The 144179-nt window shown below is 39.4% G+C and overlaps 1 protein-coding gene across 1 annotated transcript; it reads right to left on the reverse strand.

Annotated features, from left to right (window-relative positions):
* Positions 1–12513: 12513 nt before the first annotated feature.
* Positions 12514–58336, reverse strand: TRHR (thyrotropin releasing hormone receptor). The gene is given in 3 exon segments (NM_001009407.1): positions 12514–13034; positions 56531–57404; positions 58083–58336. Coding segments are annotated over 2 exon segments (1197 nt in total). The 5' UTR covers positions 57320–57404; positions 58083–58336; the 3' UTR covers positions 12514–12626.
* Between the last annotated feature and the right edge of the window lie 85843 nt (positions 58337–144179).

Raw genomic sequence — 144179 nt, forward strand, 5'->3', positions numbered from 1 at the left:
TGGACCCATCCAGCAGGGCTTTGGCTTCCCTGGGGACTCAGTGGTAAAGAATTTGGCTGCAATGCAGGAGACATGAGTTCGATCCCTGGGTTGGAAAGATCTCCTGGAGAAAGGATTGGCAACCTACTCCAGTATTCTGGCCTGGAGAGTCCCATGGACAGAGGAGCCTGGTGGGCTACAGTCCATGGGATTGCAAAAGAGTCAGACTTGAATGAACAACTAAACAACAACGAGAAACTGAGATATAGTCTCCGCTCTTGTGGGTCAATGCCTTCCGTTATTTACATTTATGAGTGGATTCATATTAAAGGACAAAAAACCATCAGAGGTGGAAAGCTTTGTGATGAGTGTCTGAGAGGAGAGGTGGGGAGAGGCAAAGGATTATGGTGATTTTTTTTTTTGGCCTTGTTTCCAGGCTGAATCTGATCTTCCTGTGAGAGAATGCTCACAGGTGGATATTGAGAGCTTAGTTTTATAGGAATCATTGCTACCAACAGAATATAAGCAGGAGTATACAGAACCAGGATTATTTCAAAACATGGTATAAATTAGGAGAAAGATGGGGATTTTTTATAGATCAGGAAAGAAGTGGAGGTTTTTTGTTTTGGTTTTTTGGCAACTTTCTAAATCTTTATGTGTTTTGAAGTCAGAAGAGACGTTTCCTTGGGCACATCTACATAGTCATGATGTGAACTGGCAGCCACATCAGCTAGGAGATGCTATCTCATTGTTTTGCGTCATTAAAGAGACTGAAGTGGAAGACAAATAAGAGATCCTGAGCAAAGTGACACACTCCCAGGCCTGCAAGAAATAACTGAAGGGGAGACTGAGGTGTTGGTGTTAGGACAGTTGATCGGCCAGGGAAATTATGTACTAATGTTACTGTGACTGCATTTGTATCCTTTGACTGGTGAAGCCCAGGAAAATCTCGAATATGTTTGTTTCTATTTTAGACACAAACGTCTATTTGGGACACAAGATTCAATTTGTTTGGAAACTGAGATGCTGTACTCTTGCTTTAGGGCTCTTTGAGTTAATATCACATTACTGGCAGACAAGATCATTCTTTTTTGCTTCATTCCCACTGTTTCAGCATATTTGCACTCAATGTCTTTTTCTAAAATCTGATGAGAAGGACTTTTCTACTTGTTTTGTGTTGTGTCAAAATAGGAGTTTGTAGAAAGTGGTATCCTCTTAAGGGTGATAGACTGAAGAGGTCTAAGACTTAGAGTCAACTTGCAATCTATACTCTTAGAGATTATTCTCTGTGGTATAAAATGCTTTCTGTCCATTCAATTTAAATATTCAATAAACATATTTATTCACATCCATTAGCAGGTACTTTTGGAAGGTCCATTTTGTATCAGTTAGTGTGCTAGTCACTACACTTTACTCGACCATGGTGAGCAAAAATATGTCTTCATTGATTTTCACAGCATTTTTAGGATATTTGGGAAAGAGGACTATGCTATTTGGTAAAATCCCACTAAACTTTTTACCTGGGGGGATTGAGGAAAATTTACATTGCTGAAGGTGCTGCACCTTATAATATAAGAACAAACGTTTTGGAAGGTAGATGGGGTAGTGGTGGCAAGGTTGTTTACTCTTGAATAAAGATGATTCAAAGAACCTTCTCTTGTTCACTCAATGTTCAGTGCTTCAAGTGGTATTTTTTATTTTCCTCATATTCTCCAAGTGTGAAAGATTGAGGTCATTAAAGCAAAGCTTGAGATTTACTTAAGCAAGCATTTTCCTGTGCATGGCAAGATAAACTTTATCAAATGGAATCTTTGCTAGAGCAGTGGCCCCAGGAATGATCCAAGTCCACTTCTACAAGAGTTGAACTTTACAGTCTGTATTTTTGCCCTGCCTCTTCCAGGTAAAGTTGGCCATCACTTGGACCAACAAAGGTAATGGAGGAATTTGCTTTGCAATTATGTATACAAGTATCTGAGTTTATTTTGCTATTGTTCAAAAGGGGACAGACACCTGAATCAATCAGTTCAGTGTTGTCCACACCTTAGCCGCTTGTTTAAACTGCACGGTTTTTTGTCTTATCTAATATCAACCCTGGGTTGGGAAGATCCCCTGGAGGAGGGCATGGCAACCCACTCCACGCTCCAGTATTCTTGCCTGGAGAATCCGCATGGACACAGGAGCCTGGTGGGCTACAGTCCATGGGGTCACAAATGGTAGGACACAACTGAGTGATTAAGCACAGTATCGACATCAAGTTAATACACTGATGTCATCGACGTGAATTTGATGAGCTAGTCACATTTTCTCCAATACACACTAAACCTACTATTGAAATGGAAAACATCTATCTCTCTGTTACAATCATCTCATAAAACCACACTGGTACAAGTTGAGTGCCACTAATGTTTTTCTGAGCAGGTGGTTAAGAGTCAAATTGCACCAAAATGAAATATTTGGAAGACAAAGAAAACTAAAGAGCCAGTTCTTTCAGTTTGATGCTTTATTGCTCACAATACACAGATTGGAACAGACACACAGTTTCTCACAGCAGAGCACATAATGCTGTACTTTCTTAAAGAAGAGTCTTTGTCCCACAAGGACACAGAAATTAATTCCCAGGTGATGAAATGAGTCAGCATACAACATTCTAAAACTAATAGAAGGAGGCCAACACATTCAGAACATCAAAAGCAACATGCAAGTCCACGACGTCACAAGTAATCTGAAGCTAATCACTACATGCTTGTCAATACAGATTTAATCTTGAAGCTTAAGTTCATGAAGGGTCTAGGTCCCTGAGCTAGCTCTCATGTCTGTGGTTGGCATAATTGGATAAGTCCAGAGTTGTTAAGGACCCTTGAATAATGTACACAAGTATAAATATTTAAAAATGGATGGTGACGACATGATATAGATTAGAAACAAAGATATATATGTATATACATATTTTTCATTTCAAAAATTAAGACTTATAAGAATACTTTTAGAATTACAATGCTTACAAGGCAAATAGTGTAATATAGCTCCTATACATAATAAACAAAGCTGACCTATATGTGTTTTAACTCTATATTCTAGTGTATAGGTGAACATTTCCTCAAATATAAGCACATGTAGGTCCTTGACTTCCTTTACTTTTCTTTTCCTTGGAGCTTTATTGGTGGTGGCAAGTATTAAAAGACATGCTGCTGCTTTAATCTCCCATGAAATGGACTTTGGATTCATATCCTTCACATCCAGAGCATTGCTCTAAAAGTTATTTGTGTCTTTCTGGGCTCATTTATCTTATTTCTTTCCCATGAACTGTCTTTCCTTTAACTGCCTAAATCAAACGTATTCTTGAAAGAACTCCTGTGTTCTCTGCACAATCCTCCTTAATGACCCCAGGTGCCAAAGATGCCACTTTTCCTCCGAAGAGTTCAATTGTTTGTAATCTGAAATCACACATTTTGGCTTCCAAATATTTATTCTATATTTCTTATATTTCCATGTTAATATGTTATCACCAGACTGTAATCTTCCTGAGGGCCGAGGCAATGTGTCAGTCTTGAATTATTAAATTAGGATGTGGAAGTGCCACTGAAATTGCCAAGCACTATGCATATGTGAGAAATTGTTCGACTCTCATCTAGCACACTTAATGTAGTACCTTTCACTGAGCTGGGCGACGGATAGATGGCCTGGGTGCTCAGTCATGTCCCGCTGTTTGTGACCCCATGGACTATAGCACATCAGGTTTCTCTGTCCATAGGCTTTTCCAGGCCAGAATACTGGAGTGGTTTGCCATTTTCTACTCCAGGGAATTTTCCTGACCCAGGGATCAAACTTATCTCTCCCGTATCTCCTGCATTGCAGGCAGATTCTTTACCACTGGCACCACCTGGGAAGCCCCAAGAGCTGTTTAAAAAATAAAAACCAGATAGAACTAGTTCTCTTATTGTGTAAACAAATCTAGAGGCAAATTGGACATCAGCAGAAAATTTTAAAATGCATTGCATAGCTTGGAATTCATTGGTTCATTCCTATATTTAACACTTAGGGACATTATCCAAGTTTAGATGATTCGTGGAATACAACAATGATAGACGTATTCTCAAAGAGTTTTTCATATAGTTTGTTTTTTAAGAATTATGATAAATAAGAGCCTCGAAGATCTCCACTGGGGACATGACTCAATGGCTTTCTTTTTTTTAAGTGTATTTTATTATTATTATTTTTAATGTTTTCAGCTGTGGTCAGAGGACCACAGGCTTCAAAATTACCTAATAAATAAGAATTTGGGTGCAAAGTCAAATAAAGCACATTTTAAGATAAGCTTTCAGATAATTCTTATGTATATTAAAGTGGGAGTGGTTTCTTATTCTTGGCTAAGGAATAAACATTTAGCCTCCTTATTGGGGCATTTCGTGGCATCTCAGGAATACAGATGTTCTTACTAGCTTCTGAATTAAGAGCTGTGGTTAAATAGAACCTTACTCTACTGCCACGCTGTATTTGTTTTTGCTTTTGTTTTTTTCTGGAGAGTCTCCATCTTTATCAGTCCGTAACGTTCTTGAGAAAGTTCACATGCTCTTTTTTGCAAGTCAGAGAATAGCCACATGGGCAAACACCAAGGCCATTGTCCTGTGAGGAATGAAATAATCACACGTGGGTGTGGCTTCAGGGCTCAAGTAAGTTGCAGGAGCTTTAGCCAACTGAATTGCTTATCCCATTCATTTAACTTGTGTAATTTTCTAAGTGCTTCCATTTCCATTATATCAGTTGAGAACGTGTAGTATGGACTTGACACAGATGCTCCTCCACAAGGATATATAGGTGATTTTGCTGTGGATTTGCTGTTTATTGGCCATAAAACTGTTTTTTGTTTTCTTGCAGGATCCAGATTTGACAGCTCTCACAATGTGTTGTCCCAGGTGAGCCATTTCATCCAGATTTAAAATTTTTCCAGATGTAATTTCTAAAATATAAATCAGCCACCTCATATTGGATTTGCCATAAATGTGCTTGGTGTAGAAGAATGTAAACAGGTCTGAAAACATTGTCTACAAACATTCTTGGCAACTCTTTTCAGAGATTGCTTGAATATTAAAATCAGAACCATATGATTCAGTTTATATTAGAATAGTCCATTTGGTTCTAATCATCTCCATAACAAAACTATTCCCCAATGGGCATTCTTGTAAATGAACTTTTCTGCTGAATAATTTGAGGTTATATACCAAACATAAAAACAAAAATATTACAGGGCCATATCTAACCTTTTCCCCCTTGTGATCAATGAAGTTAAGAACTACATTAATCAATAATTCCAGTTATAGTTCATAAAATAGAATCACAATGTAAATGACCCTAACTGCTTCTTTAAAACACTTCTGATGTCTCTAATTCATATTCTAAATATTGCCAAACTGTTTTATCTTGAGATAATATCATATTGCTTTGCCATGGAAGTCAATATAGTTTCCTCATTGGGCTGTGAAATTCTTAGAAATGGGAAAAGCCTTTTATTTTCTTAAATTTCTGTGGCAGTTCATCACATGTGGAGTTTTCTTTTGTTTCTCAATGAAGCCCTGAAATGCCTGACCTGTACTTTAATCTGTGAGAGAAAAATCTATATCAAACAGCTCAACTCTGTACATGACTCCCCACCATGAAAATGAGGACATAACTTAAATAGAAACTTTAGAAGCATCTGTATTTCCACAGTTTGAACATGACTCTATGAAACATAGAAGTATTCAGAGCAATAAGATATATATTTATATACACATACATATATTTGAAAAATTTGAATATATATCTTTGATACACTTTTACTTAAGACAGTTCATGTCCAGGTTTAGGCTTCAATGAAGTCAGATATAACTGACTGCTCTGAGGAAAACCATTATTTTTGGAAAGAGAAGAGTTTGATATGGGAGGTGGAGAAGGAGAGAAGAATATATTTATTACTACAGAGTACAGTAAGACTTCTTCACGTGTATTACACTAAAAACATACTCACTTGGCCAAACCTTGGTTCTGACGGTCATTTACTATGGACAACTACAGATAAACAGAAAACAAATTGCTAAAGATGTTCATCCTCTGCTTCTTCCAAGGAGAACAAGTAGTTCAAACGCTAGAAATAAATGTTCTTAGAACCTGGGTGGACTGATTGTCTGTGATGATACCATAACTTACACCCAGTCATCTTAATCCATGAAAAAACATCCCAACTCTGTTCTGAGTTGCAGTTGAGACATGTAAATAATGTTGAATATATTATTTACAGAATTCATGGAGCCATGGGCAAACTATTTAAAATTTCTTTTTTTCTCCAAAAATTAACCTTTTCCCTCTTCTTTCATGTCTATATATTTAACACAGTTTAGAGTGATGTATCTCTTCATGGACCACAGCCTTGTTGTGGCGAAGGGCCATGTGTAGCTCAATGAAACTATGAGCCATGCCATGCAGGGCCACCCAAGATGGATGAGTCAGAGTGAAGAGCTCTGACAAAACATGATCCATTGGAGGAGGAAATGGCAACTCACTCCAGTATTCTTGCCACGAGAACCACATGACACTATGAAAAAACAAAAAGATATGATACTTGAAGATGAGCCCCCACCTCCTGCCACAAGATCAGAAGGTGTCCAATACGCTACTGGGAATGAGCAGAGGCCAATTATTAATATGAATAGCTCCAGAAAGAATGAAATGGCTGGGCCAAAGTGAAAACGATGCTCAGTTGTGGATGGGTCTGGTGGTAAAAGTAAAGTTCAATGCTGTAAAGAACAATATTGCATTGGAACCTGGAATGTTAGGTCCATGAATCAAGGTCAGTTGGGTGTGGTCAGGCAGGAAATGGTAAGACTGAACCCTGACAACTTAGGAGTCAGTGAACTGAAATAGACAGGAATGGACAAATTTACTTCAGATGACCATTATAGCTACAACTGTGGGCAAGAATCCCTTAGAAGAAGGAGAGTAGCCCTCATAGTCAACAAGAGAGTCTGAAATGCAGTGCTTAAGTGCAATGTCAAAATTGACAGTTATTTCAGTTCATTTACAAGGCAAAACATTAAACATCACAGTTATCCTAGTCTATGCCCCAACCACTGATACAAAGAAGCTGAAGTTGAATGGTTCCATGAAGACCTACAACCCCTTCTAGGATGAACAACAAAAAAATATGTCCTTTTCATCTTAGGGGATTGGAATACAAAAGCAGGAAGTCAAGATATAATCCTAATAACAGGAAAATTTGGATTTGGAGTGCAAAATGAAACAGAACAAAGGTGAACAGAGTTATGTCAAGAGAACACACTGGTCATAGCAAACACCCTCTTCCAACAACCCAAGGGATGACTACATATGGACATCACCAGATGGTCAATACTGAAATCAGACTGATTATGTTCTTTGTAGCCACAGATGGAGAAGGTCTATACAGTCAGCAAAAACAAGACTAGGAGCTGACTATGGCTCAAATCATGAGGTCCATACTGCAAAATTCAGGCTTAAGTTGAAGAAAGTAAGAAAACTACTAGGCCATTCAGGTATGACCTAAATCAAAGCTCTTACAATTATGCAGTGGAGGTGATGCATAAATTCAAAGGATTAGATCTGGTAGACAGAGTGTCTGAAGAACTATGGACAAGAGCTTAATAACACTGTGCAGGAGGCAGTAACCAAAACTATTCCAGAGAAAAAGAAATTCAAGAAGGAAATGTGGTTGTCTGAAGAGACTTTATAAATGGCTGAGGAAAGAAGAAAAGTGAAAGGCAATGAAGAAAGGGAAAGATATACCCAATTGAGTGCAGAGTTCCAGAGAATAGCAAGGAGGGATAAGAAGGCCTTCTTAAATGAACAATGCAAAGAAATAAAGGAAAAATTAGAATGGGAAAGACTAGAGATCTTTTCAAGAATATTGGAGATATTATGGGAACATTTCATTTAAGGATGGACACAATAAAGGACAGAAATGCTAAGGACCTAACAAGCAGAAAACATTAAGAAGAAGTGGCAAGAATACACAGAAGAAGTGTACAAAAAAGGTCTTAATGACCTGAATAACCATGATGGTGTGGTCACTCACCTAGAGCCAGACATTCTGGAGGGTGAGGGCTTTAGGAAGCATTACTATGAGCAAAACTAGTGGAGCTGACAGAGTTCCAGCAGATCTATTTAAAATCCTAAAAGTTGATGCTGTTAGAGTGCTGCACTCAATATGTCAGCAAATTTGGAAAACTCAGCAATGGCCACAGGACTGGAAAAGATCAGCTTTCATTCAAATCCCAAAGAAGGGTAATGCCAACGAATGCTTAAAATACCTCATAATTGTGCTCATTCTACCTGCTAGCAAGGTTATCTTCAAAATCCTTCATGCTAGGTTTCAGCAGTGTGTGAACTGCGAACTTCCAGATATACAAGCTGGGTTTTGAAAAGGCATAGGAACCAGAGATCAAACTCTCAACATTTGTTGGATCATGGAGAAAGCAAGGGAGTTCCAGAGAAACTACTACTTCTGCTTCACTGACTATGCTAAAGCCTTTGACTATGTGGATCATAACAAACTGTGGAAAATTCTTCAAGAGATGGGAATATCAGAGCACCTTATCTGCCTCTTGAGAAACCTGTATGCACATCAGTTAGAACCGGACAATGGACTGGTTCAAAACTGTGAAAGGAGTACATCAAGGCTGTATATTGTCACCCTTCTATTTAACTTCTATGCAGAGTACATCATTTGAAATGCCAGGCTGGATGAATCCCAGGCTGGAATCAAGATTGCTGGGAGAAATATCAACAATCTCATATATGCAGATGATACCACTCTAATGGCAGAAAGTGAAGAGAAACTAAAGAGCCTCTTGATAAGAGTGAAAGAGGAGAGTGAAAAAGTTGGCTTGAAACTCAAAATCAAAATACCTAAGATCATGGCATCTGGTCCCATCACCTCATGGCAAATAGAAGGAGAAAAAGTGGAAGCAGTGACAGATTTAATTTTCTTGGTCTCCAAAATTACCATGAATAGTGACTGCAGCCATGAAATTAAAAGACACTTGCTCCTTGGAAAGAAAGCTATGACAAACCCAGACAGTATATCAAAAAAGCAGAGACATCACTTTGCTGATGAAGGTCCATGTAGTCAAAGCTATGGTTTTTCCAGTAGTCATGTACAGATGTGAGAGTTGGACCATAAAGAAGGCTGAGTCCTGAAGAACTGATGCTTTTGAACTGTGGTGTTGGAGAAGACTCTTGAGAGTCCCTTGGACTGCAAGGAGATCCAACCAGTCAATCCTAAAGGAAATCAACCCTGAATATTCACTGGAAGGACAGATGCTAAAGCTGAAGCTCCAATACTTTGGCCACCTGATGCAAAGAACTGACTGATTGGAAAAGACCCTGAAGCTGGGAAAGATTGAAGGCAGGAGGAGAAGGGGGCAGTAGAGGATGAGACAATTATATAGCATTACTGACTCAATGGACATGCATTTGAGCAAACTCCAGGAGATAGTGGACATAGGAGCCTGGTGTGCTACAGTCCATGGGGTCACAAAGAGCCAGACATGACAGACACTGAACAACAATAAGAACAGTGATGTAACTCTGATTCTTTGAGTAGTTAAAAAACCATGTGGATTCAGCATTACTAAGATATGTATTTCATTGTTATTTCATTATAAAAATGAAACAATTCAAGTATCCACTTAAGTTTTATGACTGTAGCTTCCTTTGATTTAACTAATTGTTTAGCTCGAAGCAGCCTTTTGTTTTGGTTTATTTTCAAGTTACATTGTTTTATGCATTTGGGTTGTTTAAGAATAATTGTAGAATTTACACTTTTCTCATTTCTCTTCATCATTTAGAATATTTATGTTGGAGAGAAGTTCTAGAAATATACTCATGATACTGATGGAGAATTCTGAAGTGGAAATTTATGTCTGCTTGTTTTATTAAATATCTGTGCCCTTTACCTAATTACCTTAGGTGCAAGATCTAACCAAAGACACTCAGCAATTAATGAAATTGGAAGCAATAAAATAACTCAAGGAATTTTATTAGGTGAGGCCTTAATAACATTACTTCACTCTGTCAGCAATTTTTAATGTAGCTTTTTATTTTTCATTTGATCATTTGTTAACTTTTGGTTATTTAAGGCAATATTTTTGATTTAGTACAGTGTAATAAAGAATACCTTAAAAAGTTAGATTGGTGCTGTGTAAACCCAAATATTTATTGGATATTGCATGGGAATATTTAACTTCATAACGGCATTTGCTATAGAGTGGAAACACTGTGAACTATGTTCTTTTGAATTTCCCATGTGGTCTAAAACTAACAGATTATTAGCAAATAACTTTTTAAGCATTAAAACAAAAACTGAGCCCATATATTAAGCTCCAGAGATAAGAACAGTATATTATATTCTGTGACTAACATATAAAACTAATCATAATATTTTTCAATATCTAATTATTATCATTCTGCAAAGTATATATATATTTTTATTACTTATGCCATCAGGGCACAAGAATGTTAATCAGCATGCTAGCTTGAAAAAAAAGGAAAAGAAAAAAGAAAGACATTTCTTCATTTTCTCTCCCTAACATCTACACAGTTTAGGGAATTGATCCCCGATCCCTGGCCTTATCATAAGAAAATCACAGCTGTAGTGAGGCTGTGATGAAGGCAATGTTGATTAAATATCTGCTAGCATGCCTGAGACATAGTAGATGTTCAAAGACAGCAGTTCTTTCCTGTTATCAAAAAAATCTAGCATATTCCAATCCCCCTTGTTAAGTAGTTATGGAACTACAAGCATGCGTTTGTATGAATCTGGACACATGCATGTGTGATTTGGGGTTGGGTCACTATAGTGCTCTATCTATATGATTCCAAATTCAACCTTTAATCCAGGATAAAAAGTCAGTTAAAATAGATTTCTTTGTGTCATGCATACAGATTTTTAGGGCATTTCCTATAAATGTTTGCTTGCATTTTTTTACTGCCACAGTGACAGGATAAGAATGTTTTCATGGAGTACATGAGGCCAATTTTCACCAAAGCATATTCGGGATTGAGGTTTTAGATGGCAGAGTATCCATGAAGTGGCATTTAAAAGCTGAAGTTTCCAAAACTGAGTAACACATTCCTCATAATGATCATTAGCAATAGGTTTCAGAAAAAAGTCACAAGGTAGGGATATACCCTGGAGAGGGAAAATGCCAGTCTTTGCAGGCACTTAAAAGTACCCAGTACTTTTCAACCCAATCATTAAAATTCAGCTATTCCTGAATCAACACCGAGGGCCATTTTGACATGGAGATATTGATTAGCCAGATCTTAGTAGACGAGTCAACCAAAAGGGATTAAAGCAGGACCTGAGGGATTCACATTTACATCTCTCTAATAATCACAGGCCTAAGTTATAACTGTGAAGACATATTAACAGTGAGATGAAATCAATTTTAGCTCATTGAACATAATGCTAACAAACTTTTTCATTGCTTTGATTTAGAATCTGTAAACAAAATATCACAATCACAAGCATTTGGGAAAAAAAGAAAAGAAGAACCTACAAAAGACAAGCAGGAAGGCAGGAAAGACACTTGCAGACAAGTTAAAATCCAGTGACTACAATGCTCAGTGGGGTCTTCATCGGGAAGTGTAATAGTCAGCCTTTGGTCACTTAGAATAGCAACTAAGCTTTTGAGAATGTTTCAGACTTTTAAGCTAGATTCAGCTAGAAGGATTTGCTTGACATGGCTCAGTAGTTTATACATGGGAATGCTCAAAAATAGGATTTTCTTCCTTAAAAGTTTCAGAGTAAAAAGTAAAACCTTGCTCTTGTCTTGGTTATACTTTTCAATATTAATTATGTGTCTGTATCTTCACAGTTATTTAATTTAGTTATTTTTCTGGTCTTACCCATCATTTTGAAGGCTTTAAGAGTATAGAACTGGACTTATTTAAATATCAAATCTACATGTCTTCTCAATTTGTAATTTTGGTTATGTTGAGGTTTTGGTTATTTACACTAAAGCTGAATGATGACCATCTACTTTGTAAAATATAAAAAAACCAACTCAGAATTTTATGGGCATTATGATATTTTTTAAGCAGTGAATATATTTGTCTGAAATCTCATTTTTACTCAACAAATAAAGTGTTTTTTCTATATTTCACTATAGTTTCAGATATTCATGAAGACAGTACTGTACATTATTAAAATGAAATGCTAAATGAAAACATTAAAATTTTTTATGTTGCCAAATTCTCAAATGTATAAATAATCTGGAGGGGGTGAGAAAAAACATTTGATAAAGTTGTACTGAATAGGTAAATCGATGCCTTGATTTTATCTAAAATTCACAGCCCCAGAATATACAGTGAAACGTCTCTAAATGGAAAGTTTCCACCATCTGGATCTTTCACAGATCTGCTCAATTTTTTTTTATGATGAATGTTTTTTGATATGAGGATGAAACAGAATCATTCTCATGGGATAGAGTACCTTGGGCCAGGATTTATGAGAGCATCAGCAAAGAATTTGTCTGCTCTGTTGTCACATACAAGTAATCGGCTGTTTTCTCTCTTGGGTTGATAACTGCACAGATTCTCATTTTCTTTATCATCCGTTTTCTCTACTCCATCAATCAACTTTGGCTGAAGGTTACTTCAGAAGCCAAGCAGGTGTCATCAAAAGACACCTTTGTGGCAGACAAGTAAGTGTCAGTGACAGTAATGTCATCCAGCTCTGTGCTGAAATGGTCAGACTCCTTGATGACGCTGTAATTTAGGGCCACGCTGTAGTTAGCCGGTTTCTCCACTGGCTTCTGCTTACAGTTGCAGAGCTTTCTGAAGGCCGCACGAAATTTCTGAGACATGAGATTGTAAATCACTGGGTTGATGGCACTGTTGAGATAAATGCAAATTCTGCAAAAGAGCAAGAACCAATTTTCTTGGAAAGGGCTGGAGAGAAATGAGTTGACAACCACAAGGGTTCTGTAGGGCATCCATAAAAGGGCAAACAGGATGACGACCACTGCCAGCATCTTGGTGACCTATGGAGAAACAGAAAAGCAGTGCAAACACAAATTAAAACAGAACAGGACCAAAGTATGAAAATAAGACGACTCCCTCTCTGACCTCTTCCAAACTTTAGTCCCAAGGCACGGACTTGGGTGAGGGCAGTTTATTTGGGAGATGAACCCAGGGAGCAGGATTAAAGGCACAGAGGACAGAGTGGACAGAGGAGAAAAAGCCAAAACAAGATGTATTTTTGACAGCTCCCACTGTGGAAAATTTTGGGTCAAGTGATATATTTGGATCACTTGTCCAGCTTGGGAGGCATTTATTCACCAACTGCCCTTTGTTGAGAGGTGCCTTATTTAAATTGCCCTGTACCTCCAGGATTCTCCTGTCTGGAAACTTCTGGGGGCTTTAGAGAGAATCTTAAGGTGGAGAAGAGGAGAGACAGCCAGAAGACCATGGATAAAGTGCAATGTTCTCTGAGAGCAGGGACCACCCACGATAGCCATGAAGTCACAGCTGAAATTGCAATCTGAGAATATGACCCAAGGCATGAGAAGTAAGCATTAGGAGACCTTGGATCCAATCCCATCTTTACTCACCTTTTCTTCAAGAGCAACACTTTACATATTTTAAAATCAGTTTTCAGTTATCTTTAGTCCCTTGCAGTGTTTGAAAAAGTTCAGCTTCCTCAGCCCAGACTTTCTAGATGTTCTGAACTAGAAAATACTTGAAATAGGAGGGACTGATGCTTCCTCCTTTAACCTCCCAGCTGCTTTTCTGAAGCCCCCACTGCCAGCCTCTAGCTTGTTCTGGCATCAAGAGAGATCCCACTGTGTAGAAATAAGGATTCCACAGCTAGATATCTGCTCCATTATTAGCATCCACTATAAATTCAGCTCCTTGTACTTAATACTGATGACAGAATCCATCTTACTCTTCTCTGTTAGAATACCTTCCTTTTCCCCACTAGTATTCCTTCTGATTCTGGGACTCTGTCTTACCCTTTAACCGTATCTTGTTCACCCCAGGCACTCCTACAAATCCTGCATTGTGGGGGTAATGCTGTCCTCTTGCTATTATTCTATAGCAGTTGTCTCCTTTCTGAGCTTTCCAAATACCATTTGCTGTAAAACTTCTAATTTTTCTCTGACTCTGTGTGACCCCATCGACTGTAGCCTGTCAGGCTCCTCTGTCCATGGAATTCTCCAGGCCAGAGTACTAGAGTGGGTAGCTGTTCCCTTCTCCAAGGGATCTTCCCAACCCAGGGATTGAACCCAGGTTTCCTGCATTGCAGGCAGATTCTTTACCATCTGAACCACCAGGGAAGCCCACTTATGGACACGCATAGCCTTTATAGCTTTTTGAACCACTAATATCTTTTTTTTTTTTAATAGCTCCTACAACTTCTCCGCAGTGGGACCTAAGTACTACCTATCTACCCAGTCTCAAGTTACTGTGTTTCTATGGCTTCCAGGGCCATTTGATCACTTTCCTGAAGCTCTCTCTGCCCTTGAAGAATGTCCCCCAAGCCCTCCTGCTCTACCTCATGCCCTGGGTGATCACTGTTCACTGTTTTACTGACTCGGTGCAGGTAGGATAATTGTATTTTATATTTGGTTTACTGGGGCACAGAAGTTGCTCAGTAGAAAGTGATATTCCCATTGACTAATATAATACCAAGCAAAACATTCCAGAGATCCTGCCTTCTTTCAGAGATAAGGAGGATCTATTCAGACAAGAGGTTAATGGAAGCCTGCTTTTTCTTAAGCTGACATTGAAGATTAGGAGTAAATACTTTAACTGATCCTAGGAAATTAAAAGCTTAATTCAGTGATAAGTATTCTGAGCTTTGGAAGGAACCATAGTAATTATCATCTTTGTCATCATCGTCATCACTCACATCTCTGCTTTGTCCACTGCCTGGTACTTCAGGTTCTCTGACATCAGGCCACTGCTCCACACTTGCCAACATCCTTCCACGCCTTGACAATGACTGAGCATCCTATATTTGAGCCCCTGGCTTAATTTACAGCTGGAATGCCAGCATTACATTTGAGTCTTTATAATGGTCTGTCATAAAGAAATGTAAACATGATCTTATTTAATGCTTATTAATGTGTAAGCTAGTATTTTGCATACGAAGAAATTGAGGTTTAGAGAGTCTATGTGATTGTCTAAAGACACATAGCTAGTAAAGGACAGCCATGATTCAAGCTAAGTCTGCTTAAGCCAAAGCCCATGCTCTTTTCTTTATAGTTTGCTCTCACTGTGAGACTCATTTTCATTAATGAGATTTCTACTATGTTATCCCCATATGTTGCCAAAAACATTCAACTTCTTCTAAGTATAATTCCAGCTTACTTATTGCTGCTCAATTTCTGAACTTTAAGATTAAATTGTATCTGTTTAGTTTTTCCCTACAAAATTTTCAGGTAAAACATTAAATCCACATTTAATATTTACCTACATGTTTTTACTTGATGCAAGTGTGGGAGCAACTTCCATTGTCTTAGAGGAAAGCAGTCAGTTTTTAGGTTAGCACCTCTGCCATGTGCCCCCCATGTATACTTTGGCATCACTCCCCACACTTGTTATTTCAATGAGTTATATTTGTCCACCTGTCCAATAGATGGTGAACTTTCTTCAGGACATGAGTAAAGTCTGTTCATTTCTCTTTCCTTGGGGATTTAATTTAGTATGTGACATAAGAGAGGGCTACTTAGGTGGCTCAGTAGGTAAAGAATCTGCCTGCAACGCAGGAGATGCCCGCAGATGTGGGTTCAATCCCTGGGTCAGGAAGATTCACTGGAGAAGGAAATGTCAACTCCAGAACACTCCAAGAATACTCCAATATTCTTGCCTCGGAAATCCCAAGGACAGAAGAGCCTGGTGGGCTACAGTCCGTGGGATCGCAAATAGTCGGACACGAACGGAGCTCTTGCGCGCGCACCCACCCACCCACCTACCCACACACACACACACACACACACACACACACACACACACACACACACATGACATAAGACAGCCCTCAATAAATGCTGAGTAAATTCAGATATAGAAATAATTATTTCAAAATACATAAACATGATCCTTTTCTGTGTTTTAACACTTCAAAGTATTGGTAGAGAATTTTTGTAAACATTTAATTTTTTAACATTAAAAATCCCTTTTAAATAGAGATTAGTTAATTAGTAAAATGAATCCTTAATACATTTCAGCTTTTTGCTTAAAATATATTTTTAAAAATTTTAAGGCATGTTGAATGAAACAAATACAATGATGTTTCTATGACTGACCCAGAGGAAAAAATGTCCCCAGTGGGCTGATAGAGAATACATCGTCCCCAGTGGGCTGATAAAGAATACATTTAATTTCACTCAGAACTATTTTAGTCAATTCCAAATATCTCTATTTGCATTTAATCACTTTCTAAAATGTTCACAAGTGTTTTGTGTAGCCATAGTTTGGATTTCAACAGTTTCTTAATATAGGAGCAAACACCTAGAAAGGAAATGTCCTGGAGACTGTCTTTCATACCCAATTAATTTCACTGTTGGTTGTTGAAGTTTTACTTCTGCTGTGATTCTAAATAAGTGACAAAAATGCAAATTTGAAAATATCTTTGGGCCATTGTTTTTTTCTTGTGTGTATGATTTTATTTTTTTGATGAAACAAATGCATTTATTTTCATGAAACATTGATTCTACTGTTCATATTCCACAATGTTCTCTCATGTGGATAGCAACAAAAATATTATATGAAGAGCAAAAAAAAAAATAATAACAGTCCTGTGATTTTGGGCAATTATTTATAGTGGTTTCCTCAAAAATGCAAATGTTGAGTAGGATATATATATATTCTTTATACCTAGTTTAATTACATTTGAAAGTTTATTAATTGACCATATAACAATAATTTAAATATGTTATTGATATAAAGAATACATGGAGTTGTCACATCATGGATCATTAAGAATTGTCTTCATATTAAAATGGGTTTAACTGGGCTCTTTGATATTTGAGAAAATATCAATATTTCCAGCTTATTTCACTGTACTACTTTTAAGTTATATTGAGTTAACAGAAGCAAATCATTTAGACATCTCTAGAGGAAACAAAAATATCTGAACTATTTCAGTCCCACTATTTAAAACATACCTACAATGCATAAGTTTATTGGCTTAGTTACTTGTCTATACATTATCTTATTTAAGTTTTTTTTTCTTTTATTAAATTTTTATATCACAGCAGGATCCTCTATGATCCACCTCCCAGAATTCTGGAAATAAAAGCAAAAATAAACAAATGGGATCTAATTAAAATTAAAAGCTTCTGCACAACAAAGAAAAATATAAGCAAGGTGAAAAGACAGCCTTCTGAATGGGAGAAAATAATAGCAAATGAAGCAACTGACAAACAACTAATCTCAAAAATATACAAGCAACTTATGCAGCTCAATTCCAGAAAAATAAATGACCCAATCAAAAAATGGGCCAAAGAACTAAATAGACATTTCTCCAAAGAAGACATACGGATGGCTAACAAACACATGAAAAGATGCTCAACATCACTCATTATTAGAGAAATGCAAATCAAAACCACAATGAGGTACCACTTCACACCAGTCAGAATGGCTGCGATCCAAAAATCTGCAAGCAATAAATGCTGGAGAGGGTGTGGAGAAAAGGGAACCCACCTACACTGTTGGAGGGAATACAAACTAGTACAGCCACTGTGGAGAACAGTGTGGAGATTCCTTAAAAAACTGGAAATAGAACTGCCTTATGACCCAGCAATCCCACTGCTGGGCATACACACCGAGGAAACCAGAATTGAAAGAGACACATGTACCCATAATGTTCATCGCAGCACTGTTTATAATAGCCAGGACATGGAAACAACCTAGATGTCCATCAGCAGATGAGTGGATAAGAAAGCTGTGGTACATATACACAATGGAGTATTACTCAGCCATTAAAAAGAATACATTTGAATCAGTTCTGATGAGATGGATGAAACTGGAGCCAATTATACAGAGTGAAGTAAGCCAGAAAGAAAAACACCAATACAGTATACTAACACATATATATGGAATTTAGAAAGACGGCAATGATGACCCTGTATGCAAGAGAGCAAAAAAGACACAGATGTGTATAGCGGACTTTTGGACTCAGAGGGAGAGGGAGAGGGTGGGATGATTTGGGAGAATGGCATTGAAACATGTGTACTATCATGTAAGAATTGAATCGCCAGTCTATGTCCGATGCAGGATACAGCATGCTTGGAGCTGGTGCATGGGGATGACCCAGAGAGATGCTATGGGGAGGGAGGTGGAAGGGTTCATGTTTGGGAATGCATGTACACCCGTGGTGGATTCATGTCAATGTATGGCAAAACCAATACAGTATTACAAAGTAAAATAAAGTAAAAATAAAAATTTAATAAATGATTTTATTTTTTAATTAATTAATTTATTTTAATTGGAAGCTGATTACAATATTGTAGTGGGCCATTGTTTTTAAGCACTGATATTTTGCTGGGGAAGTGCATCGGATATGCAATGAGTTGACAGATTACTTCTTTACAGAAGCCTCTTCCCCAGGACCTACTGGTCTTTGAGAAACAGCATGAAACAGTTTTCAGGGGGAAATGATCTTATCACATATTTTTGATTGGGAAGGAATTTATTTATCCATTTATTTCAGGAGATTCATTTGCATTCCTACTGGGTACCAGTTAATCTTCTGGCTCTTAAGGATTTGACAGTAACCCAGAGACACATTGCCAGTGGCTTCATGTATTTTACAATCTGATACAATGCGATCAATGCTAAGAGAGAGGAAAGTTTTGGTTCTGAGAGCCCCTGATCTGGATTTGGGATTGAAGATTGGTGAGTGAGGGTTTGGTGTCAGTGATAGTTAAGCCAAAGTCTGAAGGTAAAGAGAGACTGGACAAGTGTTACTGCAGAGATTGGGTGTGTGTGACAAGCTGGAGGCTTGAGATAGTGAGGCATAGCATGAGGACCAGAAGTAATTTAGTGTGCAAGTTTCAACTGCAGACCATGGAAAGCAGTGGAGTGACCTCTTTCTCTAGGAAGCTTGTAGAAACCATTACAAAACCCATCATTTTCTGTGGGGTACTTGGTGTTCCCTGTGTTAGGACAGCTGCCAAAGGAGATGCAGTGTTGAGTCCTAAAAACATCAGCTTCATGGAGCTAAGTCAATGAAGAAATAGGCAGCCATTTTTGCAGAGTATATTGAGGACCAGGAAAAGAGGTCATAGTTTGGTGTCAGTGATAGTTAAGCCAAAGTCTGATGTTTTCCTCATGGTTGAAGTGAAGTTATGGAGTTTTTAGAGGAAGGTCACAGAGGTTAACTGCCATTCTTGACACCAATTACCAGAGGAACAGGCTACCAACTGGACTTGTGACTGATGACATTAAATTGTTCATTACTTTATAGAGATATAATTTACATATAATTAAGTTGACTCACTTAAAGTGTACAATTCAAGGGTTTTGCAACCATTATCATAATCTAATTTTTGGACATTTCTATCATCCCCAAAAGAAACTCTATACCTATTAACAGTCACTCTCTACCTTCCCCCATCCATCCCAGGGACTAATATACTTTATATTTTCATAGATTTGCCTATTTGAACATCTCATATAATTGGGATCATGAAGTCTTTTGTGTCTGATTGGTGTCTTCCATTTAGCATAATGTTTTTTAAGGTTCATCCATGTTGTGGCATGTATCAGTACTTCATTTCTTTTATTGCTGAATAATATTCCATCCTATGTATATACCACATTTTATTTATCCACTTCTGATAGTTATTACTATAATGCCTAGTAAAAAGTACTAACTGGTTTTGCAGATCAGGACTCAAGAAAGTGAAAGAGCAAAGACAAAATATACACAGTTAAAACAACCCTCTTAGACTATTTTTGTAAACTTGGAGACCAACTACAAGACAGAAAAGCATGAGTAAGAGGAAATAAGTATTTTGGAGAAAAGCATTATTTATTTATGCAAATAAAAACTTTCATTTATTAGGCAAGCCTGTTTGGAGTGGGTTCAAGGGAAGATGGAAAAAATGGATAGAGGTTATAAGCATACCTTTTGAGAGTTTTTCTGGGAAAAGGAACAGAAAAGCAGAAGGGCTATCAGAGGGAGATGAAGAATCAATTTTTTTTTTTAAAGATGAGAGACATTACAGCATCTTTGTTTGCTTAGGGAACAAGCCTCATGGAGAGGGGATATTTTATGATCCAGATGGAGAAAGAAGACAATTGGAAGAGCTATGTTCTTGAATAGGGAACAAGAGCCCAGTGCAGAAGTGGTATGGTTGGCCTCGTCTCAAGTGTAGACACAAAATTACTTTTTCAATATCTGTTTTTTGTTGTTGTTGTTGTTGTTCTTAGCTGTACTTGATCTAAATGATCAAGATCTTCCAGGGGAAAAAAAATGCCACTTTCTTGTCAACACCCTAAATCCTGAGTGGAGTCCTGATAGCAGTTAATTGCTTAATTTCTTGAAATTAACAAAATACTTTCATTGCCCTTAAACCATTTTCTGTTAATGTCCCAGTGAGATCTGTCAAACAGGTGTTATTATTCCCATTTCACTGATGAATGGTAACTGAGCTCAGAGAAGCAAAGTAATAAGGTCCTACAGCTCACATATAAAAGCAAAGCTAGTTATTAAGCTAAGGTCTGTTGAAAGTGACTAAGTCTCACTTTCTCCCAGATAATTACAAAAATCAACATTTATGGTAAGCCTTCTAATTGCTGCAAATAATGTTTATGAAGTATTTGAAAGGATAATATTGTGAAGGACAGGGAAGCCTGGCGTGCTGCAGTCCATGGGGTCACAAAGAGTTGGATACGACTCAGCTACTGGACAAAAATGTCAGCAGGAATCAGTGGTAGCCCTGGAATTACATATGATTTTTGCCCCAAATTGGAGTGTTACATTTAGGAAGTACTGATTAGGGAAAAATTGTCATAACAAGGCAGACAAGAATCCTTCATACTAATATATTTCCTAGGGAAAAAACAAACAAGAAAATGCAAAAGTAATAAAATTACATAAAAAGTAAAATGGAAACTTCCGTCTTTTGGGGTTATAGCCCAATTAATACTATATCACTTATGAGGATCTGGTTATGTAAAATCTGAGGAAATTGTGATTAATCAAAGATTAGTTTATTAGTCCAAGAAGTCATGGGCAATTTATCAATATCTCAGAGTACTCTAGGAGATTTAGTTGAAACTCTTGTACTTATATAGAAAAATTTTTTCTGATTTTTGATTCTGTGTATGGTTCAGAAAAACATCCTGTGCTTAGTCATGGGTCTTGCTATTATCTAGACATTCCCTCCTGGGAGATAAAGGCTGTGACACGGTCCTTCTGCATGTGAGTGAGGGACAAAGCACAGTGGGCACCTGGTATCTTGGTTTCACAATCCACCTCTGAGCTCTGAGGAAACTGGACAGGTCACGTGACATGTTTGAACCTCACATTCTGAGCCAGTAAGTAGACAATCTGGCTTTCTCTCCAAATCTCTCCAATTTGAACATTCCACGCAAATCTAGCTCATATGCTACTGATGAGACAATATTCAGACATGTTTGTGATCATTTTCACATGATTGAGTTTTGTTATTGGGGGTTATGCGGCCAGGCAAAGGGAAACAGCCCCTGGGGCATTTGTATCCCTCCATTCAGTTCCTAACCACAGTGATTGTTGATAATTATCTTAATCGCTGCATTCAGAGAGGTGATGCAGTTTCTTGAAGTGTTGAAGAAATGACTAGAATTTATTTCAATATCCTGTAGCTAACTAAGAACACAATGCTTCTCTAGGCTCAAGACCCTGGCTTCTAGACCTACTGTTGTTTCTCTTTGAAAAGTTCATTATAACTGAAATATTGTTGAAGACATGGCATTCTAGAAAGATCTACAGGTGTCACTTGGAGAAGAAAGCAAATAATTGAATCCTTTTTCAGGAGTACTGTTAAGTTAAAAACTGAATCTATAGAAGTTTTAAAAAGAATGGTTAGACAAAAATTACTTAATAAAAGGCCCACTTAAACACTTAGCTGTCATTTAGTGGCAGACTATCTAAATTGCAGGGCAATTTGAAAAATCTTTCTTGGAACTGAAAAGGCAAAGTCATATAACAGGAGATGACAACCACATCAGCAAATGTATTTGAAGAATATTTACCACTTTTCTTTTATAATGAATGATTATCAAAAGCGTCATAACAGGTAACTTTAACTTTTAAATAAGCTGTTTATCAGGTTGGATCTCACATTCTATAATGCTAAAGTTCTGTTTTAGGCTTCATGAACACAGTAAATCAACAACTAACTTCCGTAGGATTGTACAACAGGTTGGGAGAACACATGTCTGTGATGTAATGTGTTCATGCACAGCTAAATTATTACTGAGTAAATATTTTTTGCAAATGTTAAAATATAATTGTGGAAGTCTGTGTGGGGGTCAGTCAGTCACTTCAGTCACTCAGTCGTGTCTGCCTCTTTGTGACCCCATGAATTGCAGCACGCCAGGCCTCCCTGTCCATCACCAACTCCTGGAGTTCATTCAAACTCATGTCCATTGAGTCGGTGATGCCATCCAGCCATCTCATCCTCTGTCGTCCCCTTATCCTCCTGACCCCAATCCCTCCCAGGATCAGAGTCTTTTCCAATGAGTCAACTCTTCGTATCAGGTGGCCAAAGTATTGGAGTTTCAGCTTTAGCATCAGTCCTTCCAAAGGTATTGGGGGGTAGGGCTCTTTAAATTAGCAAAGTGCTCTAGTTCTTGCACTTCTGGCTGGAATATTCTTATTTTCAGAAGCGTACTTCCTCTGGACACATTTGTTGGTTAATGGATATAAAAGTTAGCCTTTAATCTTCTAATGCCATTCTTTGAAGGGTAACAATACATTCTGTGTTTGGAACTTATCCACATTCTCCTGTATAGCTGCATATTAACAAAATGTTCTGTTACTGAGAATATTTCCTTCCAGATGACCTGTGATCAATGTGATTGATGACCCTTTGCATTTAGTGACATTAATTGGCACAATGGAAGGAAAAACTTGACTAGACAATTATGCAAATCTGAATTTAGCCAAGTCTCAACATTGCTTGGGGGCCCCTTGAATTTTCCACTTTCAGCCTTGTTCTGCTTTGTTTTGACTTACTGTCTTCACAGACAGTTTAAAAATGACAGTTATCCTCAATGTGGATGTTTCATATCTTGGAGTTATTTCATTGATGGGATTTAAAAATTGAATGATGGGGCCGGAGAAGGGGTTGGAATCAACTCTAAGTCAGGAAAAGTATAATAAAAGTGAATAAAGTCTGAGTGGTGATTCATGGTGGAGAGGTTGTGGACGGCCATAACCTGTGTTGTGGATTACTTGCAGATTTCTTGACAAGAAGCCACACAGGGATGCTAAGGCATAGGCTTCTTGACTCCACCTGTCAAGTACTGTATCTAAATGTTCCACTCAGAATAGTCATTCTGGTAAGAATTTTGGAGAGTTTTGGGGCTCTACTCTAATTTTAAAGGTCCATGAAAGTATTAGCAGGGGTTCCCAGTAGAGACACTGTGGTTGTCTTTGGCGATGGCTGAGGGTGGAGAAGGAGAAATTAAGTGAAAAAAAAATGGTGATACAAGACTTTTCAAATATAAATATCCAAGTGTGGTATATCCAGTGAAACTGAAGAAAAGTTTTTTCTTCAGTGTTCTATGGGTGTTGAGGACTTCCTCAGCTCCTTTAAGCAGAGCTGTTTCCTGAGTGAGATGATTGTGGGGACAGAAAACCAGAGTCTGCATCCTGGGGGTGCTGCGTGTGCCGGCAGACCCTCGAGTTGGCCCTCTGTGGGGGAGATTCGAGAGCAGCGGTGACAGTTGGTGTCACACCTCTGTGTGTAACACGATGTGGCCTTTCTGCTGAGACTCCTCCAGTTCTCCAGGATAATCACTGAGCATCACCAAATGCCAAGTGTGAGTCACCTCTTGTGGAGAATACTCAACACTCTGCACCCAGCTTTGATGTGGGATGAACCCTCAAAACTTGTACTTTCTCTCAAGAGCAAAGATAGGGAGAGGCACGGACATAGGAAGAGTGGGAAAGAAAGGTGGAAGGTTGAGCTGTTCCAGTTAGTAGAGCCAGGGCTCAGGGCAAAACTATACCAATGCCTCTCAGGGTGAGAGAGACCTGAGTGGTTGTAAGCCTCCCTTTCTGAGAATCTCTGAGAGGCTGTGTGAGGAGGGGACTGTGCAGTATTTCTTCACATATTTCAATCTGGAATGCAGAAAACTGGATGAAAATGAAAGGTATTCCAATCTAGCAAAAGAAATTGGCAGATGAAAGAGAGGAAGAGGATGAAGATGTATGAAGTGCCTGCTCTGTAGCAGGCGATGTGCTTGGCACTTTATTCACAACTGCCTTACTTTATCTACATTTTACAAAGGATAAGACCGATGCTGAGAAAAGTCATACACTAAAGAATAAAGCCACACTTTAAGGAGATGTATGTTTGACTTGAAAATCTCCTTATCCTCTTTAATATAATGCCTAGAATTTGGAGAAGAAATATTTTTTCCCTAATGTTTGAAAAAAAAAAACAAACCCAAATGAATGAATGAATGAAAGTTGCTCAGTCATGTCGGACTCTTTGAGACCCCATGGACTATACAGTCCATGCAATTCTCCAGGCCAGAATACTGGAGTGGGTAGGCTTTCCCTTCTCCAGGGGATATTCCCAACCCAGGGATTGAACCCAGGTCTCTAACATTGTAGGTGGCTTCTTTAACAGCTGAGCCACAAGGGAAGCCCCAGAATACTGGAGTGGGTAGCCTATCCCTTCTCCAGCGGATCTGCCCAATCCAGGAATTGAACCAGGATCTCCTGCATTGAAGGCGGATTCTTTACCAACTGAGCTATAAGGGAAGCCAAATTAAAAAAGCAAACAAAGAAACAAAAAACCCAAAACGTGTGCTTAAAGGTTGGAACTGATGAAGGCTCTATGTGCAGAAGAGTAGGGAGAATGAAAAACTAATTCTTAAGGGAACCCTCCTTCACTGTTGGTAGGATTGCAAACTGGTGTAGCCACTGTGGAAAACAGAATGGCAGTTCCTCAGAAAACTAAAAATAGTTGCCATATGATCCAGCAGTCCCAGCAATTTGGGGGCATATATCCAGAAAAGATGAAAACTCCATTTCCAAAAGATACATGCCTTCCACTCTTGCACCATTTACAATAGCCAAGACATGGAAGCAAACTAAGTGTCCAATAACACGTGAATGGATAAAGAAAATGTGGTATATAATACACAATGGAATATGACCCAGCCATGAAAAAGAATGAAACAATGCCATTTGCAGCAACATGGATGGACTTGGAGGTTATCATACTAAGTAAAGTAAGCCAAATAGAGAAAGGCAAATGCCATATGATATCACTTCTATATTATATAGAATCTAAAATATGATACAAATGAACTTATTTATGAAACAGAAATATACTCACAGACATAAAGAACAAATTTACAGTTACCAAAGTGTTGGGGAGGAATAAATTAGTAGTTTGGGATTAGCAGATATAAACTATTATATACAAAATAGATAAAGAGCAAGATCCACTGTACAGCACAGAGAACTATATTCTCTATCTGATAATGAGCCATAGTGGAATAGAATATGAAAAAGAATGTATATGTTCTTCAATATACATATTTTTATATATCAGAATCACTCTGCTATACACCAGAAACTAACACAACATTGTAAATCAGCTATACTTCAACTTTAAAAAAGAGCCCAGATAAGGTTAAAAAAAACCCCAAAACCCCCAAAACTAATTCTCAGTGCTATCCAGGGTTTATCAGCACTTAACAAAGATATTCCTATTCACACTGTGATACCAAGTCCTGATGGAACATAGTTTTGGAATGCTTCTGATTTCTTAGCTCTTCTGCTAAGAGTAGAAAGCAGCTGTGTGCTAGGTAACCTTTGCAAAGCTGCAAAGCTTGCCACAGTACTAGCAACTATTGTAGGGGGAGGTTTGGGTATTGATAACTGTACATGAGGAAAAGCAGGCTTCCCTCCTGTTGCTTGGATGTTTTCTTGCTCACAGGAGGTGGGTATTTGGAAACATGCTGGGAAGGGAAGAACTCAGCTGGCACAATTGGGATTCAAATTATAATGACATCTCAATTTAGAAAATAAAATGTCAGTGAATTCTTTTATGAGCCATGCTTGAACAATGCACCAGTTCATCTGCCATGGGTTGAGTGTCCTATTTGGTCTTTTCTGAGTGTTTTCTCTTCCAGGTAAATTACTGGTGAATGGCTAAGCATGTGGAAAAGCTTATCTTAATAAGTCTTACTTTGGTTTCCTTACCTTGTGCCAAGGGTGTGTTTAAAAGACCTTAGAAATTCTGCATGAGGCATCTTGGCTGGGTCTGAGCTGGAAATCCAGTAATGGGCTATCTCACTTCTATGAAGATATCGATCCTTTCTAAAGAAGAGATTCCCAGTCTTATTTCTCTCCTGCTTCTCTGGCCACATATGGGTGACACTGTAGACTGTAATACAGACAAGTGATCCCTCAGCTGCTCACCCGGCAGGGATGGGAAATCAATGAGAATGTCTTAAAATGTAAAGTGTGCGTGATGGAGGGGAAGAGAGGTGGTCTCTAAACAGCAACAAAGCTCTCAGGGCTGCCAAACTTTGAGTGGGCATTTCGTTGTCTTGTTCTAAAGGTCTTGGATGAAGTCCCTGATTACAGGGCGGACAGCATCTGAAAGGCAGCCAACTCCTTCTCTACCTGTTTTTCTCCCTGGAGAGACAGCCTGCACCAGGCTTGGGCCCCTCCGGAGTTACAGAGTTACTTACCGAGCCATCCCAGCAGCACCCACAGCGACAGCCAAAGCAGGGGAGGTCGAGCTATCAATTCAGCGTTTCCATTGACTCTAACTTTCTGATGTTAAGCATGGAACTTAGAGTGAGAATCAGAAGATATGGTTTGAAATTTTAGCTTCACTTGTCATTACCATTCAAAGCTTTCTGAGCCTTGGTGTCTGCATGTAATATAAGACAATGTATGTTTGAAGATTAATTGCAAGGAGGTCATGGAAACATGTTGTAACATATACTATACCTTCCTAACATAAGGGGATGTTGTATTCCTTATCCTAACTTGAAATCTGCATCCTTGGTGAGGGTTGCTAGCTTTATCACCAAGTGTTAACCTAACTTGACCTTCCCAGGTGGCCAAGTGGTAAAGAACTTGCCTGCCAAGCAGGAGACACAGATTTGATCCCTGGGTCAGGAAGATCCCCTGGAGGAGGAAATGGCAACCCGCTGGAGTATTCTTGCTTGAAGAATCTCATGGACAGAGGAGCCTGGCAGGCTATAGTCCATGGAGTCACAAAGAATTGGACATGACTTAGCAACTTAAAAATAACAGCAGGTACCCTAGCTGAATGGAGCCACTTTACATTTACCTGCTTTTTGTCTATTTGACTAGAAATCCAAATGAATCTACAAAGCCCATGAGGCAAACCATGGCATACTGGCCCTGTGCTCTGAGGCCCATGCTTTGGCCACAGATTATTACATCTTTAGAGTCCTTTTTCAATGATATCGCCCAGGAAGTGCTGGTATAGTGGTTAAGAGAACAGGTTACGAAGCCAGATGTAGCTGGATTCTGATTGTAGTTCTGCCTCTTTCTAACTGTGGGGCCCTGAGCAAGACATCCCAGGCTTCTAAGCCTCAGTTTATTCAACTGTGAAATGGAAGTAAGTATAAAGAATGAATGAAATAATTTACATAAAGGACCAGCAGTCCTCAAGAAAAAACAACTAATTTTATAATTAGAGTGGTGAGATTTCCCATGTCTTAAGCATAATGCAGGGGGCTTTATTGAGTTATTTTATAGTATTTATGAGGTAGGTATTCCCTCTGTAGATGAAGAGACAGAGATCCAGAGAAGTTAATATTTTTAGAGTGAGTGGTTGGTACTAACCCTTCCCTAAGTCACTTCCATCTCTCCTTGTCTATTTCCTCTGGACTAATAACCGCATTCTGAAAGGATTCTGTTGTTTCATCTGGCTGTTTATTATAAACTAAACAAATAACCTCCTTAGAATGATGATGGCTCCTTGAGCATTGCTGTTCTACCCTACATGCAAAGAACAACACAAAGGTTTCTACCTGGTAAGCACAATAAATGTTCAGGAAAGAAACGACTATATAAATAAAGAAAAAAAATCCCTAATGCTATTCCACATGGAATCCATGGAGTTCCACATGGTTGGTTGATACTTCTAGCCCTAATCGCAAATGTCATTCTTATTTTGGACTTTTTTCTTTCCTGGTCCACAAGGTCTTGATGGTGGGAATAACGTGAGTACGTATTTTTATCTCTAGCTCATCAAGCAAGGTTTAGCATTAAAAAAAAAAAAATCGCTTGAAATTAAAAACTAAAATCAGTGCGTAAAGATTCAGTGTCCAAGAGATAGATGATAGGTCAGACTGGAATTATGCTGAAGAAAAATTTCTGGGGAATAGTCTGTAGAAATAAAGAAATGTTGGATATGTGGTTATGAAGTACTTAGGAAATGTAAAGAGCTAAAGAGATGCTAACTCAGTATGATTCATGCTGAGTTCATTTCCCATTAGTGGATGTTGATTGATACTCTGCTAATGTGCACCAAAGTAAGGTGAAGGGTGCCTCCAAAAGATATAAATCTCATTTTGACAGCCATTCTTGTTCTGTCTTACCTCCTGCTGTCAAAGTTAGTCATCTGTGGTTTCTCTGTCACTTATGAAACTGTAGAAAACTGTTTCTTTAGCTGTCATTCTGCGTCTTAACTTTGCATGTTTAAAGCCTATTGAAATCAAAGATTCTCCCATGGAACAGACTCAGCAAGTTCTTTAAGAGTTAACTCTTAAAGAGTTCTTTAAGAGTCAAGATGAAGGAGGAAATATGCTAACTGTTAACTTAGCCTGTCTGTGATAAGCTTGAACTTTTTCAGCTTTGAGTAATTTTGTGGAATTCAAACATACTTAGGTACTAAGTATCTATCACTTGTTTTTCAACATCTGCCATTTTCCAGTGCCTATACTAGGTATACAGGGGCTTTTCCGGTGGGTTAGTGGAAAAGAATCCACCTGCAATGCAGGAGATGCAGGACACACAGGTTCGATCCCTGGGTCAGGAAGATCCCCTGGAGTAGGGCATGGCAACCCATTCCAGTATTCTTGGCTGGAGAATCCCATACACAGAAGAGCCTGGTGGGCTACAGTCCATAGGGTCACAAAGAGTCAGACAAGACTGACATCACTTAGCATGCTTACTAAGTATATTATAGTTTTAAAGATAAACTTTTAAATAGGAATAGTTTAGGGGTCAGCAATCTTTTACTATAAAGGGCAAGAGAGTAAGCGTTTTAGCCTTTTTGGGCCATATAGTCTCTGTCTCAGCTGCTTAACCTTACTATTGTAACACAAAAGCAGCCATAAACAGCACCTAAATGACCAGCACTGCTGTGTTTCATTAAAACTTTATTTAGAAAAGCAAGCAGCAGAACTAGATTTGGCACTTGACTGTAGTTTGCCTAGCAACTGGAAAGTTGAACACTTGAAATAAAACAACAAATGGCATATGGCCTATTTCAAATTATTATTGTAATTTATGACTAATTTTTTTAAGCTCTTCATCTAATTATTGAGGAGCTTTGAGAAATATTAACCAGATAATGCTGGCTCTCAGCTCATGAACCAAAGATTTAATTTAATATTTGATGTCTCTTATGACAAAGGTCCATATAGTCAAAGCTATGATTTTTCCAATAGTCATGTATGGATGTGAAAGTTGGACCATGAAGAAGGTTGAGTGCCAAAGAATTGATGTTTTTGAATTGTGGTTGGAGAAGACTCTTGAGAGTCCCTTGGACTGCAAGGAGATCCAACCAGTCCATCCTGGAGAAAATCAACCCTGAATATTCATTGGAAAGACTGATGCTGAAGCTAAAGCTCCAATACTTTAGCCACGTGATGTGAAGAGATAACTCATTGAAAAGACCCTGATGCTGGGGAACACTGAGGGCAGGAGGAGAAGGGGGTGACAGAGGATGAGATGGTTGGATGGCATCAGTGATTCAATGGACATGAGTCTGAGCTAATTTGAGATGGTGAAGGACAGGGAAGCGTGTGCTACTGTTCATGGAGTCTTGAAGAGTAATACACGACTTAGTAACAGGACAACAACAGAGTCATGGTTAGCACTACCTCTCTAAAAAAATATCACCTAGAAAATGTAATGTTAACACTGTATTTTGGGGACTTCCCTCTTGGTCCAGTGGCTAAGACTCCACACTCCCAACACAAGGGTTCCTGGTTTGTTCTCTGGTCAGGGAACTAGATCCCACATGCCTTAAGGAAGTTAGAAGATCCTACTTGCTGCAGCTAAGACCTGGTGCAGCCAAATAAATAAATAAAAGTAAGCATTAACTCTCCCCTCCACCCCAAAAAAACACTGCACTTTCAATCATCCTGGGAGTTACTTTTCCAGAAGACATGCACTCTCATGGGTGACTAAGTCAGGAGTGCTGTAGAAACCATCACAGGAGCCAGCTGGAGAAGGTGCGTCCACACATTGATTAGTAGTTGGCCCTCCTGTCCCTGAGCAAGCCAGTCCTTTGGTTTTTATACAAAACTCCTAATTTACTAATACCAAAGACTCCTCTTTTACAGCAGTTTCTCTGTGTTGGTGTTTGGCCCCTCTGTTACCAACTGTTAGACGTTGGGCCCTATTGACGCTATTTATGACTCTCAGTTTTCTTTTCAGTGAAATGATGAAAAAAATTTTTTACCTAACTCCTAGGGTTTTTGTGTGACTACGTGACACAATGTTTATCAAGTGCTAATGCTAGTGACTGGGACATAGCAAATGCTAGAAAAGCAAAAGCTGTTTTTAAAACTAATACAGAAAACATTCCTCACTATGCATCGTCTTGTTCTGTCAGGAAGCATTTAACAGGAGGCTTTGTGTGTGCTGTTTTGGATCTGTCAGGAATCCTCTGTTCCTTATTAATTCCTGAATATTCTGGAATTAAGAGGAGAGGCAAGCCTCTCCCGGGGGCTGAGGAATCCAGGCATTTCCTTCGTTAATTTTTCAGTACGGTGATAAGTACCCTCTTCCTTCTTATGAACCATACAGTAAAAGCGATTGTTTACAACTCTCTCTCTCTTTAATATGGATCACCTATGTTTTGTAAGTCTGGAATTTTAATCTTTATCTTTACTGAGAATAACTACCTTGTAAGACAGTATATATGCCTACACCATGTTGATTAAAACACCTTTGCTCCATCAGAGCTTTGGTCTCCATGTCTTTCTTTCTTTCTTTCCCTTTCTCTCTCTCTCTCTCTCTCTCTCTCTCAGGCGACTTCTTTGGAATGCAGAGGCCCTCTGGGTTCACTTTCCTGCCCAGGCTTCTAAGACCCTCTGGTGAAGGCATGCCTTCACCCTCTAAAGAGGGCGCCTGAGGCCTTTGTGAACAGAGCAAGCCCCATGTCAGGGACTTTACTGGTTTTCTGCATAAACCAAGGAATATCAGCCTCGTTCTCTCTCCTTTACTTTCTTATTGTGGACTCCGGACCACCAGGTTCTGGTCCATTAAAGGACCTCAACACTGTTCTAAGTGCTTCATTTACATATTAGCTCTTTTGATCTTGACAATAGTATTATGAGGAAGGTACTCTCATCTCCCTTGTGGCTCAGAAGATAAAGAATCTGCCTACAATGTGGGAGACCTGGGTTTGATCCCTATATCTGGAAGATTCCCTCGGGAAGGGAATGGCACCCCACTCCAGTATTCTTGCCTGGAGAATGCCATGGACAGAGGAGCCTGGTGGCTACAGACCATGGGATCACAAAGAGCTGGATATAACTGAGCAACTAACATTTTCTTTCTCTCACATACCACTTACCAGCGGAACACTGGGCTTTGATTCAGGCATTTTGTCCCAATCCTCCTTTCAACCACTCTGGCTGCCACCAAAAAGATGGAAGTCTCTTATTCTGTCCCTAAAAAAGGCAACGGTTTCTTCTACCTCAATTGAGAAGGACAAGTAAAGATTGTTATACTTTCTTTTAAAAAAATGAAGAGGGCTAACACTATTTGAACACAGAAATGTTAATTACAAATCTCCCTCAATCAGTGACCTACCTAGAGGTCTTTATTTCCACCATTGATACATATTTCAATTCTGAATTAGAACATAGAATACATTTCCTTTTTGGAATAAGTGTTTTACAAGTTTATGAAATATAATTAAATAGTATCACTAATGCTATACTTCCTGTGCATAAAAGCCAAATGACTAATGTAGGCCAGCTTGTTTGAACATTTCATCGCTGGGAAAAAACCCGGTGTTTCAGGCATTGATTTACAAATGACATTGACTAATGCCTGCATATAGAATCAAAACAACACTACACTCTAAAAATGGTCTATTTATTTGATTCCTCTGATTGTCCTATTTAAAATCATACCCCTCCTATTTCAGCATTTCATATTCTCCTTATCTGCTTAATTTTTCTCTACATTCTGATATATCACAATCCGATGTACTATGTGCATTTATTTATTTATATACTAAGCAAGTAAGCGAAGTCGCTCAGTCATGTCCGATTCTTTGCAATCCCAAGGACTGTCACCTACCAGGCTCCTCCGTCCATGGAATTTTCCAGGCAAGAGTACTGGAATGGGTTGCCATTTCCTTCTCCAGGGGATCTTCCCAACCCAGGGATTGAACCTGGGTCTCCCACATTGCAGGCAGACATTTTACCATCTGAGCCACCAGGGAAGCCCTATTTATATACTAAGTGTATTTATTCCCTGATTCTAACCCCACTCCCTAGATGTAAGGTCTGTGGGTCTGCTGTAAAAGAGAAGTCTTTGACCTTAGTAAATTAGTTGTCTTATTTACTCATCACATTCTAAAGGTCTAAACAGTGTTTAGAACACTCAATCAGGTATTCAACAAATTTTACCTATCGATAATTTTACTTATCAGAAAGGTTAATAAACCACTACCTAGGCAAGTGGGACAGACTACTTGCCTGGTTACATTGTGGGAAGGAAGATACGACAAGTGGCCTGGGGGCATGATACCAATTGAAGAATCTAAGGTAGCATTGAAGGCGGGAGGAGAAGGGGACAACAGAGGATGAGATGGTTGGATGGCATCACCGACTCAATGGGCATGAGTTTGTGTAAACTCTGGGAGTTGGTGATGGACAGGGAGGCCTGGTGTGCTGCAGTCCATGTGGTTGCAAAGAGTCACACACGACTAAGTGACGGAACTGAACCCGAACTGAAGGTAGCATTATATACAGTGACTCTGGACCTTAAGTGGGGAGGCTCTGAGGAGGGTTGTAAGAATCTCTTGGAATTTTTAGAACCCTCCAGGCTCCTGGAGAGCTGGTAAAGTTGCCTTCCCATTAGAATTTGTGTTGGGATATGCTTCTGCTATTGAAGGGAGAATGTCCTGCTTTTTAGGGGTTTTGAAACCCAGCAGCACACTATGAGGCTCCTGGGCACAAAAGTCTTTCTGGGTCCCCATTTCTTGTTTTCAGGAAAAGGGTTTCATCTAGCCTCCGTGATCTTCCTTGAGTTCCTACAGGCAGGTTCAAACAGGTGCTAATCAGGGAAGGAAGGAGATGCAGAGACAGAGAGGAGCACACAAGAAACAGTAGTGCAGCCTTGGGGCAGGGTCTTGGTTCCCCATCAAGGGATACACATAACAATATCTTTGAGCAGTTTTGAAGATATTAAAACTACTACCAGGTTAAAGAAGTTAACTGTATGCTGCCCACAAGCACACAGACCCCCGACCAGTTGGAACCCCCCCAAAAATAAAGCAATTTTTTTCTGTGTGTGAAGTTGCTTCAGTTGTATCCAACTCTTTGCAACCCTATAGACCAGAGCCCATGAGGCTCCTCTGTCCATGGGATTCTCCAAGCAAGAATACTGGAGTGGGTTGCCATTCCCTTCTCTAGGGGATCTTCTCAACCTAGGGAGTAAACCTGCTTCTCTTACATCCTGCATTAGCAGGCAGGTTCTTTACCATTAGCACCACCTTACCCAAAAGTCTGTCTCTGAGACTCAAATTGGTACAGGCTGAATTTTGGCTACCGACTTGGAGTGGAAAAAAGGTTGATAAATTTGCAATACATTACTAAGATATCCTGGCTTTTCTGGTGGCTCAGTGGTAAAAAAAAAGTCTGCCTGGCATTGCAGGAGACATAGGAGACATGGGTTCGATCCCTGGGTTGGGAAGATCCCCTGGAGGAGGGCATGGCAACCCATTCCAGTATTCTTGCCTGGAAAATCCCATGGACAGTGGAGCCTGGTGGGCTATAGTCCATTGGGTTGCAAAGAGTTGGACAGAACTGAAGTGAATGAGCGCACGCATTAAAATATAATATGTTGGAATCTTTATGATGATGATGGTAAACATGGAACCTATGTGAAATATAGCCTAGTTAGTACATAGGGTAATCACTCCTTATTACAGAGGCTTATGTGCACACTACTTCCCCTGGCACTACTACATAACTGTGTAACAAGATGTGTTACTTCTAAAAGCAGAAACTTCCATTTCTCTTTAGGGAAAATGGTTTTGTGAATTTTAGCCTTGCTAATCACCATGATTCATTTTCATGATAAAATTATTGGTGTTTTTGAAAGAATCCTTTATATTTCTCCATGTTACTAAATAACTTTACTCTATCCCTAATATGTGGGGCTTCCCTGGTGTCTCAGCTGTAGAGAATCCACCTGCCAAAGCAGGAGACATAGGCTCAGTCCCTGGGTCAGGAAGATCCCCTGGAGAAGGAAATGGCAACCCACTCCAGTATTCTTGCCTGGGAAATCCCATGGACAGAGAAACCTGCCAGGCTACAGCCCACGGGGTTGCAAAACAGTCAGAGATGATTTAGAGACTAAATAACAACAACTATCCTTAATAATGGGATTGTATTGGGTCAGTTTAGCTGAGGCAGGAAGGTGGCCGTATTGAATAGAATCCTAATAGCTTTGCTCTGTAACTCCTTGAAAAAAGATAGTAGCAGCATCTGAAAGTGAGTCTACATTTGCAAAACTTAAAGGGCCACAAAGAGTTTCTTAATGGCCATTAAAAATTATTTGAGAAGATAACTCATGCCATCTCAGCCTAGAAATGTCTCTCTTTTGAATGAGTTTAATAGGATTGTGAGGTTTTTCTCTTTGTGTATGCCTTAGTCTTCATGATTTTAAAAAAAGTCCCAGAGTGCTTTTTCTATTTGTGGTTTATGCATGGATAATTATCTATTTTAAAGCATGTTTAGAAGGGGACCATAAGTCTGATGTGATTTAACAACCTCTTTTAATTAATTTTTCTGAGGATTTGGGTGGAGTTGGGGAGGAGCCAGCAACTGAAGCTTTTATTCATTAGCTTAAAAGCCATGGTGAATAACAGCAGTTCCCACCTGTCTGAATTTGGGTCTGCATTGGATTTTGAGTGGCTGGCACAGGCTTTTTGAGATGGGAGAGCTCCTCTGAGGAATAAACAAAACTTTCTGCGTGATGCTCAAGTGTGAAGTGTAGCACTGATAGAAAAAAGTGTCCTTATGAGAAGCCTCTCTGATTTTGCCTTTAGCATCTCAAGGGGCTCAGTGAGGCACAAGAACCCAGTATACTTGCATTTGAACAAGAAGGGTCAAGCACCCTTGACCACGTGGATCCCTGTTTATTAAGGGTGTCTGTACCTCATTATACCCTCTTTCTTTGAGATAAAGTCAATAGCAAAGTTAAAGTCAAGGACTATGTGCAAAATGGAATGTGTTGGTTTTGTCCCAAGGCTAATCACATTTAAGTATGTTCCCAAAATCCTCCAAAGATAAAGTGGACAAATGCTATGTGATATTGCTTATATATGGGATCTAAAAAAAAAAAAAAAAGGTACAAATGAACTTATTTACAAAACAGAAGTCACACTTGTTGAAAACAAACTTATGGTTACCAGGGGTAGGGGGCAGTGAGAATTTGGGAGATTGTGGTTGACATATACACACCAAAGACTCAGCCATGTTCAATTCTGTGACCCCGTGGGCTGTAGCCTGCCAGGCTCCTCTGTCCATGGGATTTCCCAGGAAAGAATACTGGAGTGGGTTGCCATTCCCTTCTCCAGGGGATCTTCTGGACCCAGGGATGGAACCTGCATTTCTTACGTTTCCTGCACTGGCAGGCAGATTCTTTACCACTAGCATCACCTGGAAAGTCCATACACATTACTATATATAAAATAGATAACTAATAAGAACTTTTGTGTGGCACAGGGAACTCTACTTTATACTCTTTAATGATTTATATGAGAAAATAATCCAAGAAAAAGGGTGGGCATGTGTATAACTGATTCACTTTTTTGTACACTTGACACTAACACAAGTGTTGAAAATCAACTATACTTCAATAAAAACTCGGAAGTATATAAAGTGGAAAGAGCCAAGATGTTTGAGGGGAGAGAAAAACAGACTGAACACTAGGCACGTCAGCTGAGGATGCTGATAAAGGAGAGGTGAGGAAGGAGTTACTGCCCGTGAACTCATCCTGTCCACAGCGTTTTGGTTGAAGGGGTTTATCGAGGCACCTGGCTCCTATCAGTCTGGAGGCAGAGCTTCCCATGGCAATTTTGGTAAATGTGAAAACCCCTGCCCTGTGGCAACACATCACATTTGGTCTGATCTGACCCTTTGTCTTAAGATCTTTGCCTCAGTGAAAGGGAATGAAGCGCTAAATGTGGAATTGTATCGGTTGTGGGTGTGTCACTTGCTGCAGCTAAAGAGGAAACAAACCTTGAGGACAAAGAAATGGCTCTTCTAAACAGGGCACCAAGAGTAAAGACCTCTGCTTGTCCAAACAAAGGGATGGGTTTTCCTAATTTGCTGGAGATGTTCTTTGGGAATAAGTCTTAGAAGAGGTCCACTGCAAGTATTCGGATGTCATGAAGAAATCAAACCACCTGTAATTTACTACTGGGCTTCCCTGTGCTCAGTGGTAAAGAATCGTCCCGCCAATGCAGCAGACACGGATCAGTCCCTGGGTCGGGTGGATCCCTTGGAGAAGGAAATGGCAACCCACTCCAGTATTCTTACCTGGGAAATCCCATGGACAGAGGAGCCTGGTGGGCTACCGTCCATGGGGTCGCAAAAGAGTCGGACACGACTTAGTGACTAAATGGCAGGAACAACTTACTAGTCCTCTGGTTCACCTTTTCTAAGCAAGAATGGGACTGAATCCCGTTCCCGTTCTGCCTGCCACTGGCCTTTCCCATTTTCCACAATGAACTTCGTGGGAACTTTCCCATGTTCCCTCTTTCTGGATTGCTTCTTCATTCTCAGTTGATACTGTCCATCCCGTTACTGAGAAAATAGAGACCAGCTTGTGAGAACTCACCACTTCCTGCCCCAGCACTTAAAACTAATGCAACATGGTCATCCTCATCTCTCTCTCTCTCTTTTTTTTTTTTTTTTTGGTATCTTATTCCTTCCTTCTTTCACTCATTCATTTATCCATTTGTTTATTTAATGGACACCTATTGGATACTTTTATGTGCTAGACATAGTGCTAGGTGCTGTAAATGGGTCAGTGAATTAGACACCAACCCCACTGACGAGGGAAACAAGGATGCCCCCTTTCCTGTCTGAGAGCTTTGCCTACACTCTAAGGTTTCCTTTCTTGCATCCTCAGAAACTGGGCTCTACCAATACTTGGTCTGGCTTTTGTAACTACAAATAAATCCTCCCATTCAACTACCTCTTTCCCATTATTATTTCTTCATCTTAAGAAATAAAATACAAGTGAAACAATTATAAAAATACCCTGTCTTGCTCCTCACCGTCATTATTGGTGTCTGTCGCAGTCAAGCTTAGGATAGCTGCTTATTCTCTCTTTCCAGTTTTCTTCATCACATCAATTCATTCACCAACTGCGGGAGATCTGATTTATCCTTCTTCCCTATGCTTTTGTGGAAATGCTTCTCACAAAGATTACCAATACTTATTTTGGGTGTTTATTCAGTTCTTATCTTTGCCTCTTTTATTGATCTACTGTTGGCTTCTGTGACTCTATTTCTCCGCTTATTCCTTCTTCCTCTTTGGAAATGTCTTCTGTTAATTTCATAGACTGTTCATCCTAGTCTCCCTATAATTCAAGCTACTCCAGGGTTTCCTTTCAATTCCACAAAATTTCCTCCTATAATTACACTTACTCCAGAGTCTTCAAAAACCTGATTTGTTCTCAAATCTATATCTTTGGGTCAGATGTTTATTTTAGCTCTAGTTCCGTGTTTCTGACTGTGCCTATGTATTCTATCGGCACTTCAAACACAATGAAGGCAGAACTGAATTTAACACGCTCACCCTCCTTGAGATATGTTCCTCCACTAATTGTCTTCATTTAGACAAATTACACTATTCAGTTAATAATATTATTTTCATGGCCCAGGCACTCACATGGGCATGAGATCCAGAATGCAGACTCTCAACTGTCATACCACTTTTTATCTCAGTGGTTCAAGTGTTGGAGTCGTTTCTCTCTCCGTTTCTACATACCTCGGTCTATCAAGTCTATGGATCCTATTTCAAATATATCTCTTTCTATTTTCACTGCTATTTCCCTCAATGTATTAGGCCTTTGCAGTATTACTCAGATTATCTCACTCATATCATTCAGCACTCTCCTAACTAATGTCTTTGACTTTGGTCTAATCTTTTGCCGACTGAAAACAGTGATCATCCTCAAGCATAAATCTAACTATAATACACCTTGCCTTGCAGTCTTCCAGTGACTTTTCATAGCCTTTAGAATACTGTCCAAATTCTCAGTATCCTGTAAAAGTGTTAGCCACTCAATCTTGTGTCTGGCTCTTTGCGACCCCATGGACTGCGGCCTGCCAGGCTCCTCTATTCATGGAATTTTCCAGGCAAGAATACTGGAGTGGGTTGCCATTCCCTTCTCCAGAGGATCTTCCTGACCCAGAGATAGAACCTGCGTCTCCTCCATTGCAGGCAGATTCTTTACAATCTGAGCCACCAGGGAAGCCTTCTCAGTATCCTAGGCTAAGACTTCATTCCTGGTTGTCTCCACTTTTGTTGCTCTGCCTTAACGAGCTACTTTGGTTCTTTGGACCAATCCTGTTCTTTCTGGACTCCTGGCCTTCACCTCTATGGTTACCTTTGCATAATAAGTCACCTTCTTTCCCTTCTTCACCTAGACAGCTTCCATTCATTTCCATCATCCATTCAGTTTAGGAATTTTCTTTTCCAGAAAGCCTTTTTGATGCTCACCTTTCCCCAGAACTATCTGGATCAGGTAACACTAATCTGTGCTTTCCCTCATGGTAACACTTGTTCCTTTATGGCGTTAGTGATCGGTTTACTTTCATGGTTTTCCTATTACACTACGATTTTTTTGTGAGTGGGAACTCCTGTTCATTTTTATATCCCAGTGCCTAACTCAGTGCCTGACATACAGTAGGTTTTCAACTGACTCATAAAGAGCAGATGAAAATCTGTCCTTGTTAGTCACTTAGTCATGTCTTGACTCCTTGTGACCCCATGGACTGTAGTCCACCAGGCTCCTCTGTCTGTGGGATTTTCCGGGCAAGAGTACTGAAGTGGATTGCCATTTCCTTCTCCAAGGGATCTTCCTGACCCAGGGACTGAACCTTAATCCCACTATTTTCCCATTCCATATAATAATGAACTTGGAGGGATTGTAAAAATTGAACAAAGCCATCCTTAATTCCAGGATAATACCTCCACTGTGTACTGCACAGTTGGTTTATACAAAAGTATTGACTCGATTGCTCTTAATTTCTTCAGAGACATGCCTAATGGATTTGTAAAGAAACTCCTGGTGGTCCATTCTAGCGTTTTATAATATCTCGTTAAATATTTGTTCTATAAATTCATCCTGAATTCTAGTCCCTTTCTATCTTTTCCCCATAGAACAAAACTGTCTCCGTGCACTCTTCTCTTACTGTTCCCTCAGATTTTTCTACATGCATAGTATTGCAAATGTTTGTCAGGCAGAATCAGTCACAGAGTGAACTCTCACCAGAGGAACCATGGCAGGATGTCAGTCCTGCACATGGGGGCTTTAGTCACTTGACTCTACAAATGAACTTTAAAGATCCATGGGGTGCTCTCCATTTCCTCTGCCTCTTTCCTTTCTCACTCTCCCAATGGTGCCACCACTCTCCTTGTTTTCCCAGCTAAGAGCTGCTGCCGGCAGAAAGGATGCTGAATTCTCCCATAGTCATAAACCCCCATAAAACTCAAACAACAAAGGCACAGAATGGAAAGGCATAGGATGCTTTACTTACTTGCAGCTAATTTATAATTATGCTCAGGCAATCTATCCAAAGGATATAGATTTTGGCTAAAAGTCACCTGTGATGTTTATAAAAGATTGCATTATTTTCTTTCCCAAAATAACATTATCTATTTTTATTGCAACTAAATATGGATGCCAGGTGCTTTACATTATTCATCCTATTCTATGAGCACATGCATTTAGCTTTGTTTAATCTTCAGAGCTAATTCAATTTTTAGTTTATTCAAGTTCTTTTTAGGTACCTCCCATGCAGCTCTGGAGAGCTGTGTCTGACTCTAGCATCAAGGTCATGAATTCCCAGATTCAGGTAAATCCACTGTTTTATTTAACTGAAACTTCTCACTCTCCCTGGCTAGTTTGTCTTTCTTTACTTTCCCTTGTAACTGGAATCATCTGCTACAAATATGCCTTTGGCCCTCTAGCTGTTCCAAGAGGGGGGAATTGTGTTTTTTTTAATCTCTAGCAAAGAACCCACCCCTCTTCTAGCCTCTTAAATGCAGTCATTGTTCCAGAACTTGGATTTTGTCCATCTGTCCTTCCCTTAAAAAAAATTCACCTCTAGTCAGAGTCGGAATCAAGGTGGTGGAGCATGAAGATTCAGAGCTCACCCCCTCCCAGGGATGCTCCACAACTACACACACAGCAACCGTCTCTGAAGACAACCTGAAGACGAGAAGAAAAGCTTCCCTACAACTCAGGACATAAGGAAAGGGCCACGCTGAGATGGGTAGGAGGGGCCAAGATGCGGTCTAGTCAGAACCCCCACCCTCAGGGCAGTGATCCACAAGTGGGAGGCATATCACGTTCATGGAGAACCCCCTCCCCAACCCTGAGGAGAGAGGGGTCTGAGCTTTTCCTTGGGCTCCCCAGCCCCAGGGGTCCTGCACTGGAAAGATGATCCCCCTCATAACATCTAGCTTTGAAACCCAGAGGGGCTTATGTCCAGGAGAGCTGGAGGGCTGTGGGAAAACTGAGATTTCACTCTTGCAGGGCTTGCACATAAATCTACTCCCTCTGAGTCCCAGCACACAGGTAGCAGCTTGAAAAGAACCTGGGCCACACACGGAGGAGATCACTGACATAAAGACAGGTAGCAGAGGCACAGCAGAGGCAAAGTTCTGCTGGCACTTTCTCTGGAGACGAAAGCACTGGTGGGTCCCAAATTTCCTTCACTCTCTTTCACCTAGCTGGCTCAGGGCTGGCAAGCGCCATGTCTGTCCCACTCAATCAACCGAGCTAAAGTCGTGTACCCTATCCTGGTGTTCCCTGGGACCCATCTCACTCAACCCACCTGTCCCATCTGGCTCCTCCAAAGTGGCTCTTGTCCCCACTACCTATCACTCAGCCTTAAGAAAGAATGATACCTTGCCATTTGTAATATGTGGATGGACCAGAGGGTAAATACATGCCAAGTGAAGTAAGTGGGACAGACAGACAAATACTGTATGATCTCACTACACAGGCACACCTCAGAGTAATTGTGGGCTTGGTTCTAGACCATGGCAATAAAGGGAATATCACAATAAAGTGAGTTACATGTATTTTTTGGTTTCTCAGGGCATATAAAAGTTATGTTTACACTATACTGTGGTCTATTACGTGCATAAAAGCATTTTGTCTAAAAGAAACCAATATATATACCTTAATTAATTCTTTATTGCTAAAAAATGCTATCATCCAACAATACAGTGTTGCCACAAAATTTCAGTTTGCAAAAATTGCAATACCTATGAATTGCGATAAAATGAACTGTGTTTGTATGTGAAATCTAAAAAAAAAACAGACAATAAAATAAAATAAAAACAAACTCATAGATAACAGAGAACAAACTGGTGGTTAGCAAGGGATAGGGTGATGGGGTGTTGGGTGAAATAAGTAAAGAGGATTAAGAAGGATATATTTCTAGTTATAAAAATAAATGTCATGGAGATAATTACAAGAATAACTTTGTATGGTGACAGAAATTACTAGACTTGTAGTGGCGATCAATTCATAATGTATATAAATGTTGAATCACTTATGTTGTACACTTGAAGTGAATATAATTTTAACTGTAGTTCAATAAGAAGAATAGAAAGGAAGAAAGGGAAGTTGCTCAGTCATGTCTGACTCTGCGACCACACGGAGTGTAGCCTACCAGGCTCCTCTGTCCATGGAATTCTCCAGGCGAGAATACTGGAGTAGGTTGCCACTTCCTTCTCCAGGAGATCTTCCCGACCCAGGGATTGAACCTGGGTCTCCTGCATTGTAGGCAGACGCTTTACTGTCTGAGCCACTAGGCAAATATGCAAATAAATTCAATCCTAGTCATACTTTCTTTCTATTATTCTACTGGTTTGTAAATGCACATATCTGTTCCTGACTACTCACTTAGAGTATAACTTTTTCCAAATCCTAAATACTTAGAATCTAAAATTTCTGTATCTTTATTGTAAGCTAAAGATTCCTGACAATGTTTTTTAACATCTGTCCTTTAAGATTTCTTTCAACAAAGCACACAATCTGGTGGGAGAGACATGTGAACAATGACTCCAGCAAATTGGTGCATGCAGGTCCTCATCAGAACTGTTACTTCCAATTCACCCTCTCACAGATCAGCTTTCAGAGCAGGCTTTCCTTCCCTCCAGGGGCAGGGATTGGTGCTTGTCCCTTTGTCTGTAGCCCTCTGCTCTTGCACCTGTTTGGAATGCTTGCAGCAGGGAGAGTATGTACACCGGCTTGAGGGCAGGAGAGAGTGTGGCCAGATAAAGGACACTGCTTGTGAAAGGGTATGCTGGGGATAGAAAGGGGAGGAGCTTGAGGAAGTAAGCAGGGGGCAGAATTTAGCTGTCCCAGTGTGCTGTGATAACACCTTGGATGTAAACCTATAGGGAATGAGGGTATAGTGATGATATCTAGTGTGTGTTTTGGCTCATTCTAGTAGCACCCTGGGGGCTGAATTGCAAAAGGGCAACCAAGAGGCAGGGGAGTGGTTAGGAAGGAAGCTTATGCAATGGTTTGGCCAGGCAGAGAGACTGGCCTCCTGGTCTCCAGTGCAGAGAGGACATGATGAGGCTGGAATTAGGGAAACAGCATTAGAGAGAAGAAGGTGGGTGCTGGGGGAATTTCGGAGGAAAAAAATTCCAGGTGTGATGACCTGAGGAGAGCAGACTTGTGGAAATTTATGCAAGAGGAGGGCATTCACGGCCCAGAAGAAGGGAACTGGTGATGGCCCTGTACGTGGATGGAAGTGAAAGTCGCTGTGTCGTGTCCAACTCTGCAACCCCATGGACTATACTGTTCATGGAATTCTCCAGGCCAGAATACTGGAGTGGGTAAACTTTCCCAACTCCAGGGGATCTTCCCAACCTAGGGATTGAGCCCAGGTCTCCCGCATTGCAGGCGGAGTCTTTACCAACTGAACCGAATACCGGAGTGGGTAGCCTATCCCCTCTCCAGGGGATCTTCCAGATCCAGGAATTGAACTGGGTCTCCTGCATTGCAGGCAGATTCCTTACCAACTGAGCTGTCAGGGACATGGATAGGCAGCAGTTAACGAGGGAAGGGAAACTCCAAAGCTGCACCCTGTGGAATGTGACTTCCTTGGTGCTGTTCACCAGCCTGATGGGGAACTTGGGAAGGCAGGTGGCAGTGGGGGCCCTGTGCTTGGCTTTCTGGCCTCACTGATCCAGTCCCAGCCTGCAGGTCCTCCACATTTATTTCCCATAAACTTTTGGCACACATCTAGCTAATTGCATTACTACTCCTCAGACAGAGCCTGCTTTATAATACAATTCTGGGCTTATTCGCCTATTGATAATACCATCAGATCCTTCTCATCTCCCTCCTTTATCTGGAATGACCTCTTTCTGCTCAGTCTCTTTAATGTGGCCCAAACCTCCAGCTCCAGGAAACCCTTACTGATCTCTCCTTTGATTTTTCTCTTACTCTATGGTTGAAATGGAGCAGGTGAGCTGGGTTAAAATCTTGGCTTTGGCACAACTGGCACATCACTTTGTATTCCTATGCCTCCAAACCCTCTTTTACAGTTAGTTCCTACTCAGGATTCTGGTGATGATATATTGAATTAGTACATATAAACTTAATGTGCTTCCTGTATTTCTCTCTGGGCATAGAGCAGAAGACTGAGAAATACTTACTAATTTGATCTTATGAATATCCTGTTAGGTGAGCCTGGAAGATCCATCTACTATAACCTCTAAACTTTGTCTTCTTCAGGAATGAATTACTAGTCTAAAATTTTTGCTATTTCATGAATAAGGTGGGGATAAACAATATTCTAATTATGACATATAATTTAAGTATAGTAAATAAGAATTATGGAATGCTTAGTATGTACTAGGTATTTCCTCACAGCAACCCTATGAGTGGGTATCATTAGTATCCCATGTTACCCTTGGACAAACAAGTATTATGAAGTAAAATAACTTATCCAAAGTTAGAGAGACAGGAAGTAGAATTGAACTTACATTTTTCTAACTCCAGAGGTCATGCTGGACTCTGCCTTTAGGTAGATGTTCAACCTATGGGATTCTTCACTCTAACTGCAGACTGAACTGGGACCTTGAGCTTTTCAGAGAGGTGGGAGGTATTGAGAGTGGGGAGGGTTTTACAGGTGGGAAAAATTACACCAGCAAGGTTGCAAAGTTAAATGAGCTTGGTATACATGGGAGAATGTAGTGGACACACCTGCAGCTCTGAGGAAGGAATAAATATAGGTAAAGGCCATTCTTCCTCTTGTATTCTGTGCCATGCTTCCTAACACCACTGCCTGTCCTCTCATTCCAGCTAAAAATCTGGGACTCGATTTAGGAACTTCTTCCTTTGTCATTTGATAAATTAGTAGTTAAATCCCACTGACTTTGCTCTTATCCATCCATCTTAGCCTTCTCTACGATTTACAGCCTAGTGCAAGTCTTTGCTTTCTTGCTTGGATTACAAAAGTGTCATTTTCGTTTCCCAGGTTATGGGCTGGATTCATTATAAAATTTCATGAGTGAAGTTTCCAAAAGTCAAATCCAGTTTGCCACTGTCTTTGTTAGAGTCCTTCAGTGGTTCCCTGGTGCCTTAGAACAAAATTTAGATATTTCCAGTGACACACAGGGTCTTCCAAAGTCTTACCCTGGGCTCTGTTTGACTACGTAAATGACTAATCCTGCTGGGTTCATGTCAGCCTGGTGACTGCCTACTTGTTTTTCAAAAGTGCAGTGACTCTTCTCTGTTGGGGGTGCTGTTCTCCAGCATCATGTGTGGTGTTCACCCCTCCTTGTGTCTCTTCTGCACACTGTACAGCCTAACTTTGTATTTTCCTACTGTTTCGTTCAACTTTTTAAAAAGTTATAGTTGAAGTATAATATTATATAAGCTACAGGAGTACCATATAGTGATTCACAATTTTAAAGGTAGCAGAAACATCACTTTGCCAACAAAAGTCTGCAAATCAAAGCTATGGTTTTTCCGGTAGTCATGTACAGATGTGAAAGTTGGACCATAAAGAAGGCTGAGGACTGAAGAATTGATGCTTTTGAACTGTGGTGCTGGAGAAGACTCTTGGACAGCTGGGAGATCAAACCAATCAATCCTAAAGGAAATCAACACTGAATATTCATTGGGAGGACTGATGCTGAAGCTGAAGCTCTAGTACTTTGGCCATCTGATGTGAAGAGCTGACTCATTGGAAAATACCCTGACACTGGGAAAGACTGAAGGCAAGAAGAGGAGGGGGCGACAGAGGATGAGATGGTTGGTTGGAATCATCCACTCAGCGGACATGAGTGTGAGCAAACTCTGGGAGATGGTGAAGGACAGGGAAGCCTGGTGTGCTGCAGTCCGTGGAATCACATAGAGTTGGACACAACTAAGCGACTGAACAACCACAGTTATTATAAAGTATCATCTGTATTCCTGTGATGTACAATAGCTTTGTAGATGATTTTATACACAGTAGTCTGTGCCTCTTAATCCCCTAATCCTAACTGGCCCCCCTTCCTTTCCTCCCACCACTGGTAACTGCTGGTTTGTTCTCTGTGTCTGTTTCTTTTTTTGGTATATTCACTAGTTTGTTTCATTTTTTAGATTCCACATATAAGTGGTATCACACAGTATCTGTCTTTCTCTGACATATTTACTTAGCATGATACTCTCCAAGTCTATCCATGTTGTTGCAAACTGCAAAATTTCATTCTTCTTCATGGCCAAGCAGTAGTCCCTTGTATAGATGTACCATATCCTCTTTATCTACTCAGCTGCGGATAGATGCTTAGGTTGCTTCCATATATTAGCAATTGTAAATAATGCTTCTATGAACATTAGGCTACATACATATTTTCAAATTAGTGTTTTTATTTTTTCACACCTGTCAGAATGGCTATCATCAAAAAGACTACAAATAACAAATGTTGGCAAGGATGGAAAGAAAAGGAAACCCTTGTGCACTGTTGGTGGGAATGCATGTTGGCACAGCCACAGTGGAAAACAGTACGGAGGTTTCTCAATAAACTAAAAATAGAGGTATTATATGATCTACTCCTGGTTACATATCTGAAAAATCAAAAATACCACTCAAACTGCTTTTGAATTGTGATACAGAAAGTTCCACAAGACAGAGACTCTTATTTGTTCTCCAGAGTAATGCCTGGCATGAGATTGGTGCTCAGTAATTGTTCATTGAATTAAAGAAATAATGGCTGAACAAAGCAAGAAAAAAGATGAAAAGGTCAGATTTTAAAGGGCTTTGAAAGCCAGTCAGGGGAAATTGGGGGCATTTCTCTTTGAAATAAGATGATGTGTGCAAATTGTTTTTGGAAAATTAGTCACAGAGGAGCACTCAGATTTATTCTCATCTTAGAACTTCTGCTCACATTGTTTCCTTCCCTGCGTTGCCATCCCTCAGCATCTCTGCATATTCCGTCCAGTGTAGTTCTCTTATTGGGAAGGATATTTGAAAGGCTCGTTGGAAAGCCAACAGGATTTTGTACAACAAGTAAATTATGATTTGAGTATGCATGTTTCTAAGTCGGCCTGTTCTGTCTGAAAGTGGGGAAATCATCCTCAAATTCTTATCTAGCAACAAACTCACTATTATACTATCTGGTTGCTAGTTTTGCTATTTTATAATGCAAAAGACAGTCAATAAAAGAAAATAAATTTTAATTAAAACCAGAGAGGGCTATGGAAAAAGCAATACTTTTTCAGGGAGCAAAATAGAGTGCTGGACTTGACTTAGTCTCAACTATGCATGTATGTACTCTTTTCAGTTCAGTTCAGTTCATTTCAGTCGCTCAGTCATGTCCGAAAACAACAGAATGGGAAAGACTAGAGATCTCTTCAAGAAAATTAGAGATACCAAGGGAACATTTCATGCAAAGATAGGCTTGATAAAGGGCAGAAATGGTATGGACCTAACAGAAGCACAAGATATTAAGAAGAGGTGGCAAGAATACACAAAAGAACTAGACAAAAAAGATCTTCATGACCCAGATAATCATGATGGTGTGATCACTCATCTAGAGCCAGATATCCTGGAATGTGAAGTCAAGTAGGCCTTAGAAAGCATCACTGTGAACAAAGCTAGTGGAGGGGATGGAATTCCAGTTGAGCTGTTTCAAATCCTGAAAGATGATGCTGTGAAAGTGCTGCACTCAATATGTCAGCAAATTTGGAAAACTCAGCAGTGGCCACAGGACTAGAAAAGGTCAGTTTTCATTCCCATCCCAAAGAAAGGCAATGCCAAAGAATGCTCAAACTACTGCACAATTACACTCATCTCATATGCTAGTAAAATAATGCTCAAAATTCCCCAAGCCAGGCTTCAGCAATACATGAACCATGAACTTCCAGATGTTCAAGGTGGTTTTAGAAAAGGCAGAGGAACCAGAGATCAAATTCCCAACATCTGCTGGATCATCAAAAAAGCAAGAGAGTTCCAGAAAAATATCTATTTCTGCTTTATTGACTATGCCAAAGCCTTCGATTGTGTGGATCACAAGAAACTGTGGAAAATTCTGAAAGAGATGGGAATATAGACCACCTGACCTGCCTCTTGAGAAACCTATATGCAGGTCAGGAAGCAACAGTTAGAACTGGACATGGAATGACAGACTGGTTCCAAATAGGAAAAGGAGTACGTCAAGGCTGTATATTGTCACCCTGCTTATTTAACTTCTGTGCAGAGCACATCATATACTCTTTTACAATTCGTTTATTATGCATGACACGCATGCACAGACACACACACAGAAGTATATTGATCAATATTTAACAACTGGCTCTCCACAAAAAAGGGAGGGGCCCTGAAATGTCGTATTTGCTGATTTCTACAATACTAGTACTCCAATCATGACCAATTTTAAGCAACCACTATGAAGTCACTGAATGTAGATTTGCGAAGAAATGCTAGCCACCCACTCTTGCAAAGCCTGTATTCCCTGGCTGCAACACATGACCTGCCTTATATTCTTTGGGGAGAGCTGCATACCAAGTTCAGTGCTGAGGGCACTGGGAATAAGGGCCCCACCCTTACAGACGTTAGTGGCAATGGGAAGACCAACAGGTAACAATTATGATACATGAGATTTACTAAACCAGAAGTAAATACAAAGTACTGTGGAAACAGGTAGAACACCTAACATAATGATTATAGCTAGGCATTCAGTTACATAGATCTGCCTGAGAAATGCAGGGAAGGCTTGATGGGGTGCATGGGGGTTTGCCATTTGATCTGAGACTTGGAAGATAGTTGGGAGCTTGCCAGATGAAATGTTTTCCAGCTGAGAGAAAGTAGCAAGTTCAGAGAACTACAAATAAGTCAGTACTGCTGGGATATAAAGTATACATTAGGAGAGCCATAAGCGATGAAGTTAAAAACATATAAAGGAGTCAGGATCACATTTGTTATGCGAAGAGGTTTAAACTCTAGGCTTCAGGGAACTACAAAAAGCATTTTGATAACATATTTGTGTATTAGAGAAACCTCCTGGTGAGCAGTGTGCAGGATGACCTAGGAGATGGTGGAATGGGAGAGGCTTGGTGTCCTGAAATGGAGCAGATGAGAAGTGCTAAACTAGGGCAATGGTCGGGTGATGGAGTAGGTCAAACATGAGAGTTTAGGAGCTAGAATCACTAGCATCTGGTTATCACTTGGGATGGGTAGATAGGACAGAAAAGTACTATAAGGCCTCCTAGATTTGTGGTCTGGGAATCTAAAATAGGAAAGAAGAAAAGTGATATGGATTTATGAAGGAAATAAATGGATTTAGATTTAGTCATATTGGATTTGATGTACTTGCATGATGTCCAAAAACCAGTTAGGTTTTATGGGTCAGATGTCTTTGCAAGAGCTGTGTCCTGGGCTCTCATAGGTGGGAGTTGTAACCTTAGGTGTGGATGTAAGTAGGTGGAGTGACAAAGGTCAGGGCTGGGAAAGAGCAACCACAGTCCAGTTCAGGCTTCCCTCCACAGACAATGCACTTCCATGATACTAGACTATTCTCTCCCTAAACATGCCCAGCCTTCCCCTATTAACTCCTCTCTCAGTTGAACTTTCTTCCTTTCCTCTCTGTTCTCCTTATTGCTGCTTTGAGACATTCCACCCATCTTCACAGGCCCAGATCAATGCCATGTACTCCACGGAGCCTTCCTCCACTCTTTCCCAGCTTTTCTCCTCATGGATGCTGTGTCCTCTATTGTAAAGCATTAATAGTCTACTCAGGATTATTTGTGCACACGGTCAATAGTGAGCTCCTCCAAGGGGAAGAGTTTGCTTTTAAATGTCCTGGTGGCCTCTATATCTAGGAGTGTTGGGTGCTTTTGGGGTTATGAATGAATATTTCATTAAACTGCGGAGGATACTGAATCTTGCCCAATATTGGACTTCCCTGGTGGCTCAGATGATAAAGAAACTGCCTGATATGCAGGAGACCCAGGTCCAATCCCTGGGTGGGGAAGATCCCCTGGAGAAGGGAATGGCAACTCACTCCAGTGTTCTTGCCTGGAGAATTCCATGGACAGAGGAGCCTGGTGGGCTACAGTGCATAGGGTTTCAGAGTCGGACATGATTGAGTGACTAACACTTTCACTGTTTCTCTTTTCTTTGAATATAAAATGATCTATCATAAAACTCAGCTTAATGTTGACCTAGCTTTAACTTTTCACCTTTCACCTTCCCCTAACTCATAACCGAAGTAAAGGAGACTAAGAACATGGTTACAGCCCAGCCTTCATCTGTCTGGAACTTGGACTGTCTGTAACTTAAGAATTCACAAGAGAATGCATAAGGAAATATAATTTTTTATTTTCAAGGTTAGCTGATTTTAAGGGGCTTTTTGGTATATGGTCAAATTGAGAATTCTGTAGGAGTGCAGGTTTTTCTTTTTTGTAGGCATATAGAAAAATTTATTTTTCTCTACCAGTGAAATTATAACTCAAAGCTGCAAGTATAAAATTGGGAATAAACAATGTGTGTTCATCTAACCAAAGGGCACAAAACATGAAACTGTAGGGCACTTTCACTGAGGCAATTTATGGCAGATGGAGTTTTCCCTTACATAGGATGTGAATTAGAAAATGGAACACTTTTCTTTAATAATAAAAAAATAAGATGGCACACTAGATATCTGTGTGCTAAGTGGCAAAAATTGCACCCCCTCCCCATCTTAGAAATCTTTATATTATTAAGAATGTAGTTGGGCCCAGAGAAATAGAGCAAATAAGACAATCAAAAGTGAAAGATGGACCTGTGAGAATAGTATGAAAACAGGCCCCGTAAACTTGAGAAACCTCTGATTTAGGCCTAATGCTGAAGAGTTTGGTATGGTTAATTTGCCTTTTGAGCTTCATCATTGACTAGGCGACCCACACAACTTCAGTGATTTCATGTCTGCAAATGTCAGCCCTACTGCCACTATTACGCCTCTTTTCCTTTGTGTTCTGTTTTTCTTGTTCAGGGTTTCTTCTTTAAAAAGGTAAGAGTTGGAGGGAGGCAGGGGAGAAGAGACACATTTAAGCCCCTTTTCTATCCACGTTCATCATTTTCCACGAGCACATCCTACTCAGATTGCTCAGTCAGAGTCGGAGTCAGGAGGCTGCCGGGGGCGTGGAGGTCACTGAGAAGGACAGGGCTGCGGGAAGGACAGCTGGTGGTACAGGTGAGGAGAGACAGAACCATGGGTTTTGTCTGATGCCTCTCATTTGATTCAAGTCACTCCATGAGGCATTGTTAGTTTCATTTTATTAATGAGAAAACTGAGGCTGAGAAAAACTGACTCACAATCTTATCCATTTTTTTTTTTACTCTGTGCTATCCTTGGGAATATTAATTTCAACATTTTGTGTAAAAGCAGCATGTAAGGTTACATATCTACGAAGTGAAGTGAAGTGAAGTTGCTCAGTCGTGTCCAGCTTTTCATGACCCCATGGACTGTAGCCTGCCAGGCTCCTCTATCCATGGGATTTTCCAGGCAAGAATACTGGCATGGGTTACCATTTTCTTCTCCAGGGGCTCTTCCCAATCCAGGGATTGAACCCGGGTCTTCAGTCTGCCTGCAATACAGGAGACCTGGGTTCAATCCCTGGGTCGGGAAGATCTCCTGGAGAAGGAAATGGCAACCCACTCCAGTATTCTTGCCTGGAGAATCCCACGGACAGAGGAGCTTGGCGGGCTACAGCCCATGGGATTGCAAGAGTTGGACACGACTTGGCGACTAAACCACCCACCACCACTTCCACATTGCAGGAGGGTTCTTTACCAGCTGAACCACAAGGGAAGCCCAAGATTACTGGAGTGGGTAGCCTATCCCTTCTCCAGGGGGTCTTCCCTGCCCAGAAATTGAACCCAGGTCTCCTACATTGCAGGCAGATTCTTTACCAACTGAGCCATCAGGGAATCAGCAGTATACCAGCTATATATATATATCTATATATTGACTATAATGATATAAAAGAAAATCAAGCAAAAACATGAGAAAAATATTACTAAATGCTAATATACTCTGGTTTTGAGAGGTAGGATACAGGATGCTTTTTTTCTTATGCCTTGTGTTCTATGTTTTCCATAATACATGATTGCTTTTCAATCATCAGCAGCAATAACAGCAACAACAGCAACAAATAAAGAGTGTGTATTTCTTTAAAAGGAAGACTGCTTTTGTCTCTTGGGTTGCCAACACTCCTCTTGGGAAGGTAGAAGGCTGTTAAGAAATTTACAGAAACAAAGACCATTGGCCTTTTAAAAACTTGTCCAGTCAAACAAAACCCATAATGAAAAATTTGTCACAAACTCTTGGAGTTTCTATTCAGATTATGTTACACAGTTCCCCACTAGCTATCCTGTTTTAAAAAAGAAGTACATTAGAGTGACTCAACTGAAAATGAAACTGGTAGCCTGATCTATAAAATAGTCTACATATCTCTGTGTCCTATGGAAAGCAAATATTTGAATTGAATGTGTTTATTCACAGTGTTGTCCTTTAGCAAGATACTGCTGTGTCTCCACAATGCCAAAAGATCCAATCAATTCTTCAGCCAATGATAAAGACATTTTATCTATACAATGTTGAACACTTGAATTGACTGAACAGAGAGAGATCTTTTGGTATTGTGTAGATGGAGCTGAAATGTGACAAACGGGATCCTTTAAACTTTGGCTCCAGCATCAAAACAACCAGTTGTAAAACAAAAGATTTAGTCAATCAGGTAATTCTTTTGTCTACACAATTCCAAGCTATTATATAGAGTAATTTGTTTTATTGACTTGACCAAATATTTAGGTGAATCTGAATAACAGAAAGAAAGAAGATTCTGGCCTGAGTTTTCTGCATCCGAAATATAAGTTAAAAGTAAACAAATCAGCAAACACAAACCTCACACACTTGTCCCTCACATATAAATATTCTTTATATTTCCTCTAAAATGTAGTTCTCCTAAGCTTTACACACTGTAATTACGTGGTTAGAAAGACCTGGTCCAGATAGAATATTTATTAAAATGTAAATTAAACTTGCCCAAAAGAAAAAAACATGCAGAGAAAATAGTAGAATCAAATCCTGGGGCTAGAGGAGGTAGAGGTTAGAATCTTTTCAAGATTTAAGAAAAGACCCATTTCAGAAGAGGAAAAAGCCAGACCAAAGGGTCACTGATTTTGGACAAAACTGACTGCCCTTCATGGTTCTCATTCCATTCATCAGGAGATACCTCTGTTCTTCCAGACTCAGAACCGCCGAATTGTCCCCTCTTCATCCTTTGTAGGTGACATGTTCACATTTCACCTCCTCTTTCTTTGAAACTCCTCTCTTGTTCACACTTTACTTTAAATTCTCCTGATAGAGATCTTGCTACAATACTTCATGCCTAAATCACTACCAACAGCTTCAAGAGTGGTCCTTCTTCAAAAGTAGAGGCAGAGTCTCAGCCTCCAACCCTGCCTTGTTCACAGCTGTCAGATTTATTGTCCCCAAAACCACTTTCCTCGCCACTGCTTCCTGCTCCCCACTCACACTCTTGGTTGCTCCTGCACTGAGTTCCAACTTCTTCCTTTGCCTGATGTTTGGGATCCTCCACAGCCCTTTCTCTCATTCTTCTCTCTCTCTTTCTCTCTCACAGATACACATATACACTAGCAATCCAATCTTACTTTCTGCTGTTCCTTCAAAGACTTCATTTTAATCAACCAAATCACTGCTGAGTGTGCTTAGTTGCTCAGTCATGTCTGACTCTTTGCAGCCCTATAGACTGTAAACTGCCAGGCTCCTCTGTCCATGGGGATTCTCCAAGCAAGAACTGGTATGGGTTGCTGTGCCCTCCTCCAGGGGATCTTCCCAATCCAGGGATTGAACTCAGGACTCTCGCATTATAGGCAGATTCTTTACCATTTGAGCCACCAGGGAACCAAATCACTACATACTACAAAAATTCCCCCATAGTAGCCTGTCCTGGTCCCCTCTCCAAATCCATACCATTCTCTTTCCAGCCATATCCTCATGACAACCCTAAATGCTCTGAACACAATTCCAAATGCCCTAATTATTAAAAGTTTGAGAAGTTGCCAAATCCTATACACACCTGTTCAACCAATGTTCTTTGTTTAAATGGTACATGTATAGTTTAAAGAATAAATCTTTCCCTTACAGTTGCCAACATATGAACAGATCCAGAATGAGGCTAATTAAACACTCAGATGAACCAACTTTACGTGTCCTTCATCAGGTATTTCATTGAACCCTCACACCAATCCTGGTTGCTATTTATCCTCGTGCTTAAAGATAAGGACACTGAGGCTCAGAGAGTTCTGCTTACCCAGGGTCATACATCCAAGATGGTTAGAACTCTAGAATTTTAAAGCCCAGGGTTTTTGGGGGCCTTTGGCTTTTTGTTTTACTACTCGGCCTCTATAAGGACAGCCTATCTGTTAACAGCTTTGAAATATGAGTGTGAACATGTAACACAATTAGCAATTTAAAGCACATTATTAATGCTGATAGGTACTAATGACTGTAATTGAAAGGGAAGACATTAGACCAGACAAACAATTTTTTAGAATTTATAACAAGAATATAAATGAGTCTAATGAATGAATTTACTTCCTGACCTTCTTTGCTACAGACATTAACCCATGTTTAGTCTCTAACTGAGATGTACATACTCTTTACTCTCTTATTGTATTTGTTAATGTTTGCCTTGGCAGATGGCCAACAGACCTCTCTAAGTTTCCCTTAATCAAGTTTTGGGTAATAGATGGCCAAATATACCTTGTATTAGGTAGCACTGCTAGATCCAAAGCAACAGAAATCTAAGAGCTGGCAATAGTATCTCAAGTCTTCCCTTTTATCATCTAGGCACCTTTAATAATAAATGTTATATAAATCAAATGTCATGATATCATTTAAAATGTTGTATATATTTCTTTTTAGTGATGGTTCATTATTCATTTCATGCATGCCTAAAACACCACTATTTATTAGTAACTTACTTCACTATGTGCCCAACATTCAATACAATTCTTCATATTTCAGCAAATCCAGAGATTAGGAAGTGATAGTATGAATGATTCATCTGCATGCTTTAAAAAGTACACTCAGTTTTCTGTTTATGTACATAGGAAGAACTAAATTCCTACAGGATCAAAAAAAAAAAAAAAAGGAAAGAAAATTCAACCTATTTGAATGAGCAAGTCTTGCTGATCACCTGTTCTTTTTCCTGTTTAACAAAGAAAGAAAAGGATCTGAAAGCCAAGTTCCTAGATGACTTAGGTGTGTAACTATAGGTAAGTGTGCACATGACATAAAGTATTCCTGCAACTGTCTTACAAACTACACCTACTGAAACACAGTTACACTTCACTCATAAAACCGCTGTTCAACCCTAACCACCTGACCATTCAGGTGATGTGAAACACAGCTGTGCTAAATAGGAAAAAGACGTGTGAAAAATGCAATCATTCTTTGTCACAAATAAGCCTGGTGTTACCCTTTTTATCAGAATACTTCCCGAGCAGAGTCCACTGGGAGCCTGTACACGCCAGGACATTCTGTAGGAAGCTGAAGGAGAAAGTGACAGAATCTTTCCCCACTAAGACTGAAGAAGAAAAAAAAAAAAAAAAGGAGTCCAGGAACCCCTCTCAGTTTCAGTATTGTTTTGACTCATCTTTTCTCAAACTACCTTGTCAAATATTTTTCAGACAATAGAGTTCTTCAAAATATGCAGCTGCTACCTATAGAAGCCAGAAATGGCCTAAATATATTGATAACATTTCTCAGAGAGGCACACCATTTTAAAGGTAGAATTCTAGGGTTTCGGTTTATATTCCCTTATATTTTAATAGCACACAAACTGGTACCTGCTGGTGTGCTGTCAACACTTCCCATCTATTTTTAGGTCCTCAGTTGTTTTAGAGATGGATTTAATATGTAAAGCAGAGGCTTACACCAGTGAAACGTTTGTATGATTGTGTTTTAGTTTTGCCGTCAGCTAAGTAGGGCAAAGTTGATCCTATCTCACAAGGATCTCTCTCCCACATTTCCTCTGTGAACTCGGAGGCTCAGATTTGCTTACCTGCTTCCTTGAAGATACTGTGCTGTTGAAATATCTATTAGAGGTCTTTGAATTCAAATTCTTATTCTGATAGGTCGAGTCATTTTTCCATGTGTTAGAGTTTTCTTTAGGATCTGAAGGAATGGGACTTAAGAAGAGGATCCTAGCTATGAATCCATAGAGGACAGTGGCTAGGATCATTGGCACAACATAAAAGACACCAAAGTCCATTAGGTAAATAGGTGAGTAGTAATTCCTGGAGATCTTGTAGCCACAGGACACTACAATAGCATCTTTATAGGTGCTAATATTGAGATCCAGCAGGAAGAACCAGAGCATACAGTAAATAGATGTGAAAGCCCAGACAAAGATGATTATCTTTTTGGCTCTGGAAAATGTGCAGAGAAACTGGGCTTTGATGGGGTGACAGATTGCTATGTACCGCTCAATGGTAAAGGCTGTGATTGAGCAAGAGGATGCATTAATGCCCAAGTACTGGAGGTAAGTAATGCAGAGGCATCCAACGTAGCCATAGACCCAGGAACCGTAGATGCTGTCCGTTATGTTGGGGAGGCCTGCGGCCACCAGGACCATGAGATCAGCTACTGCTAGACTCACCAGGTAGCAGTTTGTGGGGGTCCTCATGTGCTTGGTCCTCATGACCACCAGGACTACCATGATGTTGCCCACGATGCCCAGACCACAGATGATGAGCACAAGTAAGATGGTGACCACTTGGTATTCGAGGGCCACCACAGCTCGCGGCTGAAGCTGCGTTTGGTTCAGTTCACTTCCTGTCTCATTCTCCATCTTTAGTGGCTTGAGGCTTCTCTGGAACACTTCTCAATACATCTTCCTTCTGCTGCCCTGCCTTTACCACACTGGTTCTCTCCCCCTGTGAAGAGTTATAGTCCATATTCATTCACAGTATCATAATCACTTACAGGTAATTCTCATGTTCTCTCACTTCACCTCCCATTTTTCTGCAGTAATAGGGCTCATCTGTACTCCTGAAAACTCCTTTTATTGCAATCTAGTATAGGATAGTGGAGAAGGCAATGGCACCCCACTCCAGTACTCTTGCCTGGAAAATCCCATGGACGGAGGAGCCTGGTGGGCTGCCATCTATGGGGTCGCACAGAGTTGGACACGACTGAAGTGACTTAGCAGCAGCAGTACAGGGTAGAGTAACAGTTTTGACCACTTTACAATAAGAGGGACTGTTTTTTTTTTTTTTTTTTTTCTTAATGGACAAAAATGCTCAAGAAAAGAGACACAGAAAATGCTCCCTGTTTTGAAAGAATCCTCAAAAGGGGGGAAAAAAAGAAACAATATCAGCTACCTGAAAAATAAATACAAAGAAATCTCTCAGATGCTTGGGGAAAGTAAAATAAAGAAGAAAAAGATGCTGGGTGGGAGGCTGGGGCTTGGTGGGGGGGAGCCAAAAAGCTTGACAGAAAATTAGCATCTGCCTCCTTGGCTCTCAAAGGGTGAGGTCCCTCTGCTACAAAATAGCAAGCCTCCCCAGGCCCCCTGCCCTGCAGACCCAACAGAGAACAATTTTTCCTCTTACCTTTTCCTCCGTAGCGCTGCCCCTTCTTCCAGGTAGATGGAGCGGTAATAAGCGCGAGTTTCCAACCTTGCGGAAAGCCTCGTCCACTTTGGCAGGGAGACCACTTAGCAGGGCTCCGTCTTCGGAACTGCGGTTCCTCTGAACCCTCACAGCCTTTCCAACTGATGACAGACCATACAGCCGCAGCAGAAGCAGCAGCAGGAGCAGCAGCAGAGAGCCTGGCAAATCATAGATCGTCCCCTAATGAGAACACGCTCGGCTCCCTGTCTCCCCCCTCCCCGTCTCCCCCCTCCCCTCTAGCACACACACCCCACACTCACACTCACAAATGCCAGTCAGTCCTCACTGATTCATGATCTCCCCTCTGAGGATTTTCTTATAAATGTGCTAACGATATAGTTGTAATCTGGAAGGCTGACGGCACCAGCCAGGGGGTTTGAAGCAGCTGGTCTTACAGTTGTTTATAGTCTAAGTTCTAGAGAAACTCGGGCACCTGGGTAAAGTCCCACTCCCCTGTGGGATAGGACTTAGGGAGAGCGAACCCATCTCAGTCCAGACACAGCCCCGGAAGACTGAAATATATGTCTGGACTGAGAGCACACTTTTTTCTCTATGATGGAAACCTGAGGACTATTTCTCCGGTGAACCAGTGAAGCTGGCTCCCTTCTCTCATGGTATATGAATGGAAAATGAGTTAAAATTGATTTTAAACCATTTCAGCTGCAATCTTCTGAGGCTTATACAGATTATTTTTTTTAACGCATTGAGATAAGAACATTGATTTAAACCTGCATATGATCTGTGAACTTTGTTTTTCAACTCTGTTTTTGCATCGCTTACTAGAATCTTTCTAACTGCTCTGGATACCTCTCCCCTCTTCACCCACCCTCTGGACTACCAGCCACATGTACCACGCAGCAAGGTTCTGTGTCAGTTTATTTCTAGGTAGAAAACATACCCAGTGGAAATCTGAACTGGGGCCACTCTAACAACACACCTCTGAAACAGAACTATATAAGCCATCTTTTTTAGAAAAGTGTACTTCAGCTTGATTTTTATTTCTCTAAAGTAGCCTGGGAAACAGTGGAAACAGTGACAGACTATTTTTGGGGGCTCCAAAATCACTGCAGATGGTGACTGCAGCCATGAAATTAAAAGATGCTTGCTCCTTGGAAGAAAAGTTATGACCAACCTAGACAGCTTATTGAAAAGTAGAGACATTACTTTTCCAACAATAGTGCATCTAGTCAAAGCTATGGTTTTTCCAGTAGTCATGCATGGGTGTGAGAATTGGACCATAAAGAAAGCTGAGCACCAAAGAATTGATGCTTTTGAAGTGTAGTGTTGGAGAAGACTCTTGAGAGTCCCTTGGACAGCAAAGAGATCCAACCAGTCCATCCTAAAGGAAATCAGTCCTGAATATTGATTGGAAGGACTGATGTTGAAGCTGAAATTCCAATACTTTGGCCACCTGATGCGAAGAACTGATTCATTTGAAAAGACCCTGATGCTGGGAAAGATTGAGGGCAGGAGGAGAAGGGGATGACAGAGCATGAGATGGGTGGATGGCATCATCGACTCAGTGGGCATGAGTTTGAGCAAACTCCAGGAGTTGGCGATGGACAGGGAGGCCTGTTGTGCTGCAGTCCATGGAGTTGCAAAGACTCGGAGATGACTAAGCAGCTGAACTGAACTGAAAGTAGCCCATGGGCAAATCTTTATGCTTTTTAATGGAATCTCAGAAAATATTTCTTTCTTCTCTCAGAACCAACTGAATGCACCAAATGTTAACGTCTGTCCACTTTTATTTCATACTGACAACGAAAAACAGCCCTTAACTTAATTCCCCATATGGTGAACAGGTTGATTCTCTATTTTCAGAAGTGTAGATATTCTTTTTTCTAGAAGATGTCAATGGAAGGACAGATTTGGAGTAGGCAAGACCATGGAGGTATCAGAGCCATGTTCAGGGCTAGGCAACAATGGGATGAAGGTGAAGCTTGGATGACGCTGCATGAATTCCACCCTGGGAACCATTGAGGGCTCCTTGAGTATCTAACTTCTCCTTCCAAATCATCCAGAGTTACAAATTAGTGATGCATGGCCCAGATTTAGGTTTCAGAAAGGTATGGTTTGGCCTGTACAATGTAGGCTCAAAGGTAGACTATTTAGACAATTTCTCAACATTGGGATGGAGATCAGTTCAGTTCAGTCGCTCAGTTGTGTCTGACTCTTTGCGACCCCATGAACCGCAGCACACCAGGCCTCCCTGTCTATCAGCAACTCCTGGAGTCCGCCCAAACCCATGTCCATTGAGTCAGTGATACCATCCAACCATCTTATCCTCTGTCGTCCCCTTCTCCTCCTGCCCCCAATCCCTCCCAGCATCAGAGTCTTTTCAAATGAGTCAGCTATTCACATCAGGTGGCTAAAGTAATGGAGTTTCAGCTTCAGCATCAGTCCTTCCGATGAATATTCAGGACTGATCTCTTTTAGGATGGACTGGTTGGATCTCCTTACAGTCCAAGGGACTCTCAAGAGTTTTCTCCAACACCACAGTTCAAAACCATCAATTCTTCTGTATGGATGTGAGAGTTGGACTATAAAGAAATGGAGATATTGCATACTAAATCTAGATTTCTACCTCTCATAAGCATGGAAAGATCTGGCAACCAAGAGTCCATATTCCTGCTAGAAATAACAACCACGAGTAGTGGTTATGGGTAGCAGTTTGTAAGGTATAGGATGTTTCCTTTCCTGATGTCCTCCCTCTTTTCTGTCACATGCCAGCTTCACTCAGTATCACACACACCTGGCCTCTGTAGTCTTCCTTTACCCGGGATAGGATTTCTGTCCACATTCCAGTTTGTTCAACCAGCTGATTTAGCAGACTGGAAAAAGGGCACCCTCTTTAACTCTTACCCTGCCCTCGGGGACAGAGATGACTCTGACCACCTTGCTCCTGGTGGAGTCCTGTCCATTTTGGAATAAAAAAATGCCTTCTAAGGTGAAAGCACTGCCTCCCTACCCCATCCCAACCCCACCACCTCCAATCTGAAAGACCTCTTGAAAAGTCACACTTTATGAAACACTTCTTCCCCTCTCCCTGTCCCCAAGATTTTAGTCAGCTTTCAGGCCTCCTTAAAAGTGTGAAACTTCACTTCAAGCCTTACATGTGGGTAATAAAACCAAAGGGAGACGATGCCCATCGACAAGCTGTCTGCCTTGGCAACGCCATCTCCCGGTAAATCTGATCACATTCTTCAGCATTTCTATGCAAGGACACCGTTCTGAGTCTCCATTTCGTCTCTATTCATTTTTTAGAGCTTGATTGTTAAGCACTTACTACCACCAGGAGAAGGGGACAACAGAGGATGAGACGGTTGGATGGCATCACCGACTCACTGCACATGAGTTTGAGTAAACCCCGGGAGGTGGTGATGGACAGGGAGGCCCGGCGTGCTGCAGTCCATGGGGTCGCAGAGTCAGACACAACTGAGCGACTGAACTGACTGACTGACTGATGCTCCAGGCACCTAGTAGATAACATTTTATTTTACCTTCAGATATGTTGTGGTCTACTGGGAGAAGCTGACTCACGATCAGTTACAGATATGCGCAGATCTGTCGAGAGGGTTTAGGTTGTGAAGGGAAAGCATTCATAGATGGTGGGGGCAACGGGCTGAGGGGCCAGAGTGGGCTTCTGAGGCCAAGTAACATCTGAGCACAGTCTGAAAGAGAAGTACAGCTTCTTTTCAAAAGGTGGGCTAAGTGAAGATATTCTGACTGGAGGAGATAGAATATATAAGGCCCAGCTGTGTAAGATGGCAAGGATTGTGTGTGTGGCAGAGGGGGGCAAAGGGGGAGGCAGTGTGGGAAAGTAACTATATAATTCTGCTTTGGCCGTGAGGTGTATGAGCTAGTATGAGAAAACCACTGATGACCAACAGGCAGCTTTTGCACTAAGGGAGCTCCCACCTCCTCTGACTTGGACCATACTCAGCTCATCCTTCCCTCCCTCATAACTAGCTCTTCCTCCTCTACAGAGGCCAGACTTCTGCCTTTCCCATCCCAGACTTGCTGTCCATTACAGTCCTGTCTGTTTTCAGTCTAATTCATGCCCTTTGCAAAACTGTGTTTTCAAAGTATCCGTGATTTTATAATGGAGGTTTTATATTTGTAAACCTCAGTTCAGTTCAGTCGCTCAGTCGTGTCCGACTCTTTGTGACCCCATGAATTGCAGCATGCCAGGCCTCCCGGTCCATCCCCATCTCTCGGAGTTCACTCAGACTCATGTCCATTGAGTCTGTGATGCCATCCAGCCATCTCATCCTTGGTCGTCCCCCTCTCCTCCTGCCCCCAATCCCTCCCAGCATCAGAGTCTTTTCCAATGAGTCAACTCTTCTCATGAGGTGGCCGAAGTACTGGAGTTTCAGCTTTAGCATCATTCTTTCCAAAGAAATCCTAGGGTTGATCTCCTTCAGAATGGACTGGTTGGATCTCCTTGCAGTCCAAGGGACTCTCAAGAGTCTTCTCCAACACCACAGTTCAAAAGCGTCAATTCTGCGGCGCTCAGCCTTCTTCACAGTCCAACTCTCACATCCATACATGACCACAGGAAAAACCATAGCCTTGACTAGATGGACCTTAGTCGGCAAAGTAATGTCTCTGTTTTTGAATATACTATCTAGGTTGGTCATAACTTTTCTTCCAAGGAGGAAGCATCTTTTAATTTCATGGCTGCAGTCACCTCAGTTAGATAATATCTAATAAATGTTCCCCTGTGTAAAGAATAGCACAAAATAGTGTACAACTAGACTACACAGTTGGGTTGAGATTTTCCCTATAGTAACTTAAATTCTAACCAGCTCTGACTTCCATGTCTTTTGAGTAATTCTGACTGGAGAAAAACATCCTTTGAAAATTGTCCAGTGGCATTTGTTTTGAAACAAAGGTAAGTCATGGCTACAGCATGTAGATCGGTGCACACACTCCTCATCATCCACTTTCAGTCTGTCCTGTGTCCTCGGAGCTTTCAGTCTTGCCCTGTTTCTCTGAGCTTTAGCCAGGCAGGCTTTCTCACTCACTTGGCTAGCATCAGTAAAAATGAGCACCACACTTACAGGCTCCTTTATAAGAATGTCCTTGGACTCCAAGCTACGCCTGTTTTTTTTTTTTTTTTGTGCTTGGACACAGACTTGACCCTTGAGCTTGAGGAAAGATTTAGCACTTCCGCTTCCCACCCTTGGCATTCCCAACCAGACAGCTTGCTCTCAGTGTCTGGCATTCCCTCTCCTGGCTACCCCAGGAAACCATCTGCTTGGCCAAGTCTCTGTCCCTGGGACACAGTGGCTGACATGGTTCCACACATGCTTCGTTCTACACAAGGGGAATTCTACAAGAAGCCTACACAAGAGGAGTTTAGGAAAATCCTATGCTGGCCTCTGACAGTGACCTCAGCTGTCTAGGTAGCAGGTGACTGTCCTTTGGTTGTCATGAACCCATTAGTAGAAAGATGATTAGTTCTGCCATCGACATTTCTTAAATGTTAGCATGCATCTGGATCTCCAGGGCAGTGTGTTAAAATCTGGGTAACACCATCCCCAAGTTGCTGTTTCAGTAGCTTGAGGGTGGAACCTGAGCACATGCATTTACTATAAACTCCAAGTGATGGTGATGCTGCTTGTTCGTGCTTGTCTGCAGTACAATCTAGGTCAGTGATTCTCGTGCGGGAGGTGGGAACAATGATGAATTTGAATCACCTGAAGAGAGTTTTAAAAATGTACATGTCAGCTTAGCTCTCTTAATTATTTTGAGTTTTGGTACATTTCCTCAAATTGGATGAGGGCCTGAGAAAGAGACTGGGGTTCTGGACAAAAGCAACTGACTTGCTCTACTCCTCTGCATCTATCATTCTCTCTCATCTCTACTGTCATACCTGGAGCTTGGTTCAGCAGATGCGGGATTGTTGGGAATATCTGTGTTCACTGTGGTCAGTGGCCCTGGGTTCAGAGATACTACCAAGCATCCTGCTAGGTCCATGGTTTGAAGGACCCTGGCCAGGGTGAGGGGAGGGTAAAATTTAAGGGGTTGCCAACAACCTCACTAATTAATACCATTAATACTTTAATGTAATATTTTTAAAATTAAGGTTTATACAAAAAGTCTATGATGAATAAAATATCATATTTTAAATAGAGACAGAATCATCTTTATTATTAACTGTCCCTTTCACCTCAGGTTCCAAGTATGGATTCTTTACATAAAATTTTGATCTTTTGTTTACTCTGGATTATTTTGCATTCATTTTGAGTTTTAAAAAACCATTGCATTAAATCTATATCCTGATTATTGTTTTTTTGGAGCCCCCCTGAAACTTTGTACCCTCCCTTGCTTCTATCTATTCCTCTCTGGTTGAATTGGAGAGTTTAAAAAGTATAGATACTCAGGTCCCTTTCCCAGATATTCTTATTTAATTAGGCAGGAAGTGAAGCCTAAACTTTGGTATGTATGGTGATGATTAAGAACCACTGAACTACACCGAAAAGCTGCTGGTCTCTGGAGAGGACGGGGTAGGGGTACATGGGGGTCCAAGCTGCGGGAGTGCCAGGGAGGTGAAGTAAACTAGATGCAGGTAACCCGCCAAGCCGTGGAAAGGGTGACGACATCAGAAAACACTGGCAACACAACACTGGCTTAGACTGGTTCCTGAGAGAAACTGTATAACCGTGCAGGCTGCTTGGTTTAGAAGAGCAGACTGAGGTGCAGGCTATCGAGCTGAGACCCAGACGTAAAGACCTGGTCACCGGGATTGGGGTAGAAGATCTGGGTTCAGGAAGTAGCAAGAAAGGTCAACTCAGGATTTGATGCTGAGTCATCTGGATACTGAGCTAGGTATCCTTCAAAATTTCCTCTATTCAGGAATAAGCTTTATCACAGAGCCTGGGCTAGAAGAAGGCATTTGGTAAACTTAACAGAGAAGATGTCAAAATTTATTTTGGCTGAAATTTATATATTAGCTAGGGAAGACTTAACTTTTGATCAACAAATAAAAGTACTTTGTGAAATGGGATTATAAGTTGTGTTTGTGCTCATTGAAAAAGGCACAGAACCTGAAAGGCAAAAGTAAGTTGCATAGTAATAATGTGTGTTTTTTTGTTTTGTTTTGTTTTTTTTTTGCTGAACATTGTTGGCTCAGGGGTGAAGAATCCTCCTGCAATGCAGGAGAGGTAGGTTTGATCCCTGGGTTGGGGAGATTCTCTGGAGAAGGAAACAGCAACCCACTCCAATATTCTTGCCTGGGAAATTCCATGGACAGAGGAGCCTGGTGGGATACAGTCCATGGGTCACAAAAGAACTGGACATGACTGAGAGACTAAACCACTATCACAACAGCAATGTGTATTTTAGGCACAGGTGCACTGCCTTTCTATTTCTCAACCATATATCCTCTTATATTTCCATTCCCTAGTGTCCACATTTGTGGAGAAAATAAGATCTTAGATTTAAAAATGAAGTACAGTAGAAGTCAACCTAAAAATATTCTTTTTAAAAAAGTAGAAACACATACATACACATAGCTTCTTACTGTCTGCAGTCTACCATTTGTTACCTGGTTGAGTGAAACATGTTCAGGAAGAGTTAACATCAGTTACTAAAATTTCCCAAAGCATCATGGCCTACATAAAAGATTGAAGAGTAAGAATTTTAATCAAAACTTCTAAGCTTGTAAATCAACTATACTTCAATAAAAATAAATTTAAAAGTTCATACAATATAAAAAAGTTATTGCAATTAAGTTTTTATAAAATTCCATTTTGTGAACTGAATATGGCTTGCTCTGGCTGCTAGGAATTTCAAGTCCAAGTCTATATCTTTTTATAAATAAAATGCTTTACCAATAAAATGCCTTTTTTTTTTTTTTTTTTGCTAACTCTGTCAACTTTGTATTTGACTTTCAGTTCCTCTTATTTATTATGTCAGACAAACAGATACAGACATATAACACTGCTTCCCAGCTATGTATATACCATTTAAAAAATCAATTTTATTGAGATGCAATTTACATAAAATAATTCACTTCAGCTGTAGAGTTTTATGAATTATAGCAAATACATAAAACTTTGTAGCAACCACCATAATTGAGATACGGAAAACATCATCACCACAAAATGTTTCCTATGTTCCTTCCCATTCAATTCTGTATCCTCTGAATAATTCTGAGTTCAGGTAAATGTTGCTCGGCTCTCTATTTCTAGACTATATTTAACTTTCAAAGAGCTTTATATAAGTGGAATTATACAGTATGTACTCTTATATACACATAAATCAGTGTAATGTTTTTTATACTCACCCATTTTGTTGCATGAATCAGTAGTTTGTTCCCTTTTATTGCTATAGTATTCCATTGTATGGCTATCTGAATCTATCATATTTTATCCAATCACCTGTGGATATTTCAGTCGTTTTCAAGTTTAGATAATTATGAGCAAAACTTCTCTAAATAGCATGCAAATACAAGGTCTGTGAAAACATTTTGTCATTTTTCTTGGATAAGAATTACCAAATTCCAAGAGTGAAACTGTTGGGACATAAATGTAATAGATGTGTACATTTCTAAGAAATTACCAAAATATCTTCCAAAATGATTACATCATTTGCATGTGAATTTGCATGTTTTATTTTCATACAAACCTACATAATGGCTACCCGTAAAAAAATTCAAAGATTCAAGAAAGTAACTGTATATATTTAGGGTGAACTCTGCTTTATGTTTTTGTGTCCCTCAGTATGCAGCAGAGAAAACATACAGACTATACAGAAAAGGCCGTTCATGAGCAATACAAATTTGGCATATAAATGAGTGAATTAATTTTCCCAAATGATTGACTTAAAATAGAATTCATAGAACAGATATGATGACTAAATGACATAATATATATAAAGCACTCAGTCCAGTACTTGGCACATACTAGAAGTTTAGTATATTTATTATTCTATAAACACGATGTGCTCATGGAAAATAAAACTGGTTTCATTAAATTTGCTAGAACACGACACACCACCTTTAAAATTTCTAAGTTATAAAATATGTCCTACTGTATCAAATGGGGGTTTTTAGTGGCTAAGATATATTTCCATGGAGGCTCCTAGTACCATATTACTTTTATTCTTCTAAAACTGAGTAAATGTGAAATACAATATTAAATGCTTTCATGACTCTGTAATTTTGTTAATGAATTAACAAAATGCAAGCATTTGTTCAATCACCATAATTATGTCTATAACAAATGAGAGAATTTATAAAATCAAAATTCTTACTGATGCTTTTGAAATTATAATGACTGTGATAAAGAACCTCGAAAAAAAATGATTTGTTTTAGTTGTTAGGAATTGTTGGCTTTACACAGTATGCTAAGATGCAAAGGAGGACATGGAATACTGAAACTGTACATATAATAATTTTTTCTAAAGAAAGGAAGACAGTAAGTAGTTAAGAATAAAATCTAGCCGCTTAATTACTAGGTTGCAGTGGCAGCTAGCTATTTGTTGTTACTGATGTAATCATCTGAGACCAGTGATGTGCAGAAGGGACCACATCTCCCTGTGGAAATGTTTCCTGACACTTCCACAGGTGGCCCCAACCTCTGGAGAAGTGGTGGGGCTTGTTGGGAGTGATGGAGATAGGAAATAAGGGTTTGTTTGAAGGAGATAAGTAAGATCTGCCAAAAATCAAAAGTGTAGCATCTTAGAGAATCAAAGGCCACCTCAATACTGGAACTGATTCTTTTTTTTTAAGAGAGGCATTAATGTGGAACAAATTTTCAGTTTGTGAAGTCATCATAGCAATTTCCTCTAAGGTGAGACATTTCTGAAGGATTTTATTATAATTTTTCTTAAACTTTCCAGTCTTCTGGGAAATCCTTTTCAAAGAAGAATGGCAGGAAAGAAGTGTGGTGAATGAATTAAAAGGCAACATCACAGAGGGATTTCTCACCTTCACTGAAGAGGTGCATTTGTCCATCCACCTGTTTACCCATTCACACTTGTTAAATGTTCCCTTACTGAGTGCCAGTTACTTGACAGGCTCTCTGCCAGACACTATAGACAGAAATGTGAATATGAAAAGCACAGAGGAGCTCCCAGCCTAATAGGGGCGACTCATCAAACTGCCAGTGACAATGCAGTGTGTGGGTTGCTGCTGTTGAGTCCCCAAGTCGTGTGTGACTCTTTGTGACCCCATGGACTGTAGCACGCCAGGCTTCCCTGCCCTTCACTATCTCCCAGAGTTTGCTCAAACTCATGTCCATTGAGTTGATGATGCTGTCTAACTATCTCATCCTCTGCTGTCTGACTATCTCATCCTCTGCTGTCTGCTTCTCTTTTTGCCTTCAATCTTTTCCAGCATCAGTGTGTCAGCTGCTATAATTGAGCTATGCATGCATTTTAAAAGGTGGACAGTGTTAGGAGTGACTAATTCTATGTGAAATGGTATGGCATAAATTCATAAGACCAAGGAGAAATTCAACAGGATTCAGATCCAGGAGGAAAAATAAAAAGCTATAAACTGTTGGATAAATAGCCCCTGACCAACAAGCTGGGATACAGGGAAGGTACCAAACATGGAAAGTTGTCAGTGGACAGCAGGAGGTGCCACGTTTCTCTCTGAGGTCGTCCCATGGTGGACACTACTCTATTACACACACATGCTGTGCTTGACTCTAGAAGGTATGAGGTACATGGTGATAATGTAAAATTCACATCTTACTGTGAGTCTGGGCCAAGAGTTTGAAAGCCACTCTGATGAAGAGATGTGCAACTCCAGCATCCTAGCATCCCTGGGCAAAGGCACTAGCTTTGCAGACCTTCCAGCCTCTTGGCAATCACAGCCAGTGTTAATGTTCAGGTTACTTCTGAGTTTTAGCCAAATGATTTAGTCAATTTAAGAATGAAAGAGGAAGGTAAGTGTATGCAAAAGAGTAAGATGTCAGTCTTCAAGGGCAAGTGTTTAGGGAGAGAAAAAGAGATGTGCAGATTACAAAAAATTCAGTTAGTATCATATGCACAAAACACAGAAATTAAATCTTTACTGTGCACCTCCTTATTCTAAGCATTGTGGGGAGCAAAGATAAAGAAAACAGGGTCCCATGTTCTCAAGTGGTTTATAGTCCAATGGGTGAGACAAGCAAACACAAATTACGAGTTACAATATGACCTTGTAAGTTTAACCACAGAAATGTGAAAAAACACAGTGAGCTTCTCAGCTGTACACAAAAGTGGCCATCAGCTTGGCCTGGAAGATGAAGAAAGTTCATGGAGGAGTCAGTCCTGGACCTGAATCTCGAGAGCAGGAAGAGGAGAGAGGGTTTCAGCTGAGGCAAGAACGTGTCTAATAAAGTGAAGGGGTGGGAGGGTGGAGCATGTATACAGAACTATGGATTTTTCCACCTTACTCGCTACCACGTTTCCTAGTAATAAGAATGTCTTTGGGAATCAGCATTCTATTTTTTCTTTCCTACAACATCCTAACAATTGAAGACATGCTGAACCTTGCCAAAATAGCTGTATTCTCCTAGGCTGTATTGTGTATGCGTAATTGAGTACTAATGCAGCTGGAAAAAGAAAATTTCTACAATATTATGCCTATCCCTAAAAAATTCTGGCTGAATCGGCTTACCTAAGGGCTTAATGTACCTCAAAGATAGAACCTGAATTGACTGATCTTTTGCCTTCTGTGGGAGATGCTACAGGCAGCGACTTTCCTTGGTTTTGTCTCAGTTAGATTAGGGCAAGTGTTTGCCTCCTCTCCAGGGCAGAACAAGCCCTGGGGTTATTTTCTCCCCATCCTAGACAGACGGTTTTAACAACTTGTTTCAACAAGCAACATTAGCTTCTGGCAAACCAGGTTCAGCTTAATATGTAGTGATCCAGTGTCATTTTTAAAAATAATTAGTTTCACGCTCAGAGGAGCAGAGAGGCAAGGTGTGTGTGTAATGGAAAAGAAAGCCTGGAAAGAAAGAAAGCCCGCTCAATCATGTCCAACTCTTTGTGACCCCATGGACTGTTGCCTATCAGGCTCTTCCATCCATGGGATTTTCCAGGCAAGAATACTGGAGTGGGTTGCCGTTTCCTTCTCCAGGGGATCTTCCCGACCCAGGGAATGAACCCGGGTCTCCCGCACTGTAGCCAGACGCTTTAACATCTGAGCCACCAGGAAAGCCTGGAGTGTCTCATAAATCAGATGGATGATCCTGGACAGTTTATTTCAATTCTCTGAGCCTGTTTCCTCATCTGTAATATGAAGGTGTGGGAATAATTGACATGTTCTGATTGTAAATGTTTGATTTTGAGGGTATTTTAGACTCTTCTTGAGAATCATAAGAAACGATGTTTAAGGTTCAGGTAGCCCAGAGTCTTATTAGAGTGTCTCTCCTATCCTGACATCCAGAGGGAACCAAAATGGAAAAAGTGGCTTTTCTCTCTGCAGTTGGATAAAGCTGTCCTCTGGACTTAGGCTGGGAAGTGAGACCCTCTGCTTGTGCCCCTGATATTTTATCCCATCAGTAAAACTGCATTTACTGGCAGCCTACAAGGCTGCCTCTGTCTGGCTTACCTCAGCGTGGAAAATGTCTAGGTTCTTGTACATCATACACAAGGCCACTTGCTAGTGGAGACTGCAGAGGCTAAGAGCTGCATAAGGGAACAGAGCAGAAAACCCCGCATGATGTCAAAGATTCAAGCTCTTGGGGACCTGTAAACCCACTATACACATGCAGATGAATCCCCTTGAGAGTAGAGGGGTAATATCCCCTCTTTGGTGATAATCATTATATTTACTTTCTTTGCTTTCTCTTCTTGCGGCATGCATATTAACACAAGAGAAAACCAGAGCTCTGCTAATCTAATAATGTATATTTTAGGGATCTTTTGTTGAAAGTTCACCTCTTTTATAGGTTACCTCCTTGACTGTGGTTAAGGAAATGCCAAATCCTGCTCCTGTCCTGTTGCTATAGCGATTATGAGAGATAAAAGCCAGGCATGAAGTATTCAGGTGCAATTTTTATCAAACTAATGTTTAAATTAAACATGGATTTTAATTTATTTATTAAAATATTTGAAATCCAGTGAACAGAGGATGAAGCACTACTTTCCCAATTACCTCTGCCTTTTCCTCCTTGATTGCTAGTTCATGCACATAAGTGCTTGCAGAGAGTGACTCACCTGCATTTTCTTATTCTCAGGTGAGAACCACTGAGCCACAGTGAAGGCAGCTGAGTGACTGGATCAGCAGAAGGGACCATCTTTTTTTCTTTTCGTTTTTGCACTAGTGATGGGGGCCATACAATTAATTTTAAATACTTAAGAATGCTTCTTTCCCTTCCCACTTGAGTTAGTCTCTCAGTTGTGCCCGACTCTTTGTGATCCCATGGACTGCAGCTGACGAGGCTCCTCTGTCCATGGGATTTCTCTGGCAAGAATACTGGAGTGGCTTGCCATTTCCTTCTCCAGGGGACCTTCCCAACCCAGGGATCAAACCCAGGTCTCCTGCACTATAGGCAAATTCTTTGCCAGCTGAGTTATAGGGAAGCCCACTTAAACAGTTCAAACAGTTTTAAAGTCACAGTAACTATGCTTTGGAAACTTGATTTTGTTTCTAGTTCCATGCTCCCATCAAGCTTTGCTGATTGTGCCACGCTTATGTTTCTAACCATATATTTCAAGACAGAGTAAGTGAACCTATTGGTGGTAGGTCAGAAATGTGGTCCTGTGTCAACTTCACACATAGGAGCAAGATTGGAGAATGAAACAGACGGCAGTAGGTGGCATGGAAGATTTGCTTGGACAGCAGGTTGTCACTTGCAAATGGCAGATTTGGAGAGTCCTCCCCAACCCTTTGCTCCATATCACATAGATGTTTTTGGCTTTGTAGGCTATGCAACCTCTGTTGTAACTACTCACTTGTGCTGTCATAGCATGAAAGTCATAGGCAATATATAAGTAAATATGCATGGCTGTGTTCCAATCAAATTTTGCTTACGAATTATCAAAATAAATCTCATGTGACTCACATGTGAATTTCATGTGTCACAAAACATTATACTTTTGATTTTTTTCCCCCAAACATTTAAAAACATAAAAACTATTTTTAGCTCATGGCCACTAAAATAACAGGCTGTGGGCTGATCTGGCCAGCAGGCTATTGTTTTCTGTCCCCTAGCATGGAATGTTAAGAGGGTGGAATCTGGGGTTAGATTGTCTTTGAATTCTAGACTCTTTCATTTTACCTTAAGTTATTAATTCCTCCCTGTCTTGGTTTCTTCATGTGTACAGTGAAGTTGGTAATAGTACCTACTTGTGGAGTTCTTAAGGTTTAAATAGGGGATAGATAGAGAATGATTTGAATTGTTCTTAACACAGTAGGAGCTCACTGATAGAAGTAATTAGCATCCATATAGGACCTTGGGGAACTGGGCGAGATGCTCTAACCTGGGACAGGAATGAAGCCAGTTATAAGATCTGATATCCGTGGAAAGAGCCAGCATGACTTCCGGTGAGAGTACAATCGTCCCTCCTCTCTTCTGCAGTCACCAAGGCAAGAAGGCTGCCTTTCACTCGCCTGCCAGGCCACCATCTATGGCCCATTTATGACACTTCTCTGTGGAAACAGCTGTTGGTGCTTTACATGCCGGCTCCTTCTGTCACATAAAATTTAATCATTTTTATTTGCCTTCCACAGCACTTTCTAAGTGTTGACACGGTCATTTCAGGACTGGTCTAATCATTTTCAGATATTATGATGGCCATTTTTTATACCTCATAAATCCAGAGAGGCAGGTTTTGCTGAACACCACACAGCTGTTGGGCGGCAGAGAGTGCCCTCCCAGAGCTGTCCATGACAATACAGAGTTGTTTTTACGATGTTTGCCATGTCTCTCCTCATTTAACTGTTTCCATTTATTTCTGGTTCCTGATTCTTTAGGCAAGATTAGAGCTGAGGAATTTTTGTTTTGAGAGGGATGAATTTTTTTTTTTAATATCTAGAAGTCATCCTTCTGATGATTTTTCTTTTTTTTGATGATGGTTTTCAAATTGTGAAAATCAGTTTTCCCCAGAGACCAAACCATAATGTGAATTTTTCAGTCACTGAATCGTGTCTGACTCTTTGCAACTTCATGGACTGCAGTACACCAGGCCTTCACTATCTTCTGGAGTTTGCCCAAGTTCATATCTATTGAATTGGTGATGCTATCCAACCATCTCATCCTCTGCCATCCTCTTCTCCTTTTGCCTTCAATCCTTCTGAATTAACTTTATTTTAAAGACACAAACCATAGAAGAAATGATGTACCTTAATATTCTACCTTAGGAAAATCCAGGCGTCAATTGGAGAATTTCATAATGGAGACCACAGATGACACATTTTATTGTTTCTTAAAAATGGTGTCAGACATTTTCTACGATTAATGTTTTTATGTGTGTGATTCATATGAAGATTTTCTTAGGGGGAATCTACTGTGTTGTAATTTGTTCTGTTTCAAAAAAAATATTCATTCAAATAATAAAAACCTGGGTTCTGGAGTCAGTTCTAATCCTGGCCCCGTCATTTACTACTTTGTGACCCTAAATGAGTTATGCTCCCTTTGCTCAACTTTCTTCTCTGTAAAACATAGGGGAGGGCGGTAATAGTCATGCCTATCTCACAGAATTGTAAAGAATGAAAGTCATAATTCATAAAAAGTGCTTAGAATGTGGCCTAGCACAAAATAAGAATTCAACAAATGTTAGCCCTTTTTACTCTTTAATTAGTCATTAGGGAGTTCATTTGTCCCTGTTATGCTTAGACCTTGGCCCTGTTGACCTGAAAGAAATAGAGTGTCACATATTTTTCCAGCAAAGCTGGGCTGATTCAAGATCAGCAGAGAACTGCAGTTCAGCATCTGCAAGCATGGCAAGACCCAAGCCAAGTACCCACAGGGTAAGGGAAAGAGCATGTGTTTATAGAGGGGAAAAAAGAGTCGGGAGGGCTGTAGTAAACAGAAGCCATGGCTGTTCATTCACTGAGTTGTTGCCGGGAGAGAAGAGTCTTTCTTCTTCCTCTTGGGCTCTGCTGTCCTCACAGCATGTGGGAGCTCCCTCTTCTGGTCTCTCAACTCTATTTTACAGAGGTTTCTGTTTATTAATTTTTTATAGCCCCCTTTACTTACCTATCGGTGTGACCTTGGGCAATTTGCTGTACTTCTCTGAGTCTCAGACATCTCATCTGTAACACAGATATAATAAGTAATTACCTCATGTTGTTGGTGTGAAGAGGAAATGAGTTAATATACCTGAAGAATCTAAATCAAGATCTGACACAAAGGAATTGTTTAACAGTGTTGAAGTTAAGTGAAAAGTCACTCAGTTGTGTCTGACTCTCCATGGAATTCTCCAGGCCAGAATAGCCAGGGCAGTGGGTAGCCGTTCCCTTCTCCAGGGGATCTTCCCAATCCAGGGTTCGAACTCAGGTCTCCTGCAGTGCAGGCAGATTCTTTACCAGCTGAGCCACAAGGGAAGCCCAGGAATGCTGTAGTGAGTAGCCTATTCCTTTTGCAGTGGATCTTCCTGACCCAGGAATCGAACTGGGGTCTCCTGCATTGGAGGTGGATTCTTTACCAACTGAGCTATCAAAGTTTAACAGTATTAGGTCTTATCATATTTGTAATTTTATGCTTCTATTCATGTTCTGAAAGTCGAAATTTAATATCATGCCAGACACAAAGGTGCTCTTCAATCTTGCGCGACTTGCAGGACTCCCAGAGCTTTTCCCCTGAACTCCCTACAGCGAGTTCATACTGAGTATCTCAAAAAAATTTTTAAGGAAATTTTCTCAATGCATCAGATTAACACTTTGAAACAGAAGAAAAAAGGCAAATAATAGGAATAAAGAAAAAACGACAGTTGAAATCCATTGCAAAAATACACCCCAAAATAGTCTTTCATCTAGGATTTGAAAGAATTCTGTTTTGTGCATTAATAAAGGTTTCCCTTCAGTCTGATTCAAGCTCATGATATGAGTGACTTTCAGAAAGTCATAATCAGAAAGAAGTTTTATACATGAGGCATATGCAGGGATGTCCCTTCCTGAAAGCAAATGTATCCTTCCTTTTGAAGAAGAGTGAAGGGAAGTCACACCAGCACATCCAACCTGTGACCATGTGTTGCAAAGTGCATAAACAGATGACCAAGAACCCACTTGAACTCTTCAAATCCTGGTCTATCTGAAAATAAAGAAAAATATTTTTGATCAATACTAATTTTTTCCATAGCTATTCACAAGTCTGAATTCACATACTGGTGCAAAACCCCAAATGCAAATGAGCATTTTGAGAGCACATGGACAGATTTCTGGGCATCATGCTTGATTTGTCTGCTGTCCTGGGCTCTCGTGAGTCCTGGAGCCCAAGGGACCCATCCACACTAGGGCTTTGTGGCTAGAGCAGATGGCAGTCTTGTTTCTACATGGTGCTTTGGGAATAACCACTCTGTTCTTAATGGAGAATAAAAAGAGAAATAAATTCAGTAAAGGCTGTAATTAAATAATTTGAAGATCTTTAAAACTATTCAATTACTGATTCTACTTTTTCATTTTGTTCCCTCAAACTAAATTTGACCTGTCAAGCTGACTCAACTTTATGTATATTGGATTATTGAAGGGAAGAAATAAAATCATTCCAAAGCATAGAGCTTAGACTGCATAGTCGTGAAGGCAAGGTAATGAGAAACTAGAGATTGCCTTAAATTTCTCAGTAATCACGGTTGCTATAGTCCATGGGGTTGCAAAGAGTCAGACACAATTTAGCAACTAAACAACAATAGCAACAAACTTTTGATTTGTCTTTAAAACAGGAATGCTAATTTAGAAATGCCTTGTTCTGCTCTTTCTTTACATTATTGAGACTCTGTTATTTTTAAAAGATGTAAGACAGTAATTACAAAGGTGCTACATTTTTATTTTTATAAAAACAGGAAGTACTTGGTTCAGATTTAACTGAATTGCTTAAGACTATATTGGAGAAGGCGATGGCACCCCACTCCAGTACTCTTGCCTGGAAAATCCAATGGGCAGAGGAGCCCGGTAGGCTGCAGTCCATGGGCTCGTGAAGAGTCGGACACAACTGAGCAACTTCACTTTCACTTTTCACTTTCATGCATTGGAGAAGGAAATGGGAAGCCACTCTAGCGTTCTTGCCTGGAGAATCCCAGGGACGGGGAGCCTGGTGGGCTGCCGTCTATGGGGTCACACAGAGTTGGACACAACTGAAGTGACTCAGCAGCAGCATTTTGTGAGGTAAAAACAGAAGTTTAATGTTTGTGCTTATTTGTTTACCATTACCATATTCCTCTTCTGGATGTTCCCATGGATCTTACTCCCACAGTTAAAATGACTTAAACCCCAGCTGAAGCTTCAGTCCTGCCTTACCCTGAGATGTTGAGCTGTATTTAGTTCTTCCCTTTGCTGGTGAGAAAACTTAAGAGAGAGGATGGTAAGAAACTCACCTGGGATTGTCTAGCACATGCGGAGCGGAGCTTGGATTTGAACTTGGGGGCTGGAGAAGGTGATGGCACCCCACTCCAGTACTCTTGCCTGGCAAATCCCATGGATGGGGGAGCCCGGTAGGCTGCAGTCCATGGGGTCGCTAAGAGTCGGACACAACTGAGCGACTTCCCTTTGACTTTTGACTTTCATGCATTGGAGAAGGAAATGGCAACCCACTCCAGTGTTCTTGCCTGGAGAATCCCAGGGACGGGGGAGCCTGGTGGGCTGCCGTCTATGGGGTCACACCGAGTTGGACATGACTGAAGTGACTTAGCAGCAGCAGCTCTGTCCTCAGAGCCTGGGCTCTTGACCATATTCTCTGGGTCTTCCCAAGGCCTAACGTGGAGAACAGACTCATTCTTTGGGTCTTTGACAAAAGCCAGACGGAAAAAAAGAAGCACACATGAAAGTGGCGAAAACCATAACAAAACAAAAACCCCACAAAAATCGAGGAGTGAAAAAACAGTGGTACAATCTCTGTTGAATTCTAAAACATGAACTCCCAAAATGTTTGGAACTGTAGCAGCCACCATGCCTGCCTTCTGCCCCAAGGCACTTTGAAGGGATATGGCATTCCCTGGGATGCATAAATGCCACCACATTTGTGAGACACTAGTCTATGACACTGTAGTCACACTTCATATATAGTAATTAGCAGGGCTAAGTGACAAGCAAATGTTGACAAACCAACTTTCTTTCTCTCTCTCTTTAAAATGCCTGAGGAAGATGGCAGTGAAAGCAAACAGAACATTATATTGGTTTCATTAAGGTTATGCTTTGTCTGGTAAAACTTTCTTAATAACGATGACAAAAAATGTTTGATGAAATGTTTTTGATCAGGTGGATGAATAATTATCTTTTGTGGGTAAGTAGTTCAAGCTCACATGCTGTGATATTAAATAGACACTAATTCTGTGACCAAAGTCAAGGTTGCATAGCTCCCTCTATTTCTACAGGTCCTCAGAATTCTTACCAAATATTTCTTCTTAGAGCCCCTTCCTTCTATTAACTAGAAAAATGCCCTCTGGTAAACTAATGAACCCCTGTACTCTCCAAAACTTCCATGGTGAGAAAGCTGTGGAGAGAATCGCCTGTTAACGCAGGAGATACAAGAAATGTGGATTTGATCCCTGGGTCAGGAAGATCCCCTGGAGAAGGAAATGGCTATCCACTCCAGCATTCTTGCCTGGGAAACCCCATGGACAGAGGAGCCTGGCAAGCTATAGTCCTTGAGGTCACAAAGAATCAGACTAGACTTAGTGACTAAACAACAGCAACAAAACTCCCCACAGTCTGGTTCATTTGATGGTTTCATGTGGATCTCGATATGCCAGCCCATCCACAGCCCTGTCTGAATCAGTCTCCAGTTTCTATGGTGCCAGGCACCTGTGTTCCCGCTGAGTCTAACACTTTGCACAACTTTCAAGTAATTAACATTCCATGAGTCTGATGGAAATATTTGCGTTTCTGTATTATCTCCACTGCTTCAGCTTAAGAGTTTGAGAACTTTCTTCGTAATAACCATATTGTAACTGTAGAGCTCCAAATGTCTTTGTCAAAAACTTTGAGTGAAGTCACCTACCACAAAATTAGCTGTTGTAAAGCCCACCATTATACTTGATAATATTCTCATCCCTAGGGAGGAAAGCTATGTCTAGTCTTGGTTAGTATGCTTTGTGTAAGGAGAATTTCTTCTTAGAAATTGTGGCAGACAATGCTGTTTGCTTCCCAATATTCATTTTCCCTTGAACAACATGCTTAGCTCTGGGCTATGATTCTCAGCTTCTGTTGAAGCTCTGAGATACAAGTGGAAATGGCTTTTCAGAATTTCTAGGAAAGTTTCAAGAAAGCTGTAAGGAATCTGGAAGATAAGCTCTTTGAGTTTTATTTCTTCCTGAAAAGTAAGTGTGATGGTTGGAGATCTAGAAGCTTTCATGGGTCATAAAGTAACTTGGAAGATGCTAAGACTTATTGATAGAAAAAGCCTGGGTTTCTGATGACCATGGGCAGACCAGCTATAGACTTTTTGCTTTTTTTGTGAGAAAGAAATAAATTTTTATTTTATTTAAGGCATGATTTTGTTTGTTTGCTTTGGTTAAAATTTTCAGACAGATGCATTTCTAACCAAGAGAGAAGTTAAGTGAATATCTAATTAAATTTTAAGTGGCATGGTATAGCGAGAGGTTAATAGGAATTCAGCAGTACTGTCATTATCTTTATAAAAGAAGGAAACATTGTTCCTCAAATTTCTAGTCTGAATTAGGGTGGATTGTTAATAACTGACAAAGTAGGACTGCAACTCAAAGTTGTCATGCCCAATTAATTGGACAATATGAGAGTAAGCTTTGTAACGTCCTGGCTTGCCCAGGGTAAGCTATATTTCTCAGATTCCCTTTTCTGTACATTTGTAGATGGGGTGGGCCACCAGAAAGAACCAGTAGGGTATCTGGAGGACAGGAGTGAAGCCGTAGCTATTCTGTAACTTATACAGTGTGTCACATACCAGCTAGTTCACGTCATCATTGTGAGGCAGCCGCTGGGCCGACAGCTACTCCCCAGCCTCTGGATCCTTTTGCAGTGTCTCTGAATCCTGGACCAGGCTTGTGCATTCAACTCCTTGATGAAAGCCCTAGATTTTTGCAGATACCCACACCATCAAGGTCAAAGGCAATAGGAAATGACACAGGTTTCAGTTCTTCTTTGTGGATTCCAGGTTATATTTATAGATTACAACTTTTTTGAGGTCTCCCACTTTATCTCCATCTTCCCTTCCTGATTGGCTAATGAGTGGACTTTGAGCTCTAACATCAGATGCAAAGACAAAAACCTTACAGGGACCACTTAATTTGCTCTCACAAATGTAAAAGGTCAAGTGCCTCTGACAAATCCCTTCATATTATGGGTTCCTCTAGTGGTTCTGTTTATATGATTGAATCTCAACTGATGCAGTGATATCAATATAATTAGTATCAGTACATTTCCAAAATAGCCTGAAATTTAAGAAGAATAAATAAATGAAAGGTGGACCAATTAGGGATGAAATATGAAATAGAGAATATAACTAGACAGAAGTAGAAAAGGAGTCCTGAATGCCATTCTTGATTTCATTAATTAATTCAACAAATATTTATTAGGTGACATATAAGTGTTCTAAATTAAAACAATGGGCAACATATTTGGTCCTTGCCAACCTGATACCTGTTCTGGGAACTAGTGATACAGCAATGAGCCTGACAAATATCCCTGTCCTCAAGACGCTTACCTTCAAGTTGGCTGAGACAACCAATAAACATATAAATAAATTAACTAAGTATGCATATTTTGTGTCATAATAAGTGAAACCAAAAAACCAAGTAGAGGTAATAAGCCCTTCATTGCATGGTGGGAAGTAGCAAGGATTTAGAGATTATATGGGCAAAGTGCCTGACCCATGGTAGAGCTTTCATAAACTATAGTTTTTGTTGTTGGCCTTATTAGAATTGTGGCATTTCATATATATATATGTAATCTAAAAAATACAACAAACTAGTGAGTGAATATAACAAAAAGGAAGCAGACTTACAGATATAAAGAACAAACTAGTGGTGACTGGCAGGGAGAGAGGAGGAGGGAAGGGCAGACAGAGGCAGGGGAGTAAGAGGCACAAACCACTAGGTATAAAACCAGCTGCAAAGATATGTGGTACAACCCAGGAATAGAGTCAATATTTTATAATGACTATAAATGGAGTACAACCTTTAACAACTATGAAACACTGCATTATACACCTGCAACATATAATACTGTATAGCACTTATACTTTAATTAAATGTTTTTTAAAAAGAAGGGGGAAGATGTGATAAAAATCCATGGAAGGGGAGTCATTAGAACTCAGTAGTAACTGATTACTCTTTGTTGTTTAAAGGAGGGCAGAGTAAAGGGTTTGAATTTTGGCCTCCAGAATATGAGGAATTTAAACAAAATAAAGAAATAGTTCTCCTATTGGTACGATAGTAGAAGAAAAACTTCCTTAATTAAGAGAACCAAACATGATAAAGCTGTCTGGAATGTGGCAAGAAGAGTGTATATGGGCAGAGGGAGGAATGTGAGAACCTCCATAATTAAACCCAGGGTACATTGCCAAATATGGATCCCTGAAGAGCCCTAATAAGAAATTTAAACAAGGTGAAAACTGACTGATTGAATCACTTTTTTTTTTGGAGAGACTCAACTCCAAGCCTGTATAACTTCATGATCTCCTGATTCTTGGGTGATGCTTCTGCTGGTGTCTGGACTGGGCCACGAAGGAAATCAGGAAGGCAGCCTGAGTGTGGTGGGGCTCCGCTGAATCATGGCCCTGGGGCAATGGACTAACACGTGAGGCTGGACATGGGCACCAAGCTTTGTATCTGCCTTGTAGGCTTCCCTGAAGCCACTGCACTCTCCTAGGTAGTTGTCCCCATTTGCTCTTAATAAATAAACAAACAAGGTGGCAGAAAGGGAAAAGATCTAATTTCTGTCTTGAGACACATATTTTTCCAGTAAAGAGAACTCAGTGGTAGGTGCTATGTTGTTAAGAGAATTAAAGAAAATGTTCAGCAATTAATAAAACCAAATGAGATATGATGGGCTTCATTTCAGCAGGAGATATTATAATGATAATTGCACTTTCAATAATTGTACAGAGCAAGAAGTCACTGATCATTCTCCCTTCTGTGGTAAAAGTTGACTCTCACTGCAGAACTAGAAAGGGAATGAGGGGAGGGTGGCAAAGTAGCGAAGGCAGAGCCTAAGTGGAGCTGGGGGCTGCTGTCCCCAGTTGTCACCACGACCACAGATGATATTATCAGGTGTCTGAGTGAGACATCCTCAGTTATACTCACGTTTTTCCTGAATTATGTGGAAACCAATGCTTCAGCTTTCTAATGGAGAAACTATTGTTGTCCTGGTAATGTCTTTGAAGAAGACAAGCTATGGAAAGGGTTTGAAGCACTGAGGAATCAAATTATTAACTCAAATAGTCAGAATGGAAGACACTGAGATAGAGACAGAGGCTGTTTTCACTGACCCTGGTACATAGCTGAGATGTCGAAAGTGCTGATGTTCAAACTGGGAAGAGGAGTTATTAAAGACTAAACACATTAAAAGCTTGAAAATGATTTGGGACTAAGGTTTTCAATAGGCAAACTTACTAAGTTTAGATTAGAACCTTTCCTTGAGTTAAAGGGAGACTAAGCATAGTATTCTTTAGAATAGCCTTGCTTGACCCCGTGACTCTGGGTCCCTACCCAAAAGTATTTATAATACCCAATACCCTCTTTGAGGGCAGTAACTACCTTTATTCAATAGCTTGTTCTTAGCGCCTAGTGCTGTGATTTACTGACACTCATAAGAATGGTAAAATATTGACAATTTTTAGAACAATTGCATTGTGCCAGGTATTGTTCTCCATATCCTGTATCCAACCACGTGGTCCTCATAACAGTCCTGTGTGGGAGGTGCAATTATTATTCCCATTTTACAGATGCAGGGATATACGCATGGTGAGGATACGTAACAGGCTTAAGGTCATACAACTCATAAAGGGATGGTCAGAAATCAGTTTTCAGAAGCTTAGTGCCTACCAAGCATGTCATTCAGCTTATGGAAAAATGGTCATCCTAGAAAAACGTCTTTTATAAGTATATGTGAAATTCTCACTGGCAAGAGCAGGACTTAAAACAGTCTCTTCTAACTTATCCTTTCTGAGCTGAGAAGATATTTGTAGTTCAAATGTTAAAAGGATGGTTTGGGGTCTCTCATGACAGAGTATTCTAATACCAGAAGAGATGTGAATTCTTACTACTGTATTGACTAAACATAAAATAAAAGTTGCTTATAGATATGGTTGGATATGAAGTATCTCTATGAAAGAACAAAACTTTCACATATAACACTTCATTTCAACTTCTGAATTTTAGTAACCATCATGAATTCATAGGAGTACCATTTAGTACTAAATTTTAAGAAAAGATAACATATATAAAAGTTTCTTCATCAAGACTCTGTATAACCATTACTATATTTGACCTTCATAATAGTGCTAATATTTCAATTTCTTTTAATAAATGACAACCTTGCATGTTTGATTGACTTGCTGAAATCACAGGATGGAAGGCAAAACAGGACATTATAGGAAAGCTGCAGTTTTGAGTCCAATGCCATTTTCACGGCACTTCATTTTCTAATGGTTTGGAATATTTTAAAGACAAGTGCAATACATTTCTTCAATATGAATGATGCAGAAATACCAACTGTCCCAATTTGTCTGGGATCAAGGAGTTCTGTGGGCATGGGCCTTTCAGTGCTTAAATCTAGAAAGTCTCCAAAAAACTGGAACTACTGGCTAACCTTCTATAAGTCTAGTTTTTTATATAATTCAGAAGAAACTGAAATAACAGTTGCTGGCTTTAATGGCCCTGTGTATTTCTAGGGGAAAAAAAAGCCATGGAAAGATTAGCATACCATTAGGTGGGGTGTGACCCTCTCCAGTGTGTTTGCCTGGAGAATCCCAAGGACAGGGGAGCCTGGAGGGCTGCCGTCTATGGGGTTGCACAGAGTCGGACACGACTAAAGCGACTTAGCAGCAGCAGCAGCAGCAGCAGCAGCAGGTGGGCTGTGACTAAAAGTGAATTAATAAATAGGTAAGAATATTATCTACATTAAAAGCTGGGAGAAAAACATGTGGCAAAGTGTGAATGCTCCTCTCTCAACTCATTCAAAACACATAATCATAAATGTAGGGGCACGGAAAAGCTTTGAGTAGAGGGAAGTTGGTGACCAGTGAGATGTGAAATATTGTTCAGAGGACAAATCCATGTGGCCGTTCTACCTCCTCACCCGTTTTCTTGAAAAAAGCGATAATTTATTCTCTACATTATTCTTTTTGAAGGGAATTTTGTTCAGGTAGATTTTCCGTATAGTAAAAGTTTTTTGACCGTATGGTTTTTCAGTAGTTTCAAAGGCTTTTCCAGTAGTCAGGTATGGATGTGAGAACTGGACCATAAAGAAGGCTGAGTGCTGAATTGATGTCTTTCAATAATTGGAAAAAGGGAGAGGCTAAAGGCGAGTTTATTATAGCAATAGCTACATTCCTGAAGAAAGGTTCCTTATGATATTTGATATTCAAGATGAAGTGAGAGAATGTTCTCTGCCTTTGTGATTATATAAAGAGCTATCAGTGCCACTTTTTCCTATAAAATGATATTTAAAAATGAACTGTTATAAACAGACCAAGTATATTCATTCTGGATCTCCTCTGTTCGGAGTACTTTACATAGATTTTTCTACATAAATGGGTAATGCAAGACTTTTTCCCGTGACAATGAAGTAGCCTCTTTATTCTGAAGGAGAGAATAATACTTATGTATGAATACTAGAAATGAAGTGAAAATGTTAGTCACTCAGTCATGTCTGACTCTTTGCAACCCCATGTATTGTAGCTCACCAGGCTCCTCGGTCTATGGAATTCTCCAGGCAAGAATACTGGAGTGGGTTGCTATTTCCTTCTATAGGGGTCTTCCCAACCTAGGGATCAAACCAAGGTCTCCTGCATTGCAGGCAGATTCTTTATCATCTGAGCCACCAGGGCAGACCCAAGTAGGATTTAAGTTGCTACATATTTCAAGCCACTAACTTCATGTTTTTAAATGCTTATATAGGACTTGAACTCTGTGGGTTTGTGAAACAAAACAGAAGTTTTGGAGTTGGACAGACTTGGATTCAAATTCTGGTTGCTCCTGGTTGTGTCATTGGTTAAGTTTTTGCCTTCATTTTCTTTATTAGCAAAATGAAAGTGATGAAACCAGCCTAACTCCAAGAAGTTTGAGAGTTAAACTAAAATCATGAAACTAAAAAAATCTCATAGATAGTAGGCATATATTCATTCCATACGCCTCTCGTGAAGTTTACTAAAAGTCTTAGACTTCTCATGGCCTCAAAATAGAGCAAAACTGATTAGTATTATTAGTAGGGAGAAGTCTGTCAAAGTTTCCTGTGCCTCTGAACTTAAATCTGTCTGCTACACAGACCACCAACTAGAATGTGCTGTTTCATCCTTGGACAGATTCTAATTTTCTAAAAGAAAATGTTTTGCCTTATAGGTTTCATTCAAATAGACTTTGATTCTAGCACTACTTGCATGGTTACCAGTCTAGCCAGACCCTCTGATTTTTATTTGCTTCTTAAGAGTTAATCAGGAAATATTCCCACACAAGCCCAGACCTGGCAGAGTTAAGGTCCTGGCTAGTATGGATTAAGGCTGAGACATTAAAGAAACGTTTACAGTTAAAATATGTTCTCATAGATTAAAATGAATAAATGTTGACCTTGACAGCTTGTCTTCTTGCATGTTTTCCCACAGGTTGAACACACCCTGTCTGATCTTCAACAGTTGCTGCCCTCATCCTGATGAGTGGCTGTTTCTGAGTTACACACCCTGCGCACTGCAGAGCTGCAGGTTTCCATTCTCCCATGGACTTGACGGACTGTTCAGGGCTGAGTGTGTGACTCAGCTATGGCAATCGCATGAGCTTTCATGATGTACATTTTGCATTTTAGCACTCTTTCTAGTAGCATTTTATGTCCTTTTTTCTTCCTTTTGCTCTGCTTTAATCTATGCTATCTAAGTATTTTATGTAACTTTGCAAGCCACAGTCAATCTTTTCTGGAATGAGATTGTGTATAAATAGATTGGTAATCAGGAAGTAAGTGGGTAGGTTATTTCCCTAAAGTGCTAATATGTCCATTTGGTTCTCTCCTTGAAGTATCTTATAAATAACACACCAAAATAACTCCCAGCTTACCACTTGATATATCTTATAATTTGAAGAGAAAGATTTAGTTATCTTAGTTGCTTGGATCCCTACACCATACAAAGTGACTGAAATAATTCTGCAACTGATTCTCTGTCTTTTTTAAAGTAAGCCTGTGATTTAAATACCAAATTTTCTTTTAAATATCAACAAGAAGCAACATGTATGGTCTATACTTTAAACATTCATTCACACTAATTTTATTTGCTTCATAAAGATGATGAGACTTGGTTGCACTTTAAAAAGTCATACAAGTGAAACTACAAAAATATATTTTTAAAATCCATGACAAATCTTTTTCATTAATTAAATAGGTAATGTGTTGAGCAGTACATGTCAAATACTGTTTGCAGAACTGTGGATGTGGTGGTGAACAAGACAAAACTTTGTATCATGGTAGGGGCTCTATGAGCCAAGCTCAGCAACAAATGGAACAAATTTATAGTAACACTGTTTTATTGAGTTTGATCCATGAGCTTTAATACTAAACATATATAGTATTTTTTTACTATCATGTAAGAATTGAATCACCAGTCTATGTCTGACGCAGGATGCAGCATGCTTGGGGCTGGTGCATGGGGATGACCCAGAGAGATGTTATGGGGAGGGAGGTGGGAGGGGGGTTCATGTTTGGGAACACATGTAAGAATTAAAGATTTTAAAATTTAAAAAATAAAAAACTAATAAAAAAAAAAAGAAAGAAAGCTGAAAAAAATAAATAAAAAAATAAAAATCTGTAAAGAGTAAAGCACAAAAATAAATAAATAAAATAAAAGAGATTAATACTTTTAAAAATACTATTAATACTTTAATAGTATTTTACCTAACAGGAGAGAAATCATAGAACACTCATCTAGTTTTGAAGACAGAGTCTGATAGATCAAGAATTTGAAGTTGACTCATATTGGCTTGAATTCCTTTTGAAAAGTCATAGGCCTGGAAGCGGTGTCATGACGTCTTTCTTTAAGTGTGTGTTTGTGTAATTTATACTTCTCTGGAGGGTAACTATGAAAGCAAAATGAAAAATTAACACTGGTAGAAACCAGTACATCCTGGAGTGGGTCAAAGTTGAGGAGACACCTATAAGCAAGGAATACAGATAAAACTTGGGGTTAACATCTAGTCAACATGAATTTGTCAGAGGTTAAAATAGGGCTGTGGTGTCAGAAATTGCTGACTGTTAAAAAACCAAACCAAACCAAACCCTTGCACTTATTCCCACTCCATCTGCTATTTATGTCTTCTTCCCTGTTTTAAACCTGCTCTTCTGTCTGGAATTGTATTCTCCCCTATCCTTCTAAACTCATCATCTTGTAAACTCATCTCATATCAGAACTTTCCCTGGTAACCTGGGTTGAATGAAATGCTCTTTATCAGTTCTCATACTATCCTGTACCTGCTTCTGTTGTTTCTTTCACCATATTACGTAATAAAGTCTCCTTTGAAGTGTCTGTAGCCCTCACTAGACCTAAGAGGTTCTTTGATAGTCTGAACTACAACTTATTTCATTCTTCTTAGTGCCAACTACTTTAGGTGTTAAAAAAGATTTACTGAGTTAAACTGAATTGAATCAGGCAAGCAATAAAAAATTTAGGGAACATGAAGACTCTATAAACTATGGATCACATACTCAAATAGCCTCGGGCCTGACAGACAACACAAATGAACAAGCACAGGGTTCTATCTAAGGGGAATGACTATTTAAATCCAGACAGTTGTTGCCATGTAGGAGTACAGCCATTATTGCCATATTGTAGGTTTTGGAGAAACCGGAAGTCTTCATTTTTTAACATAAACATTCCTATTTCAGATCCTCAGGTCAGTTCAGTTCAGTCGCTCAGTCGTGTCCGACTCTTTGCGACCCCATGAATCGCAGCACGCCAGGCCTCCCTGTCCATCATCAAGTCCCGGAGTTCACTCAGACTCGCGTCCATCGAGTCAGTGATGCCATCCAGCCATCTCATCCTCTGTCGTCCCCTTCTCCTCCTGCCCCCAATCCCTCCCAGCAGCAGAGTCTTTTCCAATGAGTCAACTCTTCGCATGAGGTGGCCAAAGTACTGGAGCTTCAGCTTTAGCATCATTCCTTCCAAAGAAATCCCAGGGTTGATCTCCTTAAGTATGGACTGGTTGGACATCTTTGCAGTCCAAGGGACTCTCAAGAGTCTTCTCCAACACCACAGTTCAAAAGCATCAATTCTTCGGCGCTCAGCCTTCTTCACAGTCCAACTCTCGCATCCATACATGACTACAGGAAAAACCATAGCCTTGACTAGATGGACCTTAGTCAGCAAAGTAATGTCTCTGCTTTTGAATATACTATCTAGGTTGGTCATAACTTTTCTTCCAAGGAGTAAGCGTCTTTTAATTTCATGGCTACAGTCACCGTCTGCAGTGATTTTGGAGCCCCCAAAAATAAAGTCTGACACTGTTTCCACCGTTTCCCCATCTATTTGCCATGAAGTGATGGGACCAGATGCCATGATCTTCGTTTTCTGAATGTTGAGCTTTAAGCCAACTTTTTCACTCTCCTCTTTCACTTTCATCAAGAGGCTTTTTAGTTCCTCTTCACTTTCTGCCATAAGGGTGGTGTCATCTGCATATCTGAGGTTATTGATATTTCTCCCGGCAATCTTGATTCCAGCTTGTGTTTCTTCCAATCCAGCATTTCTCATGATGTACTCTGCATATAAGTTAAATAAGCAGGGTGACAATATACAGCCTTGACGTACTCCTTTTCCTATTTGGAACCAGTCTGTTGTTCCATGTCCAGTTCTAACTGTTGCTTCCTGACCTGCATACAAATTTCTCAAGAGGCAGGTTAGGTGGTCTGGTATTCCCATCTTTTTCAGAATTTCCCGCAGTTTCTTGTGAGCCACACAGTCAAAGGCTTTGGCATAGTCAATAAAGCAGAAATAGATGTTTTTCTGGAACTCTCTTGCTTTTTCCATGATCCAGCGGCTGTTGGGAATTTGATCTCTGGTTCCTCTGCCTTTTCTAAAACCAGCTTGATGCTAGTGACAATAAATTCAGTTTAAAGGGTAAAGAACCTACCTGCCAATGCAGGAGATGTAAGAGACTTGGGTTTGATCCCTGGGTCATGAAGATCCCCTGAAGAAGGGAATGGCAACCCACTCCAGTATTCTTGCCTGGAGAATCCCATGGACAGAGGAGCCTGGTGGGCTACAGTCCATGGGGTCACAGAGTCAGACATGCCTGAATAACTTAGCGCACAATGCCTTCTAAGATCACTATCTTATCAATTGCTGGATTGTTGGAAGGAGGTCTAAGGTCTCAGCAAAGGATCCAAGGAAGTGGCAGGGAGGCATTAGGAGATTTTAGTAGTAGCTGTTTATTGCTCAATGTAGAAATATTAAATGGCACAAGGATAGAAGTTAAGAAAGGGATTATCTTTGTTTCAAAAAAATACCTTGGTGGAATGTTTTGACAGAATTTGGGTGCTCTTGTAATAGAGGAAGAGATAGCTAAACTATTCTGCATGAGAAATCAGCATGAAACTGAATTTGAGCCAAGGAAGAAATTAGAAGGTAGGTGAAGAAAAAAGAGAATGAGGATACACAGAGTTCTGTGGGCAACGGTGGTCAGTGAAGCATGCCTGGTGGCATGGCAATAAAAGGACATCTGAATAGGGATGTGTAATATTAAAATTTAAATTTGTTGTACTAAAGTAGTGTACAAAATGCCTTCTGAGAACAGTTTTGGGAGAAATAGTATAAAAGGAGGTATGTTCTGTGTCTGGGATTTTATAGACGAGAGAGAAGAGAATAGTCATTGGAAGTAAGATGTGAGTGAGTCTGAGAACTCATAGGTGCAGAAATTCAAATGTAGGCACCAGAGGAAATGTGAGCTCTCAAGGACCCCTTTGAATTTAGTATGTATAGGAGAAAGGGAATGCAACATTTTATAAAGATTTAACTAAATATTAGAAAACAGCATAGTTCCAGCTGACATTTGGATCCCATGTACCCAGACTGGATAATTTACATTACGCAGTGCTTCTATTTTAACCACCAATTCTTTCTAAGGATTGCTAGCATCTCTGTTGTCAGACACGGTTGAATCTGTCTCAGTCTTGCTTCCCAATATCTTCTCCTGTGTCACTCTGCTCATTTCAAATTCTGTGCTCCTCATATCCTCAGGCTCCCTGGTTCTTGTAGATTATATAAGTTCTTTGTTGCCATTTGTGTTTACCTGCAGTCTAGTGGTTCTGGTACATGGGCTTTCTAAGTTCATTGAAAGGTACTATCTGATTCATCTATTGCTGCTACTATTCATGTTCTTTTTACTTTAATTTTCTCTTTCATATCTGTACATTCCACATGGTGCTAATACTGATGTGAACAGGATCTAATTCTGCCCTTTTAGGGGCAAATAACTAAGATCATGGGCTTTTGGGTCAGATCATCTGGATTAAAAATCTTGTTTCTACCACTTATATTAAGTTACCTAGACATCTCTGTGCCTTGGTGCCCCTCTTCTATAACGCATTTAATGGGATTCTTATTTTAAAAGGTTCTTAATTTTTAGAATCATAGAATTTGATTAATTTTGATGATTGATTTATGTCCCACTCTCATTACTGCTCCACTCAAGGTCATTTTGAACCATTTCCCTAGGAGGAACACTTATGAAGTCACGACAAGAAATAGAAGACTGCTGCTGCTGCTGCTAAGTCACTTCAGTCGTGTCCGACCCTGTGCGACCCCATAGACGGCAGCCCACCAGGCTCCCCCGTCCCTGGGATTCTCCAGGCAAGAACACTGGAGTGGGTTGCCATTGCCTTCTCCGAATATAAGACTAGAGCATTGAAAATAGCTATTATGTGTCTTTCCCATCTCATACCTCTTTTTTCTTATCTAAGACAACTACTATCCCAAATGTATTTATCATTCTCCTTTACTTGTAGAATATTTCTTTTTTAAAATTTATTTTTAGCTGGAGGATAACTGCTTTACATGTTGCGTTTGTTTCTGCTGTACAGCAATGTGACTCAACCACAAGTGTACATATATCCTTGTCTCTTGAACCTCCCTCCCTCTTGTGGCATATTTCTATCATCTCTACTCATCAGAATTTTTCAACCATTTAAAAATTTATAAGAAGAAAACATGAAAATGTATATAACCTTCTATGATTTATTTCTTCACTTACAATTTTATTGCCAATATTTATTAGTAAACTTGTGTCCAGGTGGAGCTCATTTGTTTGGATCTTTTAATTTTATTATATAAGCATACCACAAGAACACAATTTATCCATTCCCCTTTCAATTTTATTGTTTCTAGGTTTTTGCCCATATATGACAGGGTTGCTATGAACATATCTGTACAGGTTTCTTGGTGAAAGCTTCTTTTAGGCTCATACCTAGGAGGAGAATTGCTCGGTCAAGGACTATGTTCAGCTTTACAAGATATGGCTGCACTGATTTCCCAAAGTACTGAAGGAGTTGGAGCTGATATTGGGTATAGTGTAAGGAGGAATTCAATTTCATGTGTCCCCTTAATGGACAGCTCCATGTGTTGAAAATCCAAATGATCTGGCATGTTACCTTTTTCACATATGTATCAAAGTTCCACATATTGTGGGTGTGTCTTAATATATATATTGATCAGCTTTTCTCTTCCTCTACCAAGACATAGTTTCTACAGCTCCAAAATGAGGCTGGACAGTTTGGACACTTTATTCTTCCCTTCCTCTCATGAATATGTGTATCTCTTTATCTGTTTCATTCTTCTTCAATGTCTTTTGATGATGTCTATAAATTTGACGTGAATCTGAGTGAACTCCGGGAGTTGGTGACGGACAGGGAGGCCTGGCGTGCTGCGATTCATGGGGTCACAAAGAGTCGGACAGAACTGAGCGACTGAACTGAACTGATAAATTTCCTAAAATGCTTTTACATCTTTTGTTAGGTTTAACTCTATATCTTTGATGTTTTGATTGATATTTTAAAGAGAAGTTTTTAAATTAAATTGTCTAAATTTTTCCTGGTATAGAGAAATGCATATCTAACTTTGTAACTTCTTTCACTATTTGTAGTAAATTATCTGTAGACTATTTCGGGTTTCTATGTAAATGATGGAGAAGGCAATGGCACCCCACTCCAGTACTCTTGCCTGGGAAATCCCATGGACAGAGGAGCCTGGTGGGCTGCAGTCCATGGGGTCTCTAAGAGTCGGACACGACTGAAGCGACTTAGTAGTAGTAGTATGTAAATGATAATGTCTTCAATAATATCTGTTTTTTATTTTCAATTCTTATCATCTTAGTTTCTCTTTTTCTGGCTCTAAGTCCTCCAATAAAGTGCTAGTAGAAGTTATAACAATGGACATCTTCCTCTATTTTCCTCAGTTTACGTGATGTTTACTGTAGAGTATGTTGTTGTTGTTTAGGTACCCATTATTATCATATTATACTGAGGGTTTATCCTGAATTTATGTTCAATTTTATCATCTTATTACTGGGTCTTTAAAAAAGGTCCTATGACTTTTTCTCCTTTAATTTGTTAATTTGGCAAATTACATTTATAAAGTTTATAACACTAATCATCTTCGCATTCCTGGAATGTATCCAAGTTATCCATTGACCATTATCCATCGACTTTTATGTACTGTATCATTACAGTTATTAACATTTTGCTTCGGATGCTTTGCATTTATGATTATGAGAAAAATGAACTTGCTTTCCCTTTCTTGTCTGGCTCCCACTCACTGTATTCACAGAATGAATTTAGGAGTATTTCATCTTTCTATTCTCTAAAAGAGTTTCAGGAAGATTGTGCTGATTGGAATCTTAGAAATTTTATTGCACTTGCCTATGAAACTCGGTGAACCTGGTGGTGCAAGGAGGGATTCTGTTAAATGTTTAACATAGAGCTTTTGGTTGGGGTAAGAGGTCGGGTGGCTGCTCTGTAGTGTCTGACAATTTCCACGGTGTAAATTCTCCCATTATTCTTCCTATCCAGCCACCAGGCAAGCCCCTTTACTTCCAAGGAAAGTGTTAGTTGTTCAGTCATGTCTGAATCTTTGTGACCTCATGGACTGTAGCCTGCCAGGCTCCTCTGCCAGTAGAATTCTCTAGGCAAAAATAGTGGAGTGGGTCGCCATTCCCTTCTCCAGGGGAGCTTACTGATACAGGGATTGAACGTGGATGACTTGCATTTCAGGCAGATTCTTTACAGTCTGAGCCACCAAGGAAGCCCTTCTTCCATGAAGGAAAGTCACTGAGTCGTGTCCAACTCTTTGCGACCCCATGGACTATACAGTCCATAGAATTCCTCAGGCCAGAATACTGGAGTGGGTAGCTTTTCCCTTTCCAGGGAATCTTCCCAACCCAGGGATCAAACCCAGGTCTCCCGCATCGCAGGCAGATTCTTTACCAGCTGAGCCACAAGGGAAGCCCCAAAATACTGAAGTGGGTAGCGTATTCCTTCTCCACAGTATCTTCCTGACCCAGGAATTGAACTCGGGTTTCCTGCATTGCAGATGGATTCTTTACCAGCTGAGCAATCAGGGAAGCCCTGCTTCTGCTATTATCACAGGGTGTGAGAGCTCCCTCTTCTGGTCTCTCAATACTACTTAATTGAGGTTTCTGTTTATTAATTTTGTATTATTAGTATTTTCTATTAACTTTTCATAAATTAATATACATGTCATTTATAAAATATTATTTTATAATAAATTAATAGTAATCTATAAAATTAGTAAACATTCACTGAACATTCTGTTCTGGCCACTAGGACAAGCAGTACTCTAGGTACCAGGAAAATAGCATGAACAAAATAAACACAGATTTTCCAGTTCAATTCTTTCTCCATTCTGTTTCAGGAAAAGAAAATCACGCATTCTTTGACCCACCTTAAGAGAGGAGTATAGTAACTTTCAATAAGCTGCACAAACTTGCCTTAGCCCCACCATCAAATCTGTTCCTGAGCCTATTTCTCCTGCCTTCCAGATTTCCAGAGACAGAGGTCATATACCAGTCTATCCTGTCCCTAATAGCAAAGGCTCTCTGAGTGCTCTTGTTGAACCCGTCTCCCTAATCATCTCTTGATCCCTGGACTTGTTTTGAGGGGCCTGGGACCACCCGTCACTCTTAAAGGAAGAGGGGCTGGGGCTCAATAGTTGCATTTTGCTAAAGAAACCTCCTCACAAAATCTGCTTTCTCACCTATGTGCTCTTGCACTCTCTTTCATTGTCTTTTTGTAAATAAGAATGTTTTTAGTGTTGTAAAACCAGCTTTTATCTGGCTATTTCCTACAAAGCTCTGTGTACAATCAGTCTCTTGAACTACCCAGTATTTCTGGCCTGCATGCTAAACCAGAATGCCTGGGTTTAAACTGGAATCTGAGACCCGTGGCAATGAGATACTGAACAAGCTACGTGGCCTTTTTGTACCTCAGTTTCTTCATCTAAAGAATGGGGTATATAGAGGCTCCTGCCTCACGTCTTTATTATGAGTTTTAAAATAGAACAGAGAATAGAACTGTAAGCCTTTGTTATATCTATAACCTTTTCCTATGTCTCATTTGAAACTTTCAAATTAGTATCTTGTTGCTTTATTCTATTTCCCCTTAACCTTTTTATTCTCCTATCCTTAGACTGATTGGAATTCAAGTCCATCCAAGTCATTCATCCATACCTAAGCTTCTAGTGATGATGACATTCTCACACACAAAAGATTTTCCCTCTTTCCTGCTCACTATGTACTATTCCTATAATTATGAAAAATGAGGCTTTTCATCAATTTTTTTCCTAAGCTGTCTGAAAAATCAACTTCTAAACTATTACCAAGCAAGCAAGAGAGTATGGTAATCATTTTTCTTTTTTAGTGGCAGCTGGAAATTAGGGCTTTCTAGGGGAGGAATTTAGTAGCAACTGTCAATGCTGGTTTATTTTGTCTTTCAAGCAGGTAATTTTTCAGTGATAGTGAGTGACACTTTTTGAAGTTAGGGTAATGATTTCTTACGATGTTGATGATGGCTGTGAATAAGACTCCATTCTCAATTTGTGGTATATTCAAGGAAACACATCTTTATTTAATTGCTTTTCTCTGATTTTTCAAGAGTTATAATAGTTGAACTCTGAGTTCACAGATCACTGGAATCATAATTCAAATAATGTGAAACTGCACCACTGATTTCTTGATGCAAGGCCTCTTAAATAACAATGTAACAAAATTCAAGATTTTACCTACTTCAGATTTTGGTTGTCAGAAGGGTACTTTGCATTTTTCCTTACTGAAGGTCATAGGAGCTTTGAATATTCTCCAGTGGAGATCAAGCCAGATTGTAATTCACAGAACTTTAGGTAGGTTTCAAGAGCAGAAAAATTCCCAACTATAAAAAAAGTAGGAAAACAACTCCTCTATGGAATTGAAACCTCATCTATCTCAGCAGAAAAAGATTAAAGCTCTTTTTGGGAAACAGTTCTTCACATAGCAAAAATGATTAGCCAAAATATTTTTTCTTGATTAGTTTTTATTAACCAAACAACTGGTTTTATGAACTCTTCTTTCCTTCCTTGTTTGAATTTAGTTGGTTGCTTAAATTATTCAGATCTATCAGTTGTTTTGCATTATGAGAACCAACAACTCCTGAACGTATTCCATTAGATGCTGATTCAAGGGGATGTCCATGCATTCATTCAATGTTTATTTATTGAGCACCTGCTATGTGCCGGGGATATATGTTGTGGATAAAGAAGCAGATAATCAAAACAGAAAAGATCTATGATCACATCTAGCAGGGCAGATGTGAATTAAGCATATAAACAAAATTTCCAAATTTGCATGTAGTGAATAGTATACTATGAAGAAAAATAAGATGAGGTAAATAAGAGGCTAAAGGACAGAGTAAAAACTTATTGTTTTAAATATGATATTTTATATAGAAAGGTAAGAATTTTCTGAGAAAGTGATAGCTGAGTTGCAATCAGAATAGAGTAAGTGTAAAAGGCATAGAAATATCTGGGGAAGAATACTGCAAGCAGAATAATAGCAATGCAAAGGGTCCTAAGGCAAAAGAGTATCTGACATAGTCTAGAGAGAACAAGGTTTTCAGTGTGGCCTGAGGAGGTGCATGCTAGACAGATATTGAAAGTGGTGAGAGACCAGATTGTGTAGGACGCTGGGCACCTCAGTCAGGACTCTGATTTCCATGGTGAGTTGATGTGAAGCCCTTGGAGATGTTTGAGTGTGTGTATGAGACATAATTGGATTTATGCTTTAAAAAATATCCCTTGATTACTAAATGAAAATCATATGGTAGGTTTGGGAGTGAGGGGTAGGATATTAATAGTATTTTTTTTAAGACTTTAGTGGTCAAAAAAGTTTTGGAAACACGACATTAAACAAAAATTTAAGGGATTTTTTTTTTTAGGGCCTTAATATCTTGTGTATCTCAAACTGTGTGATGGAATATGCAACATTCCAAACTTTAACCACAAAAATAGTTTTTTCAGGGACCTCCTTGAGACATTAGTGTTCAGAGACATCACATAGGGTGAGGCTGATGCAGACATCACTAAATAAATCATCTCTTTTCTGAGAAACATAAACACTCACAAATAGAGCTGAAAGAGAAGTTTTCTGTCAGAGTAACTTGCAAGTTCTCCTGTGACCTTAATTCCTGACCCTGATGAGACTGTTTCCCGCTTTTAGCAAGGCATTGTTAGAGTAGGTTTCTCTTTTCTTTCCTTTTTTGAGTTCCGTGCTGAGAATTAGGGCACTGGGTATAATTCTAAATGCTTACCCGGCCTTGGTCCATGCCTGATAGTGTCCAGCTTTTGATCATGCATCCACATTCCTCCATTCACTAAAGGAAGTGGTATGCAGCAGATCCTTATATCACTGGAAAGAGGGGTCAGGCTTCTTATGGAATGGCTTCTTTTTAATGGGCAGGAGAATCATGGATTTGTTGAGAGAAATGTTATGCCCTTTTGGGTAGAATGTCACCTCAGAGATAAAGTTAGTCACATTGGGAAGCACAGTCATTATTTTAAAAGAGGCTCTTTAGCTAATGGAAACACTATAGTCATGGAGACCTCCGATTTTTCTTACCTCCATGACACAGTATGTGTGTTTCTTAATTATCCATGGAAGCAAATTTAATACCCAGCTGTGTCATTATTTGTCACATTTGAATGTCCCTGAATAGATACTGGCAAAATTTTAGCCAATTTTCCTTATGACTTTGTTAAAATATTTTTAAAGGTTAATTGTCAGATCTTTGGTGGGGAAAATCTTTCAAAAGGTTGAGTTTCCAAAGTGAGTAATAGATCTTTCTCCTATCTAAAAACATTTGCTTCAGGAGGTGTGGGGGCTTCCCAGGAGACTCAGTGGGTAAAGAATTCACCTGCAATGCAGGAGATGGAGGAGACATGGGTTCGATCCCTGGGTTGGGAAGACCCCCTGGAGGACAGCAGGGTAACCCATTCCAGTGTTCTTGCCTGGAGAAGCCCATGGACAGAGAAGCCTAGCTGGCTACAGGGTCACAGAGTTGGACATGACTGAAGTGACTGATTACACATGCACGCAAGGAGGTTTTGGGTTTGCTTTGTAGGAGGTTTGGTCACGCAGAAAATGAAAAGGGAGATTAGACACACCAAAGAGCAGAGTGAAATAACCCTCTCCTTAGGAGGACAGGGAGCCTAGAGGAAACAGGATGAACAGTGTTGTCCTGCAGGGCTTTGAAATCAGGCAATCAGACACTGGAACCCTGACTCTGCCACTTTCCAGGTGGGTTTTTGTTTTGCCCCCCTTTTTTTTTTTAAGAAAAAAAAAAAAAACATTTTGAGCCTCTGTTTTCTCTTCTAATAAAGAGGTGGTGATTGCTCCTTGTGCGGGCAAGTCAAGATGATACTTGTCAACTCATTTTTCTCTCTGCCTGTATGCAGTTTTGTTTTCAGCACTGTGCCAACTGTGAAGCAAAACTTTACTCTTTTCATTCACTAGAAGGAAACCACTCCAAAATGTTAGTGGCCAGTGTGTATTTTACTAAAGATTTGGGGCTAAAGTTGAGGTGGGCGTTCATGTGATACAGGCTATAGCATGTCACTACAAAACTTACAGTTACTAGTTCTCTTTTGCTCAGTGGGTAGAGACTGCTAATTGTCGCATTATACCCATTCTTCCCTTCTTCTTTTAGCAACAGAAGCCTCCAACTTTTAGCTGAGAACATAGCTGTCTAGAAAGGGATTACATAATTTTGGCCTCCCTTGCATCCACTAGTGGCTAAGTAAGCCAAGCCAGGCCTGTGTAGTATGAATAACAATGATACGTGCACCTGCCAGGTCATGCTCTCGATAAAGTTTGTCTTGGATGCTTTCCTATTTCCTGTGACCTAAAGAATACTGACAACTCAAACCACCTTAGAAACCACACATATCTGAACTGTTAAATGTTAGCAAAATAAACCATCTGATTTAGGCCACTATATTTTGAGGTCTTCAGGTGAGAGCAACTTATCCTAATTCTCTTCTGTATTCTAATTATACACAGACCAGTTCTCATAGCCTCAGATCTTTCTCTCTCATTATTCTCCAGGGCCTGACTTTCCAGGCTATAGTCTCCTGCTTCCTGGATCTGATGTTCCCATCTCAGTCTCTCTCACTCCTTCTCATGCAGTTCAATTTAACTTTTTTCTCTCCCCTTCAAACATCTGTCCCCAGGCATCATTTTTTTTTTTTCTTCTGTATACAAGGGCCCCACCAGTCACCAGGGTGTATCGTTTTGGCAAGTATAAGAGGATTATAAATCACAAATGATATTTTCCCATGTTATAAATGGAAAATTCACAAATAGAACCTGGCAGGTAACAGGTGCTCAGTGATTTCCCATTTAGGCCTTTGCCTCCTCCAGGAGTTGACACTAGTCCTGGGACAAACTGGGAAGATTTAAAGACCTACTGTGGTGTTATAACCCTGCTACAGATTAAAATTTAGCCCTGGGAAAGATCCAGATCAGTGGTAACTTAAGCCATGTTTAGACATCTTAGAAATGTTTTAGGTCAAAGAGAACCTCTGTGAATCCTAAACCTGGTTGATTATCTAAAGGTTAAAAAAAGGTTTCCTACTACTGGAAAGTCAGATTCTGTAGGTTTGTTTTGGGGTCAGGAAATCGGTGTTGTAAGCATCCATATCAGGTAATTTCGATGTAGCCATTTATCTGGTGCATGGACTACATTATGAATCTAGGACTTTGCAAAAATTAAGGTAGTTCAGGAGAGGCAAATGTCAGGTAATGTTCATTTCCATTAATTTCCTCCCCTCAACTCTTAGCTTCCCTGATAACACCAGAAAAGATTAAAGTGATAATTCAGCCGTAGGATAAGGAATCTGAAATGTTTCCAAAGACTTCAAATGATGGGTCAGATATAACTCTCAAGTTTAGCTACATATGGCCAAGGAATACAATGGGTTTTGAGCACATCCAAGTAAGCATCACAGTTTGGCCTGATACACTACAGAAAGTGCCAATGAAAGACAAAGGGAGAATAACAGGAAATGGGAACACATCTGTTTGGAGGCCCAGCTACCTATATGCTAGCTTTGGCAAACCCTGTATACTTTGTCCTGCCAATGAAGCTGCTGACAAGGAAAGCTGAAACACTGACCTCATATGGCTGGGATCAGCACCAGTAATGCCACTGTATGTATTAGGCCTTCAAAATAGTTCTGGAGGTTGAGCTGGGGCTCAGCTTGGCAGCCTTGAGCCAAAGAGATCATTACCTATAATGGAAATTATGCATGTTTATTTTTGAGATGACTTATTTTGAAAATGTTCATGACCTAGAGCTCTAGCTCTTGGATACGGAAAATAAATTCGACATTTAACCTAAATGCAGTACTTTCAAACAGAAAAATGGGTGATGACATTTCAGAGTCTAAACATCATGCAGCAGATGCTAAAGGCCAGAAGAATGTGTTAAAGGGAAAAATGCTGGGGATCAGGGTATTGGAGGCACGGAAGAGGTCTTTGGAGGCTCTCTTTTCTACCCTCCGCAAGGAGAGGGGAGTCTTCTGGGTTGTCTCCCACTGCTGACCCTCTTCCCGACAGTGAGGATAATAGGAGGAGGTGCCAGAGGCTGCAGAGACATTGTTGAGAGGGCCTTCACCACAAGACCCAGGACATGTGACTTTCATCTCTTTGTACATTTAGTTTAAAGGAACATCAAGAGACATCATTTATAATGTAAAAGTCCAAAATTTAATTACATTTAACTTAATAGAAGCATTTATACAACCTCTGATGTAACTTTTGGATGTAGTTGTATTGAACTGTCATGAGAACAAGAGCTATTATTCAAAAGGCTCATCCTTTAGATTAGCCCATTGGATTATGCAATTTACTGAGATGTCCAGGCATGACTAAGAAATCATTTGCTCTTATTTTAACAGAAATACATTCCAGCACTTTGGATTATCTTCAGGGCCTCAAGTGTTTGGAGAATCCCAGCACCTACCAAGATACCTGTGCCAATTCAAAAGATCCTGTTAGTCCATTTTTTGGTGATAGAGTAGGTCTCAGGTTGCGAGCAGGGGGAGGGAAAATGTCTGTGTTCTACATATCTTATGAGCATGTCTTCTGGATAATCCTATCATACAGACTTTCTCATCTTTATCCTATTCCTCTTGTTTTCCTGCTCTCCCTCACCTGATATTATATTTCTTATTCCCTAGCAAGTTTCCAGTCAGTTCAGTTCAGTTGCTCAGTCGTGTCCAACTCTTTGCGACCCCATGAATCACAGCACGCCAGGCCTCCCTGTCCATCACCAATTCCCGGAGTTCACTCAGACTCACGTCCATCGAGTCAGTGATGCCATCCAGCCATCTCGTCCTCGGTCATCCCCTTCTCCTCCTGCCCCCAATCCCTCCCAGCATCAAAGTCTTTTTCAATGAGTCAACTCTTTGCATGAGGTGGCCAAAGTACTGGAGTTTCAGCTTTAGCATCATTTCTTCCAAAGAAATCCCAGGGCTAATCTCCTTTAGAATGGACTGGTTGGATCTCCTTGCAGTCCAAGGGACTCTCAAGAGTCTTCTGCAACACCATAGTTCAAAAGCATCAATTCTTCGGTGCTCAGCCTTCTTCACAGTCCAACTCTCACATCCTTACATGACCACTGGAAAAACCATAGCCTTAACTAGATGGACCTTTGTTGGCAAAGTAATGTCTCTGCTTTTGAATATGCTATCTAGGTTGGTCATAACTTTCCTTCCAAGGAGTAAGCGTCTTTTAATTTCATGGCTACAGTCACCATCTGCAGTGATTTTGGAGCCCCTAAAAATAAAGTCTGACACTGTTTCCACTGTTTCCTCATCATTTGCCATGAAGTGATGGGACCGGATGCCATGAAACTAAGTTTCCAGTGGTAAAGGCTTATTGAACCCCTACTTTGTGTCAGGTTTTATACTTGGTGAGTCACACGCATACATTTAGTTAGTACTTCAAACACCTCTAACTAAGTGATATTATCCTCATTTTACAACTGAAGAAATTGTTACTCAGAAAGGATATTGACTTGATTAAAATAATGAAACTTAGTCAATGTCAGAGCTGGAACTTGAATCTATGTATTCTAATTGCAATCTGGGGCTTCCCTTGAAGGTCAGCTGGTAAAGAATCTGCCTGCAATGTGGGAGTCCTCAGTTCAATTCCTGGGTCAGGAAGATCCTCTGGAGAAGGGATAGGGTACCCACTCCAGTATTCTTGGGCTTCCCTTATAGTTCAGCTAGTAAAGAATCCACCTGCAATGCAGGAGACCTGGGTTTGATCCCTGGGTTGGGAAGAGCCCCTGGAGAAGGAAATGGCAACCCACACCAGTATTCTTACTTGGAAAATCCCATGGATAGAGGAGCTTGAAAGGTTACAGTCCATGAGGTTGAAAAAAATTGGACACAACTGAGCAACTTTCACTTACTCACTCGATGGCAATCCAGTGGTATTTCCATTATGTTATGCTGCTCCGCCAACAATGAAAGCAGACACTTGGAATTTAAGCACTTGAATTTTTGAACTAAATGAATCCCAGAGCATATCTGAACTCAACTCAATAGGATGTCATTTGGTGAAAGGATTGGGATACACAGACTGTAGAGTATAGTATCAAATTCAAGTCTTTTTGTTTCATATCACTTAAAGAATTTTAAAAAGCAGAGACATTACTTTGCCAACAAAAGTATGCCTAGTCAAAGCTACAGTTTTTCCAGTAATCATGTATGGGTGTGAGAGTTGAACCATAAAGAAAGGTGAGCACCAAAGAATTGATGCTCTCAAACTGTGGTGATGGAGAAGACTCTTGAGAGTCCCTTGGACTGCAAGGAGATCAAACCAGTCCATCCTAAAGGAAATCAACCCTGAATATTCATTGGAAGGACTGATGTTGAAGCTGAAGCTCCAATACTTTGGCCACCTGATGAGAAGATCTGACTCATTTGAAAAGACCCTGATGCTGGGAAAGATTGAAGGCAGGAGGAGGTGACGACAGAGGACAGGATGGTTGGGTGGCATCACTTACTCAATGGACATGAGTTTGAGCAAGCTCTGGGAGATGGTGATGGACAGGGAAGCCTGGCATGCTGCAGTCCATGGAGTAGCAAAGAGTTAGACGTGACTGAGCAACTGAACAACAACAAAGAGGGAAAAGAACTTCACTAAACAGAGCATGCTCAATTTCTCAGGGGACAGTGACATGAAATAAAAACATTATCTTTACCAACTTGTACCCATGCTAATATGGTCTTAGAAATCCATGTTATGATGTAACCTCTCAGTAGAATAGTATTACCACCAGTTATAAATTCATTTTGATGGGGGAAGAAATATTTAGTTGTAAAATCTATTACTGAGTTCTTGTTCTGACTCTTTAAAGCTATGTAGTTTTGGCAAATCTCAATATCTCAAAGCTATTGATTAGAGTTACCTATAAAATGGGCATTTATAACCCTAGCTAGGCCAATCCTCCTATCCATGTTCAGTGCTAGATTATACAGTCTTTGGAATGGGCTTCCCTGATAGCTCTGTTGGTAAAGAGTCTGCCTGCAATGCAGGAGATGCCAGTTCGATTCCTGGGTTGGGAAGATCTGCTGGAGAAGGGATAGGCTACCCACTCCAGTATTCTTGGGCTTCCCTTGTGGCCCAGCTGGTAGCGAATCCTCCTCCAATGCAGGAGACCTGGGTTCGATTCCTGGGGGCTGTGTGTCTGCGTATCTACCAGAGTACTTGGCACCATGGAGAGACCCCTCTTCATTGAATTGATGTAGTTAAAATATGTTAATGAATATGAAAATAACTTGCAAACTATAAAGGGAGTTAAAAGGTGTTTTTAGTAAGATTTTACTCTAGAACAGCTTTAGATTTACTTAATAAAAAAACTGTGATGATAGTACATAGAGTTCCCATATACCTCCCTCCAGTTTCTTGTGTTATTAAATCTTAACACTAGTACAGTACATTTGTTACTATTAATGGACCAACTGATGAACCAATATATTATAACCAACTAACGTCTGTATTTTATTAGCATTTCCTTAGCTGTTTTGCTTTGTAATGTCCTTTTTCTTGTTCCCTGTTCTAGGATCTCACCCATGGTACTATAACATTTAGCCATTATGACTCTTTAGGCTCCTTTGACTGAGACAGTTTTCAGACTTTGCTTATTTTTGATGACCTTGACAGCGTTAGTTGAGTACTTTGCAGAATGTCCCTCAATAGGGATTTCTCATTAAATTGGGGTTGTATGTTTTGGGGAGGAAGACTGAAGAGGTAAAGTACCATCTTCATCACATCATATCAAGGGTACAGACTAACAACACGACTCATCCCTGTTGGCGTTAACCTCCGCCACCTGGCTGATGTGGTGTATGTCTGGTTTTGCCGCCATAAAGTTACTCTTCATACTGTGTTCTTCGGAAGGAAGTCACTACGAGCAGCTGATACTTAAGTAGTTGGGTATTATGTTCCATGTCCTTGAGGGTAGAGTGCTGACAATTTATTTGGATTCTTCTTCATGGGAAATTTGTCTACTTGCTCCCACTTATTTATTTATTCAATCATTTATTTAAATCAATACAGACTATGGATATTTATTTTATATTTTGGGCCATGATACAGTACCATTTTATTGTGTTGTTCAAATGTAATTAACTTTTCTATTAATATTATTATCAAGCAAAATCCATAGTGGACTAGTATTCTGCTGAATTTTAGTAGGTTGTCAGAAAGCTAATTGTGCAGCTCAAGATTTGTGCCTATTTTCACTTCTGTACCTAGTGCATGGCTTATGCCATGTGCCTTATTAATACTTTTAGAATTAAAATCTAAAATATAGTACTGAGTTACTGTCATCGATCATAAAGACCATGGGTAAACAAATCTGTTGTTTTAGGATTATATCCAGGATCATAGATGTTTGGTAGCCATTTAAACAATTTGCAAATTTATCATTGGATCCCTGAATGTCCTTTCCTTGCCCACACCACAGTCTCGCATAATCACAGCTGGAGAAGAAAATGCTACTCTTTAATGAACTCTCACTGTGGGCACCATAGAGAAACATCACATATAACACTAAGAAGGCTCATGCCTTCCCTGACATTCTCTGTTAACATATGACCAGCATGGTTCTCCCCAGACAGGCTCTGAAGCAGAATGCAATCACATGGTTGAAATAATGAGCAGTCTGTAGAAGGAAGCAAAGTCCTGCTTCTTATCTGCCTGCAAAGCTCCCTCATCTATCACTTACAAGCAGTCAGTTTGAATTTGGAGCAGGCGCCTTCATCTGTGTACTCTGCCACGCTCTGTTAGAGAATGAACCTTGAAGTTCCAACTGGTGCCAGCTAGAACAACACAAGCATCAAGAGAAGTAGACTACATCCCCCGGTGGTGTTCCACAATGGATATTTGTCTGCAGCCAGGGACAAGTCCAAGTGTTGGCTTTAATTTATAGTGTCTGGCAGTTTATACTCCTAGGATCTTAGCCAAAGCCAGTCTCTCTCCCCCTGTCTGTCTTTATCCATCTCATTTCTCAGTTAATATTTTGAAGTATTCTTCATGAATCCCTAAATGTGCCTTTTGGAACTTGACTATAATCCTCCCAGCATCTGTTACACATTATTTCTAAATCATGATTTTGCCAAATTCTGGTTCTTTCTGGAGCAGAAAAATAAGGAGTTGAGTTCTAATTCTGTCATTCATGGGCCAGGCATTGAACCTCTGGGGGAATAAAATAATACCTACTTGAACAAGATGTTTTTGTGAGGATCAGAACTGATTATATAAAAGTATTAGCCCATAGCAGGGGCTAAGTAAGTGGTAAACATTTGTTTATCTGAAAGTGTACAGGGAACTCTTTTTATGGTGTTAATGCAATAATACACTAATGAGAAAACCAAATGGGAAATATATATTAGAAAATGATTCTTCAGGAATTATTCATATCCCTTGTTGACAGGTGGTTGAGCAGGTCATTGTGCTGATTTGGCCAGTTTATTACTTGAAGTCCATTTCTCTGATGATGGTTAGGAATTTTCCAATTAATGAATTCTTTGGGACAGAGGAAAATTGAACAAGCTGAACCAGGAACGTGACTCACCCCAGATATGGTCAATAGTGGGAAAAACAGATTGGTTTTAGATTTCACCTTATAGCCTGAAATGAATGAAAGCAGGCAGTAGAGGCGTCAGTGGGTCTGTGCAAGGACAGACAGTGAGCCAGCAAAGCAAACCTGAGCTCAGGGACCCATAAGAGAATATTGAACACAAGCGAAGGAGCAAAGCCAAGAACCCAATCCAGTGGAGGTGAAAACTGGCCAGGTAACCAGGAGGAGGACTGAGGTCTTGGTATAAAAAGGAGTGGTTAAGGATTTACTCCTATCTCCTATTCTAAGCAGTTTCTAAAGCAAGTTATCATTTTTAGGGGTGCATTTTATCAATTTCCTTTTTCCACACCACTGCACCTGCAAATCTACTCTGTTGGCTTGTTTTCCTCCTGCTCCTGAATGAAATTTTAGATTGGTTCCACAGCTTCTGTGCTAACGTGTGACATGAAGAGTGTTAATTCTTAAGATAAACTGTCCAATATAAACTAATGTTAGAATTTTAAACCTTCAGTTTAAAGCTTGTATACTCTACTCCAGCCCATCTGATGGGCTCAACTCTGGCTAGTGGCCTGCAGTGAGAAGGAGGCATGGTCAGCTGCTTCTCCTCCATTTCCCAAGACTACCTGGCTGTTTTCTGCTCTCATTCACAATTCTGTGTCAAAGGCTGGAAGGGAAGAGGAGGGGGCTGCAGCATGGAGGAGAAAAGGAGCGAGGGTGCTTCCAGGATGTCAGCTGCCTAATCTTTCTTTAGTGATCGGTACTTCTCTGGGTATTTGGTGTCCTCCCTTGTCCTCTGGGGGTCTCCATAGCAGTTCTCTTGATGTAGGCAATTCCTCCACAGGCTGGCTGCTCTGCCTTGTAGGTGGATCAACACACCAACCCCCACCTCGTCCCTGCCCCTGAGAGTTACCAGGGTATTCAAGCCCAGTTTCTGTCATAGGACTATTCACATCAGTCTTACTGATCGGGAGGTATAGACAGCTCTGAGGGAAGCCCATTTTACTGCAGCCTGGGTATCCCTGGCCAGCCTTCCATCTTTAGGCTTTGATTTTTCTGGATACCTGGTGGCTAAGTCTTGGAGTGACTCCTTTGAAATTACCCTCACATGGCTTGAGAACGTCAGTGGCAGTGAAGTCAGGCAACAATCTCATAACTCTCCTCTAAAGAAATCATCTCCACAGATCTTTAAATCAGTCTCATCACACCCATTCCTTCCATACCCCCTGGATATAAGCAATGGGCTCAGCATCACAAAACTGGAGTCAGCATCTCTTGGAAGGTCAGGCATAGATGGTCAGGTGCTTATTGCTCATGGTATCTGGATGTTGACCAACACTCAAAAACCATAGGAAAGTCACGTCCAACATCTATTTACCCAGATCTCTAAATTCTTTAGAATTTTCCTGTCGTGCTGCCATCCTTCCATTTCCCTGTGGGATTTTCAAGGGGCTTGACAGCTTCTCACACACAATCTAAACTTCTGAGAATTCATTATAGCTTCATAGTTGAAAGTACATGGCTATTTTTCATGTTCAGTTAAGGAAACCTACCCTTTATTTCTTATCTAATAAAAACTATTTAGATCTTTCTGTGCCACGCTTTCAATGCGGTGTTTTTTTTTTTTTTTTTTTTTTTGGCTATGCCATGCAGCATGCAGGATCTTAGTTCCCTGACCCGGGATCAAACCCATGCCCCCTGCAGTGGAAGCATGGTGTCTTAACCACTGGACCATCAGGGAAGTTCTGCTTTCAACATTTTTGAATGGGCATAATACCTAACTCACTGGATTTTTGTGAAGATTAAACAAAACCCTGGTTGTAAAGTACTGACCACAGTGCTTTGAAAATTTTCACTTCATGAAATAGATCAACCTGTTTAAAAGAAGGCTCTTTTTGTGAAAATCTGGGGAGAATTAAAGCAGGGTTCATTTTATGTACTGGAGGTTTTGGCTCAAAAGTAACCCTCTCTAGTAGAACAGCAGCAAAGTCATCTTGATGTATGTATGACTTAGATACTATGCCTTGGTGAAAAATTAAAATAAATCAGAGATATTTTGACAGATCAATCTGCTTTTAGTGTTTGTGTGTTTATATATTTAATGGGGATCTTCCCAGGTGGCACAGTGGTTAAGAATCCACCTGCCAATGCAGGAGAGTAGCCTGGTGGGCTATAGTCCATGGGGTCGCAGAGTCAGACACAACTGAGCATGCTCATATATTGAATACATACGCTGTGCTATGCTTAGTTGCTTAGTCATGTCCGACTCTTTGCCACACCAAGGACTGTAGCCCACCAGGCTCCTCTGTCCTTGGGGATTCTCCAGGCAAGCATACTGGAGTGAGTTGCCATGCCCTCCTCCAGGGGATCTTCCTGACCCAGGGATCAAACCCAGGTCTCCCACATTGCAGGAGGATTCTTTACCATCTGAGCCATAGGGAAGCCCATTGTGGTGGTGGTGGGGCGGGGGGGGGGGGGTTGGGTCACAGAATATATATATATATATATACACACACACACACATACATATATAAAATTATATAATACAATTGTATACAAGATATATAATACTACAACCATGGGGTCGTCCATGGGGTCTCAAAGAGTCGGACACGACTGAGCGACTGAACTGAACTGAACAACCATATATATGTGATATATATACATATAGGTATATATATGGCTTTAAATGATCAACTCTTGTCTCTCTACAGTTGATGAAGTGTTTGAAGCAATGATAATTGCATGCCACAAGGCAGTCTCTCTGTGATCTAGTAGGAAATTATTTTGGGAAAACAAGGCCTGTGGTTAGATGCATCAGAGCTGAGAGCCTGAGGGAAAAGCTTCAGTGTTTACATTTCGATCACAGTTGCTGTACCAACTGTGAAATTTTTCTTCCGATTCAGCCTTTATCTTTAAGAATATTTATGAGATTTTTTCTAAATAGACTGAAAAGTTTCACATACAATATTTCTAAAGAGGCCTCGTCACGAAACCCTGTTGCCCTAACTTTAACAGTAATGAACGTAGCTCACTAAACTCTGTTTTAGGAAGGCTACATGCCCAGTAGGCCTCTGTACCCCGTCTCTGTCACCAGCAGGTAAACCTAAAATAACCTAGAGTGGACTTTGAAGTTCTTTTTTAAGAATCCAATTTTCAGCATTCATTTTTTTAATCTCTAGTTTTTGAGGTATTAGTCTAAACATATGGAAACCAGCTGCATTTAAGAACAGTCTAAAATAAGCTTAATTAGACCTGAGTAATAGGTACCCAGTTGTGATTCAGTTGAGAAATTATATAGCTAACAGGTTAAAAGAGAGTTAATGTGTGCAAGTCAGTTCTTTGAGTGGAAACATTAACTACTGAGTTCAATTTGGTATATTATTGTAATCAGAAAAAAGCATTAACGTAGTAAAATTGGTCCAAAATATCTTTTTACAGGCATATTTTGAGTTACCATGTTCCTCCAGATGAACAGGATTTTAATGGGCAACACCAGCACTCTAAAAGGAGCCCTCAGGAATAGGGATAATTGTGGGACTCAATTTACATGTGTATGAGATTCAGGATTTCAACTAAATATTGCAACACTAGCTTTTCTTATAATACGGTTGAGTTCCAATCCTTGTGAGTTATTTAAAACCAAGAAGTTAAAACACTTCTGCTTTTTGGTTGTTTTTTCAATATTTTCTTTTGACACTAGTTCTATTCTATGGGAGGTCTAGAGTTAGTCCTAGAAAAGACAGAACCTGGAGGAAACCACCTCTGTGCTCCCTCTTGCAACCTCCCTCAGAGTATAAACTTGCTTCATACAGAGGCAAGTGCTTAAAAATACCTCTGGAATTGGAAAAACAAGGAAGAAGTAAAAAAACATGAAAGGTGAGAGAGGAGGAAATCGGAAGAGCAATTTTCATCACCTTGTCTGTGATGGGTTCGTGGAAGGATGAGTAATAGAGTGGATAGATGGATAGACCTGCCTTTCTTCATATCCTGAAGTCGATCCCAACAGGTCAGGTAACACTTAGGATATGTCTTCTTATCAAAGAGTCTTGACACAACTGTCCTAATTAATCAGAGAAACAAAAGGAGCATGACTGTCCCTGGGGAAAAAAACAAAAGCCCTGCTTAAGTGTAAAATCCTAGGCTATATGGGATTTGTGTGACTGTGAGAAAATTTATCAATATCTCTGAACTTCAATTGTATCCAGTGTCAAGTGGGTAATTAATATTCATACTAAACATGGTTTTTAGAATTCAATGAGAAAATATATACTAGAAATTTACAGATAAAGAGTGAATATTTGGACACATCACATATTGTGTTCAGTAGTTCACAGGAGGTTTCTTCAATATGGAAGATACAGTGTAAGGTTCAAAGATAGGGATACCCAGGTTCAATAATCATTATAAACATTTTAGAAACATGTACAGGCTCTGTATCTTCTATGCAAATTTGGCTGTACCAAAAAAAGTTCATCCAGCCCTGATGGCTACCGAATAATCAAATACATTTATTCATTCAAAAATATGTATTGGATGGACTATTCTGTGCCAGAAGCTATGCTAGTTTCTATGTATTTAATTAATGCCCCTATTCGGTCACTTTAGTCTTGCCCAGGCCAAGGTAAACTTATGTACAGGATTTATTCTGTCACAACTGTTTAAATGATACTAATTAAGGCAAGTAGTTCCAGAATTCAAGCTTTGTTTGCACTTCCAGATTAAATATGTGATGCAGCCAGGTATTAAAAAACAAGTATTGGTGAGAACTGTGGTGCACCAGGGAGCTCATATCAGACCTAAAGACAGTCAAGTTCATATTAACTAGAAATAAACTCTCCTTCCCAAATAATAAGATTGCAGCAGACTGAACTGGCCTGATGATTCTAAGTTCATGGTTTTCTGTTGTATGGTCAGTTATAGACTCTGTTTATGATAGAGAAGATTTTGTAAATTCTAACATGCTACTGCATTTGAACTTTTCTGTTTTTAATTGTTCTAGAACTGATAGATGGCAGAGATATCTAAAGATGAGAACTATGTGAGTCACCTATTTTCAAGTTCCACTTCAAAGCAGAGAAGAGAGAAGCCAGGAACAGGTTTGTCTCTAATTGAGGTTAGCAGGTAGAATTAAACTCTTTTCGATAAAATTCATCAGAAACCCAGTAGGGCGCCTGTTCTTAGCGACAGCATTGAGGCCTCTTGCCAGTGATATAAGGAAACAAATGATAAGTCACTTTGCTGGCCTGAATAACAGCAACATAGGATGGCCACCAGCTGTTACTAAGAACCCACACACTTGTGGGCTGTGCCAGTTCTCGTGAAAAGCATGTCAAGCACTTTGGTGGACAAAACACCCATTTGGAACTGTTTCCTTAGAGGAAAAAACAAGTAGAATTTAATTTCTTGTTGGGGAATAGATTCTGCGCTAGTTGATAATAGCATCGACAGAGCTAGTAAGGGCAAACATGCATATAAACATCAATGCAATTCAAGGGTTAAGTGCATGTAATGACCTGACCAGAGATAATAGATATGGTTTTTTTGTTCAAGTAAAGCTTCCTATAAGAGGCAGGAATTCTCATTGTGGAATGTTAATACCACAACACTACCTGTCCTGTTACTAAGATTCCAATTTTTTTGATACATTGTGTTCCTATAAAGAAATATTTAGGACTTTTATGACTCCCAGTGACTTTTGGGAATTTCCACTGAATGTCCTGAAGATACCTCAAACTTTGCATTCTGTATCTCTCTCATTTCCTATTCCAGTTAATGCCATTTTTAAATGTCCAGTCTCCTAAGCTACACACCTTAAATTTAGTCACAGTTTTTTCTCTTTCCCACATACATCTAATTGGTCATAAACATTTACTTCATTACAATTATTCATCAGAAATGTATTCGGAATCTCAACCATGTGCTCCATCCTCTTTACCACTTTTTTAGGTCAGATTCTCATCACTTCACATTTGGAATTTTTGGAAAGATTTTCCTTTTATTCCTAAGTACATATTGACAAATGGACTTTAAATATTGTGTAAACAGTTGTGATGGAATACTATAAATCACCCAAAATGTCAGGCGATAAAGGGGAAAAATCTTCTGAGTGCTGAAGCTGACCTAGTCCATTCAGTGAGGTTTTAGTGTTGCAAGAGGTTGGCCTGGAGCTCACGAGAAGACTGTGATGTTGTTTTCTGTATCTACTGATTGACATTCTATGTAGGGAAGGACTTTCTCTTTTCTCCCATTGATTTTTTTTAATGGTTTCTTTTCAACGGTATGGGCTCATGGATTCTTATTTTTATTCAATTCAAAATTAATTTTATCCAATTTATTAGCTGTGACTCTAATGAGTTATTCTGACTCTTCAAGCTGGCACCTGTGTCCTTTGACACGTCTCCATCATTCCTTGAGCGGACTGAATCTTGGAGGACAGTGGGGAGAGAAAAACGAGTACACTGTTTCCCTCCTCTATTTTCTCTTGGCCGCTCGCTGGTGCTGGGAGTGACTAAGATTCTCCAAAATCAGAGTTTCCATCAACAGCCCCTCTTCAGTGATCCCAGCTCTCAACAGAGCTCTAACACCTTTTCCTTATTTGTCCCCTCAGGCCTATGAGCCGTTAAGTGCTTCCAAATAGTGCCAGGTCCCATGTGCCTCAGAATAACATGTGGTTCCCTTCACCCTGCCACAGATCAGTTAGAAAGCCTCTCCCCACTTCCCAGCTGGGTGAGCCATCTGTTGCCTGCTGGGACCCTGCCTGGTGAAATGGTAGATGGCAGGGAGTCAGTGTCCCAAGGTGACAGAGGACATCCTTACCCAACACAGAAGAGACGCCTGCGGGCTCAGGACAACTGTAGTGGGGTGCTTTGTCTGCTAGCTTTTAGTGTCAAGGCTATGGCGAATTGCCTTAGAAAGGTTTCCCATGCTTTTCTGGAAACTGAGTACTGTATGAATTTTATCATGATAAGTATTTGCTCTTTGGAAAAAAAATCATGATAAGTATTTGCCCTCAAGTTATCTGGATTGAGTGGTTTTTGGAAGCAATTTTTTAAAAAGGTTTTAAATATTTATGTTTTTGTTATAGCCTCTTCCTCAATTTTAAATCAAATTTTATATATGTACTTTTTCATAAATGACCATTTAAATAGAAATATTCAAATATATAAGCATGGGCAATATATAGTTCTTTTTCAACACACTTAAACACATTGATCGGCTCCTTTATTTCAAGTAATGATATTATCTATATCTAGATTTTTCCTCTTTTTCCCATTTTTTGGCCATATTGTGTGATATGCGGGATCTTAGTTCCCCAACCATGGACTGAACCCATGCCCCATGAAGTAGAAGCATGGTGTCTTAATCACTGGACAGGCAGAGAAGTCCCCTTCCTCTTTTCATCGGGTTTCATGAATTTGTGTATTTGAGGAAGTTTTACATCCTCTGGTTTTACATTAAGTTATTTATGTTTTTATATTCCTTTATTCACATTCACATGACTTCCTGCTGGCTCAGAGGTTAAAGCGTCTGCCCGCAATGCGGGAGACCTGGGTTCCATCCCTGGGTTGGGAAGATCCCCTGGAGAAGGAAATGGCAACCCACTCCAGTATTCTTGCCTGGAGAATCCCATGGATAGAGGAGCCTGGTAGGCTACAGTCCATGGGGTTGCAAAGAGTCGGACACGACTGAGCGGCTTCACTTTCACTTCATTCACATTTTATCTTTAAACTCTCCATAGTCTTGCTTTCTTCACTTCTTATTCTATTTCTTAATCTTCAAAATGACCACTGTTTTCCTTTACTTTGGTAAAAACTGCAAAACCTATTTGTTACCAAAATCTAAAAAAGCTGTCATATAAAATAAAACACAAATAAGGCCAAAATCACATGTAATCCCGACAATGAAAGTTAACATTTTAATATATGTCCTTTTAGTATAATTTTTCTATATGAGTATGTCAATATAATTTGATTTTTGGTTTGTTTTTTATTTTTAAAAAATTCAGCACAGGTTGTACATGAACAGAATATTGATTACCTGCTCTCTTTCACTAATGGTAGAGTGGGAATAGGGGTCCATACTATTAAATATTATTTCAAAACAATTTTCATTATTTCAAAACAAATTTATGTATTTTCACACCTAATTCAATTTCTTATCTCTTACTATTAGTTATATTATTTAAAAACTCACATATTAAAAATAGCATTTCAGTAACTATCACTATCATATTTCACAGTTGGTATGTATTTTACACTTATTAACAAATTACTCCACTCTCAAAGAAGGTATGCAAAAAGCCCATTCGACCCAACCTCATGAAGATGTTGTCCTTTTAAACTATGAGAATTTTAAACTTAACACTAATTAGTGGTAGAGTTGAACTTGATCTCAAGTTTAATATTCATTACAGTTCTCCTACATAGACCTGTGTTCCTGTGTTATGCCCATTTTCCCTTTTAACGTTGGTGCTCTATGTTTAGTGGAGGGTTAACTATTTGTTATATATGTTTCAAATATTTTTCTCAAGGTATTGTTTTTCTCTTTCATTTTATGTTGCCTTTGAAGAAGTTTTACATTTGTTGATTGTTTCTTACTCTTCATTTTATTTTTGGCCTATATTGTGTATATTCTGTTTGTTCTGTTTCTGTGGAGGACTCTGACAAATATGTGCATTAAAAGACATGAAGATGAGTTCTCCTCTGCATTACTTTTTAATTAAAATTTATTTTTAATTGGGGGATAATTGCTTTACAATGTTGCATTGGTTTCTTCCATATATCAACATGAATTAGCCATAGGCATACATATGTCCCCTCCCTCTTTAATCTCCCTTCCACCTTCCACCCTCCACCCTATCCCACCCCTTTACAGAGCATCGGGTTTGAGCCCCCTGCTTCATACAACAAATTCCCACTGGCTATCTATTTTATATTTTATATGGCACTGTATATGTTTTAATGCCACTCTCAATTCATCCCATCCACTTCCTTCCCCACTGTGTCCATAAGTCTCTTCTCTAAGTCTGCATCTCTATTGTTGCCCTGCAAATAGGTTCATCAATTTGAACTAAATTCTAGATTCCATATACATGCATAAATATACAATATTTGTTTCTCTCTGTCTTACTTCACTTGTATAACAGGCTCTAGTTTCATTCATTTATTAGAGCTGACTCAGATATGTTCCTTTTTAAGGCTGAGTAATAGTCCTTTGTGTATATGTAGCACAACTTTTTTATCCATTCATCTGTCAATGGACATCTGAGTTGTTTCCATGTCCTAGCTATTGTAAACAGTGCTGCTATGAGCATTGAGATACATGTGTCTTTCTCAATTATGGTTTTCTCAGGGTATACGCCCAGTAGTGGGATTGCTGGGTCATATGGTAGTTTTACTCCTAGTTTTTTAAGGAATCACCATACCATCTTCCATAGTGGCTGTATCAATTTACATTCCCACCAACCAACTGTGCAAGAGGGTTCCCTTTTCTCCACACCCTCTCTAGCATTTATTGTTTCTAGATTTTGTGATGATGGCCATTCTGACCAGTGTGAGGTGACACCTCACTGTAGCTTTGATTTGCAGTTCTCTAATAATTAGTGATGTTCTTCATGTGTTTATTAGCCATCTGTATGTCTTCTTTGGAGAAGTGTCTCAGTCTTCTTTCCACTACGTGATTGGGTTGTGTGTCTTTCTGGTATTGAGCTGCATAAGCAGCTTGTATGTTTTGGAGATTAATCATCTGTGAATTGTTTCATTTGCTATTATTCTCTCCCAATCTGAGGGCTGTCTTTCCACCTTGTTTGTAGTTGTGATTGCTGTGCAATAAAGCTTTAATTAGGTCCCACTTGTTAATTTTTGCTTTCATTTTCATTATTATAGGAAGTGGGTCATAGAGGATCTTGCTGTGATTTATGTCAAGGAGTATTCTATGTTTTCCTTTAAGAGTTTTATAGTTTCTGGTCTTACATATAGAATTTTTAAAACAGTTCTTTCAAACAAATAGACAAAACCAGTTTTTAATAGTGAAGCATTTTAGATATTACAAATCACTACAAAGATGCCATCTGTTATATCATATGAATATTTATGAATTTAAAATGAAATTTTTAAAGACAAAATAGTAAGTCTTACATATAGGTCTTTAATCCATTTAGAGTTTATCTTTGTGCATGGTGTTAGAAGTATTCCAATTTTGTTCTTTTACATGTAGATGTCCAGTTTTCCCAGGACCACTTATTGAAGAGACTCTTTTCTTTGTTGTATATTCTTGCCTCTTTGTCAAAGATAAGGTGCCCAGTAGGTGTGTGGGTTTTTCTCTAGGTTTTCTATGTTTTCCACTGGTCTATATTTCTGTTTTTGTTTCTCTGCATTACTTCAAAAACTTTATTGTATAATCTTTCAGATTTAGATCTACAATTCCTCTAGAATTGACTTACTATTTTGTCTTTAAAAATTTCATATTATATTAGTAAATATTCATATGATATAACAGATTGCATCTTTGTAGTGGTTTGTAGTAAGTATCTAAAATGCTTACTATTAAAAACTGGTTTTGTCTATTTGTTTGAAAGAACTATTTAAAAAATTCTGTTAAGAGAGTATTATTGGATTTTAAAATCACTGAATTGTTTTTGAGATACTGAATTTTATTAAATAATATTTTAGCCTGTATTGAAATATCAATAGTCTTATGATTTTCACTTACTTCTATATTACATTAATAAAAAATTTTAAGTTACCATTACCATTTCTTGATTTATTATTTTCATCATAATTATTCTGCTAGATTTAATGTTAAGACTCTGATTAGCCTTTATTCTTATGTAAGATTGCCTAGGGGAATTTTTGAAATTAAGGACATATTCTATTAATCACAAAAAGAGGTAAAATAAGTGACCAAGTTCTCAATTAGTTTTTTTTCATCTTTAATAATCTATGAATATAAAGCCATAGATTTTATCCTGAATATTGCTTTGGACACATCCCATACTAGTTTTTTGGAAGTATCCATTAGTGACATATTCTAAATGATCTATAATATACTGATCCAAGAATAATTTGAAATAGTGTTTAAAAATTTTAACTATCTTTTGTTTGGCCATTTATATTTCAAGCAGTGCTTTGTGATTATAGAATGTTTTCACACTTTGCTTTTGGAATTGAGGTTATCTTTATGACTTACTGTTAATTATTGTAACTGTCATGCTTTTTTAAGAAAAATGTATATAGTCTTTGTGTTTTCAAAGTTAGGTAATAGGTAAGTCAGTCATTATAGTGTTCAAAATTATATTATTCATTTATCAACAGTTACTTGCCTACTTGATCAGTTAAAGTCTGAAGAAAATATATAAATTTTAATATTTTTGTTTGTGGAGAAAAGGAAACTCTCCTACATTGTTGGTGGGATTATATATTGGTGATGGGGGCCAGCTGAGGAACCCCGCCCATGGCAAAGGTCATGAGGAAGGCAGCTTGGCATAAGCAAAGGCGTGATCAAGCCTCGGGAAACTCCCTGTTCCTGAGCATCTACCCCAAAACCAGAGTTTGTTTTATGCTCTCACCTACACCTCTGACTTTACGGGGGCTCTCCCCCATCACCATTTCTCTTGGAGAAGGAGTAAACGTGCAGCTCCAAGGCAATAAAAATTCCTGGGCGTGACAAGAGTGTTTCAGCTTACGGACTCCTCTGAAGCTTATCTAGCCCACCTGTATAGGTTCCTCTGGCCACATGTGATTGTTTACAGCCTCTCAACCTGAGAGGCACGAGATGTTTTAGACTTACTAAAGGCAAATTCTTTTGGGGAGTTGGAAATTATTAGTATAGTGGATTGGTTAGGAATTATATTGGTGAAGGGTTTTTCATTTGTTGTGTCAATAATTGCTGCTAATTCCCTGCTTTGGGTGGGACAAGGATGTCTCAGGTCAAACCTCTCTGCTGACAGACTAGCTTGTGTGACAGGATTATCCATACTCCTGCACATGATTGTTTTCTACCTCTCAACCATAAACAGCACAGAGAGTTTTGGAGTATTTTGAGAGTTTTAATTAGCATAGGGCTTTTTCTTCTTGTTGAGTCATTGATTGCCGCCAGGCCTCCATATCCTTAGGCACCTGGGAATATATTAATCAATGTATTTGGAATATAGAAAAGGAAATATAGTAGCTTTTAAGGTTAGCAATACTAGACCTTTTGAGTTAATGAATTTTCTCTTTTGTAATAGATCACTGTACTTTGTTATAAATTACTGTGTCCTTGCTATGTAAAAATGTAACTTTATCACTATCTTAAGACTAAATAGATCTTAAGGGGAGCATTGGTGAAAGGATTTTCATTTGTTGGGTTGATGTTTGCTGCTAAATCTCCATGTTCCCTGCCCTTATAATGAATATAACTAGCATATAGGAGAAATAAGTATTAACCTTTAAGCATATAGGAGAAATAAGTATTAACCTTTAAGATTAATCATGTTAACCTTGGGTTAAATAAATTCCTTTCTTGATTGTAACTCACTACACCCTCACCCTATAGAAATGTAACTTTATTTGGAGGGTGGTGCCTGGTTTAAGAAAAAACACCTTGGAAGAAATAAGTATTTTGGCTATCAGAAAGAAAGGATCATAAAATGTCAGCAGGTCTCAATCATGGCCAGAAGATGATGTAAAATCCCTAAGACTTTTTTATGTGAAGCACCTGATTTTGATAAAGGTCAGGACTGCTGACCCCCGCGTGACTCTGTATTCATCCCTATATGTAACAAAAGGTATATAAGCAAACCCAAAAATAAAGAAATCGGATCAGTTTCTGGAAAGACTGATTCCCCCACGCCGTTTCTTTCCTGCTCCCCAGTTTTTCTGGCTGAATTCCCATCTGCAGCATGGATGCTATTCCATGTAAACCAAGTTATTCAGCCTCTTTTTCTCCACTAATTTTCCTACTACACTATCCGTTTCTAATCTCTCTATATATCTGTAATTAAATATGTATTTTTCCAAGGACGCCGACACCGTCCCCACCTTCGAATTCCCTGGATCCACCGGGGCTGGACCCCGGCATATTGGTTCAGTCACTATGGAGAACAGTATGGATGTTTCTCAAAAAAGTAGAGTTACCATATGATCCAGCAGTCCCACTCCTGAGGCCATATTTGGAAAAGATGAAAACTCTAATTCAAACTCTAGTTACATACACCTCACTCTTCACAGCAGCACTATTTATAAGAGCCAAGACATGGAAGCAAGCTAGGTGTTCATCAACAGATGAACTGATAAAGAAGCTCTGGTATATATACACAATGGAATATTTCTCAGCCATCAGAAGAATGAAACAATGCCATTTGCAGCAATATGGATGGACCTAGAGATTATTATACTAAGAAAAGTCAGAAAAAGACAAATACCATATGATATTACTTAAATGTGGAATCTAAAATATGACATAAATGAACTTGGTTATGAAACAAAAACAGGTTCATAACATAACTCATGCTACTAAAGAGGAAAGAGGGTGAGAGAGGGATAAATTAGGAGTTTTGGAATAGCAGATATAGACTACTACATATAAAATATTGTAGATAAGCAATAAGGTCCTATGTTTAGCACAGGGAACTATATTCAATATGCTGTAGTAAGTCATAATGGAAAAGAATAATGAAAGAATATAAATACTAAAAGAATACGAATGTGTGTGTATATATATATACACACACATATATATTTAGCTGAACCACTTTGCTGTACACCAGAAACTAATACAACTTTGTAAATCAACTACACTTTAATAAAAAAGTTATCTTTTGTTTATACTGACACTTTCTATTTAAATTCAGAAGCAGTTTCTCCTTAATCTCATCAATCTTACTAATAATCTCATCTATCTCATTTTAGGGGTGCAGAAATTTATGTCCTAATATAGTTATTCACTTGTTTTACCCCCAAATATACACACAAAAGCTTCAGAACAATAATAATGACACCACCCCATGAATACGGCCACCAGAAAAAGCTTATTTTTTTTTCTCAGTTATATTTGTCCTTTGCTTATATTCTGCTAGGGATATACAGTTCAGTGTGTGACTTTCAAAATCATTTGGAATGGTTCATCTCTGTGTGCTTATGCTACCAAATGGTCAGACAATTAGTTTCACTTGTTCAATTTCCTCTTTATTTTTAGGGAAATATATGTAATGTTAAAAATAATTATGCATAATATCAAATGATGTCAAGCTAAAATCAACATAACAAGCTAGCATCTTTCACTGTTGATGTTATTGTCTTTCTTCTATAATAAATATTAATAAACAGATTATCAGTTTTTTTATTTTAAAAATAAATTTTATGTGAATAGTACATATATATGTGTATAAGATATATTTATATGTGCATATATGTATGTGAGTATTATCCCTCCATCTTTTTAAGACAAATTGAACTCCATGTGCACTTTTCATCACTTTGCTCTTGTCATGTAACATCACTTTTTGCATTTTTTACTTCTATTGTGATCTCCCGTGTATGACTGACAGTGAATTTTATAAAACTAATTTTTATTTTTCAAATTCAGGCCTTTCTTCAACTTAGGAGAATTTTCTTCTAAGAGGTATTCGTATTTTTTTCTTGTGGGGTTCTATTAGGTTTTAAAATATATTTGTACTAGCATGCTGCTGCTGCTGCTAAGTTGATTCAGTCGTGTCCGACTCTGTGCGACCCCATAGACTGCAGCCCACCAGGCTCCCCCGTCCCTGGGATTCTCCAGGCAAGAACACTGGAGTGGGTTGCCATGTCCCTCTCCAATGCATGGAAGTGAAAAGTGAAAGTGAAGTCACTCAGTTGTGTCTGACTCTTAGTGACCCCGTGGACTGCGGCCCACCAGGCTCCTCCGTCCATGGGATTTTCCAGGCAAGAGGACTGGAGTGGGGTGCCATTGTACTAGTATACATAGGAGGAATTTCCATTCTCTGCCTCTATCTCTCTCTCCTCACTTTTAAATCATGATTGAAAGAATTCTTTTCATCTTTCTGGAAAGGATGAATACTCAAAGATAGGTCTGCTTTTCCTCAGAGATATTTATGCCATTTCCTGGAGTAAATTCTGATACTGCTACTGAGAGAAACCAGTTGAGTGACTCCTACATATTCAGCAAATGTGGAAATACTCACATAGACACAAGAAGGAAAAATTAAGACACACAAATGTATAGCAAAAAATAAATAGTTCTCTTTTCTTACTTCTGGTGACAGTATAAGTCATCATAATTATTATCCATGAAGCAAAGACAAAGAGAAAATGGAAGACAGCCCAGGAACACAAACACACGGTTGTTTGCAAGACTGAAAACGGACACCGTCTACAAAAGAGAGGCTTATTGAATGGACACAGATGACTCACAAGAATCTTGTCTCCTGCCTAAGACTTTACTGCATAGTGAGTGGAAGCAGTGCAACTGGTATTTGAAACTTTAAGATGAATAAAATGGATAGGCAACAAAGATATATTGTAGAGCCATTGGTTTGTAATGACTTTAAATGGAATACGATCTGTAAAAATACTGAATCATTATGTTGTACATTTGAAATCAATATTATACTGTAAATCAACTATCAGTTCAGTTGCTCAGTTGCATCCAATTCTTTTCAACCCCATGGACTGCAGCACGCCAGGCCTCCCTGTCCATCACCAGCTCCTGGAGTTTATTCAAACTCATGTCCATTTAGTCAGTGATGCCATCCAACCATCTCATCCTTTGTCATCCCCTTCTCTTCCCGCCCTCAATCTTTCCCAGCATCAGGGTCTTTTCAAATGAGTCAGCTCTTCGCATCAGGTGGCCAAACTACTGGAGTTTCAGCTTTAGCATCATTCCTTCCAAAGAAATCCCAGGGTTGAGCTCCTTCAGAATGGACTGGTTGGATCTCCTTGCAGTCCAAGGGACTCTCAAGGCAATACCGCAGTTCAAAAGCATCGATTCTTCAGTGCTCAGCTTTCTTTATAGTCCAACTCTCGTATCCATACATGACTACTGGCAAAACCATAGCTTTGAATAGCTGGAACTTTGTTGGAAAAGTAATGTCTCTGCTTTTTAATATGCTGTCTAGGTTGGTCATAACTTTTCTTCCAAGGAGTAAATGTCTTTTTATTTCATGGCTGCAGTCACCATCTGCAGTGATTTTAGAGCCCCCCGCAAATAAAGTCTGCCACTGTTTCCATTGTTTCCCCACCTATTTGCCATGAAGTAATGGGACCGGATGCCATGATCAACTATACTTCAATTAAAAAGAAAAGAAATCTAAGGAATGCATAGTATATATTAAACTTGTTACACATTTATTATCTATTAAGTATTCAGTCAGAGAAGATTAAAAACACTTCTCTTTTTTCTTCTGTAGGTACAGGAGGAAAGAAAGAAAGCTTGTATAACTTGGTCAAGGCCATAATGATATCCTGTGACTTGGAGAATCTGAAATAACATCTTTCTTGAGCCTCATCTTGTGCTTTAACCACAAAGTAACACTAGATTCTTTACAAACTACAACTACTGGCAGTTCCATAGGTAATCTCAGCAATATTTTGGCAGAAATGCAATTCTTTCTTGAGGAGCTATCACCCTGAGTTTTATTTGTTCTTTTCCTTAGTGGAACATTGGATCACATGTAGATAGCCGCATCGTAGCTTACTGATTTTAGTTTTCCTTGTCTAGATGCCTTCTCTTCTTTTCCCCTTTTCTCTAACAAAGTTTAAATGAAACTTAACATTTCCAAGCATAAATATGTACAACACTGACTTCTAAATGCTGACTTGCTAAAATAATTCCTTTCTAAATTATACAATCATTATGCAATGGAGTAGATATGGAGATAAAGAAATAAAGAGTTTATTAAAGGCATATAACACATATATCTTAGAGTTTATTTCACAGGATAACCTTATATGTGAAATTATTACATCAGGATGGCCCATTGGAACTGTATAACTCTTGATCAGGGAATATAATGTAATCTTGGGGCTGATGAAACTTAAGAGAACCTATAATCCCCTAAAACTGACCATAAAACTTTTGCGCGTGTGTTGTTTTCTGGAGATAAGGTCCATGGAGCTCTTGAAAATTTCAAAAGAGCTTGTGGCCTCCTCCCTAACCTCCAGGCGAGAATATATCTATAGAAGAAAACTAAACGTGTCATCAAAAATTTAAAATTTGCTATGGAAAAGTTGCTGTGTAGAGTCAAATATTTTTATTTGGTTGTCATAATCTAAGATGAGTATATTATTGTGAATTTCTATTTCTTATTTGAATGGTAATTGCCATTCTTTAAATGTCTATTGCTTTAAATATTTTATCTCCAAATCCTCATAGATTTCTCCAAAGTAGATATTATTCATCTCACTTTACAACTGGGAAATGACGTCTCCAAAAGTCTAGGAACTTATACAGTAGATAACTGGTAGAAGCTCTATTTGACTACAAAGCCTGTGTATATTTTATTTTATATTATTAATTCAAAAGGCAGTGACAGTTGGTCCTTGTTGGGTCTCCTGCATTCCAGGAAGACGCTTTAACCTCTGAGCCACCAGGGAAGCCCATTTTAAATATAGCAGTGTGTATATGTCTATGCCAAACTCCCTAACTATTCCTGACCTCTATCTTCCACCTTTTTTCACCTGTCTCAACAACTGTAACTTCTTTCTCTAAATCTATGTGTCTGTCTCTATTTTATAAGTGTATAAGTTCATTTGTATCATTTCTTTTTAGGTTACACAGATAAGGACCTACTGTATAGCACAAGGAATTTTCCTCAATGTTATGTGGCAGCCTGCATGGGAGGGGAGTGTGGGGCAGAATGGATACATATATAAGTATGACTGAATCCCTTTACTGTCCACTTGAAATTGCTACAAGATTGTTAACTGGCTATACTTCAATGCAAAATACAAACTTCTCAAGAGCAGGCAGTGACATCTCTTGTTTTATTGAGCAAGAGATGTCTTATTTGCTTTACCGTGTGTCTTATTTGCTTTACTGTATCAGATCATGAGCTAAAAGCTTTTCAGCTTTTAATTTTCATAAATAAGTAAGACAACAATCTTACTTATTTCATCTGTAAGATGATAATCACTCTTCTTAGTTAGGAGATGACTGCACTGAAACTAGTGAGTTCCCAACAACTTGAAACAGGCAAAACTGGGTTCAAATGTGGAAAACCGTAAACTGTTTATTTCCTTTTATACACTCAATGACATGAAGTGACGTGAAGTGAAAGTTGCTCAGTTGTGTCAGATACTTTGTGACACTGTGGACTGTACAGTCCATAGAATTCTCCAGGCCAGAATACTGGAGTGGGTAGCCATCCCCTTCTCTAGGGATCTTTCCAACCTAGAGATTGAACCCAGGTCTCCCACATTGCAGGTGGATTCTTTACCAGATGAGACACCAGGGAAGCTCAAGAAGACTGGAATGGGTAGCCTATTACTTCTTCAGGGGATCTTTCAGACCCAGGAATCAAACTAGGGTCTCCTGCATTGCAGGTAGGTTCTTTACCAGCTGAGCTATCAGGGAAGCCTTATATACTTAATACTGTCTTCAAATTGATTGCCTGGATGAGTTAGGAGTGTATTCAGATGCAAGTAACATAAACTTCCAGAGAGTACTTAAATGAATAAAGGGCTTCTTCTCTTGTAACAGGAAGTCTGGAGAACAGCGGCTTGGTGCTGATGCAGTGGCTAGAGGATATTCATCAGTGAATTGGGCTCATCCATTCTTCTCACGCTATCACAATTACTATGCAGCGTTCATTCAGGAAAGACAGCAGCTTTACCTCCAGGCTTACATTCTTACTCAGCCCAGAAGAAGGTGGAAATACAAAGAGAAAAGTGAAAAAAGGCTTTTCCTCAAGAGAATTAATTTGGGAAGAAGAACACCCTAGGGAACATCTTAGTAACTGCTGCTGCTGCTGCTGCTAAGTTGCTTCAGTCATGTTCGACTCTGAGCGACCCCATAGATGGCAGCCCACCAGGGTCCCCCATCCCTGGGATTCTCCAAGCAAGAACACTGGAGTGGGTTGCCATTTCCTTCTCCAAATGCATGAAAGTGAAAAGTGAAAGGGAAGTCGCTCAGTCATGTTTGACTCTTAGCCACCGCATGGACTGCAGCCCACCAGGCTCCTCTGTCCATGGGATTTTCCAGGCAAGAATACTGGAGGGGGATGCCATTGCCTTCTCCTAGTGGCTAGTAGTAGCTAGAAGCAAGGCTGGGAGATGATGGACTATGAATTAGGTACACATTGTTGCCCTGTACTATGTCTGGATCTATGCGTAAAGAAGAGTAATGGAATTGGAAAGGAAACCAGGGGGTGTGCTAAATGACTCTTTCCTTTTTCACCTTGTTGTTGAAATTTTGGTGACCTTATTCAGTTTCTATAGAGAAAATACTAATTTAGAAGATGCAGGGTCCGAATGACAAAAACTCTTCTGGATCTCTTCTGGAATATTAGGATTCAGCTATAAACAAGGGATTAATAGATATGGTTCCTGATTTCACGCATTTTAAGGCTTTGTGAGAAAGATATTCAGAATGTACAGAAGCATAATGAGTGCTGCCAGAACAGAAATATTTTGTTGAAAATAAATGAATATTATGGGAACCTAACCTATTTTAAGTGGTAAAAAGATGAGACCTAAACGATGAATAAGATTTTGTAAGTCTAGACCTAGGGGAAGACAAGAAGGTTTCAAGCAGAAGAAACAGTGTCTAAGAAACAGTTGTGGAAGAGGAAAAAAATATAATACATTGAATGCATGGAGAAAATACAATGCATTAAATAGTTGAAGGAAGGAGTCACAAGAAAAAGAGACAAGAGCTAGAGAGAAAGAAGTTAGATTATGATGGGCTTCTGTGAGATGTTTAGGTTTCAGAGACTTAAACTAAGGTCAAGGAGAAGCCAAGGAAAGAAATATGAGTGATACGTGACTGAATCTTTATTTTAATCAATCACTCTGCCTTCCAGTAGACAGTGGAATGGAGGGAGATGACAGGCATGCTATTATTCAGTAACGAGAGTATGAACGCTTTGATTGGTGTGACAACGGTGGCGCCAAAGACAGTGGGTGGATTCCTGTGATATTAGAGGTAGCAGGGTCTACCCACTGCGGCCATGGACTGGATGTAAGAGCTGAGGAGTAAGGAGGCTCTGGTTTATGGCTTAAGTAACGGGATGACAACTATAAATTGGTAAGAATGACAGATTGGTAAGCTTGCAAGGGATCATTTAGTTCAACATCAATAATTTATAGATGAAAACTTGAAGCCAGTATGTGAAGAAACTTTCATAACAACTGTTTTTCAGTGATTGAATCAGATGAATTCTTTTACCAACATTTATTGAGCACTTATGATTTCCTCACTGACCCCGGGCTTCCCTGGTAGCTCAGTTGGTAAAGAATCTGCCTGAATGCAGGAGATTTGGGTTCAATCCCTGGGTCAGGAAGATCCTCTGGAGAAGGAAATGGCAAACCACTCCAATATCCTGGAAAATCCCATGGACAGAGGAGTGTGCAGTTCATGGAGTCTCAAAGAGTTGGGCATGACTGAGTGAGTAACACATGATTTTTCAGACCCTTTGCTTAGAACCTGACAGTGCAAGGAAGGGAGGGAAAGATGGCGGAGGAATAGGACGGGAAGACCACTTTCTCCCTCACAAATTCCTCAAAAGAACATTTCAACGCTGAGCAAACTTCACAAAACAACTTCTGTAGGCTGGCAGAGGACATCAGGCAACCATAAAAGCAGACCATTGTCTTCAAAAACAGATTTTTAATCTTTGCTCTTAGGTGTTTATTGCCAATTTTGTACATTTAAAAACCCAAACTTCACTACCCCAGTTTACCTGAGAGCGAGATTACTGGCTTGACCACTCTCTCCTCCTCTGGACTCTCCTTTTTCTCCACCAGGTGGCCTCTGTCTCTTTTCCCCCCATCTCTCCTCTATCCAACTCTGTGAATCTCTGTGTGTTCCAGACGGTGGGGAACACCTAAGGAACAGGTTACTGGCAGGATTTGTCTCTCTCCTACTCATTCCTCTCTCTGATCCTCCTGGTCACCTCTGTCCACTTCCTCCCTCTCCTCTTCCCCGTATAACTCTGTAAATACCCCTGAGCGGTCCAGACTATAGAGCGCACATAAGGAAGTGACTACTGGTTAGTTTGCGCTCTTCTCTTTTGATCTCACCGCATCTCATTCCAGTTACCTCTAACTACCTCCTCCATCTTCTCTTCTCCTTATAACCCAGTGAACCTCTCTGAGTGTCCCTCAATGTGGAGAAACTTTTCATCTTTAACCTAGATGTTTTATCATCGGTGCTGTATAGATGGAGAAGTCTAGAGGCTACTGTAAAAATAAAACTGAAAACCAGAAGCAGGAGGCTTAAATCCAAAGCCTGAAAACATTAGAGAACTCTTGAATTCAGGGAACATTAAGCAATAGGAGCCCATCTAATGCCTTCATACCTACACCGAAACCAAGCTCCACCCAAGGGCCAACAAGTTCCAAAACAAGACATACCACGCAAATTCTCCAGCAACACAGAAACAATCCCCTGAGCTTCAATATACAGGCAGCTCAAAATTATCCCAAAACCTTTGATGTCTTGTAACCCATTACGGGTTACTCCACTGCACTCCAGAGAGAAGAAACCCAGCTCCACCTACCAAAACTCCAACACAAGCCTCCCTAACCAGGAAACCTTGACAAGCCACTGATAGAACCCCACCCAAAGTGAGGAACCTCCATAATAAAGAGAACTCCACAAATTACCAGAATATAAAAAGGCCACCCCAAACGCAGCAATATAACCAAGATGAAGAGACAGAGGAATACTCAGCAGGTAAAGGAACAGGAGAGTTGCCCACCAAACCAAACAAAAGAGGAAGAAGTAGGGAATCTACCGGAGAAGGAATTCCGAATATTGATAGTGAAAATGATCCAAAATCTTGAAATAAAAATGGAATCACAGATAAATAGGCTAGAGACAAAGATTGAGAAGATGCAAGAAAGGTTTAACAAGGACCTAGAAGAAATAAAAAAGAGTCAAAATATAATGAATAACGCAATAAATGAGATCAGAAACACTCTGGAGGCAACAATTAGTAGAATAACGGAGGCAGAAGATAGGATTAGTGAAATAGAAGATAGAATGGTAGAAATAAATGAATCAGAGAGGAAACAAGAAAAACGAATTAAAAGAAATGAGGACAATCTCAGAGACCTCCAGGACAATATGAAACGCTCCAACATTCGAATTATAGGAGTCCCAGAAGAAGAAGACAGAAAGAAAGATCATGAGAAAATCCTTGAGGAGATAATAGTTGAAAACTTCCCTAAAATGGGGAAGGAAATAATCACCCAAGTCCAAGAAACACAGAGAGTTCCAAATAGGATTAACCCAAGGCGAAACACCCCAAGACACATATTAATCAAATTAACAAAGATCAAACACAAAGAACAAATATTAAAAGCAGCAAGGGAAAAACAACAAATAACACACAAGGGGATTCCCATAAGGATAACAGCTGATCTTTCAATAGAAACTCTTCAGGCCAGGAGAGAATGGCAAGACATACTTAAAGTGATGAAAGACAATAACCTACAGCCCAGATTACTGTACCCAGCAAGGATCTCATTCAAATACAAAGGAGAAATCAAAAGCTTTACAGACAAGCAAAAGCTGAGAGAATTCAGCACCACCAAACCAGCTCTCCAACAAATTCTAAAGGATATTCTCTAGAAAGGAAACACGAAAAGGGTGTATAAACCCGAACCCAAAACAATAAAGTAAATGGTAACGGGATCATACTTATCAATAATCACCTTAAACGTAAATGGGTTGAACGCCCCAACCAAAAGACAAAGACTGACCGAATGGATACAAAAACAAGACCCCTCTATATGCTGCTTACAAGAGACCCACCTCAAAACAAGGGACACATACAGACTGAAAGTGAAGGGCTGGAAAAAGATATACCACGCAAATAGAGACCAAAAGAAAGCAGGAGTGGCAATACTCATATCCGATAAAATAGACTTTAAAACAAAGGCTGTGAAAAGAGACAAAGAAGGACACTACATAATGATCAAAGGAACAATCCAAGAAGAAGATATAACAATTATAAATATATATGCACCCAATATAGGAGCACCACAATATGTAAGACAAATGCTAACAAGTATGAAAGGGGAAATCAACAATAACACAATAATAGTGGGAGACTTTAATACCCCACTCACACCTATGGACAGATCAACTAAACAGAAAATTAACAAAGAAACGCAAACTTTAAACGATACATTAGATCAGTTAGACCTAATTGATATCTACAGGACATTTCACCCCAAAACAATGAATTTCACCTTTTTTTCAAGTGCTCATGGAACCTTCTCCAGGATAGATCACATCCTGGGCCATAAATCTAAACTTGATAAATTCAAAAAATCGAAATCATTCCAAGCATCTTTTCTGACCATAATGCATTAAGATTAGATCTCAATTACAGGAGAAAAACTATTAAAAATTCCAACATATGGAGGTTGAACAACACACTTCTGAATAACCAACAAATCACAGAAGAAATCAAAAAGAAATCAAAATATGCATAGAAACGAATGAAAATGAAAACACAACAACCCAAAACCTGTGGGATACTATAAAAGCAGTGCTAAGAGGAAAGTTCATAGCAATACAGGCATACCTCAAGAAACAAGAAAAAAGTCAAATAAACAACCTAACTCTACAACTAAAGCAACTAGAAAAGGAAGAGTTGGAGAACCCCAGAGTTAGTAGAAGGAAAGAAATCTTAAAAATTAGGGCAGAAATAAATGCAAAAGAAACAAAAGAGACCATAGCAAAAATCAACAAAGCCAAAAGCTGGTTCTTTGAAAGGATAAATAAAACTGACAAACCATTAGCCAGACTCATCAAGAAGCAAAGAGAGAAAAATCAAATCAATAAAATTAGAAATGAAAATGGAGAGATCACAACAGACAACACAGAAATACAAAGGATCATAAGAGACTACTATCAGCAGTTGTATGCCAATAAAATGGACAACGTGGAAGAAATGGACAAATTCTTAGAAAAGTACAATTTTCCAAAACTGAACCAGGAAGAAATAGAAAATCTTAACAGACCCATCACAAGCACGGAAATTGAAACGGTAATCAGAAATCTTCCAGCAAACAAAAGCCCAGGTCCAGACGGCTTCACAGCTGAATTCTACCAAAAATTTCGAGAAGAGCTAACACCTATCCTCCTCAAACTCTTCCAGAAAATTGCAGAGGAAGGTAAACTTCCAAACTCATTCTATGAGGCCACCATCACCCTAATACCAAAACCTGACAAAGATGTCACAAAAAAAGAAAACTACAGGCCAATATCACTGATGAACATAGATGCAAAAATCCTCAACAAAATTCTAGCAATCAGAATCCAACAACACATCAAAAAGATCATACACCATGACCAAGTGGGCTTTATCCCAGGGATGCAAGGATTCTTCAATATCCACAAATCAATCAATGTAATTCACCACATTAACAAATTGAAAAATAAAAACCATATGATTATCTCAATAGATGCAGAGAAGGCCTTTGACAAAATTCAACATCCATTTATGATAAAAACTCTACAGAAAGCAGGAATAGAAGGAACATACCTCAACATAATAAAAGCTATCTATGACAAACCCACAGCAAACATCCTCAATGGTGAAAAATTGAAAGCATTTCCCCTAAAGTCAGGAACAAGACAAGGGTGTCCACTTTCACCACTACTATTCAACATAGTTCTGGAAGTTTTGGCCACAGCAATCAGAACAGAAAAAGAAATAAAAGGAATCCAAATTGGAAAAGAAGAAGTAAAACTATCACTGTTTGCAGATGACATGATCCTCTACATGGAAAACCCTAAAGACTCCACCAGAAAATTACTAGAGCTAATCAATGAATATAGTAAAGTTGCAGGATATAAAATCAACACACAGAAATCCCTTGCATTCCTATACATGAATAATGAGAAAGTAGAAAAAGAAATTAAGGAAACAATTCCATTCACCATTGCAACGAAAAGAATAAAATACTTAGGAATATATCTACCTAAAGAAACTAAAGACCTATATATAGAAAACTATAAAACACTGATGAAAGAAATCAAAGAGGACACTAATAGATGGAGAAATATACCATGTTCATGGATTGGAAGAATCAATATAGTGAAAATGAGTATACTACCCAAAGCAATTTACAAATTCAATGCAATCCCTGTCAAGCTACCAGCCACATTTTTCACAGAACTAGAACAAATAATTTCAAGATTTGTATGGAAATACAAAAAACCTCGAATAGCCAAAGCAATCTTGAGAAAGAAGAATGGAACTGGAGGAATCAACTTGCCTGACTTCAGGCTCTACTACAAAGCCACAGTCATCAAGACAGTATGGTACTGGCACAAAGACAGACATATAGATCAATGGAACAAAATAGAAAGCCCAGAGATAAATCCACACACATATGGACACCTTATCTTTGACAAAGGAGGCAAGAATATACAATGGAGTAAAGACAATCTCTTTAACAAGTGGTGCTGGGAAAACTGGTCAACCACTTGTAAAAGAATGAAACTAGATCACTTTCTAACACCGTACACAAAAATAAACTCAAAATGGATTAAAGATCTAAATGTACGATCAGAAACTATAAAACTCCTAGAGGAGAATATAGGCAAAACACTCTGCGACATAAATCACAGCAGGATCCTCTATGATCCACCCCCCAGAATTCTGGAAATAAAAGCAAAAATAAACAAATGGGATCTAATTATAATTAAAAGCTTCTGCACAACAAAGGAAAATATAAGCAAGGTGAAAAGACAGCCTTCTGAATGGGAGAAAATAATAGCAAATGAAGCAACTGACAAACAACTAATCTCAAAAATATACAAGCAACTTATGCAGCTCAACTCCAGAAAATAAACGACCCAATCAAAAAATGGGCCAAAGAACTAAATAGACATTTCTCCAAAGAAGACATATGGATGGCTAACAAACACATGAAAAGATGCTCAACATCACTCATTATTAGAGAAATGCAAATCAAAACCACAATGAGGTACCACTTCACACCAGTCAGAATGGCTGCGATCCAAAAATCTGCAAGCAATAAATGCTGGAGAGTGTGTGGAGAAAAGGGAACCCTCCTACACTGTTGGTGGGAATGCAAACTAGTACAGCCACTATGGAGAACAGTGTGGAGATTCCTTAAAAAATTGCAAATAGAACTACCTTATGACCCAGCAATCCCACTGCTGGGCATACACACCGAGGAAACCAGAATTGAAAGAGACACATGTACCCCAATGTTCATCGCAGCACTGTTTATAATAGCCAGGACATGGAAACAACCTAGATGTCCATCAGCAGATGAATGGATAAGAAAGCTGTGGTCCATATACACAATGGAGTATTACTCAGCCGTTAAAAAGAATTCACTTGAATCAGTTCTGATGAGATGGATGAAACTGGAGCCAATTATACAGAGTGAAGTAAGCCAGAAAGAAAAACACCAATACAGTATACTAACACATATATATGGAATTTAGGAAGATGGCAATGACGACCCTGTATGTAAGACAGGAAAAAAGACACAGATGTGTATAACGGACTTTTGGACTCAGAGGGAGAGGGAGAGGGTGGGATGATTTGGGAGAATGGGAATTCTAACATGTATACTATCATGTAAGAATTGAATCACCAGTCCATGTCTGACGTAGGGTGCAGCATGCTTGGGCCTGGTGCATGGGGATGACCCAGAGAGATGTTGTGGGGAGGGAGGTGGGGGGGGGGGGTCATGTTTGGGAACGCATGTAAGAATTAAAGATTTTAAAATTAAAAAAAAAAATAAAAATAAAAATAATGAATACAGTAAAAAAAAAAAAAAGAACCTGACAGTGTAGATAGAACAATGAGATTTGGTTTCTGTTCAACCTTGCACAGTTCAAACCCAGGTTAATTTCAGCCCAAAGTATTTTCCATGCCATTGTTTCTTCCTTCTTGAGCATTTATATAGAATTATAATCTATGGTATTTTATCCATCTTTAAATTAATATCTTTCGAGAAAAATTATTTTACCACTTTAAATCTGCATAACTCTGCATAATGTCATTTAAAATCTCACCAACACTTCTCCATAATGACTATGCAAGTAGTCTTTTAAAACACTTACAACATTTTGCTAATATTATTTTGATCTGCTAGTTGTATAGGTCTATCTGCTCTATTATAGTTTAAAAGAGTTATAAGCATAATAATGTCCAACTTCATTTGTATTCTCCCAGTGTTTAAGACAGTATAAATAACGCTGGTTGAGGATTTAATTTTTTAGGATTCAGGATACCAGCTCCAAAGTTGTTATTCTGATTTTTGAATGCTTTATATGAAGGAGTTTAAAATTAAAACATTAAGTTTTTAAAATGTTTCATGAATATTTAAAAAACTAGATATTCTAAAGTATGGATTTTATTTCATACTTTGGTGCTTATTCTGTTTATCTCTCGTGCAATGTATTTCACCAGAAAACCAGGGAAAGGTTTCCTTGACAACCATAAAAATAGATAAGCACTTTTAATCTTGAGGTATGTGTTGCAACCAACAGTGATTTTTTTTTTTTAGTGTTATAATTGATTTTATGCCATGAAAATTTGTGTGCCTTCAATAAGGGAGTTTTCCTGGAAAATAAGTCCACAGAGCCCTTGCCTGTCATATTATTTTACATTATATGCTATATCATTACAAGGGGTTAGTTTTTAAGTGGCTTCAAAAATAAATAGTGGACACTAAACCTAACTAAATGAGCTGTGGATCAGGAAAGAATGTGTGATTTCCTTTATTTTCAAATATAACTCTTTTTGTTTTTTGCATTCTACTTCAGAGTACACTTTAAAGGACTGATATTAAATTTTATTTATAGCTTAATTTCGAACTTTTAACCAAAAACCTGCCTCTGGAGGTACTGAGTTCCGATCATTACATAAATTGAATGACAAGATTGAATTATTAGTATATAGTAATTATTAGTAGATAGTAAATGCAATAGTGTAGAATCCTGGTCAACAGTGCTCATAAAAAGTAATAGTAAAAATGATGATGGTGATGGTGATAGTAATAGTAGTAATATACAGTATTTACCATCATTATTATAATTACCTGAGATGGTCTATTGTAGAGGAGGTTCTATTGAGAGGTTCGCTAAGATTTATATCTTTAAATTATGTAAGTGAGTGTTAACTTCTCAATGAATAGTTTCTTCTTTCTAGATTACTTGACTAGAACTTTCAATCAACATTAATATATGAAATACTTTAAATAAAATCTTATATTCCAAACAGAGGCATTATCTTTTAAACTAACATCAGTAAATGGTATATACAGGATTAGTGCTACAGTCATTCTGTAAGTTATGCAAAGGCTGTCCCAGAGTTCAAGGCCCTGACCTCTCTGAGGGGTGATGGGCCAGATTACTTCCTGGTGCTGTTTATACTTCTAGCAACAGGACAGAATTGGCTTTGTTCACTATACTATTTGAGTGTATAGTCCCAGAATGGTATATAGAGATTAGATATTATATACACAAGAGATATACTGGTTAGAGTAGGCTGAACTGTTATAATAAAGTGTCCCCCTAGTTCAATAATTCAAACAATTTATGAGCTTAACTCTCTGTCATGCAGTCATGCTAGGGAAGGATGAGGTGATCAACAGGTAACCAAGCACCACCCAATCATTCAGGGAAGAGTTTTCTTCTGTGCTGTTTTTTCACCATCTTCTAGAGTAGTCATTGCATGCACGGTCAACATGGAGTTGCTGTCAAAACTACAATAAGGTATCACTTCACACCAGTTAGAGTGGCCATCATCAAAAGTCTGCAAATAATAAAGTCTGGAGAGGGTGTGGAGAAAAGGGAACCCTACACTGCCCATGGGAGTATAAACTGGTACAGCCGCTATGAAGAACAGTACAGAGGTTCCTCAGAAAAACTAAAAATAGAGTTACCATATGATCCAGCAATCCCACATCTGGGCATACATCTGGAAAAGATGAAAACTTTAATACCAAAAGATACATACACCCCCACTGTTCAGAGCAGCCCTATTTACAATGGCCAAGACACGGAAGCTACCTAAACGTCCATCAACAGATGGATAGATGAAGATGTGGTATATATATACCCAGTGAAATGTTACTCAGTCATAAAAAAGAATGAAACAAGGCCATCAGCCACAAAACGAGTAGAACTAAAGATTATCATACTAAGTCAGATAAAGGACAAACATCATGTGATATCACTTATATGTGGAATCTAAGAAAATGATACAAATGATCAAAACGCATGTAAGAATTAAACATTTTAAAATTACAAAAATAATAATAAAAAAAAACAGTAACAGACTCACAGACTTAGAGAATGAGTTTTTGGTCAATGGGGGCAGAGGGAAGGAACAGAGTGGGAGGGAGGATAGTTAGGAAGTCTGGGATTGCTCTGTGCACACTGCACATTTAAAATGGATAACCAGCAAGGACCCACTGTATAGCAAAGGGAACTCTGCCCAGTATTATATAACAACCTAAACAGGACAAGAATTAGAAAAAGGATCAGTTCAGTTCAGTCGCTCAGTTGTGTCCAACTCTTTGTGACTCCGTGAATCGCAGCATGCCAGGCCTCCCTGTCCATCACCAACTCCCGGAGTTCACCCAAACCCATGTCCATCGAGTCGGTGATGCCATCCAGCCATCTCATCTTCTGTCTTCCCCTTCTCCTCCTGCCCCCAATCCCTCCCAGCATCAGGGTCTTTTCCAATGAGTCAACTCTTCGCATGAGGTGGCCAAAGTACTGGAGTTTCAGCTATAGCATCAGTCCTTCCAAAGAACACCCAGGACTGATCTTTAGAATGGACTGGTTGGATCTCCTCACAGTCCAAGGGACTAAAAGGATAGATACATGTATATGTATGATTGAATCACTTTACTGTACACTTGAAACTAATACAACATTGTTAATCCACTATACTCTGATATAAAATATAAAGTTAAAAAAAGAAAGAACAAAAGTGTCTCCACAGAGCTCACTAGCCCTTACCAACTACACGAGGACAAAATGAGAAGTCTGTAACTCAGAAAAGGACCCTCACCAGACCCTGCACTCTGATCTGAGATGCCCAGCCTCCAGAATTGTAAGCAATAAATTTCTGTTGTTTCTAAGCTCAAAACAAGACAAATGAAAAACAAAGGAAAAAACAGAAACAGATTCACAAACACAGAAAACATATGCATGGTTATCAAAGGGGAAAGAGGCGGGGAGAAATAAACTAGCAGTTTGGGATTAACAGAGTCATGCTTCTATATATAAACTAGATAAACAACAAGGTCATATTGTATGACACAGGGAACTACAATAAATATCTTACAATAACCTACAATGGCTAAGAATCTGAAAATGAACATATATATATATGTATGTGTGTGTATATGTATATATGTATAAAACTGAATTACTTTACTGTATATAAGAACAAACACAACATTGTAAACCAACTATATTTCAATAAAAAATTGATAATAAAAAATGGAGCTGCTGATCCATCAGAGTTTTAGACAATGAGAAGGGCAAATAGAGCCTGTAGGGGGTACACTCACTTTTCAAAGACAACAGCCAGGAAATCACACTCATCACTTTTGCTTTTACTGAAGCCGGCTTAACCACAAGCGAATCTGAGCAAGACCCTGTTGTTGGGTGGCCACAGCCTAACACTGCTCTTACAATGGAGGAAGGGAGATTAGACTTTGGTGGTCCGGACTGCTAGCAGTCTCTTCACAGAGGTCAGGCTTCTCCGCCAGCTATGTGATAGGATGTCTAAGAGATGAGCCACAGTGGAGTCTCTGTCACGGATAGACAACTCTTTACTTGAATATCAGAATAATGTCTATTGTGTACACGTGTCAGAAATGTTCTTTCAAGGATGCTGAAAGTGAAGGTGTTTGTTGCTCTGTCTTGTCCAGTTCTTTGCGACCCCACGGACTGTAGCCCACCAGGGTCCTCTATCCTTAGGATTCTCCAAGCAGAATACTGGAGTGGGTTGCCATTCCCTTTTCTAGGGGATCTTCCTGATCTAGGGATTGCCAGGTTTCTCACATTGCAGGCAGATTCTTTACCATCTGAGCTACCAGGGAAGATGCTTGAAGGTGAAGGTATTGCTCAGACCTCTGGTCTCTGACACTGATATTTTCTTTAAAAAAAAAAGTGAAATTTTGCTGAGGCTGGGTTGGGCTTTAGAATCAGGAGGGACCCAGAGGTCTATAAATATTTTCTTTTAAAGGTTTAGGTTATTTGTTTACATTCTTTCTAAATGGATGTAAAAGCCACTAGTATAAAACAAACTGGCACATTCAGAAAGGCGCTTCTCAAATCTAGCAATGCCTGACTCTGACCTGACACTGTTAGCTGCCAAGTGAAGGTATACAAGAGTTGCTGTATTTGCCCCTGATTCTAAAAGAGGCCACCTTGTTGCTAGTAAGTCCTTTGGAAATTTTATTTTCTTGGTAATTTTATTTTACGTAAAGTGGGATGTGTATGTGGACTCCAGCCACAACTCAATCTATCAGCCACCTGCTACATATATATTATTTTTAATTATAAACCCAATTTTATTCTTTTAAAAATATTATTCTGAGAAAGGGAATATAGGCTATGTCCAAGGTGATCTATGAAACAAAGCAAAAAAGAATCAAGAAACCTTGAATGAGACAAAACTTAAAGATGAGGAAATGTATAGATTTAGCTTCAAATCAGGGCTTTCTTTCTTCTCATTATTAAATAGAGTTTGCACTGAACTTTCAGAAATTTATTTGTGTTGTTGCAATCTTTTCAAATCTGTTGTAATTCCTACTCCTAAAGTCCCACAGTATTACATTATTCTAGAACTGTTGGACTCAGTCTCCAGAAGAAGCAAAATTGTCTAAAGACTTTGAAATATTTAAATCATAGAGATCTGTTACATGTATATTCTTTAAAATAAGGTGGTATCAGGGAATTTTAACTTAATTGCTCATCTTAAAACAATAAAAAATAGGACAATATCTATTTCATAATAGTACAATAAGAATAGAAGACTCTTTGCTAGAGAGCATGAAATCAAAAGCATCACATGTTATATTAAAACTCCAAAAAATCCAGTCTTTTCCAACAATGATTTGTGGCAAATCTTTATTGCTTAATTATTCATTAAGGTGTTTGTTTAATAGATACATTTCTGAAACAAAAATTTTAAATTATTACTTAAGAGTATGGGAGAATTTCTGTTTTTATCATAAATTTTTAGTTGACTTTTTATCTGTCAAATGTTTTCAATTGGAAAATACCATGATAAGCAATCAGTAGGAAAGCAGTCAGCTTTTCTATAGCTCAGAGTTGTAGGAAAGAGAGACAGTTTGTAGTATGCATCCTATAAAACATAGGATTTTGGTATTTAGTTTCTGCATTATGATCTAGCTATTTCCTACTTTTAGTCTGCCCCCGCTCCTTTCAGTTCAATCATGAGGCATCCCTAAACACAGGGCAAAGTCTTCACTGATCTCGCAACATAAGATTCTCCTTGCTTGTTGTAAATCCTGATTGCCTGGCTTACTGCTGCACATGGGCAGTTTAAGTGGCAGCTCTGATGGCAACTGTCCATCACATCCGTGAGATGATGAAGGAACTGAGCCCATCAGTTCAGTTTAGAGAAACTGTGTGCAGTCTGGGATGTGGCACGTGCATCAGTATTGGCTCATGGATATGTAGACTACTATTAGAATCACAATAGAAAATGCAGGAACTGGATGTCAAAAACAGGAAATGAGAGAGAGAGCGAGTGAGCGAGAGACTGCTGCTGTATCAGCTGTCTTGTAAGCTAGATTTACACTAAGAGAAAATGCACTGCATATATTTCTTTCCTGAAATACAGAAATGTTTCCAGCACTGAAAAAAAGCTTCTTAACTATCTTTTCATTTTTCACAGTTGACAATGTGATTTGAGACAATCACCTAGAACTTGAATTGTGGGTCATAATACTTGTGACTGGATTTCTATTAACTATTGTTGAATATAACTCTAGTCTTTTAAAAAAATCAATCAATACTGAAAAAGAATTGTGAGACATTACCCAGACTTGTATTATAATTTTTACAAGCATATCATAGGTGGCCAAATTGTTTTAAAAAGTTATTTTTCTTTGCCCCAGTGGGCTACAGAGTTTGAGATGTCTCTCATGAGTGAATGATAAATCCATTTTGACCTTGTGGAAGGTTAGTGCCAAAGCATAAAGTAAAGCTCCATATTTCAACGTCTATACTTTGCTCAATAATACAACCACAAAATATATTGCAAATGATAAACCATATGAAATGAAAGTGTCAATACTTATTTGGCCATTTTCATTCCAGTCTAGATGGTACAAAACACGGAAATTCATTATTATTGCAGACAATTCAATTTTTTTTCAGAAGACCTTCAGGGAACTGAGATTGTGGTAAGATTTAAATGGTGTGTATGTGTATCATGGTTTCAGCTCATTTAAAAGATTTGTTTATACCACCTTAGTCAGAATATAGAAAATTAGAAATGAACAAATGTGCTTCATTTCCCTTTTTTAGGAATTACAACTAAGATCTAACACAAATAGTTGTTTATTTAGTCTCAAACTTTCCCTCAGTAGAGAAACTCACGAAACTCACTTTAATCAGCAATATTTTGTTTAAATATATTGATTTATTAAGCTTTATCTCATTTAAGAATCAAAATTATACTGAAGATATTAGCAGGGTATAATTTGATTTTTGTATGCATATTTTGTTAGAGTTAATTGTATAAATTGATTTTGCTGATAGAGTGAACAAGTACAAGAGAGACCTTTCCAGGGAAACTAAGCATTAATGTTTCATGTTCTTCTTTAATACTGAACTTTGAAATCATATTTTGTTAAAATTAAACTATCTTCTTTTTGCTCAGAGTAATGTGGATAAAGTTCTAATTTTTGAAGAGCCATGAGATCATTTTTGTTTAGAAAATATATGTGAACTAAAATAGCAAATCTGCAGCCACCTAAAAGCGAATATTTCACAAGTTCTTCATTAGATACATATGTACAGTTTAAACTAGGATTTTAATAGCTTGAAGTTATGATAGGGGGAAAAAGCAGTGAAGTTTCATTTAAAGACAAATTGCGTGTATGTGTGTGTTTTCTTATGACCATATGACCTTCTTCTGCTGACTATAGGACATAATTTGTGTTGGTAGTCACTGTTCATTTTTGACTAGGTCTAGCTGTCTATGGAGTCGCAGAGAGTCGGACATGACTGAAGCGACTTAGGAGCACCAGCAGCAGCAGAATAAGAATATGTTCTGCATGATTGAGCAATGCTATTATCCTAAACCAAGAAATAAGTTTCAATATGCCACTTACAGTTTGTCTCTATAAGTCACATTAATAAAAGGCACAATGATATTATGAAATGCTTTACCACGTAAGACTGCAAATTAAATGCCAAATTTTAATATTTAAAGTTGCTAAACTCTATTCATATATTTAGAACCTGGAACTTGCTTATACTTTAATAATTAAGTTAAATTTAGGACTAGCTGTAACTGTACTTTTCAGTAGCACAGAGAAACATTTTTCAAAAGAAGTTAAATTTTAGTCTTACCAGTGCTTTTATCACATCATTCAAGAAGGGCATGGTGGGAGATTTGTTGGTTATTTCTCAGAAGACATCTTTAAGGTAGTTCAGTTCAGTTGCTCAGTCGTGTCCGACTCTTTGCGACCCCATGAATCGCAGCATACCAGGCCTCCCTGTCCATCACCAACTCCCGGAGTTCACCCAAACTCATGTGCATTGAGTTAGTGATGCCATCCAGCCATCTCATCCTCGGTCATCACCTTCTCCTCCTGCCCCCAATCCCTCCCAGCATCAGAGTCTTTTCCAATGAGTCAACTCTTTGCATGAGGTGGCCAAAATATTGGAGTTTCAGCCTCAGCATCAGTCCTTCCAATGAACACCCAGGACTGATCTCCTTGCAGTCCAAGGGACTCTCAAGAGTCTTCTCCAGCACCACAGTTCAAAAGCATCAATTCTTCGGCGCTCAGCTTTCTTCACAGTCCAACTCTCACATCCATACATGACCACTGGGAAAACCATAGCCTTGACTAGACAGACCTTTGTTGGCAAAAAAAAAAAAAAAAAAATTATTTATAATATTTACCTCCCCTTCTACCTCACTGCTGAGCTAAATTTGGAACACTCAGCAGTGAAGTAAAAGGGGAGGTAAATACTATTTTTATTTTTTTTTGTAAATGGAGAAATGTAGAGTGACTGAGTTTCCAAAGCTCCTTTGGGATTAGAAGTGCACAAAGCCCAATGCATCTTGACTCATCTATCTTGTAAAACAGGACATCTCCACTCTCATCAGTTTGCTTACCTTTCCCATCAGCTAAACAGTGAGAACCTCAGGTTTCTCTCGACTGACAAAGGGCTGGCCAGATCTGCACGGCAGGGTCTCAGAAGTCTCTAGGACAGTGACACTTTCCCCCCCATACTTGGACCCTTGATTTGCTTACTCTTTTCTTTGCACTCTTACTACCTGACTTTGGCAAGGGAGAGAAAACCTATTTGCAAAGGGATTTTATTACTTTAGGACTGATAGCTGTAGACAGTGATAGAGTTTCAGAGTTATTCGTTTCCTGATTTCTTAGGATGGGTTTTCGACTAAGTACAAAACTTAGTCTGGGTAGGCTTACATCTATGTAGTCTGACAAATCCAACTCACTCTATTATTGATGATGATTATTATTATCCCAGAATAATTCTGTTGTTCCCCTTTTGCTCTGTCTATATATAGCAAGTAAGAGTAAATGAGCTAAATGGGAGCTAAGGGTTCTTCCTCCCTGGGGACCAAATAGCAACCAGGCAAAGACAAAGGTCCATCCTTCTTCAGGTTCTGTTTGAGTCAGTTATTTATGCCTCAGAGAATATATACTTATGGTTCTTAATTTGTAACTTTTAAGGAAAGAGTTCACTAAAAAATAACAGAAGGAAAACAAAGTAAATAAGTTGCTCCTGGAATTTTGGTTTATAATTCAATTAAAGATACACATTTAACTGCAGAGACTTTTAAAAATACAGATTTTGATTAATTTATTCACTGGTCATTTTTCCCAAGATGGTTCTATTGTTCAGCTATTTAGAGAGCTAGGTTCCTCCTCACGCTATCTTAAAATTCTTTGTGGCTTAATTTGTTGCGCTCTCTCCATAGGCACCATTTTCCACTATTGATGCTGCCCTTATACTTGGTTATCATCCCTTTGAGCATCTCTTGTGTTTTAGAAAAAAGCTTAAGTCTCTCTTTGAGTACCTTACAAATCAGAGTCTATTACTAGCAGGATTTGTTGCACTTAGTAAAAAGCCTAGTTATTTCCCAATTTTCTCTCTTAAAACCAAGCTACTGATGCTGTTTATCCCTTAAGTGTTATACGTCCTCCTCCCCTTTCTCTGACTGAGATGCCTTTGGACTCAGTTTTCTAGTCTTGGCTTCTTTTCTAACTTGTTCCTGGTGGGAGGGCTTATTTATATTCCTCTCAGTTGGGTAGTAATATTGACTTGCAGGTGGTGTCCCCCCAGAGAGATGGCCTTAGGAAACAAAGCAAAGACCTTTTGATGGCACTTGAGGATTTTTCTCTAAGCTTTTGGGAAATGACTGCACATTAAAAAGAGCAATGACAGAAGTTCCATCCTTGCACCACATTATATAGAATTTCAAAATTATTCAGTTATACCTAGAAGTTGAGAAATGTTACTCATTCTTTCAAAATGCAATCCATTTTCTGCCTGCAGCTAGCAAAACAGTCTGAGACCTACGTTTTTGTGGGTTTTTATGTATGTATGCATATATATGTGTTCTTTTTTCTCATGGTTACACCACCTTTAATTTTGCTTTGAGGATCTTTCTTTCCTGACCACCAACAGTGTGGGTGAAACCACAGTCAAGGACCCTGGTGTCTCCGTGTGGCCAATGGGCTGGGAGAGCTTCAGGGAGAAAACAGTCGACTTGGTTCTTCAAAGCTGGTGAGCATAGGCGATAGGATCTCAAGGAAAGGATTTCTCCCTCCAGGCTCCGTGAGCTCAGAGCTCTCTTCAGGGTTCTCTGCCCGAATCCACTCTACCTGCCCTTGGTGAGTGCTGCTTTGGAGCTGGTTGCTGTCCTCTACTTGTCTTCTGAGCGCTCCTGTGAGTAAGTGTGTTGTCTATAGTTCACCTGCATCCCCACCTTCTTTCTGCTCCACAGCTGAAAGCATTACTGCCAGTACATCAGCTGGGCCAACCGATCCTCTAGCCCCTTGCTCTTTCAGGACAGGTGGTCAGCACAGGCTAGAGCTGAAAAAGAGCTAGTTGGTTAGGAGTGAAGAGCAGGCACATTCTAGGTCTTGGAACTCATTCATCCTGTTGTATGAGTTTCATATGCTGAATCTCCTTTATTTCCATTTAAAATTCTCTCTGGACACATGCTTCTCTTCTGGTATTATGGACTCTAAAGTAAGAGCCACAGGGTCACACAAACCTGAGAACTTTGCTCAGTTCTTCCTACTCATGACTGTGCGGTCACTGCATTATTAATCAAAGGTTGCTCAGTCAACACTCCCTCCTACCAACCTTGGGTATAACACAATCTGACAGTTTAAGTGTACTTCAAAGAAAAAGGTGTTTTTTGTTTTTATTGGTCTACCTATAATTCTTTGCACACTATCAAAGACAGCTTAATCATATCTTAATCAACAGCTATGTCTTTGATACATAACTTTTAAAAACATTTTCTAATACATTTTATGTTTTATTTTTCCTTTGTAGTAAAAGGATTTTTCAATGAATTAACCTATCCACTATTCTGAAATAACACCTGTGGTAGTTTATTTTGTCTTTTGAACTGTCCACCATTTCTTTGGGGAACCATTTTCTCCCTTTCTCTGTCCCCGGGATTCTGCCCAGGTTGATACCGCTCTCAGTAGCTGGAGTCCAAAATGAGCCAGCTTTGGCCATCAGGGACTCAACTTGCTATTAGGTTCAGGGATAGGCATATGAGAAAAACCTAGCAAATCACTATCTGAGGAATTTGGCTTGAGGGAAAGTAGCACTCATCTCTAACTGGGGTTTTCTAAGCTGGTAGGCTATCAGCCGGAGGCTTTCAGTCATCATCTTAGCCATGCCATGTGGTAAGCCTGCAAAGAAAGTTCACACGTAGCAGAGCAGAAATGGAAGGCCTAGAGGAGAAAAAAACTTCAGGACAAAATTTGAAGCCACAATTCAATTAAGTTTTAAGGCTTATCACTTCTTCATCCCCAGACTTGTAGGCCAATACTTTATTAAACTAGTAGACAAGAAGAAAATATTATTAACTTTATTAGAGAGTCAGTCTAAGAAACTAAGTAGGTATTGCTTCTCCCAAAGAAATACAGTTTGGCGTTTTTTTTTGTTTGTTTGTTTGCTGTTTTTCTTTCTATTTTTTATGCTGTCTACAGCCTTTTAATTTAATGGGAAATCACTATACCTTCTTTATACAGTATTTAGTGTTAGGTTTTCAAATATGTGAAATAGAAAAAATACTATAATTCAAGACTGCCATCCTGCTTAACCTCATTTTTGTAACTTTTCTTTCAGATTACCACCTGTGTATGAGATCTTCCTGACTGGAGCAAGACAGTTTCCATCCGTTTATAAAGAGAGCAAATTTAGAACCAAAGAATGTTCCATATCTGTTGTAGGTTCATGAGACCTTGCTCTGTTGTGTTAAGTCATATATTTATTAATGTAAGCACACACCACAAGAGTCTTCTGTCATAATATCCATATATGTCCTGGGTTCGTTTACTTATCTATCACGTGATTTTAGGAGTATAGTGAAGGTAGTTTGCTCAAATGTGTGTCTGCCCCCGCCAGCTCTGCTTCAGGATCTAATATCCCAA

Source organism: Ovis aries, chromosome 9 (genome assembly GCF_016772045.2).
Source record: "Ovis aries strain OAR_USU_Benz2616 breed Rambouillet chromosome 9, ARS-UI_Ramb_v3.0, whole genome shotgun sequence".
Classification (NCBI taxonomy): domain Eukaryota; kingdom Metazoa; phylum Chordata; class Mammalia; order Artiodactyla; family Bovidae; genus Ovis; species Ovis aries.